Genomic DNA, 141,346 nt, shown 5'->3' on the forward strand with positions numbered 1-141,346 from the left:
CTGACTGAGCCACCCGGGCGCCCCAATAGCTAGATGATTTTTAAGGTTTCTCCAACATGTGTAAGATTCCAGTTGTGGAGGCTGGTAGGACCACAGAGACAAGGAGGAAAAAATCCACGTGGCCTAAAAGATTTGGCAGAGGCTCTTTGGAGGCTCTTTGCTATTCTTTCATCACACTATCTTTTACTGAGCAGCTACTATGAGCCAAAAGCTCTCCTGGAGTTGGAAGAGTAAGACCTTGCCCTTGCCCTCAGGGAATTCAGTTTGGTGCTGGGACAAAGCAAAGGGCAATTACAAAAATGTAACCCAAGTACCCAAAGGAAAGCTTGGGAGACCAAGAAGGCTTCCTAGAGGAACTCACATCCAAGACAACACCTGAAATTCAGGCAGAAGAAAGCCCTGTGGGGAATCTGAGCTGGGGAAGATTATGTGGTTATTTTAGAGATTTTCATCCCTCCCGAATTTTTCATCTGGACTCTGCCCTGAGAGTCTATTTCAGGTACCAGGGCCCAGATACTAGTAATTGCATTTCATAGGCTGCGTTAAATTGGTCTTCTAGATCCTTCTCCTCAAGGCTCCTTGTGGCCTCAACTCCACATACTAGCATTTGCTAGGGCTTGGATGAAGGCACAGCAAGAGAGGCGCCCAGAGCGCAAACTTAGGGAGGCACTCACTCTCAAGGGTGTGCAACGTGTCCTTGGCCCTGCTCCCCGTTCACACCCCCACTCCAGACTCTCCGGTGCTCATATCTTGCTGTCCACACACAGGGCTCTGTTTACAAAGACCCTCCCCCACCCCCATTGGCCTGGTGAAAGCTCACTCCTGCTCCAAGGCTCAGCTGTATCTGAAAGTCTACTGCTCTCACCACCCATCCCTGCCTCCACCCTAGGCCAAGGTGGTCCTCTGTGCCCTAACAGCATGGTAATGGCTGCATAGTGCAAACCAGACTCTGGCATCAGAGCCCTGCTGTGCTATTTATCATCTGTGAACCACTCTCTGAGCTGGTTTCCACATGTGGAAAATGTGGTGCTGACTTCACAGGGGAGTTGTAAAGATTAAATGAGAACATGTACGTAAAGTGATCTGCAGTGATTGGTACAGACTCCTCAGTAAGCGGTAGGTATTAACACTTTGTTTATACTTCTTCTAAAGCACTCATGTATTCTAATTATTCTCCTGTCTTTATCTTCACTATACCATAAGTTCCTTGGGGCAGGGAGGAGGAGGAGGAGAGGAAGGAGGAGGAAGATCTTTACAAATGACATTGAACAAGCCCTAAGACATGTCTGCTGCATAAATCAAAGAAATGACAAATTCTATGGAAAAAGTTCTGGGCAGGAAATCTGGAGCCTTGGGCTCTAGTCACATGGTCCCAGTGATGGCACAGTGCCTGCCCAACTTACACTCACTTGGAAGAAAAGCTGCCCAAACCACAAACCCTTTTGAGCCCGTTGCTTTAGACCACTTGGCCCCTTCAGCTTCTAGACTTGAACAAATGGGCCAGCACCAGAGCCAAGGGTTACCATTTCAAATATTAGCCGGTGACCTTTAACTAATGGCCTACCACAACAATCTGAGACAGGCCAATTAGAGGCTCTCTTGGACCAAGGAACAGAAAGAAACTGTCAGGTAGCGGAGGGAGTTGGAGTAGGCAGGTCAGAGACAAGTGAGCCTCAGCCAGTAAAGCCATGTGCAAGCCAAGATAAGAGGGAGCAGAGACCAAGAAGCAGCAGAAGCTGGTTAGTAGGAAGAGGAGAAAGGAGCAGCCCTGTGCAGAGATGGGGAGGGTGTCAGGGGAAGGACAACGAATAGAACAGTGAGTCCTAGGGCTGCTTCATTCCTGCTGGCATTTCAATTCCAGTCCTCACAAGAAAAAATTCTTTATATTTCAGCTACATTGGGTAGATTTCTGTACCTTGCAGCCCAATGAGGCTGACTCTACTTGTTATGTTGGTCAGTCTCTGCCTTTCTCTCTGCACCTCAGTTTGACTAGACCATCTCCATGGTCTTCTCCAGATCAATGTTTGCTTTGAACACCATGTAGAGAGAATGAATTTTAGGTTGTTGGCCACTGAGTTACAGCATTAGTTACAGAGTGCCATGACATCCTGGCTCCCGAAATAGCTTGGTGACTGGTTAAAGAGCCTGTAGGAGGATCCAACACGTACCTGACTTTGAACCTGAGCCCTGCTGATAGTCTGCCTCCCCCTGTCCATTGCATCCTTTGTTGGATCACAAAGGAACTGAGAAACCAGGGCTGGTGTTTCTCCAGTGTCTTTGGCTGCTGAATGCCCTACCTACTGCCTTAACACTTTCCTGGACCCACTTCAGCATTTCAGAGGAGTCCAGTGCCAGGTCTGCTCCAAAGAAAGTGCCACTCCAGGAAGATTGTGAACAAAGAAAGTTTCCTTCTTTGGTGCTAAGATTTCCTGCCTTCCAGCTGTTTGGCTCTCAGCCTGTGCCCTGCCGTCAGCTTTCTAAACTAACAACTATGTTGATAATAATACTTCCTTGCTTTTGTATGGTACTTTGTACTTTTCAGAGCATTTTCATGCTTGTTGTCTTATTTGATACTCACAGAAACCCAGGGAGAATGGGCAAGAAGTGAAGTGTAGAGGATAATACCTATCATTTCTCCCATCACATCCACCCCCCCCCCGAAACAATTTATTTTAAAAGAACTTAAAAAATTATCCCTCTGTTCTTTTTAAAATACATGAAAATAATGAGACTGAGCTTGATTAAGTGACTTGCCCAAGATCACAGGGCAGGTAGACAGCTGAGTTGGAACTAGAAATTTTCCAGTCACGGATCACACTTAAGCAGGACACATCTTGCAAAACACTGCTGGCCATGGCAAGGGACCTCTGAGAGACATGGTGTGCTCGCACTACTGTCCCTCCCCCCCGCTTTTTAAAAATGTTTTATTTACTTTTTTTTTCAACGTTTATTTATTTTTGGGACAGAGAGAGACAGAGCATGAACGGGGGAGAGGCAGAGAGAGAGGGAGACACAGAATCGGAAACAGGCTCCAGGCTCTGAGCCATCAGCCCAGAGCCTGACGCGGGGCTCGAACTCACGGACCGCAAGATCGTGACCTGGTTGAAGTCGGACGCTTAACCGACTGCGCCACCCAGGCGCCCCTTATTTACTTTTGAGAGAGAGAGCGTGAGCAGGTAGGGGCAGAGGGGGGGCAAGGGACAGAGGATCCAAAGCAGGCTCTGTGTTGACAGCAGCAAGACTGATGTGGGGCTCGAAATCACAAACCACGAAATCATGACCTGAGCTGAAGTCAGACGTTCAACCAATTGAGCCACCCAGGCGCCCCCACCCTGCTGCCCTTTTGAGGCCTCTGGGGATCGTTCACCATCTTACCGCTCTCGTCCCTACAGAGACTTGGCTACCCTACAGTGGCATGGGTAGCACCAGGAGCCCACAGAAGGTTAGATGCAAGCATTTAGTTCCTTACATATTGGCAAAGATAAGTGCTTTTGGAAGAGTCCGTGTTCTTGCTTTGATTACAGAGCCCTTCACGGAAGGTAAGACAGGAAAGGAAAGGCTGAGTCCCTCCTTCAACCAGCACCTCTGAAAAAGATGAAGCAGAAGTAATAGTTCTTGCACATCCTCCTTTCCTAAACTCTACTCGGCAGCAAGGACACCCTGTCCTGGCCCCTCTGTTTTGGGCCTCTTCACGAACTGTTCTCATTGCTGCACTGTCACCTGGTCAGGATGAGCCCACCCCTCCCAATCACAACACAGATTCAAGTTATCCTGGGAGACAGCAGTAAATTCTCACCTCACAGTTCTAATAGGGGTAGGCGAGGAAGCGAAAGAAGTGGGAAGCCTCTGTGCTTTCTCCGGGTCTGCCCTTGCTCCTTCCCCAGCGCCCCCTAGAGGGCATAGTGTGCTTCTCTTGTGGCATCACCCAGCCCCGCAACTCCCAACGGCACAACTGGGAAATGAGTCAAGGCAGTCAGCCTATCCAAAGGCCCGGACAGTATGTCAGCTCAGGTGAAGACAAGAGAATAGAAAATGTGCTTGGAATTTTGAACAGAGGGAATTTATTCCAGAGGACAGCTTAGAAACCTGTTGGCTTGTAGGAGCAAAAGGGCAGGGTGGGGCAGACTAGAGAGTAATAGCTGCAGGAAGCTTCTACCAGGCTTGGAAGATCAAATGGAAGGGTGTTCCTGGCTCCTGAAGTGCACTTGTTGCTGACAGTGTGCGAGCTTAGTTTTTGAAATGATGCTGCTGGCAGAGCTGCTCGAGGTCACTGGAGCCCACAGGTACCCACTGCTGCCCCCCCCCAAGACCACCAACACTGCTAGAGCCCGTGACAGTAACCCACCACTGCTGGAAATGCTGAATGTCTCCGAGCCCATAACCACCAGCTGCTGCCAGAGTCTCCAGTGGATGCAGAGAGGAAATGACTTTGCCTGTCCCGCTCCGGTCCCATCTCCTGGCATACCGTTTCTCACCTGTACTTCCCATTCGCAGAATCTGACAGGAAGCCAGTTGGCAAAGGGAGCCTGGGAAATGTAGTTTTCAGGGCCCGGCATTCTTCTGTACAAAGCGGAGCATTGAAAGGCTAGAGCAATAGGCAAATGACCAGCACAAATGCTACTGAAAGTTACACCTCATTTGGGCACCTTAAAGGCCATAGGTATTGGACGTTAGCTGATTACCTCATGACTCCATTTTCCCTTTTCTAGGATCCATGTGTTTCTAGGAAGCTGGCTCCCTGGGAGCAGAGCAGGGCTGAGTCAGTCAATCCCACTGGCCAGAATGATTGGTTCAGGGTGGTCATGTGAATCAGCCAGTCCAATCAGAGGGAATTTCAGGATTTTTGCTGAGAAGGCTGGCACACAGGCTGTCTCTTCCTTGCTAGCAATGAATGAGGAAGCAGGAAGGCCTTGGGAGCTGTTGGCAGTCATCTTGGGACAATAATAAGAGCAGAAACCAGGAAGAAAGAGTGGCCTTGAAGACTGGGAGATTGATTTGGGGGCACATAACCCAGATGCTGTGGCCACTGTGTAGGAAGCTCTGGCAGAGGTGATCAGTCTTGTGCCCTTTATGGTGCCTATTAGCAACCCACAAAGCAAGACCGATTTATGAGCATCATGGAAAAATCTGGAAGAGAAAGAAAGTTCTAGGAATCAGCCACTTTTCCCATGGTCACATCTTGGACCAGTGGCATTTAAACGTTTTTTATTGTACCTTCAACACGTGTGACCAGTACACATGTAGCTGTATAAATAACTGAAATAAAGCTTCACAACAGTTTTCACTGTATTTACCCTGCTATGTGCAATTAATTCAAATTTTCAATTCTATTCCATTTTTAAATAAAGCTGCTCATAAATTTCTAAATGATTTCATGATCTAATGGTTAGGACCTGCAATTTGAAAAACATTACCCTATACCATGCCATCATCAATTGCTGTAAAACTTAACTCTTGATTTTAATCATCCTAACCTTTGCTAACTTTCCTGCTTTTGTACCCATATTCCCTGTCTTCCTTTGCTCTGAAGGACAGTTACAGTGTCCCATGTCTTATTGGAGGTGAACCTCTCTCCAACCTGACACAAGAACACCAGGAATTTACCTCTGTAGCTATTCTCTTTTGCATTGCCAATTTCTGCCTGTCTACTGGAATGTTGAGTTTATAAAATTGCTCTAGAGTCTCTCTCTCTCTTTTTTTTAATTTTTAAATTTTTGTAGTTTTGAGAGAGCGAGTGAGGGGGGCGGGGAGGCAGAGAGAGAGAGGAAGACAAAGAATTCCAAGCAGATTATGCACTGTAAGCACAGAGCCCGATGTAGGACTTGGTCACGAAATGTGAGATCACGACCTGAGGCAAAATCAAGAGTCAGACACTTAACCAACTGAGCGACCCAGGTGCCCCTAGAGTCTCTCTTCTTTAGAGTCTCTCTCTAAACTCTCTTGAGTCTCTCTTCTCTAGAGTCTCAAAAGTCCCCTTCGATCCCATTTCAATAGCCACTTCCTTAAGTCAACCCAGATATGGTTGAATGGGATAGGAAGAAGAAGGGTGGCCTAGAGGTGAACTCAGTAGAGGGATGAGGACTCTGTCAAGAAGGCAAGTAGTGGGCATGAAAAGGAGAAGAAGGCATCACAATTTATGTGAACAGACAGAAATCAGAAGTGAACTTTTTGTGTGTGTGTGTGAGAGAGAGAGGTTGAGTGGGGAAGGGGCAGAGGGAAAGGGAGAGAGAGAATCTTAAGCAGGCTTTATGCCCAGTGTGGAGCTCAACATGGGGCTCAGTCTCACAACCGTGAGATCAAAGAGCTGAAATCAAGAGTTGGACGCTTAACTGACTGAGCCACCCAGGTGTCCTGAAATCACAAGCAAATTTTGACTCAAGAACTGCCTTCCTTAAACCCCACTTTTGAGAATCCTGCTCCTTCCTTTGTTGGTGGAGCCTGGAATCTGGAGTGGTAAGCTCAAGTTCCATACTAGCTCTGCCATTTCTGAGCTGGCTAACTTTGGATAAATTACATCTCTTCTTTAAGTTTTCTCATCTGTAAGATTAGTCTAATAAAACCTACCTTATCAAGCTGGCTTGAGGATTAAATTAGATAAATACGTGTTAGCTCTTATGATTAAGGCCTTTTCCCATCCTTATACAAAACCTTACCTCCCCCCACCCACTAATAATAATTACCATAGTGACCACTTGTTAAGCAATGAATTCCTCTGTGCCAGGCAATATGCTAAGGACCTTTCCAACTGTTTCCAAGCCAATAAGGATTCCCTGGCCACCTTCTTACTGCAGAGTTTTTTTTCCCTGATGATGTACTTGATATTTATAGAGTGTCTACCATGCATCAGGAAGTCAACTGACTTACTCACATTTCATTCATTCTATAGATGTTAGTTAAGCACCTACTATGGTGCCAGGAACTTACTAGGTGTTGGAGATACCAAGATGAACGAGGCCCTGAACCTCGAAGGACTCACAATCCAGTCACATAGTAAGTGTTATGTAGTGAGGGGATGTATAGGAGATGTTCATTACCTGTGGCTTCCTTGGTCTAGACAACCCCATCTTTGGCTCCAGACCTAATGACCGATAGTGTTTGATTCTGTGTTTCTGGCTTGACTTTGGAGCCCTACTTTTAGGACATGCCTTTCAGTTCTCAACTCCCCATGGGCCATCAGGATTAAGAGAAAATTTTTGTGTTTCTTGTCTCTCCCTGCCTGGGATCCCCCTCCAGAGGAAAGAAACTTAGCAGATGTCCAAAAGACAGATAAATTGCTGGTTGGTTTTCACCCCTACACACTTTTAACACTTTCTGTCTTAATCTACTCAGTCTCCTAATTGCCAAATTCAGTGGACTTTTTGTGCCTTTGCAGGTCTTTCTGGTATCACATATCATTTACTGTTTTTTGCATCTTTCACCTCTATAGCTCAGAGGGGTTAAGTAACCTGTTCAATTTACACCACTAAGAACTAGAGTTGGGACTCGAACCCAGAGTAGACTGACTCCAAAGCACATGCTTTAGCCAACATTCCCTACAGCCTTCCCAAGCAGACCAGTAGTCTAGGTCTGTGCTGTCCAATGTGTAGTCATCAAGTGCATATAATTATTTAAATTGAAAATAAAATAAAATAAAATAAAATAAAATAAAATAAAATAAAATAAAATAAAATAAAAATTCAGTGATCCCTTCATGCCCAGGCAGACTCTCTTCATGAAGCAGAAATGATGGCCACTCACAGATCCTTTTGGCTCAAGATCTCCAGAAGAAACGTCCTGTCTCTACTGTACCTATGCTTCACATCTTTCAGAGGGCTTTGCTCAGCTTAGTTTGGGTCATGTGCCCATCTGTTCAGAAACTGTGACCTGTCTTAGCAAGGGTTCCTAGAAAACAAAGCCTGAAGAAGGGATTATGTGCCAAAGGCTTTTGTGGACGCACATTTCCAGGGCAGTGAGAATGAGGGGAGGGGGAAGCAGGAAAAGATGGGAAGCAATGCAAGCAAACGTTTGTTACTTCTTCACAATGAGCTGTGAACAGACACAGCTACTCTCTTGAGAGGCCCACCTACTTGGCCATGCAGAATGTCTCTAGACAGGTTGTATAGAGAAATTACACCTTAAAACAGACCATCAGAGGAAGGAAAAGAGTGGATTGTTCTCTCCTGCCACTTCCTGTCTCTTGTCTCCCAGTGATCACTGTGCCCTATGGGTAACGAAGTCTCCTGTACTTCTAGGTTGCTTCATTGGCCCCTTCGGGAAGCCAGAGCTCATGTTCTGTGAGGAGGTGTGTCATCGGGGTCTGGAAGTTTGCAGAAGCCAGAGAATATACGTTTGCAATTAGTTGGCCTCAGGCAGCAGAGCTGTGAGACCTCACTCAGAATTGATCAGCCATGCCTGTGGGTGAGGTGGACCAAATAACTAATGGTCTGAGACTGAATCACACTGAGAGACTGAAGAGGCACTGGGCCAAGATGTGGGGATCATTGAGATCAGTCAGACTGGGTCACATGCCTATCCCTACAGCTGATGGGATATGGAAGAAACACTGGGGAAGGAAATAGCCCATCCTTCTTCCCCTTATACCAGTTCAGATCCTCAGAGAATCAGATACTGAGGCAGGATTAAATGCAAGGGATTTATTATGAAAAACACCTGTGAGAGAAAATGGGGCAGAAGCTGAGAGAGACTGACTGAGTACCACCAGATAGTGATGCAAATCCGACCCTGAAGGAAGGAGCGAGAAGGAAGGAGTTCTAGGTGGAAGGGTCTCTGACTGCAGTGTAGTTCTAAGGAAAGTCTGGCAAGGCCATTGAGGAGTCCTTGAGCCAAAGTCACCCATCAGAAGAGTATCCGTTTATCCTAAAAAAAAAATCCTGTCCTGAAATTCCTGCTGGGCTTTCAGTGGCCAGGAGCAGCCCATGGGGAGTGAAGCCTGGGAGAGAGGGGTGATGGATTTCATAGCTCAGCAGCTGGGCTGCTGAGGAGTTACACTTCTCCCAGTTGGAGATCTGAAAAGTGCATTCTCATGGCCACACACTCTCCCAGCCCAGCACTACATGCAGATGAAGAAGGATGGTTCTACAATCTAAAAGAAGAAAAAACGTACAGTGCCATTTCAGTTGAAAGGGCAAAGACAATGAGCAGGCAAGACAACAAATGTCCACCTATAGCTTACAATGTCTCATGTATAATTCAAACTCTACCTGTTCCAACCTGAACCCGTGACTTCTCCATGCTCTGAAAAAGTCCAGAAGTCTTCATCTGGAGACCACCGTCCTCCTAACTGTGAAAGCTAGAAGTCATATTAAACACCTCTTGATCCCCTCTCCCCTGTCCCCTGAAATAGTCAATCAGTTCTCCAGTCCTTCCAATCCTACCTTGGAAATGTCACCTCTGCACTTGTACACTCTTCTCTCCATTCTCACTGCTACTGATGTATTCAGAAGCTCATTGCATCTTGCCTGAACTACTGTGAAAGTCTCCAGTGGTCATTTTACAATCCCATTCCATCTTGTTATCTCTGCCAGATTGTCTTTAAATGCAGTTTTGACCATTTCAATCCCTTTGTAAAAACTTCTATCACTGGGAAGTTTTTGATGGTGATGGAAGTTTTGAAGTTTTGATGGAAGATGGTGTAGCCACAGTGGAAAACAGTCTGGCAGTTCCTCAAAAAATTAAACACAGAATCACCAAATGACCCAGAAATTTCACTTCTAGGTATATACCCCAAAGAACTGAAAGCAGAGACTCAGATAATTGTACACCAATATTCATACTCAGCATTATTCACAGTACCCAAAAGATGGAAACAACCCAAATGTCCATTTATGGATAAATGATAAACAAAATGTGTTACATATACATAACAAAATACTACATTCAGCCATAAACAGAAATGAAATTTTGGTGTGATATGGATTAACTTTGAATACATTACGCTAAGTGAAATAAGCCAGACACAAAAGGACAAATATTGAATGATTCCACTTACATGAGATACCTAGAATAGTCAAATGCAAAGAGACAGAAAACAGAACAGCTGTCACCAGGAGCTGGAGGAAGGGAGGATGGGGAATTATTGTTTAATGGGTGCAGAGTTTCAACAGGGGGTGATGAAACAATTCTGGAGATGGACAGTGCTGATATTTACAAAACAATGTGAATGTACTTAATGTCAATGAACTATATACTTAAAAATGGCTAAAGTGGTGAAACAAACAAAAACAAAAACAAAATTCCACACTAACTTTACTTAGCAGAAAATAAAACCCAAGAACCTTAATCTGACCATATGTAACTTTCCAGATGATTCTTCTTCTTTTTCCTCTTACTGTTTCCTCAAGTGATCTCCTGCTTCCTATATTTGCTCCAGTGGCCACCTACAAAGGGCATGCTCTTCCCCTAGTTCTCATTTTTTTCAAGACCCCCTTCAAAGGTCACATCCTTGCAAATCTTTCCCGAACTCCTCCCTGTTTCATACTACGTGGAAGTAATCACTCCCTTTTTTGAACTCCTACAGCTTGTGAATTATGTCTGTCTTTAACACTGCTTTTCTTTTCTTTTTAAAGTTTATTTATTTATTTTGGGAGAGAGAGAGAGAGAGAGAGAGAGAGGCAGAGAGAGAGAATCCCAAGCAGGTCCATTCTATCTGTGCAGAACCGGAGTGGGGCTCCATCCCATGAACAGCAAGATCATGAGCTGAGCCAAAATTAAGAGTCGGACACTCAACCGACTGAGCCAGCCAGGCGCCCCTTTTGGATCACAGAAGGCACACAAGGAGATAGAGAGGTATAGCTGAGGGTAGTCTAGCTGGCACTCTAGACAGGTCCCTCTACAGTGCTACAACTTTAAAGGAATTTACCAACATCCCAGAACTGGTCTTCAACTTTATAAATTCAGAACCCTGATTTTAATAAGTAAACAGAGGGGAATTATCTCTCAAGGGGGCTCCTGGATCCACTAAGTTCACAGAGACTGGAAGTTACATAAGCCAGAATCCAATAGATTGATTTATAATAAAAAATGTCATTATCAAAAGAACTGAGATCCTCTAGGCAGCAGGTCACTAAATTCTGTCCCCACAGGTGAGACGTTTGCTGGGTGAGCAATCACACCAGGGAAGCACGTTGATCTTTTCTTAGCTGAGGCAGCCTGAGATACTCTCACCCACTATAGGGATGACACGGACAAGGAAATCCTAACGCTTAGGTCAGCTTGACTGAGGCAGGGCGTAGAAGGGCAATGCTAAAGTTTGCCTCTGTGACTGCCCGGTTTTGGGCTGTCATGGCTGATTAAGCCCTTTGGTTCACAGAATCTCTCCAAATAGGATATAGAATGATTGGTTGATAAGATTGACTAAGCATCTATTTATTAAATTACAGTCACATTTGCTTTCATGAGATTCCTCCTGTATGACCTGGCCCGGAGTTTGGTTTGCTTTTTGATCGTGTTTGTAGAGAAACTCTTGGCTTACTGCCACAGATAGCTAATTTTAGGGTTGTATTAGTCAGCTTAGGCTAACTAGGTTATGCTACGGAAACAAACAACTAAACCTATTTCAGTGGCTTGCAACAAAGGTTTATTTCTCACTCACCTTACATTACAGGTCATGTACATCAGCTGTGGCTCTGCACATCTTCGTTCTGGGACCAACCCTGGAGAAGCAGTTCTATTTGGGACATGCTGCTCTCATGGCAGAGGAAAAACAATATGCCGGAATCATTAGATGGCCCATTTATTTCTGTTCAGAAGTGGCTCATGTCATTGCATATTTCATTGACCAAAGTAACACCAAGCTTCATGACATTAGTGTGAGAAGTATAATCTCCCAGGGACAGACAGACCAGATAGGCAGGGTTTTAGAAAGGCAGGGGCAGAGAATATTGATAATAATAGTCTACAACAAGGACTAGTATTCAGCTTGTGCACCAGTATGACTGGTACCAGTTATAATACTATCAAAATAGTGAAATGGTTTTGTACTGATTAATGCCTGCTGTCCCAAGCCTCCTGAGAACTCCCCACTCCTGGGAACTACTACTCACAAATTAGCAACTAAAGGGTTAATATCTAGCACAGAAAGCTCTCTCCAGGACAGTTTATGGACTGCAAATCTGCTAGATCAATGCTTGAGCACTACTTGTAGTTAAATGTTTATAATCACCTTTGGCTGATTTCCTCCACTATGTAAATTCTTATTAGTTTAATTCTGAGGGCAACCTGATTTCCAGGCTCTTGGAGGAACACTGACTGAAGCCCCTATGTGCTGTCAATACTTCATTATAACAATATCTAATAACACTAATTTGTGCTCATTCCTACACATTTTTACATCTTTTGCAACAAAGTATATGCAATAATTAACTTAATAAGTATTTGTAGAAAGTCTCACTTAACTTTTTCCCATTAGCTGAGCTCATCTCTGTACCATCTTAACATAGTATTTATTTTGGGTCTGTTTTGAATTTTTTTTTAATGTTTATTGAGATTGAGAGTGCCAGTGGGGGAGGGGCAGAGAGGCGGGGGGGGGGGGGGGGGATGGAGGACCTGAAGCAGGCTCTGTGCCGAACCCAAAGAGCCCTGGTGCAGGGCTTGAACTCACCAACTGTAAGGTTATCACCTGAGTGGAAGTCAGATGGTCAACCAGCTGAGCCACCCAGGCGCCCCATCTCTGTTTTGAATTTTTAATGCCATTTCTCATGTCTGAAAATGTCATCATTATCACTAACTTCTTTATGACACTTCTGCAATTTGTGAAGCACTCTCCCTTACACTATTTCACTCAATCTCCCCAACCAACACTCCCAGGAGACAGGAATTAGATCATTTTACAGACAAAGAAATTGAGACTCAGTGAAGTCAGGTGTCGTATAGCTAGTTAGGTTTTGTTCATTCATTCATCAAATATTTATTGAGTGCTTGAAGTGAGATTTATTCAGGTTGGATCTGAAAACAATTTCCCTGAATTCAAGTCAAGGGCTTATTCCAGTATGCTCAACACCTTTATCACCAGGGCCATACACTCAAAGGGAAGAAATAATAATAGTGTGTTGGTTATAATGTTGAAGACCCCTGCAACCCAAGTCTCAGAAAGGCTCCAAGGTCATTTATAAAATTTAAGGTAACCACTAGCACCAGCAGTTTCATTTGTCTCTGTGCTTACACCTAACCCATTGGTTCAATGTAGATAGTCCCATTCCATACGTATTTGGTGAATTTATCGACAAGTTTTGGAGCTACTCATACTGAGTTTTGACACTTAATAGCTGTGGGACTTTGATCAAGTCACTTAACCCTTTGAGCATCAGTTTTATCATCTGTAAAATAGAAATACTAACGCCTTGGGACCAAGCGGTTGCGGAGATGAAAGAGCTAAAAAGATGTAATGCCCATTGTAACTGGGGTTTTCAATCGTCTTGATGAAGTTTTAAACTGCATTTAAATGAGAAAAGCAGTGTCTATGTCGACGTAAGGTTACCAGCGACAATTCTTGGGATGTGCTGTTCTTTACCCTGGAGTATATCATTTTACAGTTTTGGTGTTAAATCCCTTTTCATGGTACTGGTAGCTATCTTCTTTACCGGCGCACGTAATCTGGCATCCCCGTGTCGTCCTTCGTCCCCCCAGCTCTTTCCTTCCAAATTAAACAAACCCAAAAAAACAAAAAAAACGTATTTCCTAACATTCAAGGGTGCGCACCACATCAAACGCCAAGCATAGAACACCCTGTGGAAGTCACCAGGCAACGCCTCCGGGTCCCCTAGAAGGGGGTGGGGTCAGAAGGCTCTCTGATCTCATTCCGCCTCCCCAGGTCGTCGCCCCTTCCTAATTCTCGCGAGATTTCAAACAACCCAGCTTCTGCGCACTTCAAGATACTGGGAATCAAGGCGCCAAGGGAGGGGGAGGGGAAGGTGGGGGGAGACGGTGCAAACGGCGTGGCCGCCATCTTGTTTGTGCCCCCGCTTCGCGCGCGCTCCGTTCTCCGTGACGCACGCTTCCCCCTCCCCTCCGCCGTGCCCAGGCCTCTGCATTGCCTGACTCCGCAGGAGCGCGGGGGCGGCTCCTGCTCTTCCCTGGACTCCTGAGCAGAGGCGTGTGAGTGTGCGGGAGCGTCTGTGGGAGGGAGGGTGAGAGGCGAGCGGCGGCGGGGGGAGGGGCAGCGCTTCCCGCCTTCGGCGGAGACCTCACTTCCCTCTCGCGGCTGCCGCTGTAGTTCGGTCCGGCCTGCCCGCCGCCATGTTGTGTTCTCGCCAGGCCCGCCGCTGTCGCCGCCGTCGCGCTCCTGGGGTCCGTGCGCCTCGTCGGCCCGGCCCGCGGGCTTTCTCCCATTGGCGGAAGGCGACTGCGGGGGGGCTCGCTCGTGATTGGTCGGTGGCGGGGAGGCCGCGGACCTGGCACCTTATTGGTCGCGCTGGCTCGGGCCTGGGGGGTGATGAAGGAGTCGGAGGCTGCGGGGATGCGCGCGTCTCGGGCTCGGACGGCAGGGCGGTGACCCCCTCCGGTGCAGGCGTGGGGTGGAGGCCGGGGGCGAGTCTGGAGACCTTAAGGGGGAAACAGGGTGATGGTCTGGCAGGTACTGTGGGGTTAGCCTGTGCACGGCCCGGAGTGAGAGGCACTCCTAACTCCAGAGGTACACTCCGTGGAACATGCGTGGCCCATTATAGAGAGGCGTACAAGCCCCAAGGGTGCCATGCTTGGAAACGCTGAAACCTGAGTTAGGGTCTGAGACGGTCTTTGAGATCCAAGAGTGCTAGACTTGGAGGTGTTTTTGTTTTTGTTTTTTAATTCCAGTATAGGTAACATAGAGTGTTACATTAGTTCAGGTGTATAACGTAATGATCCAACAATTCCCAACACCCAGTGCTCATGGTGGGGAGTGCACTCCTTAATCTCCATCACTTGTTTCACCTATCCCCCCCCCCCCCCACCTGTTTCCCCCTGGTAACCATCAGTTTGTTCTCTACAGTTAAGGTAGACTGGAGTTTAACACAGTTTGTGAAAGACTTTGATGTCCATGGATGTCAGGTCTGAGGGCGTGGTATAGGAAAAAAGGCATCTGGGCCTTAGGGACCTATCTAAAGGATAGGATGAGATCAAGAATTTTGCTGGAGAGTGATAGCATTGAAACCGAGGTTTCAGAGTTACCAGACCTGGGATGTGATATGAGGAGAAAATAAACAGACCCAGCCCGAGAGGTGGATCCTAGGATGTGATATGAGGAGAAAATAAACAGACCCAGCCCGAGAGGTGGATCCTATTGGACCAGTGCGCTGGGCCTTCACCAAGTCTAAGAGGCAGGGGCATGAGGTAGTGACATCTATAAGAATGAGGAAGTGCGAAGCATTGGGGGAACATTTTCAGACTTGGGAATTATAGTAAGGGAATAATTATAGATTATTGGGTCTCAGGACCATGCGGCTAATTTTGTAATGTTGTTATATAAAGTTTTCTTGTATTGGGAAGGATATAGGTCAGGGCTGAGTTTCTAAAGCTACACTTGCTGGCAGATATTAGATACTTGGTATTTGTTTGAATAGATATTGGTAGGTATCTCTTTAGTGGAAGAGAGCTTAACAGAGATCCTGGACCTTGACTTACTTGTTTTCTTTTTTTAAAGTTTATTTTTGAGAGAGAGGGAGAGCGTGAGCGAGTGCATGCAAGTGGGGTTGGGGCAGAAAGAGAGGGAAAATCCCAAACACTAATAGTGCAGAGCCTGATGTGTAGCTGGAACTCATGAACTGTGAGATCATGACCTGAGCCCAAGTCAGACACATAACAGACTGAGCCACCCAGGCGCCCCTCTTTTCTTTTATATATACCTAAAAATTACACTCATCTTCCTGTGCACTTAAAAATTTTTTTTTAAAGAAATAAGCAGATTTGAGAATAAACTAGTACACAGTTCCTTGCATCTCGTTTTGAGTAACAGGACTTGTCAACACTTTCTGGTTTGTATTTCACAAAACTTTTGTTCTAATCAAGAGTTGTTAGAGTAAGCTTGTTGGAGGTATTTTATCATTTTCCAATTTATTGTTATGACTTGAATTGTTCTACATTTGCATTTCCCAAGGTTTAGGGATCGTGGAAACACATTTGTGTTAAACTTCTCTGTTCCCTAATTTGTTTTTCCTCGTCTATGTTAGGTGGTCCTCTCTAGTTTCAGATAGATGCTATAAATCTGTTTTTATACCAATTTCAAGAAACTTTTCTGGTTTTCAAATGTGGTCAATTTGTGAATGCAACAACATTTTCAAGAGAGAAGAGGAAAGTAGTAGAGGAAGGGAATTGACATTTTGGGGCACATATTTCCTATTATGTAGGCATTATCATTTGCATATTGCAGATGAGAAAATTGAGGATCAGAGAGGTTGTGTAGCTTGTCCAGTGTCTGTGTGGTTGAACTGGGATTCATATCCAAGTTGCCCAGTGGCAAAGCCTGTAGTGTTATCTGCTGTGTCGTGTTATCTGCTGTGTCGTGTTATCAGTATAAACCTGATTAGTCAAACTTCCAGATAGCATTATATTTTATTTATTTATTTATTTATTTATTTATTTATTTATTTATTTACTTACTTACTTATTTATTTAGTAATTATTATTTTTTAAAATATAATTTGTCAAGTTAGCTAACATACAGTGTATACATTGTGCCCTTGGTAGATAGCATTGTATTTCAAAGTGGATCATCTTTCTTTGATTGCTGGGAATTAGGAGCATATTGAGTGAGGAGAACATAATTAACAAGAGTTTGTTGTACTGTTTCAAAGATTCAGACCACAGGGTAGGAGCCATGTAGAATCTAGGTTCTTCAACTAGGTATTTAAATCATATCTCTTGTTTTTTATTGTGTAGAGAAAGATTAAAAAGTAAACTGTTGGAGTTTTTCTGAAGCCAGGTAGATAATAGGGGAAAGTATGTACAGAAAGTTTAAGAATCTGCATTCTTTAAAACCAGTCTTCAGAATATTGCTGACATAGTTTTTCTATATATGGAAGTGATTAATGTCAAGGAGTGAGGAACTACCAAGTATATAAAGAACTCACCTGGGAGCTTTTTCAAATATCACTAGTACTTTAGATGTTTGTCTCCAAACACTGGGATCTGTCCAGAAGCCTAGTGCCTTCTTCAAACCGTGGGATAGTGATTCTAGTATATGCTTATCCTGAAGGATGTGTAAAATTAAAACTGGATACAACAAAATATTTGTAATCCCAATTTTGCATGGAAATCTTTAAATAATTCAGGTCTCAAGGGGAGACCAATGATTTGGTAGTCTGAGTTACTTTGTGACTTAATGCAATTAGGTGAGGGTCTCCTCCCTTTTATTTGCAATTACACTGCAGTGTAGGAGATAGAGTTAAAATACAAGGGGAATTAGGGCTTGCCATATTTTGTACATTGGTCATCTCAAGCTTCATTTGGCTCAGTCATTAAGTTAGCCACATATGAAGAATGTTACAGCATCCATGACTTAGTTCTTTTTTAGTAAGTCTAGACAAGGTTGCAAAAACAAATATACACATATTCAGCAAGCATTTCTTAATTACCTTCCCTTCAACAACGGTGATCACCTTCATTCCCATTAACTTCCTTACATCCATGGCCGGTTGCTGGGCCTTGTTATCATCTGGAATGGAGCACCCTAAAAATCTGGAATCCCAGGAGGTCTGAGTAGGTCTGAGTTTGTGGTAAAAACTTGAGAACATCAGCTGTGTCTTCTAAACAGACATCATACTAATGTTTAATACTTAACAGACTGTGTTCGTGTCTTGTTACCTAAATTTTTATAACATAATTCTGTTACCTCATTTATGTGTACATATTTTCCATTTGGTCAAAACTGATTCATTGTACTAGAAAAGATACAGGGTTTCTTAACCTCATTTACAGAGATGCAGAGGCAAAGTGAAATGAGGAGCCATGCTAGGTGTCTCTGAGGCAATTTTGAAATTCATATCTCTTTTAGTTCAGAGGTACTGAGCCATTAAGGATCTATGAATCAAACTCAGGAATGATATAGTTAGTTACTAACTTTTATTGAGTGCTTATGTTGCACCAGCTAGGTTATAAATGTATTGTATATATTATCCACACTCTGTATGTGGTGGACACTATTACCACCTTTATTTTTGTGTGTGAAGAAACTGAAGGGTTAGGTAATTTGCTCAAGGTCACACAAGGTGGCAGAGCTCAGATTCAAACTTAGGTCTATAACTTAATTCCTACGAAATTTGTGGAACCCTTACTCTTAAACTGTGTTTTCTTGACACCTTAAAATATTATGAGAAAAGAAAAATTCCTGCATCTTAGATCAGGAAGTGACCTTCAGTTTTTTTCAGGCAGGTACTCTTTTACTGAGGCCCTAGAGTGTGATGACCTTGACAAGGTCACTTGGCTTGGCAAGGGGAGAGCCAGGTGTAACCCAGATTGTTGGATTCCCAGACCAGTCTCATTCCACTGGACAGTATTGCCTCTTCCGTGGAAACATTGGCTTGATGATAGGGATGACTCTAAGGCCCTTTTATATTTTGACAAGTTTGCCTCATTCATAGGAAGGAGAATGGCAGAGGACATTATTAAAGATACAAATGACCTTCTTGAGGTTTATTCCAGCCTCAGGCATACAACCTAGGAAGAACATTCCTTAGCCAGCAAGTTGTTCTTTTCCATTCAGTTTCTTGTGCTCAAAGCAGACTTATTGTGAGTTATCTGATGTCTTCCAGTCTCTTTTCATTTTGTTTATTCAGTTTTTCATGCATGTGCTGTGACTAGTTAGTAAGGCTACAAGGTCATTTTAGTATTTTCCCGGTGACTCAAAGTACCTAACATAATTTAAGTAGATTAATCATAGGAAGAAGTGGATTTAAAATACTTTGGCCAAAAAATGCCATTGGGAGGGGGTAGTGTAGTTGCTGACGCTGGAGTCAGACCTGGGAAAGAATTCTGTCTGCGTTTACCCTCTGTGTGAGCTCGGGGTCAGATTCTTGACCTGTCTAAGCCTTAGTTTCTTCCTATGTAAATTAGTGGTAATGATACCTCTGTTACAGAGTAGTTATGAAAAATGAATACAGCAGCATATGGTAGGTGCCTGTCACCAAGTGGACCTTAGTAAGTGAGGGAACACATCACTTTCTTTTTAGAACAGCATAAAATCTGTCAGCCTGTTAAAGCTTCCCCAATGAGGAGGTCGTTTGTAATCGTCCGTTCTTTCATGTACAGTAAGATTTCTACGTGGGGGAGCAACCACTTGACATGAAAGAAATAACCTAATTTAGTTGTGGTGTTGTGATTTAGGAGCTGATTTATAGTGGATCTCTGTTATTATTAGTCTGTATTACTTATGAATGCACAAAGCAGTAGTATCTTCTGCTTCAGAGTTAGGGTGTCTCCTGATTGCCTCTGTTCATTCTTGGGTGCTAAGTGGTAATGATTTTGATGAGATGAGAACTTTTCTGTATTTGCCAAATAGCAATAATTACTAAAATCAGAACAACCAGTTTTATCTTTCAATCCAGAAAGATTTACATTATAGTCATTTAAAACTTTTTCTAGGGGTGCCTGGATAGCTCAGTCTGACTCTTGATTTTGGCGCAGGTCATGATCTCATGGTTTGTGATCATGATCTCCCAGTTTGTGAGATCGAGCTGCACATCAGGCCCTGTGCTGATGGCACAGAGCCTGCTTGGCATTCTCTCCCTGCCCCTCCCCTGCTTGCACTTTCTCTCTCTCTCTCTCTCTCAAAATAAATAAACTTAAAAAAATTGTTTTTCTAATTGTAGAAGTTGTCAGTTGAAGTGGGACTGTCAGTTTGGCTTGTAGTCACCTGGTAACATTTTCTTTGAAGTAAGCAGGAAGACAGCATTGTAAAATGGTTCAAGAAAAAAAGTCTGTCTGCCTGCAGAAATTTTTTGCCAGGTTGCGAAATTTGCTGCACCCTTCCCACACTTCTCCATGTTTTAGCAGTGATGTACCTGATAACAGTGAGGCAACGTTTGTGCTCATTTTCAGTGTGAGAGTTGTATTTTCTGTTTTGGGTTAAGTCCTTACTTGTTTGCAGACAGATTACTTCTAAATTCAGTGTACTTTTATACTGTGAGAGCTTTCTAATGGATAAACTTCAGGTGCAGTTTAGAGAGAGGGACTAGGCTAACCTTTGCATTTGAATGTTTCCAGTGGAATAGGTTTACCTTAAAGGTTCAGATCTTCATGTCCAAGGTACATAAGGTGTCCTCATTAGATGAATACTCTCCATTTAAAATCAACGATATCTTGTTACAGATCAGATTTAAGAATTAATATTAAGTACATTCATGGGTATGAGCTATAAATAGTGATCTTGACCAGTGCTTCGATGAATGCCTCAGTGACTCATAGGGAATGATATCGGAGTATGGAATATTTTGTATGATGTCACTGGCTTAAATCTATTAGAGTTAAAGTCGTCCCACCCATTACCTGTGGTTTCGCTTTCTACGGTTTCGGTTACCCATGGTCAACCGTGGTCCAGAAGCAGATGATCCTCCGCTGACTATTGTCAGAGGATCAGTAGTAGCCCAGTGCCCTATCACAATGTCTGTCCTCACGTCACTTCAGCTCATCACGAAGGCATCTTATTTAGCGGCATCACAAGAAGGGTGAGTGCAGAGCAGTAAGATTTTGAGGCAGAAAGAGACCACATTCACATAGTTTTGATTACAGTATATTGTTATAATTGTTCTATTTTATTATTATTATTTCTTACTGCGCCTAATTTATAAATTAAACTTTATCTTAGGTGTGTGTGTATGGAAGAAATGAATTGTAAATAGGGTTTGGTACTATCTGCAGTTTCAGGCATCTCCTGGGCAGGGCGCGAGTAGTGTCTTGGAACGTATCTCCTATAGATCAGGAGGGACTACTGTACTGAAGGTTTTCACAGTTTCTGTTATTGCTCACCCTTTCCTCAGGAGCTGCAAATTGTCCAGTGATCTGTATGAAGTGAGATTCTTTGCCCAATGTTAAGACCTATCCTCCTCACTAGTGGTGTGATCAATTCATTTAGGAGAGGAAAGTGAAAGTACGTGCAATCTGCACAGTTGAACATCTTTGTCATTTTTAACTGTGTTAAAAATTATTGCTGTACCCTGAAGGGTAAGTGGCTTAGAATTTGCTCATTATCAGCTGACAAAGTTGTGGCCTTTTTAAAAAGCAAAGCACACTTGGTTGGCAGTAATTTGGGAGGCAGAGGATTGCTATTTATGGTGATATTTAATGTCATTTTTAGTAGGACTAAATTAAAAGGGAAAGGCCATAATGTGTGTAAAACTCCAACCATTTTGGAAGGTGGTCAGAATAGAGTTGCCTGTAATCTTTTCATTCGGCTAAAATCTGTAAGGCAGCTTAGCGCAGCATTTCCTAAACTGTTTCATTGAACTTTAGTTCTTATACAATGTAATAAATATCCTCTGGAGTTGAAAAAAGGATCCTTGACAAAATGATAGCTAAAGTGAAATGCATTTCTTTACTGCAGAATTAGTATTCAGGGCCTTTGTGTTTACGTGCCTTATGACCCTTCAAGAGAGAGGATACATAATGCAGTGTTTCTTGGACATATTTGGCCATGGAACCCTGTTCGTGAGAACATCTAATAAGTATTTCATGTTATGACTGGGGTGTAGTGGGGCCCAGTTGAGCAGTTCTAGTGCAGAGAGCTTATGAGTAAAAAATGAATCTTTTGTAGAGGATAGTTTGGCCAGTAGCGGAAAAGGATTTTTCTGGGAACATACAACACAGGTCTCCAAAGTAACATGGACTCTTAGGGGTGAATATTATTTCAAAGGCCATCTAACCCTGTTGCCAGCATCCGTGACACTGGTGGCAGCTACCATTTTTTTGTGCACTTGCTGTTTATGTCGGTGGTGGTGTTCTACGTGCATTATTAACCACTGGTCTTCATGTTATTTATTTATTTATTTTTACCTTCTTAATATTTCCCATTCATCTACTTTTCAACATCTGCACTGCTATGTTTCCTGGTAACTAGAGTACTGCAGTGTCTTGTTTTCCCTGCTATCTTTCTAGAGCTGCCAGTCTCCCACCCGGTCCCACTTCTCCATACTGTACCCCAAATGATCTTTTAAAAGGGTAATTCTGAGAGGCGCCTGGGTGGCTCAGCTGGTTGGGCGACTGACTTCGGCTCTGGTCATGATCTCACAATTTGTGAGTTCGAGTCCCGCATCGGGCTCTGTGCTGACAGCTTAGAGCCTGGAGCCTGCTTCGGATTCTGTGTCTCCCCCTCTCTCTACCCCTCCCCTGCTCTCTGTCTCTCAATAATAAATAAACGTTAAAAAGAATTAAAAAAAAATAAAAGGGTAATTCTGATTGTGCCAGTCCCATGCTTAAACTCTTCAATGGCTCACTGTTGTCCCTTAGAATAAAGTTCTAGTATCGTAGTCTTGTCCAGCCCTGTTCAGGTTTCTGAGTTAACTTGTAGCCTTTTGCCCCTGGGCTACTGCCATACCAAACTATAGCCCTTTCAGGAATGTAATGCTTTATGTCAGCTCCAGGCCTTTGCACATGCAGTTTCTTTGTCTGTCTCATTAAGTTCCTATTCTTAGGATTTAAATCTCCCAAGAAGCCATTTCTGACTGGCCTGAAATTGAGTTAGGCCATGGGCTAAGGGGCTCTGCTTATGTCCTGTACTATGCATTTGTTCCTGTTGTAACTCTTAACATAGAGCACTATGATTGCCTGTTTTAATTTTCCTCTTTGTTTTAATAGACTTTAGTCTCATTGAGGACAGGGACTGTATTGTTTAGGATCCCCACGTCTTAGCACAATGCCTACACCTAAGTATTTATTGAATGAGTGAAAGTTTCCTTAATCTTTACAGCCTTGCAAGATGGTTTATAGTTTAGGAAATTGGCCTCAGTGGGGTTAAATACCTAGTTTGAGGTTACTCAGCTAAAAAGAGGTGAAGAGGGATTAGAATCTAAATCTGTCTAGCTGCAAAGACTGTTTTTCCCCCCTGCTTCTCCACATGGCTGCTCTTTTTCATCTTGTCTTTACATATTCCTGTCAAGTGTTCAAACAGCCTGTGCTAACAACCCCATCCATAGCTTCTGAAGCAGCTTGTGCCATCTTTGGACAGCTCTGAGAGAATAGAATAGTTTTCTAGAATAGTTTTCCATCCATTGGTCTTAATTTATGCTTTGGAGAATATAATTTATTTTTAAAAACAAGTAATTCAGGGGTGCCTAGGTGGCTCAGTTGGTTGAGCGTTCGACTTTGGCTCAGGTCATGATCTCACGGTTCCGTGTTCGAGGTGCGCATTGGGCTTGCTGCTGTCATCGTGGAGCCTGCTTTGGACCCTCTGTTCCCTTCTCCCTCTGCCCCTCCCCCACTCACATTCATTCTCTCTCTCTCTCTCTCTCTATCTCTCAACTTAAAAAAAAAAAAAAAAGAGTAATTCAGGGGGCCCCTGGGTGGCTTAGTTGCTTAAGTGTCTGACTCTTGATTTTGGTTTCAGTCATGATCTCATAGTTCATGACAAGCCTCACGTTGGGCTCTGTGCTGACAGTGTGGAGACTTCTTGAGGTTCTCCGTCTTTCCCTCTCTCTCTGTCTCCCCCTCCCCACTGGCTCTCTCTCGCTTTCTCTCAAGCATTAAAAAAAAAAAAAAAATCAGAATTTATAATCCACTTAAGGTCTCATTTATTAGTTTACTTCATTAATTTGTTGAGCAGTGATTTACTGGGCATCAGCGCTATATTCCTTATTCTAATGATACTATCATTGCTCAAAATGTTTCTGGGACTTTGGGGTTCTTTGGGGGTTATCTTCAGAACTTCTGTCAGATTCTTTTGAAAATGTGTGGACACACTTTTTTAAACCTCGAAGGTGGATTTGGTTTGGGAAATAACTAATAGTTGTTCAGGACCAAGTCAGGTGAAAGAAATGGGTCAGAAGCTACAATCTGGCAGCCCTTAATTTTCTTTGGTCTGCTTATAATTAAAAAAAAAAAAAAAACTGAACCAAAATTGAAACTGGAAAGATTTAACATTCAAACAATCTGGCTTTCATGTTTGTATATATTTTTTCCTTCAACCAGACAAAATGATACTATTTATGAAGTCATTGCGGTGGTTCTGGAAGGGATAATGAGGGTATAAGGAATGGGCATAATAGATGTTCTCTGTGATGCTATTTACAGTATTTTAAAATTGAAGATACTGAGGGATTAATATCTAAAGTATATAAAAAAATGTCTGCATCTCAACACCAAAAAGTAAACAGTCCAGTTAAAAAATGGGCAGAGGACCCGAAAAGACATTTTTCCAAGGAAGACATATAGATGGCCAACAAACACGTGAAAAGATGCTCAACGTTACTAATCGTCAGGAAAATGCAAACCAAAACCCAATGAGGTATACCACCTTACACCTGTCAGAATGGCTAAAATCAAAAAGACAAGAAATAAGTGTTGGCAAGGATGTGGAGAAAAAGGAACCTTTGTGTGCTGTTTTTTTTCCTTCAAAAAATTAAAAATAGAAATACTGTATGGTCCAATAATTCTGCTGGATATCTACCCAAAGAAGATGAAAACACTAATTCAAAAAGATATATGTACCCCTATGTTCATTGCATCCTTGGTATTATTTACAGTAGCCAAGATGTGGAAGCTAGGTGTCCATCAATAGACAAGTGGATAAGGAAGATGTGTGTATACACACATACACATACATGCATGCACAGTGGAATATTACATAGCCATTTAAAAGGATTAGATTGTGCCATTTGCAACAACATGGATGGACCTAGAGGATATCATGCTCAGTGAAATAAGTCAGAGAGATGAATATTATATGATTTTTACTTATATGTAGAAGCTAAAAAACAAAACTAATGAACAACAGAAAAGCAGAATCAGACCTATGAGTACAGAGAGCAAATTGATGGTTGCCAGAGTGGCGGGTGGTGGGCAAAATGGGTGAAGGGGAGTGAGAGATACAGGCTTCTAGTTATGGAATGAATAAATCAGAAGAGTGAAAAGCACAGCATAGGGAATATAGTCAATGATACTGTAATAGTGTTGTGTGGTGACAGATGGTAGCTATACTTGTGAGCATAACATAACACCTAGAGAAGTTGAATCACTATGTTACACACCTGAGACTAGTGTAACATTGTGTGTCATACATCAAAAGGTAAAAAAACCCACAAAACATTGTAGACAGTGAAGTTATTAATATAAAACTGATAGAAAATTATGGTATAGCCATTCAATGGAATATACTCCAATTGTAAATGATATAGATACAGATTTGATATGGAAAATTGTTCACATATTTAAGTGAAAATTACAAAGCAGTTTGTATAATATTATTATACAATATGTTAGATGGTATTAAAAGACTAACTCAGCCTTGTTTCTAACTGACATAAGCAAAATACAGTGTTTGATTCTGAGTGGTTGCTTTAAAGGTATTCTTAAAAAAATAGCCCATCTGCCTAACTGATAACATCAGTACAATACTGCTTTATACATCCATCTCATCAACTTAGTATATAAGTCACACAATGTATTTAATAGTCAAGTGAATATGGCTTTGTATTCATATCATAACATACGAAAAGTTCATTTTTCTCTAGAGGTTGTCTGATATTTCTTGAGGCTTCTAAGTGTACTTACTTTACTAAGTCAGTTAGGGACAACATCAATAAAATGTTCAGGGCACTGAAGAGCCCAGTTTCTTTGCTGCTATTTCTGCTTCTGATGTGATTGATACAGCATAACTTCCAAGATAGGTAATCTTGGGGGACTGAACAAGACTGTCCTTGACAAGAATTATCAGGGTGGTTAAGGCCAACTTCTGTCATAACTCTGGTCCTTCAGTCATTCCTCAGGATCCCAGAGCAAGAGCTGTTCTGGCATCAGCTTTTTGTGTTCAGGATCTGACTTTTGTTTCTTTTATTGACTCTGGGGCTCTTGCTACAGTGGACTAGTATTCCTTCATGGCTTTTGTCAGTTGGAGCTGAATAGTAGCTGCCCCTTCAGATGGGACATACGCGCTCCAGTTTTCCTCAGTCCTCATTACTCATTACTTCATTGACACTGTGGCTAAGGTTGGGTTTGATGTATTGGGGATATATGTGGATATAAATAAAACACAGCCACTAACTTCAAGAAGCCTTCCTCTGGTAATAGAGACATGGTTAAAAGTAATTATAATGTGTGATAAATGCTATAGTCAAGTGTATATTTAGATGTTATTGAGTATCTACCACATGCTAGGTGTTAATGCTGAGTGCTTTGACCTTATATCATTTAAACCTCAATGCTCCCACGGTTTGGTGTTATTTTTTTTTTTTTTCCATTTTATACATGAAGAAGTGAGCTTAGGGATGGATAAACAGCCAGTAAATAGGTAGCTATGATTCAGAATCAGTTTTCTGACCAAGAGCATCATTTCCCATGCTGCCTACTTTGAGACCTTGAACCAGGTAACCAGAGGCAGTCATTTTGCCTCATAGTGATCTGGGTGTTTTTTAGGGCAAGACAATGCAGTTGTCTGTTGCAGAGGGCTGCTGATATCCAGGACCAGGGAAGAATGTGAGTTGGAATTCCAGAGATCCCATGAGGCTGTTAGTCCACAGTAACAACAGGCTAGAGAAGGGAAAGCTATAGTAAGTAAGTACAGTATAGTAAGCCGCCAGATGGAAATTCTAGGATAATTTCAGTTCTCTTCCCACTAGTAGCTTGAATTCTAGTAAGGTGGCTGTTGATGAGAAATAGGGGTTCGAGTGGTTTTCTTGCAAACCTTCCAAGAACTAATCAAAACTATGCCAAAGGTATTCACAGAGTATTAAGGGACATGTTTGGTTTAATCGGGTATATCAAACTCAGAATCAAAGGATGGGCATGTGGAACAACAACCAAATCTTGGCCTGGATGGGTGATGAAAAGCATGGGGAAGATTTTTTGTAGCAGCTGGGAGTCCTCCCACACTGCCCTTTATGGCTTAGGAGTTGCTTTCTGCAGGGTTGCAGGGTATGCTGGAGATGGAGGAGAGACAGCCCCTCCTAGTAGCTTTGGGGCCTTAAGGAGAGAGACCTTTCTGCATCTTAACCCTGTATAAAACAAGGAATTTGGACTGGATGACTTCTAGCACTTTACAGTTTTTCAGTGCTTACTAGGCACAATACAATATACATGTGTTAACTCATTTAATACTTATGGTGGCTCTGGATATAGAATGGTGACATCCATGTATTACAGATGAGGAAGCTGAGGCTCAGGGTTAGTTCAGTGTCATACAGTTAATAAGCAGAGGAGTCAGAATTTGAAATAAGCTCTGCCTGATTCCCAGGTGCTTAGTTGTTTTTCCCTAGTGATAACTAATTAATAGTCAGCGATATGAATGTTCTCCCTCTTCCTCTGCTTCCCACCTCATATAAGCTTCTTTGCTTCCTTCCAGCCGACTTGACCTCCAGTGTTGAGGGGTTGAAAGACTCTAGTGTGGATGAGACACAACTGGCTTTTTGGCCCTCTGCTTTCTCTTCTCAGGCTGGTAGCTATTCAGAATCTGGGATCGAAACTTCTGAGAAAAGAACTATAATACCTGCAGTTCTGTAGCTTCAGCAGTCTTCCTACAACACACCCTGTTGGCATAACTAAACTCTTATTTAGATGCCATAGTAAAATCGCCACACAATCCCGTAACAGTTTATTTTGTGTTAATGATTTAATCATTAGTTGTTCCAAGTCCTGATAAATTATAAATGTGATTTGCTACTGGTTAAATGCCCCTAATACTTCAGTAGTAAAATGCGTATCAACTTATAGGGTGCTATTTTGTCATATACTCAGCTAGGTCTCTAACCATCAGGTGAAGTTCAACATCAGTCAGATTTCTAATTTTTAGATTAATGAAGGTGGGTTTAACAGTTTATGCTACCTCTACATATATGTGACTCCTAAGAATTTCCTTGGATGTGCCCTGGGGTGTTCCATGTCTTGGTGTCAGCCTTGTGGTACAATAGAAAGAATACCGCCCTAGGTTGGGACCTGAGTTTGCATTCTAGATGTATGGCTAGGGGCCAGTTGTTAAACTTTGTGAACCTCACTCTTTTTCACATATAAAAGAGGATAGTGAGGATTAGAAGGGGGAAAGTCTGTAAAATATCTAGCATAGAACCTGGCACTAATTGGTGTTCAGAAATTCATTGCAGTTTGAGAAATGAGTTAGAATGTGTGTAGAGAAGTTAATATGGATGGCAAAGTGATTAGGCGGACTACCTTGCTTTTTTTTTTTTTTTAATTTTTTAAAAATGTTCATTTTTGGAAGAGAGAGAAAGAGTGTGAGGAGGGGAGGGGCAGAGAGAGAGGAAGACACAGAATCTGAAGCAGGCTCCAGGCTCTGAGTTGTTAGCACAGAGCCTTATGTGGAGCTCGAACCCATTAACCGAGAGATCATGACCTGAGCTGAAGTTGGAGGCTTAACTAACTGACCCACCTAGGGACCCCGACCACCTTGCTTCTATTTCAGGACTCTGCCACATCTCTGCATATGCCCATGATGACTTTTCATGTAAGGTCAGCTGAGGTATTTCTAGAGAAGGACTCGTCCTGAGCAAACAGTCGTGTTTGTTTCATCCTGGGATGCTTAGTTTTCATGGGAGGAAGCAGTTCTAAGGAGATTGTTCAGAACTTTCAGTAATAGTGCAGTGTTTCTATTTGACCCATTTTGTAAAAAGAAAAGAAGACATGTTAACTGATTTTCACCTTTTTTTAGGAGGTTCCTCTTAAAACCTCAACAGTTGGGCACAAAATCCATAAGCAAATCTTTGACCACTGGTAAACCTCAGCACCCCAGAATGTTTTCCATAACTGCAGTACTTACAGTATCTTTCCTGGGCTTATTCCTGCCACTTATTCTTGAAAATGTAAAAAGTTTATCTTCCATGATATCAGAACTCTGTAAGATTAAAAGCTGATAAACATTTTATGACCATCCTAAATAAATTAATCCAAACTATAATATGCTTTAAACAGTGTAATCACTGGTGTGTTCTATCTCTGCCACCCCGCCCTTTATTATTATATTTCCCTCTTGGGTTCCTGGTAGACTTTTTGGCAATGCCACTGTCCCTGTCACTACCTTCTGACATTACTGCAGAATTTTCCTGTTTAGGTTAGTTTGTGTTTCAAAGTAAGGTGATTTTTCCTAGCACTAATATGTGCTTTTAAAATTACCAGGGACAAGATGACAGATTCCTTTTTAGAAATCCTACAAACTGTTGTAAGGCCATTGGTATCACTCTTTGTAACAGCTGTTAAAGAGGTTACATTTTCTCTGGAGCTATTTGATGAGCCCACCCTGGTTTCTTTTTCTTCTTCTGTTAATGCTCAACAGAAGACTGTAGATAGTTAAGCCACAACTTTCAGATCTTGTGCACATTGCTTCTCTGGTTTACTGCCATAGGATACTGTAGCAATATCTTACAGACATCTTTGATGGCCAATCAGAAGCAGTTAAATTACCTTAAATTTTTTAAATGGAACTCTGACAGCCAATAAGAAATCCTTTGGGTGGGAACTGTAACAACCCTTTCGTGTGATTTTAAAGAACAATTGTAAATTTGCAGTTTCCTGTGTTTTGGAAGCACAAGAGGCCCTAGTGCATCTGCTGTGTGCATTTGCCAGGCATTTCCAAGCCTTAAGTTCCCTGTAGTTTGAAGTCTGGATCTGACCCCTGTTCTGCTTCTCAAGGTAACTTTAAAACAGGAAGTGTACAAAGGAGGTAACTGATGACGTGAACAGCCAATCATGGCTTTGTGTTCTTAGCTGATAAAGCAGCTCAGCCAATGGGACCACTCTGGAGGCAAGGTTTGGTGTCAAATAGCATGCTAGATTGAATGCCTTTGACTGTTAAAGTGGAAGGAGGCTGCAGGGCTTCATTGGAGCCTCGGAGTTTTTCACTGAGGCAGGGGTCAGCTGAAAGACAAAGAAAAATGGCGAATAGTTTGCTGGGGGGTGGGGGGACAGCTGTTCGGGTTTTCACTGGAGTGGACATTCCAGACTCAGGTTTCTGCATCTCCTGCTGCCTTTTGTTTCCTCCGTCCTTTTGGGGGGGAGGGCTAGGAGTGACTTAAATTCTCCCTGTCCGAGGAGATATAAATAACTACATGTAAAATTAATGCAGTTCCCGGTAAGTTTAATTCTTTGTTTTGTGTTAAAATGGTAGAAACTGTTTAGCTTCAGAGAGTGTAGACAAGTTGCACTGTTTCAGAAAATGGCCACTTTACATTCCATGCATACCTTTTGGTGCACCTAGAATACCTTGCTCTGTTTAGATTTTGCATGCCCTTCACCTAGGATTTCTTTTCCTAGTTGAGTATTGACAAGATCAGGTACATGAAGAAAGGCTAATCATTTTTCAGGGGCACACAGAAACAAGGCACTTTCTCTTCGCATTGGGTAAACTTAACTGTTTTCCAAATAATTTTCCTTTGTTCAAGTGCACTGAAGCTTTCCTACAGAATAAGCTGAGTTGTTGTAAGACTTTTTCTGTTTCCATGCACTTTGTTGACATCTGTGTTTTCAGAGGTGGAAGCAACACTATTGCTGTGCTAAATTTGTGTGAAAATACGGTTTGCACGAATGCAGCTTCTAATGGTGAAGGCCCACATGGCAGTGTGAAATTCTCCCGGTAACTTTCTTGATTTACCTGTCTGCTTCTATTCTGATACGTACCAACTAATTAAATAACAGTCTTTGTTTTGAAATGCACATTTGAGCTTAGAATGCTGGTGAGGAACATACTTTTCCACTATATTGGCAGTGACAAGAGCAAATCTTTTTCTGTCAATTTCACACATTTTTGTCAGGCATTGATTTGGTTCTTTAAAGTGATGTGAGCAAAGTGCTTTTCATTTTCTGTATGAAATATTTCGAATCCTAATTTACCTGCAGTTTGTGAATTGGAAAGTTAAGAGTACAGGCAACCCTATCTTTTGCCCTTGATATATTTTTCCCCTCTTTTAGGGATAGGAAGCTAATGCTGGTTGCTAATCAGTAACCAGCCAGTTTTTGTGAATAGTGCACTCTTCTGTCCCGTGTACTAACATCTATAATACACTTGATTTTAAAAAGCAGTTCTTTGTTTTCTTCTTATTTGCAAATATGGAATGAAGGTCATTGGAACATTTCTGCAGCAGACTCAGTGTGGAGCAGTGAGCCAGCAGTACTCAGTCTCTGGGTAGGGAAAAGGAACAGGCCCTAGTAGAGAAGTTTGGAGGGTGTTGATTTGCCTTCCCCTGGCTTCCCCTCCTGTAAGGGAATTTACCTGAGAGGATCGATAGGGGTTTAGATTCGGGGCTCTTTGAATTGGAGTGGTGTTGCAGTGAAAGTTGCTAGCTGCAGGCCTCTGTCGTTGCTCGCAAAAGTGACCTTGAAAAACTGCCGAGGAGTTGAAAGATTGAAGGACAAAGTTTGTTTATACAGATTTAGACTGAAAAGCTCTATTTAAGATGAAAAGAGACTGTACTTCTGATGTTCAAGTCGAGTGGTTAGTAGGAATATGTTATAGATTCAGATTAGGAGTTTTCAAGCAATAAGACAATGGGGCTGCATTCATTCTCTCTCCCACTCTTCTCCGTTCCTTCCCCCAGCAAAAAAATTCTAAATCCTTTTGGTATGATAGTTGAGTGAACTGCCTAACAGATTCAGAATTCCTTGCACGCTACCTTGTCTTCTGTGTAATCTAGAGGGTTCTTTAGTGAAGAATGGCATTTCAGGAGTTCAAAGCAGTTATGTTTGTAAAACTTCTTTGGGGGAATTGGAATGCTTATGGTAAGAAGACTCATTCTGGGAAGTTAAATCATAAGAGAAAGGAGTATGTGTTAAGGATTACATTTTAACAGGTAATTAATTTCCATTTATTTTTTATAAGTCATTGATTTATATGTTACCAGTTGCTCCAGGTTTTATGTATGATTTAAAAAACTCGTAGATACTGAATGACTCTTAGCCTGGGAGAGGGCCTGGAGCAGGCAAGGCAGAATAAGTGGGGCACAGTACGAGGCCTTGATAAAAACTCTTTCTCTTGAGAACTTTGTGGATTTAGCTTCTTGGAAAGATATGTGGCTATTGCCTCTAGCTTGGGTTCTTAACCTTTCAGAATCATGGACTCTTGAGAATCTGACCCACTACCTGGAAAAATGCATATAGGCATGCCTATGCAGAACTCCTGGTGACTGAGAAATCTTCCAGTATATGCCGAATGGTCTTTATGTGATCTCCTCATTTAATACTTTAGCCAGATAAATGTTTCCCAGAAAAAGGAAGGAAACTCTACTTCCATAAGGAGCAAAGGCCTTCTAGAGCTAACTATAACTTAGACTAGGGGTTGGTGTGTAGGGATGGGTGAGGCTTAGATGGGGTCTTAGATTTGGGCATTTGTTTACTCTGATTACAGTGTATGAAGTAGTATGGCGTAGTAGCAAAAGCAGGCTATTTAAAGTCAGGAGACCTGTGTTCAGGTTCCACTCAGCTATCACCAGCTTTGTGAGCTTGGGCAAGTCAGCCATTTAGTGTCAGCTTCCTCACATGTAAAAATGGGGCCTAAAAATAGCACCTTCCTATTTAGTGGTGAGGCTCAAATGAGCTCATGTATGTCAAAGTGCTTTTGCAAATTCTGAATTGCTACATTAATATAAGTTGTTACTAATCCAGACTGTTGGGGGAGGGGTGTTAAATACTTAGGAAGATAGATGGGCATCAGAGAAAAGAATGCCAGTATTTTAATATTTTTACAAAGGAGTTTGCTTAAATTGGACACATGTCTTTGTAAGCCAGTTCCATGTGCCTTCACGTGCACATTCCCGTTTGTGCTGACATGATCCTATGTAATTCATATGTTGAGACCATCAAACCTTCCCTTACCAGGATTCCTTTGAAAGAATTTTAACCCCTTTTTTCAAAAATTAAGAGTCTCTCAGAGTAAGATGAAATGGGAATGCTGATTTTTAAAAAACCCTTAACTAGATTTAGGAACCTCTCAGAGTAGAAACTGGGAACCTGTTCTGATTTGTGTTATAATGCAGGTGAGTTCTAATAGTTAGTTGCAGATGTTTACTAAGCAGAGGTTACACTTTTAGTTTGTGCACCAAATATTTATAAAGTAAACTGGAGCCATTTTTTGTTGTTGTTTGCTTTGTGGTCATATGATTTTTTTGGTCAGTTTTCAAGCTTGGGAGGTAGTTATAGCTTGCAAAGTAGTAGCAAACCAGTCAATGTTGGGATAAAAACTGAAAAAAATAAAATAGTTGGTCTCTCATCAAAATATAAGCACTAGCATGAATTTCACATAGCTGATACATATTGTGACAGAGATAAATTTCCAAGATAAATGGTGGAAACCCAGGGGGGGGTTCTTTATCACCCATTTTACATGCCTGGTGTCCTCTATTTTTAGGACTCTTTTTCTTCCCCTGGGGTGGGGTGGATATTTTGTGATCTATTTGATTTCCTGTCCTATTAAGTCACTTCCTCTCAGGCGTGGTCAGTCAGCATTGATGTCTGCCTCCTTTCTGTGCATTGAAAGAATCATTCACACAGAATAAGGTTTGCCAAAATTGGCATTGGCCTCTCCAAATAAAAGTCCACTTCCAGGGATGTGTATATTTGAAAGCAACAGTCATGGTCACTGTGGGCTTTCTGTTCCTGAAACAAAATGAGATCTCCTTTTAGAGAAGCTATATACTTTTCGTGGAGGCATCAGTAACCCCAAAAGCATTCTTAAAGCCAATCATTTATACGTGGTCTTCTTCATGAGTGGATTTATTTTTGCCTATTTCTATCCCCAATAACATATGCATACAGAGTTTTTATACTCTTAAGCTGATGGAAATCATTTCAGGATCTAGTCTACTTCCTTTCTTGTAAAGTGGGGAAGTTGATGCCCAGAGAGGTTAAGTGCCCTTGTCTGTCAGCCTTTTTTTTTTTTTTTTTAATTTTTAATTTTAATGTTTATTTTTGACAGAGAGAGAGAGCAAGCAGGAGAGGGACAGAGAGAGGGCGACAGAATCTGAAGCAGGCTCGCAGAGTCTGATGCAGGGCTCCAACTCATGAAAAAAACGTGAGATCACAACCTGAGCCGAAGTCAGACCCTTAGCCAACTGAGCCACGCAGGTGCCCCAGTCTTGTCAGCTTTTTAATGACTGGCCTATGCAGATTCAGAGATTCAGCTCCCACTTAGTTCATTCCAGGTTTCTTTACTTTTTATTTTTCATATTTCTCTTCCTTTTGGCATATCCATACAGGTTTGCTGTTTGAACACAGAAGGAACAGAGAAAATGGGCTAGGTAAGAGGTTCAGAAGTCTCCATGTGGAGTCTGTTGGTTAGAAAGTCTGCTGTGGCAGCAGACTTATAGTCCCTTTTGGGATATGAAGATTTCTTGTCTCAGCCAGTTGCTTATTCAGAAAGTAGAGAATCAGCTAGGAAGCTAATGGTGTCCACCTGGCTGAGGTGTCCCAGAGAGCTGGTTGCTTTCATATATTACAAGGAAGTAAACTAAGGTGTACAAACACAACACCTGCATGCCAGTTAGTTGGGTTTTTGTTTTGTTTAGTTTTGTTTTTTTGGTGGTGGTGGTGGTGGTGGTGAATACATCTTACAGACAAGCTAACTCCCAAACAAGTTTGGGCCTGGTTGTTCAAGTGAGTCAACTGGTATTTATAACTAAGGTCTCAGGATCGTTTTATTTTATTGTTTATTTATTAACATTTATTTATTTATTTTGAGAGAGAGAGAGCATGAGCAGGGGAGGGGCAGAGAGAGAGGGAGAGAGTGAGAATCCCAAGTGGGCTCCATGCTGTCAGTGCAGAGCCCAATGTGGGCCTTGAACTCATGAACTGTGAGATTGTGATGAGTTGAAATCAGGAGTCCCACGCTTAACTGGCTGAGCAACCCGTGTGCCCCTCAGGATCATTTTAAGCATTCGACAAGACTGAAATAGAAATCGTTATCTGTATACTCCCCAAATAATATTTTAACTATGTTGACTTTAATCTTTACCACCAACAGTTGTATTGTGTGTCTGCACGTGTGTGTTTGGGTAGTTGTGGATTTGGTTTTGTTCTTATTTTGCATTCTCTGATAGACTATAATCTACTTGAAACTTTCATTTTATTTACTTATTTTTAAATGTTTGTTTCTATTTTTGAGAGAGAGTGCAAGCAGGAGAGGGGCAGAGAGAGAGAGACAGACAGACACATAATCTGAAGCAGCGCCAGGCTCTAAGCTGTCAACACAGAGCCTGATGTGGGGCTCGAAATCGTGAACTGCAAGATGATGACCTGAGCCACCAGGTGCCCCCTGAACCTTTAACATTTTTTCTTTTTTTTTTTTTTAATTTTTTTTTTAACGTTTATTTATTTTTGAGACAGAGAGAGACAGAGCATGAGCAGGGGAGGGTCAGAGAGAGAGGGAGACACAGAATCTGAAACGGGCTCCAGGCTCTGAGCTGTCAGCACAGAGCCCGACTCGGGGCTCGAACTCACGGACCGTGAGATCATGACCTGAGCTGAAGTCGGCCGCTTAACCGACTGAGCCACCCAGGCGCCCCAACATTTTTTCTTTGTAGTTGCATTTCTTTTCACCACCTTCATATATTTGTTGTTTTTTTTTTTTTTTAATTTTTTTTTTTCAACATTTATTTATTTTTGGGACAGAGAGAGACAGAGCATGAATGGGGGAGGGGCAGAGAGAGAGGGAGACACAGAATCGGAAACAGGCTCCAGGCTCTGAGCCATCAGCCCAGAGCCCGACGCGGGGCTCGAACTCACGGACCGTGAGATCGTGACCTGGCTGAAGTCGGACGCTTAACCGACTGAGCCACCCAGGCGCCCCTATATATTTGAATTAAAGTTACAATTCATTGAAAGAATGAGAGCCTGAATGATGTGCATCTTATGTAATGTTTAAGTGCTGAGGCATACCGTGTCTGAAAATTAGAATAGACACAGCTGGATAGTATCTTCCTCATGTCTGAATTTCCCAGAAGCTTAGTTTTCTTTTTAATCTCTTCTCTCTGCTGCCTCACTGTTGGGCCCAGATCTTTAGAACTTGGTCAGATTCTGTTTGTATTATCATTCTTCTCTTCCTGTCTCTCCCCTTGGTGTCCCAAAGCCAGACCCCACTGTTCAATAAGTGACCAAAAGTTTTCCTCTGTTGATTGTTCGCTATGAATTGAGTTACAGTGCTGCACTCTGTAGTGAAAAAGGGCACTTGAAGGGTAAGAAATAAAGGTAAATTCCAGTGTAAATGCAAAACTAAAGGAAAAAAATCTAGTAAATGTTTAACCTTAAAGTGGCATAACATAGTTTATGACCTTGTATTCTTTAGTTCAAAGGAAGAAAGGAGACAAACCATAGCGAACAGCAGTGCCGATTCGCTTGGTTACCTTTTTTCTTGGAAGTATTATCATTTGGTCTGTCTTCATCATTTCATTTACATAGAAAACTAAAGCAAGACCTGCTTGACTGGAAATACCCCAGATAGAATGAATTTTTCCTTTATCTCCTTAACCTGTATAGTTCTTACCTACGAGGAAGTCCCAAAGGTGTACTCTCTATACTTTCTTTCACTGATTGAGCACGCACGCATGTCTTATACGTGGAGACTTAAAAACGTGCACAAATAACATTTTACTCCAGGACCTAACAATCTGGTAGGAGAAACAGAGGATGTATATCAAGTACATGAAACTGATATGGAAAGTACAAGCAAAGGACACAATTCAGAGGAGGGGAGACCTCTACTTCTGACTTAGGAATGAAGGAAGGCAGTTTAACTGAGCGTTGGACTCAGGGAGGTAAGAACAAGGGCATTCCAAGCATGGGGAAAGGAGGAGCAAGGTCATGACTGAAAAAGTGCAGCATGTGCCGAAGAGAGCAGTGAATGGTCCAGTCTGCTTAGACCATATAAGGAGATGAGTTAGGGACAGGAGGGAGTGGAAAAAGAAGTCTGGAGAAGTAAGTTGGGGTCTGCTGTTGGAGGGCCTTGACTGTCAAGAAATTTGAACCATCTCTGCTTGAATTGGTGAACCGTTGAAGATCTGGGGTAATAGATTGATGTGGCAGTCTCAGGTGTGTGCTTTTATAAGATTTATGAAGAGATTTATTATGTAGACATGAGTAGAATTTGAGTAGAAGGCACCAGAAACAGTGAACAATGCAGTGAGTTTGCATACTGGGTTCACAACCCTTACAGGATTGTTATGTTATGGGGGTGAAAAGTCAGGTATGCTAGTACCTGACACACAGCACTAAACCAGTATTAGGTATTATGATCATCATATTTGTTATTATATGGAGATGATGAGGGCCTGAATAGAGATAGTGGCCATATGAAGAAAGGTCAGGAGATGGACACTGTTGGACACTGTTACTCCAGAACCTGGAATTGATTAGAATTGAACAACAGAGTCTAGGACAACTCTGAGGTTTCAAGCCTAGGTACTGGAAGATAGAAACTGAAAAGTTGGAGCAGGTTTGGGGAAAGAGGAAGAATTTGGACACATGGAGTTTGAGTTTGAATTCTGGGTGGCTTTCCAGTTGGGAGGTCCAACATGCAGGACTGGAGGAATAGCAGAACTGGTAATGTATACTTGGAATTTAGGCTGTAGAGATTATGGCTGAACCTGGGGAAAAGATGAGAGAGAATCAAGGGAGAAAATAGACAGAAGGACCAGAAGAATAAAGTTTCATGTCAAAATTGGAAACAAAAGGTTGTACCCTCAAGCTGAGACATGTAGAAGTGAACATAGTGGAGTTGTCTAGGTCAGTGTTCTGTAAGCCTTTTTGATTGTGCACCCCTATCATCTGAGTGTGCAACTCCCATATATGCATTAGTATTCTTTAAAATTGCTTATTCCTTTTTTAAAATGTTGGTTTAGTTAAAACCAGAGAATATCTATAGCTTCCCTATTCCAGGCCTACATAACGAAGTAAGGTGTCATTGTTAGCCCACATTTTTCTCAGAATACTTAGAGCACCATGCGTGATACATGATCTTGTGACAAGTTAAACGGAATGAGGGCGTCAGTATCAGCCCATAGCTTAAGTATTCAGAAAGCTAATATTAACATTTTCAGTGTGTGCTTTGATATGTAGAAGACTAGAAATCCTGCTTTAAAATCGGGTGGCCTTCATTTCTTCTGAATGTGTACAAATATTTCCTTGAAATGTTTTCCACTAGTTCCTTGAGGTTAGTTATATATATGTTTCTGTATATGTGTGTAGGTATGTATAGCCATAAGCTTTCTTGTTTAAGTTTTAACCATATACACACTTCTGTCCAGTGCAAAAACTAAGTCATTCGAGGGCCTGGGTGGCTCAGTCAGTTAAGCATCTGACCCTTGGTTTCGGCTCAGGTCATGATCTCACGGTTGGTGCGTTCGAGCCCCACATTGGGCTGACAGCGTGGAGCCTGCTTGAGATTCTCTCTCCCCATCTCTCTCTCTTCCTCCCCTCCTCGTACGTTCTCTCCAATTCTCTCTCAAAATAAGTAAATAAACTTAAAAAAAAATAAAACAACAACAAAAACTAGGTTGTTGGTTTGTTTCCCAAGTTGCATGGGGCTTGATCTTCACTGGTGTTAACTTTATAATAAAGTCTCAAATGGCAGCCTCTGCATGAAGCATAAATACACATGTAGGAATTCGGTAGCATTTGCTTAGCAAGTAACTTATAGCCACATGATCATGATAACACTAATGAGCAGCATACAATATAAATTACCAGCAATAGGATAGCCTCGTCTGTAGGATTTAGCAGAACTTTTATTTTATATATTTTATTTTTATTTTTTTGCAGAACTTTTAATATAAGGCACCTATATTTAGTTTCTAGGCTAGGTATGTTGTAATTACCCTCAATTTAAAATAAAAGTAATAAACTTTTCACTAGAGAAAAAGTGGTAAATTTCCAGCCATCCTATGTGATTATTAATTTATATCCTGAATTCCATGATTATTTCTCTCCTGGTAGTTAAATGGCCAAATACCCATGAAGCTAGCCTTGAAGGTAGTTAAGCAGCATAATAGTATGTAATGTTTATATGAAATAGTACGTTACAGTTAATGGAATGATTTGATATTCATTCTGTCACTTGGTATTTACCTAAGGTAGGTAAGACAGAAATATTAATCCCATTTTGTGGGTGAGGAAGTAAGAGGCAGAGCCTAGTGGCATAAGCCCTGTGCTCTTTGCACCTTGTTACTTTGTATGAAAAACAAGCTATAGCTGTGTCCATCTTCCAGGACTAATTCTTCCTTCCACCTCTTCTTGTGTGTGCTGCTCTTCCCCAGAAAGGAGACACATAAAAATTTTTTTTTCTTCAGAGATCACACATAATCTTACATGAAATGACTAAACAGTTGATCATAAAAGGAGCAAATATATAGTCAAACTGAATTATTATTTTTTTAAAATTTAATGTTGATTTATTTTTGAGAGAGAGACGCAGAGCACGAACGGGGGAGGGGCTGAGAGAGAGGGAGACACAGAATCTGAAACAGGCCCCAGGCTCTGAGCTGTCAGCACAGCCCCAATGTGGGGCTCAAACCCACAAGCTGTGAGATCATGACCTGAGCTGAAGTCTGACGCTTAACCGAATGAGCCACCCAGGTGCCCCCTGAGTTATTTTTTTTAAGTTTATTTATTTTGAGAGAGACAGACAGTGTGAGTGGAGGAGGGGCAGAAAGGGAGAGAGAAAGAATCCCAAGCAGGTTCCACACTGCCGGCGCGGAGCGTGACCTGGGGCTCCATCTCACAAAACTGAGAGAGATCATGACCTGAGTCAGACGCTTAACTGACTGAGCTACCTGGGCGCCCCTATTTTTTAAGTTTTCTCAAACATAGCCACTTTTCTTTTCAGAACACGGCATAGTGCAAATAGGTAGGTACTAAATGAGTACCACCAGTGTGGTGGGAAATTTGTCTTTCCTGAATCCTAAATTCACTAAGGTCAGTAAGTAGTTGAAGGACTTTTTCCGAATGGATATGAGGTTAGAGTTGTGTTATGTGTTCTATGGTGTTCCTTAGTTGTGCAAATGCACACATTATGGTGTGTATTGGGCACCCCCTAGATTTGTGTCCTTATCTGGAACCACAGATTGGTATTTTTAGATGCCTTATGGTGTTTTTAGATAATCAGTTGCTTTATATTTCCTAGCTGTGATTTCTAATCGTTGCTTTACCCCTAGTGAGGTAGTTAGGACAAAGGAATTCTGATTTCTTGGAGTGATGGCTGCACAAGTAAAATAACATTGTCATCATGTTCACAATGTGGCAATAGCTATAATTTTGCGACACTGAATAATACTGAGTCAGGTGATTTCTCCTGTTAATGTGCACGTCTGGAAACACTTCCAGCCAGAGGGCCAGGCTAAGGCTATCTCTGAACCAAAGGGAAGCAGTAAAGGGACTTCCCATCACCAGGCCCCCAGAGAGTTAACTTGATCTACCAAACCTTTTCATCCTCACTCTTGGTTAATGACCAGGTAACCTCAACTTCCCAGTCCTTGTGGGCAACTGCAGCTTTAACCAGTTTGAAAACAAAGCTCTGCACTTTGAAATGTATAAGAATCTGGCATATTGGTCTTTTGGAGTACTTCTTCCAGGAGAATGATGGACTTATTTATGTTCCAGGCTTCGAAGACCCATACATTCTTAAGTTTTTGGTCCTCTGTTGAGTTACTAATTCTACGAAGGGAGGAGGACATGCGGTGTAAGAGCACAGAACTGAGTGTCGGGACACGTGGATTTTCATTTGAGCTCTGGCATGTGCTTGCCCTGTGCCTTCTGACAAGTCCCTCAGTCTGTCTGAAGTGTTTTTGTCAGATGGGAATATTAATTAGTACCTGTGCCGTGTTTATAGCGAAAAACAAATGAGATGACAGAAAGAGAGTTACTGTACAAAGTGCACATACAACGTGTACAGATGGAAAGGACTAGCATTACCATCTCAGTTGCTTTCCACTCTTTCAAGTCGTCTTTACATTCTCAGTTCCTGACAGCTACATACCTGGAGGTAGGAGGGTCAGTGCTTGTTGGGCCTGGAGGATTTGTTTCTTCTGCTTTTTTCATTGCCTGCCTTCCTTTCAACATTTAAGTCAATGATAAAAGACACTTAGCAGAGGGCAGAATTTAGTGTGTCTGTGAATCAGCAGAATCCATACAGCCAAATCGATACAACCAAGCTCGCATTGACATTCTTACAATACCCTGCAGGTTTTTAATTGAGAATTCTTTGCTCACTGCCCTACCCCCGGTTTTAGATGGATTAACTCATCAGCACAATCTCCCGTTTTCCAGTGGAGTCCATGATTAGAGAATTATCTGCATTCGTGGTATGTTTTCTGAAGAAGAACAGGTTTCTCTCCAATACCTACTTTTTTTTTTTTTTTTTTTACTTTTCTGTTGGATTACTGCACAAAGGTTATTGCACAGCAGAGTACAGGCACTTAAGAAGGGGTTTCCCCATGTGAACATTTCAGAGAAAAGGACCCAGAGTGAGGCCAAAGATACTTGGAGTCTTAAAATAGTTCTTGAGGAGCTTGTATTTGTCCAGTAGATTTGTGTTGAATTCCTACTATGAGCAAGGCATGTTTCCCTTGAGGATGTGCCAGAAACAAAGACAATTACATAAGAACTGGGGAGAAGATAGGAGCAGGGAAATTTTAGGCTTAAGAAATAATGTGCCAAATAATAACATGCCACACGAGTCTGAAGAAAGTGAATATGTTAATTGTAGAAATAGATTTTATTGGGTGCTGGGAATGGTTTCTTGGGGAGAAAAAAATTTAGTGGTCACTAATTAGTGAGCGTGTATATTTAGTTTAATTTGTTACAGTTGTACTGTAAAAAGCAAGCTTCTTAACGGTGCTCCCCCCCCCAAAAAAAAAAACGTAAAAGATTGGTTTCAGTCCATGAGATAGTCTGAATAGTTCTTGCTTTCAGAACATGTTCCCTGTACTCCAGGGTTTGGGATGGAGATGGAAGGAGCCAGAGGTCTCTTCAGAGCTTAAAACAGAATCTTTTTCTTAGCCTTTGGGGCCAGGTAGGGTGGAGGCTGCCTAGACTCTAGGTCTCCTGTGCCCTCTAAAGTAACAAGATTTCTTCTGAAGGACAAAGCAGCCACACACACTCCTAGCTTACAGAAGTCTGAGGTGTCCAAGGAGACATGTTCTAGGAATTTAAATGTTTTTGGCTTAGTCTGGAGGGGAAACCTGCATAGCTACTGGTCATTGACATTCTCAGGGATTTAAATGTGGAGCATTCCTAGTCATTTCCATTTGAATTCTTTGCTTATTTGGATCAGTACACTCATTCTAAATTTAATAGTTTAAAGGGCTTTAAAATTTATTTCTTGTCTATTAAAAGAGATGGGAGAAGATTTCTCTGTATTTGTTTTTAGCATATTTTCTAAGAGTCCAGTTTCAGATGCATGGAAACAAAGTGAGTCTAAATTAGAGGATGAAGCAAGTTGAGTTACTGGCTACAGTACCTAAGGGAGGTTGGACTTTGGACTTGATGTTCTGTCTGAGACCATTCAGGCCAGGATTAGATGTCTTATCTAGCTCTGAGCAGTGAAGATTATATGCCATCTGGCATTTGTATGATTCTTGGTATTTTTCGAGGCCTTCTAGCATGTATTTTCCCATTTGTGTGCTGCAACTGCCCTGTGAGGTGCTCCTGCAGGTGAACAAAGGCCCCCAAGAAGTTAAGAGATTTGCCCAAGATCATAAACATAGCAAGTTAGTCGTCAGAGAGGGAGAACCTCCATGTCCAGTACATTTTCTTTATGTATTTATCCTGTACTTTACTGCCCCCCACTGTTCACAGCTGAGTATTCATAGGTGCTGCCTACTGACCTGGAGACCTGCAAAGGGGAAGGAAAAAATAGGAAAGAAAAAAGGACAGAGCTTGGAAAGAGACAACAGAGAAATAAGAAAAGGATGTTTATATGGTAGTAGATAAGAGTGCTATTAGCATCTTCTATTATTGTCACAGAAATGATGGGAGCAGGTGGATAAAAATGATCATTTGGGTTAAGGATTTGAGTCATTGATCTAAGCCAAGACTGCTTATCTCTCTGAACAGTTTGAATATACACATACCTTAAAACAGTGCAAAAAGTGAGGATGAACAAGCTGACTTAAGGCAAGAACAGAATTTTAGAGCTCCACCATTAACTATATTGTGATCTTGAGCAAGTAACTTAAGATAACTAATCCTCTGCTTTCTTATTTGTAAAGTTGAAATAATATTGATCTCTTTATCACTGAGCTGAGTGAAGATCAATTGAGGGTAATGACTGTGACAAGTAGTTTGTGAACTCAACAGCTCTTAAGTTGGCATCGAAACATTCTGCAGAGTCCTACTTCTCACCTCTCCTGGGCACACACAAATACAGGATCCTGCCAGAACAGGAAGAGGTGGTTCTCAGGGTTTCTGAATCTCAGAAGGAATCCAGTAAGCAAAATGCCTCTTTGTTTTAGGATACAATTTAAAACTCAGGCTACTGGCACTGTTTGTCTCCAACTCATGTCAGAATTCTCTTTCAGGCTCAGAGCCTGAAAAACCAGTAACTCTCCATTCTTCTTGCAAGAATTTATTTACTCTCCAGAGGTTGGAGAGTCAAAGAGATTAACAAATATTCCTGTGGGGCGGAGCAGGTTGGCCCAGCTCACTCCTTCCTAATGGAGGCTGAACAGGTGAGGGAGCTGTGTAACAGCTGTGTGATCTAGGGCAAGTTTCTCCACCTCTGGTGCTAAGTTTCCCCATCAGTAAATGAGGGATGACACTCTTCTGTCATGGAAGGATTCATTGAAATAAAACTTAACAGTTTCGAACTGGGTTCTAAATGTTATCTGATCCTTTTTGTGTAAAGGGCCAGATAATATTTTTGGCTTGCAGGTCATACAGTTTATGCTGTAACTGTTCAGCTCTGCTAATGTAGCATGAAAGCAGCCTTAGTGTAAGTGAATGACGGTGCAGTCTTCTAATAAAACTTATTTTATGAGAACAGGCTGCAGGCCAAATTTGGCCTGTGGTCTGTAGTTCACAGACCCGTGCTTTAGAATACTTTACTAAAATACTTGATTTTTTTTTCCTCCAACATACAAAATAGTGTTTTATTGCTGTCCTGTATGCAGGGATGGTTTAAGAACATTACTGAAGAAATGAAGAAAGTGTGTGAAGTAAGATGTTTACACATCATTTTCTATTCCACAGAAACAAATCTTAAAATGTTTTGTTCATGCCTTCCTATAAGTTTCATTGCTTATACCAGATGCTGTGCCTTCATTTATTTTCTAGTTATAACTGCATTATGATCTGGCCCTTGTTTAAAAGATTATGTTGTAGTAGATAGCAAACAGAAACATGTTTTTGTTTTTGAAGCAAAGTGTTTCTGCTGCCAATTTAAAAATGTGTCCTTGTGAACAGATCTTTGGGGAGAGCAATGTGCAGCTAGTTCCAACCCTTCGTCTTTTGGGAAGCATGGTTTTTCTAGTAGGCAGTTTGAAAAGCAACTTCATACCTAGCCTCTTGGAGCTAAAAACAGACACACCCTCAAACATTGAACTTGGCATTAATCAGGGTTGGGGAAAGGGGTCTTCAGTCAGGCTGCATTATTCATTCTTATAGTACTGGATACTGTATAATCACCTGTGAATAGTAAGTAGGACTAGCTGATATATAGTCAAGTAAGGGTTTAGAACTTAAGTAAGAAGGTTTCTGGCACTACGCTTAGTGCTTTCTTGCGTGATTAAGTAGAAACCTTAGATGAGCTTAAATAAAGATTGTTGACCCCTCTTTTCTCTCTAGTCACCCTGCCTTCTTTTGTATTCATTCACTTATTGCATCAACTAGTGAAGTGTCGGTCTTCCATACCAGACCACCCCTTTGGCCTGCATGGTGAGTATACATTGCTCCTGGAGTGCCTTAGTGGAATGACTGGCCCAGGGCCACCAATTAGTAGGCAGTAGGCCAGTTCACAGACGTAGGTCTTTTAATTTCCAGAGTGATGCTATTTTTCTCCTGAAATTGTTGATTTGAGATTGGTTTTATTGTAGAGAACGCATGCCTCCTTAAGGTTTGAAATACTCTTTAGCCATGATTGATGATGGGTCCATCTGTACAAACTTTAGAACCAAATTGACTGTTGGTGGAAGTGTTTGGTTTCAAAAGTCTCAGTTTTCAAATGTCATTTACACTTTTCTTTGTAGTTTAGAAGAATATCTAAAATAGCAAGCACAAATAAGCTTAAATCCTACCCCCTTCTTATCCATCTAGTAATTCACATTAACATTCTTTTTTTTTTTTCTGTGTATCGCTCTCTCACCATTTGAAATATAACATTCCAACAGTTTTGGCTATTTCAAATAAACCTGGAGCTAACTACAATAAATATCTGAACAGTACTGGAATGTAATAGAAGGCATGCAAAAATGCTGGCAGTTGGGCAAGATAAAAAACATGTCATCTAATGACAGAGGAAGGCATGCTCAAAATGCAAGGCACAAAAGGGAGTGAAGAAGGTATGTGCTTTGCACATAGGGAGATAACTGATACATGTTAAGTTGGAGATACACAGGAATGATTAAGGTTGCTTATAGCCTAAAGGCCGCAAGTTGGATTGGGGGGCGGTCATTAAAAGGAAATGGTGGTACCAATGTTTAGATTTGTTTTTCAGTCAAAACTGGGCTAACATATATTTGCATTTGACAGTAAGAGTATTGTTTTTAGGTGAAACCTGACTGCCTGGAATGGGTCAGCTCTAGTACTTTAATAGAAAGCAGCATTGGTCAAGGGTTGCGTTTCATTTCAAGGGAGCTTTCTTTGATCTTTTTTCCTTGAACAGTTGTTATATTAGGGTTTTAGGTATTATCTCCCAACAACATCTATTTGGTTTTAGTTATTTTCAAAGAGCTATAAAGTGGGTTTAGGAATATTGTAAAGGACTTTCATAGAGCGAATGAGATTATGTGCCAAGAAAAGAGAGCTAAAGTCTAAAGGTACAGAGTTTTAGAAACCAGGGCATATTGCAATAAAACTTATATTTCTATATAATTTTATGAGGTAGATCTTTTTGATACATCCTGTTTCATGTCTAGGCATATCACTGAGGGAGGATTTGGTGAATCGTGGTACCTGGTCAGGAGGAAGAGCTTGGAATATTTCCAAGATCTTAAAAAGAGGAACACTCTGTTCTGAGATGTTTTGAAAACTGCTTAGGTCTCTTTTTCTTTCTTCATCAATGATAGAGTAACTGGATATTAGAGGGACAGCTAGATTTTCCATCCTTCAGTGATATGATTGAATCATCTCGTTTCCTCCATTCTTTTCTCCTTCTCTTCCTGCTAATGTATGGCCAGAGATACTTGCCCTCCTCCTACTTACCTTTTGTCATTAATTTTTCAAACTTTTCTAATCTATCGTGGTCACCTTCCTGACAAAGTTCTGTCTTTCAAAAGATTTACACTTGGGAATGGTATGCACCCATGTTTCCAGGCTTCCAGTCTGCCTTGCAACTTGCACAAGGTGTGTATGGGGGTGTGGGGGTGTGGCCTTCCTACCCTGCCCTTTTATCTTAAATTCACTTCAGTAAGTTTCAGGTGGATTTCTGATTGTTGTCCTTCTTACTTTAAAGGTCCAGAGAGAACCCCCTTTATCTGAGCTTCCCAGAATAGCTCCTATAACCACTTCCTTTGGTTGTTCAGACAATCCCATTAAGTCTATTTCAGGGCCACACTCCTCAAGAGACCTCTTTTTCTCAGAAAGGCCATACCCAGCAATTCTCTTGCCTCTTCATTCAGAAGTAATCAAACTGGGTGCTAGATACTGTGAGGGATCCAGAGATAAATCATATTTAGGTCCTACCTACAAGGAGCTTGTAAACCAGAAAGGGAAATATGATAAGACATACACATAAATAATGATCATATAAGATAATCTGGTGAAGGCAGAAAGAGGTGCAGATCAAGGGCCCTGAAGGTTCACAGGAAGGAGTGATCACGTCCGGATGGGGATGTTTAGAGAAGACTTGTGGACAGATGGCTGTTAAGTTGAGCATTGGAGAAACAGCCTTTTTGTGATGGACCTTGATTCTTCTCTTTCTAGCTTTGGAAAGCAAACTGTTTTTAAAAAAGCAGGTAAATTAATAGATATTGGGAGTTGAGATTACTTCTGGCAACAACCATTCTATATACTTCATCTGATCCTTATGTCTTTATTAAATAGTTAAACATCTTATTCAGGTAGTATGAAGTAATTAACATGAATGGTAAATCTAATACTAATAATTAAATCTGGGAAATTCTATGCTGCATGTCTCATGAGTGATCTAAAGCTAATACAGCTTGATCTTAAGGCAGTTTTGTTGTCAACTGTGTATAAATAGCTTTGTCCTGTGATGAGATAGCAATTTAACATGGAATAAAAAGGATCCTGGAATATAAATCTTTCTTACTTTTTAACATACCTTCTCTCATTACTCTAGAAAATGAATCTGGCATGTATTTCATGAGCTGTAAATGTTATGAATAGGCTACTTCTGTAGCAGAATCAACTCAGTGGCAATTAATGCATTAATTATTAAAATCAGAAGTAATAAGATTAAGGTCAGTTTATATATTTTTTTAACTTGTTGGGGTGTTTGGTGAGCAAAATGCTGATTAGGTTTCGTTATTTTAATCCTGTGCCTCGGTGGGAAAATATTGAGAACACCAATTTGTTCTTATAAAATCTGTTGCTTGAGATTTGGTCTAATTTCTTTTCAATTAATTTTTTTTTGAGAGAGAGAGAGAGAGAGAGAGAGAGAAGGAACACACACTGGAGGGGCAGAGAGAGGGAATCCCAAGCAGGCTCCACACTGTCAGCATGGAGCCCGACGTGGGGCTCAAACTCAGGAACCATCAGATCGTGACCTGAGCCAAGTTCAAGAGTCAGATGCTTAACTGACTGAGCCACTCAGGCACCCTGAGATTTGGTCTAATTTTTAAAGCCCTGTGTAATGACCAGATCTGCTTTAATGAAAACCTTTTGCATGAAAGTAGTCACCTTTTCTTGGAATTTACAGTAACAAAGAGGTATTAACAGAATTACCTACTCATCATCTCTGTGCAAAGATGCTACACTTGATCTTAGCCAAAAGGCCGAGAAGCAATCTCTGTGCAGAGATGCTAGAAATCCTGCTCCTAATGAGATCTTCTGTTTCTGATGAGAATACCTTTGGTTTTGAAGTCAGAAATTTATAAAAAGAGGTTTCTGGATGGAAAAATCATAAAGCCTATAACTCTAAATCCAAAGCTCAAGTGGAACTTTGAAAATAAAACCTAATATAAAGAACAGCGAGAGCTGTTCAAAGATGGAAAAGAACGCCTTATCAGCAAGCCATTTTCCCAAAACTGGGAAGGGAGATACTCATATTGAAGTTGAATGACCACTTGGGATGGGATTGAGGAGGTTCGGCAGAGGTTGGAGTAGAGCAGTGTTCTTTAGATAGGTGGGCCTTGGTGGCTTTCGATGTCTTTTTTTTTTTTTTTTTACTTTTTTCAGTCCTAAACTTCTGTGATGCAATAGAATACAAAGGACATTATTATTGACTATATTTTGTCATTGTCTGTGATTTTCTAATGCCGATGGGCATCTGAAGTTAGATATTTAACCTTTAGTACATTTTTCAATTCTAGAAATATTTGACAACTTCTGTTTTGTACCTAACCTTCACTCCTAACAGTGTGTGGCTCTGAGCCAGCCAGGTTCATTGGTAATCTATTGACTGCACAGATGTTTGGGAACTGATCATACCAGCACATCCTTAGTTGGGATAGTTCAAAATTTAAAAGCATACTGTCCACAGACAGAATTTAAAGGTGCTTCTTGAATTGAGCACCTTTGTAATGTTTGTGGGAACAGATCACAGGACAACCAAAACTTGTTACCAACTTTCTAAATCTCACAGACCTTTTGCACTCAAACTGAATCTACCGGTCACTAGCAAGTATACAAAAATATCACACTGGCAATGGTTCATCTTCCTCCTTTGACTGTAGCAGTTTGTGTGGCAAATTTTGCTAGATCAGGCCTATCCATGGATCCATACAATAAAAAGTTAGATTCTTTTTTAAGTTTTTTGATACTTATTTTTATTTCTGGAAAGATTTTTTATTCCATTTTAAAAGGTTACATACAGTCTTCATTGTCCTGAGTACCTTGTAGATATCTGTTAATAAAAATAGACTTCTCTAGGGGCGCCTGGGTGGCTCAGTCGGTTAAGCATCTGACTTCGGCTCAGGTCATGATCTCATGGTCCGTGAGTTCGAGCCCCGCGTCGGGCTCTGTGCTGACAGCTCAGAGCCTGGAGCCTGCTTCCGATTCTGTGTCTCCCTCTCTCTCTGCCCCTCCCCCGTTCATGCTCTGTCTCTCTCTGTCCCAAAAATAAATAAACGTTGAAAAAAAAAATTAAAAAAAAAAAAAAAGAGAATAGTGTATAGGCCATGTGCATACAATGATGAATGAAAATGTCGTGGGAGCTGAGTTGAGAGGACCATACTTGGTTATTGAGGACTAAAGATTTTATCTAGTCGTTTCAGCTGTGATTCAACACTCTTCACTTTAATTCCCTCCAGAAACTCCAGGATCATATTGCTTCCTAGTACTTAGAGTTCTGTTGATGTATGGAGCTGCTTGTTGGCCTCCACCACCAGAAATTGGCTCCAAATCTTTTCCCATTACATCATCACCCACTAATGTCATTACACCAGAGTGAAATTTGCTTTGAAGATTGTACTCTTGTTTTCCTTCCATTTCTTTCCTCTCATCATTTCCTTTAGAAGGAAAAAGAAAAAAAAAAAAAAAAAGAGAGACCTCTAGGACAATCCTGGCAAATATTTAAGAGGGAATCAAAACACCCTCACAGTCTAAACCGATGATTTATCAGCCCTCATTCCACTCGGCTGACGGAGAGTGATCTGCCCAGTGTGCGTCCACACAGGGTCTGGAAAGGAACACGTTTGGTCACGTGATGCTTGGCTTTGGTGCTTTTCTTTCAGCCCTTCAGAATTAGTTCTTAATGATTTACATAGCTCTCTGCCAGCATCCTGTCACTGGCATGTTAAACCTTTTTAAATAATTTCCCAGAATAGAAATTCTTAGGACATCACTAAGTTTCTTGTTCTTTGTATTTAATTAAACTGTTTCTTGCATTTAAGTATTTGCCAGATAAGCATTTATGCCATCTGGAGTTTTTTACTTTCCCACCGTAAATCTTTTAAGACTTTATAGTATCATCTACTGTTCTAACTGATATGGGGGTTCTTATTCATCTTCCCTCCCCCATCACAAAAGCAGTTGACTGCATGCAGGTTTTGACCCTCTTTTCTTCATCCTAAATTTAATTCCCTGTTATTTTTCAACCACCTTTAAAGCTTCCAGTTGACAGTGTGCTTTGTTTGGCTTTGTTCCTAACAGAAGGCTTCAGGTAAGGAAAGAACTGGGAAGTGGTTCCAGTTTGGAGACTTGGTGCCACCCACTCAATTATTGGCCAAGGCTTCAGTGCTTCTGTGCCCTTGGAGGGAGATTAGCTGGAGAGTAGAAGGAATAATAATCATCAGTAGCCTCAAAGAAATGGGGCCACGGTGTCTGAAACAAAGGAATAAAATGGGCTCTTACTTTTAAGACTTGGGTTTACATTTCTATACAGTGTTAGTCACTGGGACCCTCAGTATGTCTGCTGCAGGCTGTGACATGGAATGTGAGAAACCATGTTGAACTTGAAAAAACATTCAAGGGAATGGCATTGAAAATTATGGACCAGACTAGAGCACCAACCAAGTACCCTTTTTGCCCCCTCCTAAGACAAGACATTAAAAGGCCTGATTCACATTAAGATTTCAGTTTGGATTTCTAGTAATTTTAGGTTTTCTAGTTAGAGCTCCTTGTTAGTGTCTGTGATATAGGTTGGATAGAAGGGAAAACTTTTTCCATATGTTTTTGCTGACATTTAAGTTTGTGTCAAGAGCCTCTTCACAATTATATACCTTCTCAGATTGAAAAATTGAATGAATTTGTGAAAACAGCCATAAGGAAAGATATAAATAACCTGAACAGAAAGTCTGCCGTTATTACTTCTAATGTATCTTATGTATGTGTTTATTTTCAGTTGTGAGAATGTCCACAGAAGGAGGATTTGGTGGCACTAGCAGCAGTGATGCCCAGCAAAGCCTCCAGTCCTTCTGGCCTCGTGTCATGGAAGAAATCCGGAATTTAACAGTGGTAAGTAAGAATGAGAAGCTTGTAGAGTATAAAGAACTATGAGATGAATAACCAATACTGAGAGTAAAACGTTTTTAATTTCAAGTACATTTACAAAGGCATAGTTCATTCCTTACCTTTGGGTGGGAACATGAAGATGTAATTTACCTTAGTGAGGTAACTACAAGGGTTTTCTTTTTATATCTTAGTGGCTTTCCTTAGGCATGTGGGTGTATAGCGGATGCTTTGATGCAGAGATAGCTTAATGTGAGGCATATCTTTTGGAGAATGTGGAAAAACAGAGCTCTCACCTTCCTTCAGTAGCTGTAGCTCATTTCTTAGTCCTGTTTCAGTGGCCCTGCCACATTTCTGGAATCATAAATGCTGTTGGGCAATTTATTCAACAACAAATCTGTAAGCAGGCACTCTTTCTAGGTGTTAAAAGATACCCTTTAGATCAGGGTTTCTGCACAGCAGCTTTATTGACATTTAGGCTGGATCATTCTCTGCTGTGGGGGACTGTCCTGTGCATCGTAGGATGTTTAGCAGCATCTCTGGCCTCTCTACTCATGAGATGCCAGTAGCAATCTTCTCCAGTTGTGACAACCAAAAACGTCCCCGTACATTGGCAGGTGTCTCCTGGGGGCTAAAATCATCCCGTTGAGAACCACTGACTTAGAAGAATCAAATATAACCCTGGCCCTTGAGGGGCTTACAATCTAGTAATTACAACCAGAGTCATTTATTCAGTGAATATTTATTGAATATGATAGTGAATATACTTACTGAGGCAGGCACAGTGATGAGTCTAAAGCAGTAAAAGTCGAAGTGCTACGGGATTACAGAGGACATAGTGCTTGTTCCTCCCTGGTTGAGTTAGGGAGGCTTTAAGTAAAGGGAACATTTTTTTGGATCTTGAAATAGGAGAAGCATTCACCAGATGGAAAGGATGGGTGTGAGAGTATCTTAGGTAGAGAGATTGGCATTTGTAAAGGCCTGGAGGCCCAGAGGGGAGGGCCTTCTGTTTCAAGGAACAACAAGAAGTTCAGAGTGGCTGGAGGTTACTGTGTGAGTAATAGGGGTGAGGGGAAGAGTAAAGTGGTATGACAGTGGTAGAAGGAGGTGAGACTCATTAGAATGAAAATATTTCAAGAGTGTAGTGTTATTTTCTTAGTGAAGACTGTTCCATTTGGTGTCATTTTAGCAAATACTGAAGGATCTCTCTGTTTTAGATGTGTCATTCCTGCCCGGAAGGCATTAAGCATCCTAGCAGAACAGATACTGGACTCCTTCCTAATGTAGAACTCATGTTGCACTTTCTTAGAGCTAGTGGTCTTTAAATCTCAGACGTAGGAGGTCAGTTTATTTGCTTACTCAGCAAATATTTATTATATACCTACTGTGGCTGTGCTACTTACTGTGGATCCAGTAGCGGGCCAGACAAGATCGTTGCACTCACAGAACATGCATCCTGGTGGGAGAGAGAGACTCTATAAACAAGTAGTGAATCAATAAAATAAAATAACTTCTCTTTATGGTAAAGGCCCCACTGACTTCAGGGCTTAAAAAACAGATTCATATTCTGATGTACCTGTAGGTCATGTTTGTTTATATGGGGCATTTCAGCAGCTGAATTTGGCTTGGCTTTTCTCAGAGTGGCTTGCATTCACAGATGAATTTCCCCTGAAAAGTCATTGTTTCTTTTATTTAGTGTAAAGGTGGTGGTTACCTATACTGTCTCAGATAGAGGAGAAAAAGAAATGATAAAGTAAAATGTAGGGTATTTTGCTCATATTTTGAGTGGGTAATCTCAGTCAGGCTTATCAGGTGTTGGTGCAGGAGTCAGCCTGGCATAAAGCTAGTGCCCTCTTGGGCTGTGGTGGGATCAGGCCAGTGCCGCAACTCCAGCTTGAGCATGGAAGCAAAAATTCAGGATCAGGCAAGTGGCCAGATAAACTCTGGAGGTTCAAGCTCAGCACTTAACTTTTCTGTAGTTTGAGTTTTGATTTTTTTTTTTTAATTGTGGAAAAGAATATGTAACAAACTGTGTCATCTTAACAATTTTAAAATGTATAGTTTAGTAGTGTTAAGTATATTCACATTATTGTGAAACAGATCTCCAGGACTTTTTCATCTTGCAAAGCTGAAACTCTATACCCCTGAAACAACAACTACCTTTTGCCCCCTCCCCAGCCCCTGGTAGCTACCATCTACTTTCTGTTGCTGAATTTGACCACTCTGAGTACCTTCCATAAGTGGAATCATACAGTATTTGTCCTTTTTGTGACTGGTTTATTTCACTTAGTGTAATGTTGTAGCTTATGACAGGATTTCTTTCCCTTTTAAAGCTGAATAGTATTCCGTATATATGTGTGTACCACGTTTTGTTTATCCGTTCATCTGTCAGTGGGTATTTGCGTTGCTTCCACCTCTTGGTTATAGTGAATAATGCTGCAATGAACATGTGTATTCACATATCTCTTTGAGACTCTGGGCTTTGGTTTTTATTCGTCTTGGTTTAATTTGCAAGTTTGATTGCCAAAAAAGCAGATGGTGGTGTTGACCAACTTTTATTCTCTAGACAGCTAGTCTACCAGAGGTTCAAAGTGGGTTACTCTGAGGGATTCAGTTTTAGTTCACATTTTATGAATGAAGAGAAAGACCAGCAAGGAGGACAGTTGTCTTTAATGATTCTTCTATAGATGGCTAAAGCTTTTTCCCCCTTGAAAAAGACTCCTGGACCACTACCATGGGACCGCTTAGATCAGATGCTTAGAGCAGCGGTTGGCATTTAATAGGTGCACAATAAATATTTAAGTGAATCAGACTCCCCTACTTGAGATTGAGTGTGAGGCAACATCAGTGGCGACTTCAAGTAGGGATGCGGTCTACTAAAGTTGGGGTGCTCTTTCCTTTGGTAGGACCCTTCTTTCTCCTCTGCCTGCAGCACATAAAGGCATCTTCCTCTCTGCCTGTGTAAATACTTTAGTATTTAATCTGTGCCTTTCCAGAACTCAGCAGTACTTACAACGAGACTTCTTCAGATATGTCAGAACCTCTTAGGTTGACATCTCAAAATTTTGAACAGATTTTTAAAAAATCCATAGGTTCAAACTGTCCAAATGTAGATAAAGGTTTTGCGAATATTCATAAGGTGTTGGAGTCCCTCTAAAACTGGGACAAATTTGTTCTAAAAACAAATTGAAATTTGCTAGGTGATCTATTTCATGATGTATTGGGAACACTGGCCCCAATCATTTTGGTCTCAGCTTTGCAAAAGCAATTTATCTTTCATCTCAGCTTGGCCATTATGTTCTCCTCGCTCTTAAAAGACTCTGTAATTGTCCATAAATCCAGGTGATGTTCAGTTGGGATTGAAATTGGTTAAAAATCATACCAAAATGATGTACACTAGGATGATTGTGCAAAGTACCGTATTCCTGCTCAACAGAGCTCTGGGAATGATAATTAACAGACTTCTTGGCATTGAATTTTATCCCTCTAGACCTCTTTGAAAGTGGGGAAGAAAAAGCTAACTTCATATTTTTGGGGGGCAGGTGGGGAAGTGCAGCAATGCTGAATCTTGAAAAATCTCCTCCTCTTATTCCCTCCATTCCGTTCAGCCTTTAGTTAGCTGTAATTTGATGCATAGGCCACTTTCTTTTAATTGCCAGTTACATCTTATTTTTTGGTGCCTTCAGATTGGACGGTGACATTTCTAACATTACAATCAAGCCAGATAACCGTTTAAACAAGAACTTGGAGATGAAGGTTGGTGGGCTGTTACAAAACAGGTCTTGTGCTGTTTGAGCCCTTCCTGTCGAGCAGCGCCTCTTTAAAGTTTATTGTCTATATGAACCAGATGAGGATCTGGTTAAAATACAGATTTTGAGGGGTGTCTGGGTGGCCCAGTTGGTTGAGCATCCGACTTCATTTCAGGGTCATGATCTCTCAGTTCGTGGGTTCGGACCCCATTTCGGGCTCTGTGCTGTCAGTGCCGGGCCCACCTCAGATCTTCTGCCCCCACCCCCTGCCCTGCCTCCATCACTTGCTCACTCTCGCTCTCTCTCGCTCACTCTCTCTCTCAAAAATAAACGTTAATAAAATATATATGTATATATATTTATATGTGTGTGTATATGTATTATATGTATTATAATGTATGTATATTATATATACACACACACACACATATATATATATGTGTATAGATTTTGATTTAGTACATTTGGAGTGGAATCTAAGTTCTGCATTTCTTTTGAGTTTCCAGGTGATGCCATTGCTTGGTCTGAGGACCTCACTTTGAGTAGCAAGGCTTTTAAAGCAGTGGTCCTTAACTCTCACTGTGGGTCATAGTCATCAGGCGAGTTTTCAAAACACTTGATGCCCCCTAGAGTTCCTTGTTCAGTTAGTTAGTCTGTGGTAGAGCCCAGGCCTCTTGATTTTCAGAAGCTCCCCAGGTGTTTCTAACATGCAGCCAAGGCTGAGAATCAGTGCTTTGGAGAGGATTAGAACATGGACTTTGCTGGAATGCCTGACTGGGTAGGACTGGAAAAGATTTCTCATCATTATTTGCAACTCCGGATGTTCTTTAGTGCAGCCTGAGACCCGTTGACTTTTCTTTGGCTCCAGATTCTCATTGAGTGAATTCAGACTTCTTGAAACTCGGCGGTTTCAGATGGCAGTGTTTTTAATGTAGTTCTTTGGTTGTGGTCAGGACCATGAGAATTTTCTGAGAGTGAATCTGTTCTTCCCCCTTGCTGATATCACTCCCAAGGGTACAAAAGAAAAGTCAGTATGTGTCAGTTGTTCGTCCACTTGGATCAGCATCAGGAGAAGTTAAATGCTATTCACATCAGTTGCATGGCTGCCATTGACAAGGGGAGCAGGGAATTGAAAGGCAATTTAGTGGACCTTAGCCTGTTGCTGGTGAAAGGGCTCCCCTCTCCAGTAAGCTTGTCGTAAACCCTTACACGTGACTGAAAAGGTAGGATGAGATTATAGAAGACTGGGCTCTTGTCAGCAATAATGAACCACACACGCACATATGAAGATCCACTTTTCACACACTGCGCCTTGAGATCTCGAGGTCTGGGGATCACGATAAAGTTTCCCAAAAGAAAAGGCTTTTTGGAAGGGAGACTTACAGCAGAGTTGTTTTGTAAATTTCTGCCACCTTTTATATCTCTACAAGATGGGACCCGTTTTTGTTTGAAGAATAGTCTCATAGAAATTCTAGAAGTAATACTCTTTCAAGTTGGGGAAGGAGGTCTTCTTCTCAGCTTTGGGCTTTGGTTAAGAAATTTTAGAACAGTCGTGTGGAAATACATTAAATAACCAAGCCCAATGAGAGCACACTTGCAAGAGAGTTAAATCTTGTGGTCATAATCTTGTGCTGTATGTATCACCCTGGGAGGCCTTCCAAAGGAATTATCCCCAGCATTCTCTTTAGCATTTCTGTTTAGCATCATCATTTTGTGTGATATGCCACATAAGAAGGAAGACCAGTGATTGATTTCTGTGGTTAAACGTTTTTTAAAATCCCTTTAGGGTCTGGCCCCAATCCAGCATTCCCTTTCCTGCTGCTCCCCTCTGTACTCAGATCATACATCTAAAACTTAAATAGGCCATGTTTTTTTGTGTCACCATACTTTTGCTTCTGACTGAATAACATTCTCATACTTTTCCAACAAGCAAATTTTGTAACATCCTTTAGACACAGTTCAGATGTCAGCCCTTCTGTGGAACGTTTGCCAGCTCCTCTTGTTCATTCCAACCCCTCCCCTTGCCCCACCAGCTGCCTATTTCCTTTCTTGTCACTGGGATTTTACACCCCCATCCTAGTATAGCATAGGGGGTTATATTTTTTATGTGACGGTCTTTGACAATTAAACTATAAATCTGTTCAAAGATGAGAATAGACTTGCATCTTTTACATAGTAGCAGGTATCATACATTCAGTATTGGTCGAGTTGCATGAATGAGTGAATGAAAGAGGAGAAAAATAAGAATAGAAGGAATGTATCCTCCTGTCCTTTTCTGGTGAAATTCCAATCATTTGAACTTGTAAAGCTCTGCCACTCCAGAGGTAGTTTTAGTAGAAGCCTCATGGAAAATGTTTTACCTAAGTTGGAAAGAGAAAAGGTAAAAAAATTGGTGTTGGAGGTTTGCGGAGTTGGTGAGTGGTCCCAAGCAGCCCGTTGGGTTTGTGAGGAGAAATCCAGTGTCTCGGTGTGCATTTTATCCTAATAAAACTAACTCTTCCTTCTGTAGTCATAAAAATGGATTCTGGGAAGGCTGGTGATGTTTTTCTAAAATGTCCCACTGCCTTCTTTGACATATAGTTGAGAGTTTCTTTTGGTCTTAGAATAGAAAGTTCACTTATGCATGTTCATTATACCAAATCTAAAATAATAGCTGCTCCTTCCATAATGTGATGATGCAAATTCCCAGATGAGCACGTTGGGTTTGGTGAGTCACATTTCAGACCACTTATAGAATCAGTCACTTGACACCTGGGCCCAGTAGGGGTTTCGCTGATTTTAGCCAATCTCTCCCTTTGCACCTTTCTCTTCACTGCGGCTCTGAAACCCAGAATTGATTTTTATTTCTAGAATTGCATCCATCACTGGGCATGTGTTTAAGTACCAGTAGTATCAAAAGGGCTTAAATCGCAAATAATTGAGTAGTGCTGGTAAGAAAGCCCTTTCCTAAATTCTGTCCCTAGTAAAGTCATGTGGTTTCCTCCCATCCCCAGGGCAGTTCCTAAAAGGCAGCTGAAAAATTTACCCATTTTTCTCCATACTCTTCCACTCCCACCCCAAACCCCGAACCCCAACCCCCAACCCCACCCCCAAGCAAACTTCGGAGACCAGGCCTTTGCTGCTGTGATGGGAAAGGCCCTCCTCCCCGATTTCTGGTGTCAGGTTAGTGCAAAGGTCAGAAGTAGCCCATATCAGCCAGTGCTGGCTGAAGACAACTGTGGGTCACAGTGGTCAGGTGCTGCTGGCACCTTGCCCTTGTAGTCCCAGAATAGAAGAAAAAACTAGCAACTCAAAGGAATGCCCTTGAGGCAAAAGTCTCATTTTAATGTACGTATCGCAGACTGGTTGGTGTGCTTAGGGGGACGGCGGTGGGCACTCAAGATGTACCTCAATATTGTGCTGGCACAGAATCTGATATTGTTTGGGGCTACTCTTCATGAGGGCGCTGTTAGATGGCATTGTAAGTTTATCCTGAAACCTTTAATTGTCTGAAGCTCTGCATGGGTTAAGAAGAATTTTGCTCTGAAACTTGTATTCTCTTCATTTAATTTGTAGCTCCTCTCCTGCCATGTTTTTTGAAAGGAGGGACTAAACCAGTCACAGTGTTTCAAGATGCCTGTCATGCCCTGTTGATTGTCCCCACCATTTATGTGCCTCTTGTTACTCATTTCAGAAAGATTTCCGAGTACAAGAACTCCCACTGGCTCGTATTAAGAAGATCATGAAACTGGATGAAGACGTGAAGGTGAATTCACATTCGTTTTTATTATTCATATTGAAGTTATAATGGTGGGTAGGTTGTCGCTCATTTTTGTAGTGCTCAAAGCTTAAAAATGAAAATTTCGTTATTGTTTCTTGCTTTTTTTATTTCGTTCCTGTCTAAAATTGTTAAGTGAGCTGAAATTGAACAGTTTTAATTATTATATCTTGCTTCTCTGGAGATTAAGGATATCTTGTTTTCCAGATGTTGATAATATGCTGTTTGCCTTTTTTTTTTAATGTTTATTTTTTTGAGAGCGGTTGAGAGAGAGCAAGCAGGGGAGGGGCAGAGAGAGAAGGAGACACAGAATCTTAAGTAGGCTCCAGGCTCTGAGCTGTCAGCACACAGCGCAATGCAGGGCTCCCAAATTGTGAACCCCAGGATCATGACCTGAGCCGAGGTCGGCCGTTTAACCGACTGAGCCACTCAGGCACCCCTGCTGTTTGCTTTTTGAATCACCCATCCTTTTCACTGTGTAGGGTAAACACAGATTATATCAGCAGGACAGTGCCATCTTCTCAGTTAGCATTTTATTGCAATCTCTAGTTTGTCAATATAAGCTCTAAGAAATGCTTGATAAAGATACTGCTCTTGTTCTAATTTTTCAATCTGTGAGTTGTTTTACATGAATGACAACCTGTGAGGTTTCCTTGCAGGTGGCTATTTCTGTATACCTAGGCGCCCACCTCTTATTTCAACTCTCAGGAAGAGAGCAACACTGTCAGCTTTTTCTTTTTTTTAAGTTTATTTATTTTGAGAGAGAGGGCACACATAACACGTGAGTTGGGGGCGGGGGTGCAGAGAAAGAGGGAGACCCAGAATCTCAAGCAGGCTCTGTGCTGTCAGTGCAGAGCCCGATGTGGGGCTCAATCCCACAAACGGTGAGATCATGACCTGAGCTGAAACCAAGAGTTGGACACTTAACTGAGCTACCCAGGTGCCCCTTCACTCTTCTTATCACTGAAAACTAATAGTCCCTTGTGTTTGTATAGAAAGCTAACAGTTCACAGCAATTTTCCCTTTTATTAGCTCTCACTTCTCCTTCCTTAACTCCAGAGCTCTTTCCATGGCTCTGTCCTGCACAGACCAGCTCACCAAGGGTTCAGAGCCTTGTTTGATCAAGTGCTTGAACTTTGAAATCAGACATGGCAAAGCAGCTTACATTACTTGAGCACTTACTAAGTGCCAGGCCCTGTGCTGGGTGCTTTTATATACATGACCTCATTTGATTCCCACAACAACACCGAAAGGTTGTCTTCTTTTTCAATATGTGAAAAGTAAAACCCAGAAGGATGGGAAGCCTGAAATTTTATCTAAATCCATTGGCTCTCAAACTCATTATCTTTCCCCACATTGTCTGTCCTTGGATTAGGACCTTAACCCTGCCACTTAACTGGCTCTTTGGCCGTGGGCAAGTCACTTTACCTCTCCTAAACCCTAGTTTCTTTAGGTTTCTTTGAAAGTCTGTTATGAGAATAAGAAAGTATGTGGTAGTTGCTAGAAAAGTATTCTTTTTCCCTCTTCCTTTCTTCTACTTGCTTTCTGCTTTGCCCGATTCTTAAGGATTTACTTTACCTTGGAATCTCTTGGGACTGCCACCTTCTCATTTTCCAGCCTTTACCCCATCGTCGATGGCAGGACGTGAGGCAAGGGACAAGTGGGCTGGTTTGAATGACATGCTGGTGATTGACAGGGAGGGCCTACATCTGTTGCAGATGATCAGTGCAGAAGCCCCTGTGCTCTTTGCCAAGGCAGCCCAGATTTTTATCACAGAGTTGACTCTTCGAGCCTGGATCCACACGGAGGATAACAAGCGCCGGACTCTACAGGTAATGTTGTAGACGTACATGGGGAAAGGGGACAGGCAACTGCCCTTGCCTTTGTCTGCTTTTCTTGCATCGTTTTGGACCAAAGATTGTTCTTCCTTAGGTTTCTGTCAAGCTGATGTGTGTAATTGGCATCTTCCTCCCACTGTTGTGAGGCAGGCATACTCTATGGCCATGATTGTATTTCCCCACCAAGAATCTTAATTGCCAATTCTCACGTTTTTCACAGCTCAGTGACTGAACTCTTCACTTGGTGAGCTTTGACTATAGACAGAGGCTCAAGTGTTTGATCTATTTCCAGATGTAAACAACTTCTGGTTGGAAGCCTTGTGAGACTCCAGGAGAGGGCAGTCCCAGGAAGAATCCATCTCACTTACCTCATTTGCCTTTTTGTTCCTTGTCTGCCTTCCTGGGAACCCTTTCCTTTTCTTTCTCATTTTCCTTTTATTTTAAAAATCAACATTCACATTGTGTGTGAATTTCCCTTTACCTCCAAATTGAAGATGCGTGCTTATTTATTCTGCAAGTATTCATTGAACACCTACAGTATGCCAAGCAGTGTTCACACAAAACAGAAAGAACCCCCACACCCTTGGGAAGCCTACATTCTAATGCAGCTAGACATTGAGAACTTACTTTATGCGGCTGTGAAGGAAGCCTATGACTCTAGAGAGATCCAGTTAAAGCTATCTTCAAGATGAGTCCAGATTAAAAAATGAGCAAGACACTTGGACAGTGTTTCAAAAAAGATACCCAAATGACCAATAAACATATGAAAAGGTGTGCGGCATCATTGTCACCTGGGAACTAGAAATTAGAACCAGACACTGGTTTACATCCACTAGAATGGCTAAAACAAAAAGGACTGACAATACCAAGTGTTGGTGAGAGAGTGGAGTGAGTGAAACTCATATAGTGCTTACCTCTGGTCAGGATTTGAAGTGGTCCAGTTGCTTCGGGAAACTGGCACTTTCCAATAAACTTAAACGTATCCCCACTGTGTGACACAGCCGTTCTACTCCTGCGTATACACCCTGAAGTGTGGATGTTATTGTGTAAGAATGTTCATAACAAGCTTACTTATGATGGCCAAAAACTGGAGACAACTCAAATATCCATCAAGATGGGGATATAGAAACAAAAGGTTATAATCATAAAGTGGATTACTACTCAACAACAATAACAAAAAACTGTTGTTCCATACAATGTGGGTGAAATCTGAAAAAATTATTATGTTAAGCAAAAGAAACCAGAGGGGGAAAAATTATATAACACATGATTCCATATACTCTCACCATCTGTGGTGATAGAAACCAGAGTAGTGCTTGCCTCAGATTCAGGGGGGAGGGCAGTTGATTGGAAAGGGATAGAAGGACACTTTTTATAATCTTATCTGGTTGATAGCTGTGTGGGTACGTATATTTATTAAAATTCATCAAGCTGTGTCCTCAAGACTTCTGTATTTTACTGAATATGAGTATTCAGTAAAATACTACTGGCTTTAACAAAGCCAAAATAAAAAAAAGACCAACTGTTTCCAAAATACTGTAGCACACTTTGGTGTATGTTTGGAGGTGTTCTTTTGTTTCCCCCCCCCCACTGTTCCCCCAATTCCATCCATAGATGAGCTGTTTAGATAGCTTTGAGTAGGTGACATCATCAGGAATGTGATACTGTATCGTACCGATCTTAAATGAGACCTGGCGGCCTTAAGATGCACCCCGCTTCTGTTGGAGGGTTATTGTCAAGCTGGTGGTTGGCAAGAAGGGTGGATTGGAGTTTTGCATTTCAGTGGCTTGGGGCCATCACAGAGACAAGGGAAGGAAAAAACAAAATTTCCATCCCCTTTTGTTTTGTCTGGTGAGTCACCTCTCTTAAGATGTGATATATAGAGAGATTGCTAGGGATTTCTGTTACCATGTTCACTTACCCCCAACATTTTATTACGAAAACATTCAAACATAAGCAAAGTTTACAGTATACTTACCTCTTAGATCCTACCGTTAAGTTTACTTGCTTTATCCCCGTATCTGTCTGTCCCTCTGTCCATCAAGTCATCTGTTTTTAAGTGCATTTCAAAGTTTACTTTCCCCTCAAGACTTCAATATGTATATCACTCACTAGAGTTCACTACTTTTTCCTGTTTTTTTTTTTTTTTTTTTTGCTTTAAAATTTTCATGCAATGAAGTATACAGATCTTAAGGATCATGTGTTAGTTTTTAATTACAAAATTTTAAAAATTATTTAAAGAAAGGGAGTATCACTCTTAGAATTCCATTGGAACGAGCCTTGGTTTTGGTATCATTAGTCAATTCTAGTAACTTCAGACTTCCCCTTATTCATATCACATTAAACAAGATATAAACCACGGATTTAACATTGTGACTTTGAATTCCAAAATAAAAATCATAGCCTTGCGGGAGCTAACATATAGATCCAGTGACCAGAAAATAATTGTAAAAAGTTATTAGGATTTCAATAGAGATTCAGAAAGATTATAAGATTGAATAGTAGCTTAACCTTGAAACCTGCCAGTTGAGATTGCTAGGCTTGTACAAATTTAGCTGGAGGATGATAATTTAACAATTGTGGGGCAGGCCTGGTGTAGGATCCAGCAGAGGTGATAGTTGTAGTTGGAGGCTCAAATCCCTAGCTTGTAGAGCATGAGCTACATGTAGATCTTCCGTGAAGTCTGATGTGAAGTGTATGAGTTTGGCTGTGCTTGCTTTAGCTACAGCCTTGGCTGTGGTTGTTGAGTTTGGCTTAGAAGTCATCATCTTATCTTACTTGTAACGTGGAGGGTGTAAAGCCAGGTGAACTAGTTTCTCCCCAGGCTAATTTTTCACCCTGCTTTTCTTTGTTACAGAGGAATGATATCGCCATGGCAATTACAAAATTTGATCAGTTTGACTTTCTCATCGATATTGTTCCAAGAGATGAACTGAAACCTCCAAAGCGTCAGGTGAGCCGGGAAGGCATTGCTGCTGCTTCTGACCAAAGAGCACCTTGCGTGCTGGTGTCAGATATGCTCCTTTTCCTCTCTCAAGTCATTTGCTGTTCCTTTTGCTTTTCTTTCTCTAGACCAGATCCATCCTTAACATCTCCCTCTGTTACTCATTTATGGATACTTTTAACTCAGTGCCTCTGAGGTGGTATTTCAGTGAAAGTAGACAAAATGAAAGTTAAAGACAAGTTACAAACAGGAAAGTGAAGCTCATTTCAAGGTATCCTAGGGAATTTCTCAGAATTCTTAATCTGGGATGGGAGAACATTCCCAGCAAGGCACAGATTTTAGATTTTCCAGATACAAAGAAACAGCTTCTCTGTGTGCCCAGTGGTATTTGAATGGACTTTGGTTTTCTCTTACTCTGGTTTGCGGTTCTCTATATAGTGCTCTGGCTATCCATTAGATCACCTGTTAGGGTTTAAAAAAATACTAGTGTCCGGGCCCCACCCCACACCAGCTGAGTCAGAATCTGACGGGGAGGCCCAGGCATCAGTGCTTTGTCGAGCTTTTCAGATGTGCCTAATGTGCACCCAAGTTTGAGAACCACCACTTAAACCGTTTTCTGAGCAGTCATGAGAAAGAATGTGAATATCTGTCTTTCCCTCTCTTCTGCCTGCCCCTCTCCAAAGGCCACACTGATTGTCTTTTCAGCACCTTGGGTGCATAAAGCTCTTAACTGCAGTTGTAATAGACCCCTTTCCTGTAGAGCTCATTGTTTGAGGCACACGGATTGCATGACTCAGTCGGTGTGGTAGAGACACTTGGGGAATAGTGGCAGGGTCTGACAGGAACAAAGCCGTGCCTTGTTCTCCTCGCTTTATTTTGTTAATAAAATTTTAAGTGTTTTGAATGAATTATTTCATAATATATTATCCTTAGGACAGAGTCATTCAGTGACAACCATTGTCCTATGCTGTCTCATACTAATAATCAGTCAGGAAGTATAGAAGTGGGCATCTTAAAGGACACCTGTAATCCTGACCCTGCCTGGGGGCCTTTGGATCAGCAAATCCTCTGTCCCCTCCTTACTAGAGCAGGTGCCTCACTGCGGCTCCGTTCTTTCTGGGCAGTCTTTGCTACTGTAAACATCCTTGACTGGAAGCTGTAAGGTGTTCAGAGGAGCTTTCAGTCGGATGTTTACAGCGGCAGGCTGCCACGGTCGTCCCCCCGCTGCGCATCGCCTTTGAGACAATTGCAGGTTTGTGCCCACAGGCTCAGTTCCTCCTCTTGGGGTGTTTTCCTCCTCTCTGAGAAGTCACTACAACAAGAACTCCGACTACTTCTCTTCCCCCAAAACAAATGCTACCATACCCCTGCTCTCCTTGTTGGAATTTGTTCCAGAAGCCCCCTTTAAAAACAAGGTGTTGAGCTCTGTGACAAAGTCAGGCCTTGTGCTAACTCCTGCTTGTTCTCTATGGGCCGTCTGCTGAACCAGCTGGCTGCAGGGAAGGGTCATGTCCTGTGCCTTCCTCAAGCCCTCAGTGCCTGACTGACTCAGGGTGTCAGACAGTTCCTTGTTCCATCCTAGCCCGGCTCACAATGCTGTGATCCATCTCCTTTTAAAGTATGTCTAGCTGAAACAGCTCCTTGCTGCCTGGATTCAGGTCTTTGTAGGTGTTCAAGCCATTGATTGGCGTCCTGTTGGGGACAGCTGCTGCCTGGCCTTTGAAAGGTTGAGATTGCTGAAAGCTGGCCTGAAATTCTAAGATAGCACTTTTAATCCTCTGTAGACTCAAAGTTTTCCCAAGCTCCAAATTGGCTGGCACCTCCTTAAGTCCTTTAAAAGCGCCTACTCTCCAAAACTCACCCTTTCTGAAGGAGGCAGCAGTTCATTTCTGGCTACTGAAGCAAATGTACTTTTTTCAGTTTGGGGCTGGCTGCACAACTCTGTAGTGATGGCCCTGGGATGCTGCTCATTCTCTGACATTTGTCAGTCACCACTTCTGAAAAGATTCCAAGCGTAAGCCCTCTGGTCAGGGAGGCCACTGCAAAAGCTGGGCAAGTGCCCCATTCTGGATTGATCCAGTCATTCAGAGATTGTCCTAGCGCAGGGGGTGATTTCCCACTGCTGGGGAGAGAAACTAGCCAGAAATACTGAATTGTAGATCTAAGGTCCTTGACTTCTCAAGAAATGCTTGGAAATTTCTCTTGTTCTTTGGGGAAGCCAGTAAAGGCTATTTAGAAGCAGAGAAGAGTTGAGGCTGACTTCTACTCCACTAAAGCTATGAGTTGAAAGTTCCTGCCCATTGAAATGTCATTTTCTCTTCACCCATTTCTTTAAACCAAGCATAATCATTCCCTTGCTAGCTTGCCCTCCATTGGCCGGATGAGTCTTCATAATGCAGAAGAACCTTAGATGTGCCTCCTTCCATTCCAGTGATTCGAGAACAATCTCGCCTGGTCCTCACAACACAAACCTAGGCGCCTCTACTTGGTACTCTCAGAGTGACCTAGACACTGCCTAGTTCATAAACAACTTAAGGGGGAGTGATGGGCAGTTTAGGAGAAGCTTTTTACCTGCTGTCACAGTTTTTGGCAAGGAGTATTTTGGCTTTTGAAAGGGATGCTTAAAGGGTTTGCTTTTTGTCTGGCAAAAAGACTATATTCACTTGTAGACCAGTTGCAGTCAGAGATAACTGGAGACAGAACAATCACAGGTCAGGGCTGGGAGGCACCAGTTTCTCCCTCCTCCCTGACTTCCTTCAAGTTGGTTGTGGCGGTGGGGGGTGGGGGGTTCTTGGTTCTCTACACCCTCTCATTACCCAAGAGCTTTTGTAAGTTAGGTCTAGACTACAGTGATGGATGTTTTTTTTATAAAATGAGAAGGGCATTCTCAGTGGAAAATAAATACGTTGAACCTATTTCAAGAGCTTTGAAAAGAGCTGTTGGCCTTTGTTTCTTGGTTAAGGGAGGGTATCTGTATTTATCCTTGCCACAGCCAAGAGCTAATTGACAGGCTGGCCTTTATTTATAATGGTGAAAAGTTGAGTTGAAATGGAGATGATGATGATGTCACAGTTACATTGTTCTGGAAACTGAGACCTCAATGAAAATAAAGGGGACCTCCTTTTTCTTCTGCCTCAGCATGGTTATGGTCAGGGTTCAGATTGTTTGGGTCTAAAGCACAGACTGCATTAACCTAGAAAATTCATTCTTGTTTGAGAACTAGCTTAGAAATCCAGAATGTTAAAAGTGTCTGCTGAGGCTGGGTGGGTGGCCGTTAGGGAATCTTGTCATGCCAAGACCCCAGTTCCTCAAAGCCTGGATGTCAACAGTACTAGTATCCTGGGCCCCCAGTCACCAGGCAAGCCCTGTTCTGTAGGGGACATGAGCTCCCCACACCATGACCACAAAATCCTAGAGGTAACAAAAGAGAGTGTAGCTACTCTTTTCTGTTGGTAATAGCTGTTGGGTTCAAGAGACTGTCATACACCAACTTAAGCGAAAAAGCACTTTCCCGGGTGCCTGGCTGGCTCAGTCAATAAAGCATGTGACTCTTGATATTGGGGTTGTGAGTTTAAGCCCCATTCTGGGTATAGAGCTTAAAAAAAAAAAAAAAAAAAAACACTTTCCTACCTGCAGCTGTCTGCCTGGCTCTATAAATCCATCCATCATTCAGCAACCTCTTACTAAGTACCTACAAGGGAATGAATGGCTGGAACAGTGGAGAGCAAGAGTTAAGCCCTCATAGGGCTTCCACTCAAGCAGGGAGGGCACTTGACAAGCAAAACAAAGTGTAGTGAGGAAAGGACTGCACAACATAGATTGGGGCACCTAACATAGTGAGGGTATGGGGTCAATACCGGCTGTGTCATTGTCATTTTGGGGAACTTTGAGGCAGCCCACAGTGCCTCTATACCTTGAAGAAGTGCCTTTTCCTCTCTTCTTGAGCCTGGCATACTTAGCCCAGAACAAGGAATTGGGTAAATGAAGCAAATTTTCTGCTCAGTCAACCCAAGTGGTTGTATGTTTCTGTTGTTTTTGTTGTCCCAGGCAGGGGCACCGTGTGTCGCAGGGCCCTCCGGAGCAGACGCCGATCTCTGTGTCAGTGGTCAGGGGCCGGTCAACCCCGGACCCTCAGGCTCTAACCATGTCGTAGTGTGTGTAAACATCCTACACTCTCAGCTGTGAGCTCAAGGTGGCTGGGAGAGGGTTGTTTACTCCTTCTGCCATGGAAAACGTCAGCTGAAGAAGGAACAGTCTCTTCATCCCGCAGATTGGACAGAATGCGACCTCCCTAGTCAGCCAAGGCCGCCCCCCAGCGGAGAGCTGTCCCTCAGGCCCCCTGGGTTGCGCTTCCGTGGCTAAGTACAACCAGAACCAGACCTGACGCTGGACAGATGTGCCTTCAGTGACCACGGAGCTCTTGATGTGCTGTGAAAAGCTAGGCGCTTACCTACCAGTGCTCTCAATCCTGACACTCAATTCTGAAGTTCCAGCCCAGGGAAAGCCCTGTTTCCCTTTTCCCTGCTCTGTCCCTCCAGAGCTGGCAGGAACCAAATAAGGAGAGTGCTGCCTACTGGGGAGATTGGGGGCTGGCCTGAGATGAGAGCCTGATGTTTGGGTAGCATCTTCCCAGTGCTCGCAATTAGCACCGTTTGCAGATCACAGGCCTTGACGGCGTTTACTGACAGGCACTGCTGGTGCGTGGTTTTTAGTTACGGTAATTATTTGCCCATTTGCAACTCATCACGCAATGGGTGATTACTCTGTACTTCAGAAAATTGGCTGTATGTTTTGTGAAGCCTATGGAATCTGTTATTTTTAGTTTGATTTAGCACAACTGGTCTCTTCGAATTCCACTTTCCCTTGGCTTCAAATGTGGAGAGCTCAGCATTCAGCAGGCAACTGCACAGAGTCCGTTTGGGGGAAGAATGGAAATTCACTGTGGCGGCTGCTGAGTCAGTTCTTTTCGTCTTACCTGCTGCTCCTTCTACCCCACAGGAGGAGGTGCGCCAGTCCGTGACTCCCGCCGAGCCCGTCCAGTACTACTTCACACTGGCTCAGCAGCCCGCTGCCGTGCAAGTCCAGGGGCAGCAGCAGGGCCAGCAGACCACCAGCTCCACGACCACCATCCAGCCTGGGCAGATCATCATCGCGCAGCCTCAGCAGGGCCAGGTCTGTGAGCTGCAGAGGGTGCCCACCGGCAACACGGCACCGCTTAGGTTGGGGAGAGCACGGCCGGGGCAGAGGAGCAGGCCGGTCGTTTTACGACACCAAGTTTGAAGTCTAGAAACTTGGGCTTCTCCCCAGATTCAGCCACCATAGTGACATGTCACCCTGACCTCTCTGGGTCCTGGTTTCCTCACGGGTCACATGAGGAGATGCAGTGAGAAGATGCTCTCCAGGATCCCTATGAGCTAAAACATTTTGGAAGGAAAAAAGTCTATATCATGCCCCCATGAAGAGTAGTAACATCCCCATGGGAGGTATTACAAGTGGACCCCATGCCTGTGTCTACACCGGAACTAGGATTTGTTGTACCTCTAAGGAAGAGATCAGGCATCATTTCCAGTTTGCGTACTTCCCCTCCTCTTCTCCCTGTCATTTTTCCGTCGCACCATAGTTGTGTCAAGTGATCTTTTTACAGTAGCAACCAGAATATTCCCTCCCCCCAGTGGATTGTTGTGAAAGCAGTAACATCCATGCTTGTTGGGGATCGCGGGAGGCTGTGAAGAACTCTGTTCTCTGAGCTCTGACTCCAGATTCCCCGACAAGCATTAATTTATTCACCAAAGATTGAGTCCTATCCTATGTGCCTGGAATATAAGCATGAATAAAACAGTCCCTATTTTTAAGAATTTTCACAATCGGAGTGCCTGGGTGGCTCAGTTGGTTAAGCGTCCTGACTGTTGATTTCAGCTCAGGTCATGATCTCTCACAGTTAGTGGGATCGAACCCCACACCGGCCTCTGTGCTGACAGTGTGGAGCCTGCTTGGAATTCTCTCTCTCCTTCTCTTTCTCTGCCCCTCCCCTGCTCATGCGCTCACTCCCACTGGTGCTGTCTGTCTGTCTGTCTCTCTCTCTCTCAATAAATAAATAAGTAAATAAACAAATAAACATTAAAAAAAAAATTTCCACAAACTAGTAGGGTACAATTACATAAAGGTCGTACCACCACCACCTGAGAAGTGTAGAAATATTCTTAGGGCTGTGTAAAGGGTGTTAAGGGATCACATCGAAAGGGATACCTAACAAAAATGTGAGAGAGGTGGTAGAAGTGGATGTCAGAGAAGGTTCCCGAAAGGGAATAATCCAACTTTTAGAGGGAGAACAGTGGCAATGAATCAGATAAAGAGGGCAAGGAGGGCTTTCCCAGTAGCACAGCACAAGCAAAGGCTTGGAGGTGGGAACCCGCACCGGGAGTGGCAGGAGGGTGCAGTCAGCATGGGGACATCTAGGCAAGTCTGAAAATAGAGGCAGAGGACACATGCTAGATAGTCTTGGGTATGCCGGTAAGGATCTGGGTTTGCCTAGAAGGAAAAAACGATGACGGAGGTAGATTTAACTATTAATTATGATTTTAGGATTTATTCCCTGCTCCCTTTTTTATCCGTATAACAAGTTTTAGGATGCTCGCTCTTTGCCAGACACTGTGCCGGGCAGGAGGGGTTCAAAGATGATCACAGCCTAGTCCCTGCTTCAAGGCGTTCACTGTACCATGATGCCTAAGGGATCTTCTTTGGTCAAGGCTTGTGCCTCTGCAGTGGTGAGAGCTTTATCCCTCCACAGAGCAAACTTTGAGGGAGTCTACGAAGCGCTGGCTCTCATCGACTCAACATCTAAGAAGCTCGTGGTTGTTGTGTCCTGACAGCAGGGCACACGCCATACGTGATTTGACAGCTGCCAACTAGCACAAGCCTTCATTTTCCTGAAATGACTCAGAAATACCATGGAAATCCTCTTGGGGAAATTGAGTTGGTAAAGTACAGTGATGAGTTGGCAGTATACATTTTTTTTAGTCAGCAAGAATTTCATCTATTCTCTTTGCCACCCCAGACTTCTCAGCTTGGAGCTGGTGAGGCTTGTGGGGATGGGGAAGTTGGCCTCTCTCTGTGTCTTCTAGCTGTGGTTCTCTGTCCTGCTGGTTCAGGGTGGCCTTGTGCTGTATCACCCCTGCTTAGGCCTGTAGTAATGATTATTTCAGGTTGAGTTCAGATAACCTTTGCGGGACAGAACACATATTAAAGTTGGAAGGAAAGCATCTTTTGGTAAAGTGAATCCTGTGCGTTCTGTCATAAAATTGGAAACTTCTATTCCTGGAGGTTGGAATAGAATAGGCTGAGTTGAAAATCGTGGTGTGAGAGAACAGGAGGTGTTTCCTGTTGTCCTGGCCTACCGCATGTATTTTTACAGAGATCCCTCTGTCCTCTTTACCCGCTGTGTCCAGTTCATAGTAATTTCTCCTTCCTTAGTAATCCCCTGCATCTCCTCTATAGTTCCTGGGACACATCCCCTTCTCCTGTAACTAGATGCATAGTATACGTATGCAGGCAAAGTCTGAGAGCATCAGAATAACAACATCAGTAGAAGCCCAGATTCACTGAGATTCCCAGAGTCGTCTTAGGTAATTCTTAATTCAGAGTGGGACGGGACCATACCCAAATTGGGGCATTGGGGGTGTGAGTGTAATTTAAAAGATTCCACCCTCCTGCCACTCCCATGACCATCACCCCCTGACCCCTCCATTGCCATGTGCCACTACCACCCCACCCCCACCACATGAACCATGTGCTGGGCCCACTGCTCTAGGTAATCTGCAAAGGTCACATCTGGAGCTAAAGTTTTAAAATTTTGAACAAGTGACCGACCAACCCTTTTGACGGTTCACGTCTACCGTCTCTCAAAGGAGTAAGTTTCATAAGACTACAACCCACTAAGTTTGTGTGAGAGACACGGAACCTGCCAGGTCGTGTGTGGTAGACAGAATTTTCTTACATCTGAGATTCTTGTTTCTGGAAAGATAAAATCCTCGCTTTATTAAATTCTGTTACTTAGGGGTGGCCTCAGTTAACATCCACATCTTAGTGGCGTTTGCCTCTCCCGTGGGAAGCCGTGCTGGATCCAGAGCAGCCAGCTGGCCGGTGTGGGCTGGCGCTGCTCTGCTGCTTGAGTGCAGCCAGCGTGCGCCTTAGTTTCCTCCCAGTGTCTTGCATGCCTGGAATGGAGTCCAGGATCCTGAACCTAGTAAATTCGTACTGACCCCGCTTTCCATTCAGTTTGCTCTCCAAATTCACCTGCTCCAGACCTGACTTTGGCCATTTCTCAAATGAACTGTCAGGGTTGCTTTTGATTCTTTTGTATTGGATGTGCCTTTCTTTCGTTGCAAGAGCTCTGAAAGATTGCAGTATTTGAAGCATAGAGGTGTTTGGGGCTTGGGCAAATATTCTGTACCATGAGCCTAAACATATGCGTGGCTTTCTCCCATCTTTTGTCTTGGAGAGTAACTTTAGCAGTGCCCTGTACACTGAGTATTGCTAAATAGTGTTAAGGTGAGTTTGGGTGTCCATGGAGGGGGTTTGCTCCCAGTTAATTGGTCGTTATTAACCCCTTGATAAGCGCAGTGGCTCTAATCTCGAGCTGAATCCTCTTTTCTCATAACTCCTCTCTAGACCACACCTGTGACCATGCAGGTTGGAGAAGGTCAGCAGGTGCAGATTGTCCAGGCTCAGCCGCAGGGTCAAGCCCAGCAGGCCCAGAGCAGCACCGGACAGACCATGCAGGTGATGCAGCAGATCATCACAAACACGGGAGAGATCCAGCAGATCCCGGTAAGGCCCGTTTTGCCTTGCAGCCGCAAGGCGCTGTGCTCGTGTGGGGGCGGGAGTGCTTCCAGATCTTACACACAGAGGATCTCGTATACCCATATGTGTAGATGTCCACGTGTTTTTTTAAACCTATGTCCCTGTTCACCCAGACCACAGCTTGCTTCCCTGTATACTGCCTGCTTTCCTCTAATCCACTTCAGGTATGCCACCGTGGGGCAGCACCTCTCCACGTCCCCGCACTCCACCTACGCAGAGGATGCTGGTAACCACTGTTCCATGCCAGGACCTGACGGCCCTGGGAGGCAGTCCTGTCTTTTGATTAGCAGAGAATAAGAGGGAGGTGTACGGGGAAGGCCATAAATAACACTTGTTGCATATTCATGAGTCAGTTCCCAGTGGAGCCTGCAGCAAAGTGTATTTTTGGCTTTCATTTAACTTACCCATTCCTTCACTGTGGACTGCTGCTTCCTGTGTGCCTTGAGGGATTTCATTTCTTAGATTTGTTGGCTTTTTTACTTGTACTTGCTCTTTTGTAAGAAATGTCCTATCTTAACACTTGCCACCTATACACTGGTCATTTTGCCACCCGAAAACGTGGAAAAAGTGAGTGACACGGAGCAGTCCTTCTGTTTCTGCCCCTTGGTCTGCCTGTTGTAAATGACACGGAGGCAGATACAGAAAGTCATTTGGACTTGGCTAATCACTTCCTCTTTGCAGAAAGCTCTGTTTTTGTAACTGTTCTTACTAAGTTAGCAGATAGACCAAGAGAAAGCTTAGGAAAGTGGAGTGTGTGAGTCTCTGTGCCTGTCTTTCTGTCTCCTCTCCCTCCCTCCCTTTCTTGCGCTTTTGGCGCACTCTCCCTCTGCTAGAGCTTGCTCCTTCTCCCTCCCTCCCTCCCTCTCTCCCTCCCCCTTCCCCTTCCACCACCCCCCCACCCCCCCCCACCCCCCCACATACAGACCCATCAGTTTCAGGTGCCTTGCCTCATTGTGTCAGGCACTAACCAAGACCTCTCTCTTGAATGGTCCTCTGTTTTACATGTGAAGGCACCAGAACAAATTTACTTAAGCAGAGGAGTTCCCACTTTACAGTAACTTTAACTCAAGTCTTTTTAACCCTCTGGGGTACAGAGCTTTAGCACATATTTGTTGCAAATTCATTATTTTCAGATACCTTCTGTAGGAGTCTGCATTTCTGAACTCAAGAGTGCTCACCCCAATAGAGGGGACCTTCAGGAAGGAAACTTTGCTTCTCTTTTGAAAGCCCGAGGAGCTGGCTTATTTATCCTGTAGTTAACATCAAAAAGCTGCCAGGCGCCCCAGACCTGTCCTTGTGGTAGAGCACTGAGGGCAGAGCATCATTAGACGTCTAAACCTAAGCCTAAAAGAGGAGCTTCTTGCTTCTAAGAACTGCTTGGAAACTCTCTGGCTCACAATTTTTCAGTCACATCTGTTTCTGCAAAGAGCTCTTCCCAGCTGAGAGGTGTAAAATCTCTGTGGCTGTCAGTATACTTTCCCTGTTCTTGAGACAAGGCTTTAGTCTTTCATCCTGGTTCCTGGTCTGGAGTCCGGGGACTCCTGGGACCAGCCACCATCAGTGTCGGCAGATGAGGCTTTCCGAGCCTCCACACAGCTGCCTTCAGCCCCGCAAGCAACTTAGTGTTGTTGCCTGGAAGCCACATTACGGGATTTAAGGGGGGCGGTCTGGGCCTGGCATCACAACTTCCCAGCAGCTCTTCTTGACGTGTTCTCGGAAAGAAAAGACCGCAGGTCGCAATATCTTGCCCTGTCTCCTGTGAACCTGGTTCTTAACGGGTTTAGATTTTCTATCCCTCCGTTTTCCTAAGTGGACAATTCTGGAATGGTCTACCAAGAACTTCCAAGGTCTACACTGACTACCAAGTGTTAGTCTTTTCTTGGCGGGTCACATCCCCTTTGAGACCGCAGTTGCAGAGAAGCAGTGTGACTGCGTGCACACGGACAGTTGCATTTACCAGCACTGTCCTCATGGAGGTAAAGTTCCCTGCCAGGGAGCTGGCTCTTGAAGGAAGGGGAGAACTCACTCCGGGACAAGGAGGCATGACTTACCTGTTCACGTCAAGAAGTTCACCCTTGCAACAAAGGCAGGCTGGGCAGCCAGGGAGGGTGGTGTCTGGGCCCTCAGATAGAGAGAGACCAGTCTGTCCTCCTGGTACCTCTTTCATCGCCCAGATCCCGAGTGTGGACGTCTGCAGTGCTCTGCTGACTCTCTTCTGCTGAGCCATGGCTCCTCTCAGTGCAGCCGCCTTGGTCTCTCTGTTCCCGCTCGAGGCACAGAGACTTCCATGGTACGCTGGAGCGTTAAGAGCCTGAGTTAAGGCTTTTAGCGCACAATTAAATGCAGCATGTGGTATTATTGTATTATCTGAGACTTAATCTTAAGCATGAGGGACTCTAAAGGCCTTTTTGTAGCTTTGGTTTCCCGTGATGGGGTTTTCTCTGAAAGGTTTATTGATTCAATTTCCCCTTGGGAGGAGTTTGGCTAGAAGCTAGTGCTGAAGACCAAAGATCCTAAAAGTCCCATAGACCCCCATTGGTCCTGGCTCTTGGGGACAGAGATAGTGAAGCAGGCCAGCTTTTTCTTCCGAGATGTGCAGCATGGGGTTGGGCAGGACTGGGGCTAGGGCACGGAGTGACGGCCATCTGCCGTGGGCTCCTGGCAGATGCTGGAGCTCTTGTGAGTATTGGATCAGCCATCCCGGGAAATAGGGTGGCGGGGTGTGGAGGTAGAGGGGGGAAAGGCCCACACTTTAGGGACAGAGCATTCCGATCATGTCTCACAGTCTTTGGGATAAAATCCTAAGATAAACTAAGCAAACAGCTAAGAGTCCGTGAATGTTGAGGGTGCAGCCATGCTGTTCGTCACATATGTGGCCAGATCCTCTGGGAATTTTCTCCACAGTCCATTCAGGGAACATATCCTCTGTTGTGTTTTGTGACTTGTGGGGTGGGGATGTTCTGGTTTTGCCTGTATTGACCTCTGTTGAAGAGGAGCTTTTCAGAGTCAGCTTCTTTGGAGAGCTTGGGGGCAGGGGACGGTCACCGCAGGGGAAGCTTGCCTGGTGAGGCCACACTCAGTCCCCTGCATCTGTCTGTCTGCCCCACCCTAGGTGCAGCTGAATGCCGGCCAGCTGCAGTACATTCGCTTAGCCCAGCCTGTATCAGGCACCCAAGTCGTGCAGGGACAGATCCAGACACTTGCCACCAGCGCTCCACAGGTATGTGCCCCAAAGGTGCAAGGCTTGGGTAGGGGACCGGCCCGAGCTGGCTTCTGGCTGGAAAGGAGGGCTCAGCAATCGCCCTCTTGCCACCTCACCCTTCAGCAAGAGACACCTCCACACCCTTCACATCTCTTCACCCCAAAGGACAGACGGGGTTTAGTGGAGGACTGGATTCAAAGCGTGTCTCTTACCATCTTGTTCTCGAGGGACAAAGAAATGCAAAGGAAGGGAAATCTCAAGGACGCTTGTGAAGAAAGCCTGATGTATGTGTGTACGTGTCTGACCAGAGGAAGCACTTTGACAGACTGCCTCATCGTCAGCCTGAGTTTCCATCTTTGAACCTAAATAGCTGTTGTGTTCTGGCAGCCGCTGTGCCCTTTGGAAAGTTAGCCTGGATTTTACTTCCCCATGCACGCCCAGCCAGAGACTGTCCGCTTCGTCTCCTCTCGTGCCCTAAGAGACGGAGGACTGTGAGCCACAGGTGCTGAGGGGACAGCCTCCCTGGGCTTGAGGATTGGGGGTTGGGGAGTATGGGCATCATTTGCACTGGATGGGGGATGCTGGTCAGGGGGAGGCATTGTTAATGGATTCTTTTGCCTCAGACCCAAAAAAAGCAGCGATCGTTTAAGAGCTGGACCCGTCTGGCCCAGTTGCATTTCTGGTGATGTATCTATTGACAGTGGTGACAGAGCTGAGTTTGTAGAGCAGGTCTCCAAAGATCTCATTTGGGAAAATATAAGGAATGAGCCAAAAGCAAGGCTTCTGAGTTCCATATAGTCTCTGGGATCATTAAAGGGCCTGTTCTAAACCCATGTCTTGGCTCACATAAGGGCTTGGCCTTTTCCCTAATTCCTTTGGGGCTGACTGGCATGGAGTCACATCTCCAAACCGGTCAGGTCACACCCTTAGGTACCCCTCTTTTTAAAACACAAAAAACAAAAAGTCTTGTAAGATTTTAACCTGGGGTCCAAAAACTTTTCATGGCGAGGGGGTGGGAGGAAATGAGAAAGAAGAGGTTTTAGTTCCTCAGAGGCCAGTTTGGGGGCCAGAAACCAAAGCCAGTGAGTGGGGAGAGTCGGGTTGTCAGACAGGAGGGGGAAGAAGCAAGAAGAGGGCACCATTACAACAACTACATTACAACAGGTTGTGACTGTGACGGCCCGGCATGTAGTAGTATGTTTGTTGAACGACTGCTGAGTGAATAACGTGTAAATGGCATTTAAAGGTAAATGAAATTTTCTCAGCTCGTGTGAAGAGCAGTCCTGCTGGCCACAGGGCACAGTTGACCTTCTCATCTATGAAGAATATTTGCCATTTGTCTCAGGGTCATTCATTTATTCTGTAGACATTTCTTGAATACTTAACTTTGCACTGGAGGCTGTAAAGATAGCCACTTAGAGACTGGTAGACTGGTGGGAGGGGAAGGACCCCCAGTAAGGGACAACAGTAGGAAACCGTCATGAAGCCCTATCACGCCTGTCCCCTCCTTACTCCTGACGGCCTTACGGGTAGGCCTGACAGGGTGTTTTTGGCTGTTGTGAGGATCCTCGAGAGGATAGTCTGTACCTTGCAGGTTGGCTGTGAGGGTTCCAGGAGATGGTACACAGAGGACGTTCCTAGTCAGATGTTGCAGAGGTGCACATATGCACATAAGCTTGCTTTCGTCTTCTTACTAGTCTACCAGGCTGCGTCTGCAGCTCGCACTATATGATGCAGTTCTGCACGTCAGCCAGCACGTTTCTTTTCAAATGTACTTAAAATCCCCACATAAGATTGTAAGTACATGTGATACATGTTTTCCTTGCTCCACCCGCCTCCACCCTCCCCCTCCCCCCCACCCCCACCCCCACCCCCACCCCCACCCCCACCCCCTGCTTGGCCCAGACGACTTCACGTGGCCTGTCTCGGAAAAAGTACTTCATAGGTGTGCCACAAGGGCTTCCAGGGCCAAGGCCACCTCCCCGCCAGGGTGTTTCATATTCCAGGCAGATAATCTAGGTGATACGGGTTTGGTTTGGAGCCCACCTTCCAAGAATGAAACAGACCACTCACCCCTTTGCCCCGCGTTTTGCAGTCTGCATTCACTGGCTAAAGGTCTCCTGGGGTTTCTGCCTAAGCCGTAAATGTTAGGCCTTGTCATGTTAGCACCTAGGAGCTTGCAATGAGAAGCAGGTGGGAAGCAGGTGGACATTAAGAGAGAGGGTTATGGAAGTTTTGTATGTTACACGTTCCGGGGTCCTCTGTGGTCCCCTCTGTGGCCCTCGGCTCGGAGTAGCCATCAGTAGTTGGGATGGGGAAGGACCCTTGCTCTCCTGCTACTCATTAAGCACCTGCTCTGTGCCAGGCCTCATTCCGGGCACTTGATGTGCATTGTCTCACGCAGTCTTCACAACCCTCTCCTGGTTGTGGGCTGCCGGAGGAGCGGGCCAGACCCTGCAGCTGACCTTCCTCTGCCATCTTGATTCCTGCAGATCACGCAGACAGAGGTGCAGCAAGGACAGCAGCAGTTCAGCCAGTTCACGGATGGACAGGTAGGACACCCAGCTGGGGCAGGGGCCGTGGGGGAGAGGCTGTGGGGGGGTAGCGGGTGTGAGATCTGTGGGTTTGGATGGTTACGGCAACTGTCCTATTCTCCGTTAATGAGTGGACAGAAATTGTTAAAGCGGGTTCAGTCTTGAATTTGGAGTACAAATCCTTTAGATTTAGATTTGTGGGAGCTGAAAATAATCTCAGACATTATATAGTCCCAATCCCCATTTTACAGATGAGTCAACCGAGTCCTAGAGATGAGAAGTGTCTTGTCTGTGCTCACGCAGCTCTTGATTGCAGAACCAGGACTAGAATGCGGGTCTCCTGTTTCCTTCTTTAGGACTAGTTTTTTCTAAGCTATGCCGCTTTCTAATAGCATGGGTTAGTTGAAATGCAGCGAACATGTGACTTCTCAAGCTCTCTTGGTGCCTGGAATTCAGTAATTCTGAACTCATGTGAGGAAGGAGTCACCCTTTCCCTCTGTCTTTTCCCTCACACTAACAGTCCCAGAGACCCCCGAGTACATGGTAGGATGACCACCCCCCCCCCCACGCCTGTGTTCTCTGCTGCCCAGAAGGGAGAAGAGCCGGCATCAGGACCCACGTCTGGCCCCTGCCTGCACCACACACTAGGCTCACATGCCAGGGCTCTTGTGGCACGGGGTGGGGGGTGGGGGGGTCTTCGCCCGTGGGCTTTTTGAGGGGGGAATGCTTGAGAAGTCGTGTCCAGTTGGCCGTGTCTTTCCACAGTGGCTACCTGAGCTGCTTCTCCACGCCTCACGGGTCTTGGCTTAGTAAGCGTTTAAACCCAGGCCACCTCCTCAGCAGGGCCCACGTAGGAAACGCAGGTTCACTGTAGCCTCGGCCTGAGCCAGGTACTCGGAGGAAAGGAGGAGGAGAGGGGGTAATCCTACTGCCCCTGCTAGTGAGGATTACCAAGAGTTGGGGAAATGCTGACTTCCAAGCTGCTGGTACAGTGGATCGAATTGCTTGTGTTTGTCACAGAGGAACAGCGTGCAGCCAGCCCGAGGCTCTGAGCTAACGGGAGAGGCAGAGCCCAGAGAAGTGAAAGCCACGGGAAATGCAACTCCCTGCACCTCTTCCCCGCCCACCACACACACCCCCTCACACCGGGCCGGAGCCTCCTGTGTCTGCTGCGCCCAGCCCCCGCAGAGCCCCACTCCCCCTCCTCCCTCCGACGCCTTACAGTGGGTGGTGGTCGAGGTGTCCGGGGCCCCCAGCCAACTCGAGGCCCATAGGGAGCTGCATGCCCCTCTCCCGGGGGTGACCTCACTCTCTCCTCTCCACCCCTCGCAGCAGCTCTACCAGATCCAGCAAGTCACCATGCCCGCCGGCCAGGACCTCGCCCAGCCCATGTTCATCCAGTCAGCCAACCAGCCCTCCGACGGGCAGGCCCCCCAGGTGACCGGCGACTGAGGGCCTGAGCTGGCAAGGCCACGGACGCCCAACACAATTTTTGCCATACAGCTCCGGGCGATGGGTACAGCCTCCCTCCCCAGAGGACCCGGCCGACCTCCGCGCCTCCTACAGGCTAGGACACTGGTGCACTGCGCCCCACGCTGGAGGCCGAGATTCTCCAACAGAAAGATGCAATATTTTTTATTTCCTTTTTCTCCATTTTTTCTCCGAGGAATCAATATTTCAGTATGTTGAGCTGTGTGTCCAATGCTATGAAATGAATATTAAATAACATATTTATGGCATTTTCTTGAAGAGTGTGGTTGAAGAAATATTTCTTTTGTTTTCCTTTTTTTTTTTGATTCTTACCGCCACTTCTTTCCAGGAGCACATCTCCTCAGGGGGGTATGTTATCTCCTGACTCTCGGAGCAGCTGCGGCCCTAGGATTTGCCACCTTGTTCTGCCCGCAGATTGAATTAGGTGACCACGTAGCTTCTTTCTCACTAGTGGTCCTCTTCCTCGTGACCCTGTGCTCGTCCCAGAGCTCTGTGTGTTTGCACCCAGAGGCCGTGGAAACATTCCTTGCGTTTAAGAGGTGAACTCATTTGCCATGGAGAGTGGATGGTTTCATTTCCAAACCCTTCTCTCCCAGGGACCCAAGGAGACTAGAACTTTGTGCATTTGCCCACCTCCACCCCCCATTTTTTATCTTTAAAATGCATTAAAAATTGTGCTAGTCTCCTTTGCTGCATGGACTTCAAACTGCATGAAATGCAATAAATCTCATTTTAGATAATTTAGAGTCTGGGTTTCTGTGTCTGGGGCATTCATGGGGCCACTTTTCTTGGGAAGGCTTGGAAATTAGGTTTGTTTGCCCTCAGGTTGCGTGTCTGTGAAGGATCGGGACCCTTGTGAAGAGCGGGCGTCCAAAGCTAAGGGAGCTAATGCTGCATATCTGATTCAAATGGAGGTCTTCCGCTGATTTTGCAAATGAACTAGATCCGAATCTGTTTGCTGCTTGGAGACGCCCGCCTGCCTTCCCTCCTAGACTACCACATGTGGGCCAGATGCAGCCGTGTCCTGCTGGTTGAGCGTCAAGAGAGCATCTCTCGTGGAAGAAACTGTCTCTGTCCTTCAAACAAGGACCCGGATCAGTCCCTCCACTTCTGCCTTGGCACAGGCTGCCATTCTGAGCTGCCGGCTACAGCCGTGCCCATTACCAGAGGCATGGCATCTGCCACGGAGGGCAGCCCAAGCCTCTTGTTAGCCAGCAGATCAGAGGGTTCTACAGCCAGGGTGTGCTTCCTGATAGTCGAAGCAGGAAGAATAGAGCATTCCACTTCTTCACTGGCTTTTGTTGGCCACAGAGGCCAGCGGTGAGCCTCTTTTCCTAACCCTCACCCTACCATCCTTACAACCTGAGCGAGGCCTGCTGTTGTGGGGAGAGCAGGGAATGGAGTACGAGGAGGAAGGAGGTATTAATTTCTTCTCTGATGGTAATATGCCATAAAACCGTGGGCAACTCCCTTCTCTTTGGACTGTCCTAAGGGGTGAAATGAGGACAGGGAAGGGGCTTTAAATTTTTTTTTTTTTTTCAACGTTTATTTATTTTTGGGACAGAGAGAGACAGAGCATGAACAGGGGAGGGGCAGAGAGAGAGGGAGACACAGAATCGGAAACAGGCTCCAGGCTCCGAGCCACCAGCCCAGAGCCCGACGCGGGGCTCGAACTCACGGACCGTGAGATCGTGACCTGGCTGAAGTCGGACGCTTAACCGACTGCGCCACCCAGGAGCCCCCAGGGAAGGGGCTTTGATATGAGGTGATGGCAAGTCTGACCCTGATACCCTGGTAACTCTCACACCAAATGTCCCTCGCTGTTAACCATGGTAAGTACTTGGGCATCTATCATCGATTTCATTTTCGATCATTTACCTAAGTGTACCTTATGGTATTCCATAAGAAAAATTAAGATGGCTTGTGTAGAAAACATACACAAAGACATAATAAAATATGACAAATTAGGATTAAGAAGAATATCATTGAGTGGGAAATCCAGATTGTAAACGTGAACACAAACATTCTGGCCATAAAGACCTACATAGCTGTTTGAATTCAATTTCACATTTGGCCCTGGGCTCCCTGGCCACCAAGGCAAAAAGATGAGACCAGGTAACAGAGGCAAAAAGATGAGACCAGGTAACAGATTCATACTATAAAGGGAAGAAAAGTAACATTGTCTTTCAAAAGCAAAGATTTTCTCAGTTGTAAGGTTTTGGATACATGGTTCCCCTCCAGTGACCTCTTGGTAGGTGAAGCAGGTGATAACTATCACAAGAAGTCGGTAGGTCCGCCCCCATGAGTCAGGGGCAGCCCCCCAGGCTTCTTCCTGACTCCCAAGTTTAGCGCCCCCCTGCCCCCCCGTCTCCAGTTATCTTCGTTCTAGTTCTGGACTTTTCTCTGAAGGGGATCATCTGGCTTTTCCCACTGCCCTGTACCCAGTCTCACCCAGCCCCACGCGGAGAAATGCAGGCTCAAGGAACGCCAGCCTCAGAGGAACAGCAGCAGCCCAGCGATTTCATTTCCTCACCAACCTCCCATGTTGAGGCCACAGCGCTGCCCCACCTTGCTGCTCTTCAACTCATTCTCGAAAACCCAAGTAGTTGGATTTTCACACCAGCCGGAGGGTCCCCGTTTCCCATGGACTTCCATTCTTATTTTGGAGATGTTTGGATCAGTTGTGATTGGCAAGCAGCTTCCTTACTGAACACGTTCCCTTTAAATTTCCCCGCCAGCAGGGCCCATCTGGGTGTAAACAAACACTTTAGTGCAGCCCAAGAGAGCCCCTGTCTAATCCCCAGCACGATCCCCTTACATCCGGAGCACGCTTTCAACACTTTTCCTAGCACTTGCAGCATCCGATGATCTTCACGGTGACCCTGCAGGGGAGACAGGAAGAGGGATCATGATGCCTGTGTTACAGATGGAGACATGGGAGGCCTAGCAAGGTGCAGTGACTTGCCCAAGGTCACTCCGTGAATAGGGGGTGGAGCTGAAGCCAAAACGGTGGTATCCTGACCCCGTGTGTATACGTAGTGGCTTTCCGGCCAAAGGTGGTGGGGTGCACGTAAGAACAAGACTTTACCAAATGTGAACAGTCTCCTTTTGTTCTGCCTCCCCAAGCCATTGGTCCAGTCTCGGGTATATGCGGAGTAAATAAAGCAATCGGATCTGGTGTGTGGACAGCTGGTGGTTGGGATGGCTGTCTCAGACTGGTGCTGGAGACTGGAGGCCCCTGGGGTTTTGAAGACCACCTGGCCAGCCTCCTTGCTGTTCAGTTCTGCTGAGGCCACAAGGGGGCAGCAGGCAGCACTTCGCCAAGCCTCAGGACCGTGCCCTGTCTCACCCACCCTTATCCCGACTTGAGGCTGTTCTAGGAACTACAAGGGGGTAGGACTGTCCCCTTTTTCAGTGGGTCCTAAGTTCTTAATCCCATCCCTGGTAAGACCCTTAACTTTTGAAGGCAGGGGCATCTCTAGGGCAACTGAGGGCTGCAAACACTGTCCCAAGCATTACATCAGGGTAGGTTCACAGGTTTTATTTGTTTTTTAAAGTAATCTTTATACCCAGCCTGGGGCTCGAACTCATGACCCCAAGATGAAGCGTCACATGCTCTACTGACCGAGCCAGCCAGTTACCCCAGTTCTCAGATTTTAATAAGACTTTCTGGCAACCCAAGTTCATTCGAGGCCCTTCTTATCTCCCTAGTTTTGTGTCTTTCCACTCTCCTCTCTCCACTCTATGCACTCGGTTACCCACTGGTCCCTGACCTCACCTCCATGTTTTCAGAATGTACTGGCCCCAATGCCTGGAATGTTTTTTTTACTTCCTCTTCCACTTACTGATCTCCTAGACATCCATCAAGGCCCAATTTAAATGGCCCTTGCTGAGAAACTTCTAACTCCTGGGGCAGAGTCTGCAAAGACCTCTTCCATGCTCCTGCGGCAGCGTCTAGAGCCTCTCCTGTTTGTGCTCGTATTCACAGTCATTCAACAAATATTTCCTTGGCACTTTCTGTGTGTCCGAAATTGTTTTGGACATTGTAAAAACAGCTGAAAATTAGCCAGATGAGATTGTGTTATCGTGGAGCTTACATTGGGTTGGGGGAAAGGGGAGAGAGTGGATGGGAATGAGAGAGAGAGAGAGAGAGAGAGAGAGAGAGAGAGAGAGAGAGAGAGAGAGAGAGAGAGAGAGAGAGAGAGAGAGAGAGTAGCAGAAATCCCCTATCACTCTTAGAATTTTCTGGATTTGGCTGTCTTACAGATGGTCCTCCTCCAGTTCAGAGTCCTCTCTGCACCTCCAGAGCCCAGCACAGGGCCTGGGACCAAGAGGATACGAGTGACTGATGAAGAGTGAACATAAACCCTTCCCTGAAAACAGGGCCTCCACACCCGCGCTCATTCCCACCTCCGCTCGTCTCTTGCTATTGCTTTTCCCTTGTTAACAATTTTTGTTTGTTTTATTGAGCTCTGATAATGTGCGAGGCAGGGAAAGTAGATAGAGATTATTCTTTAGAGAAATTTCTGTGTAGGAAAATATATTTAAGCTTGATGCCTAATAGATGATCTCATTTCATCTTTACATCCTCATAAGGTAGGTATTCTCGTTTTATAAGTGAGAAGTGGGGGTTCAAAGAGGTTGAGAAATTACCTGAGGTCACCAGCTGGTTGAGTGGAGCCAGATGCTTCAAGAAGCCTCCTGTCCCAGCCGGGCTCAGCCCCATTGGTCTCCTCCCCTCTGTTCAGGATTTTTCTCCGCTAGAGAATGAGAGCTCCCGCACTCCCCTCCCCTGGTAGGGACCCAGCTTCTGTCCCACGACTCCAGCGTCTGTAAGGCCTCTGTACGGGGGCATCTGACCTCCCAGGAGGAGAGGACCCTAGAGGGGAGGTCAAGTGCCTGGTCACAGGAGCAACTTGGATGTGGCCTCCCCAAGCTCCCTGAGCTGGGCCGGTGGTGTTACTCCCTAGCTTGGGTTTGGAAGAGGGGATGGGAGGAGCAGCAAGGCTGGTGCCCGGGAGGGGAGAACATAAGATGGGTCCCAGCTGAGAACAGGGTGGGCTGGGTTCCTCTGGCTGGTGCTGAGGAGCAGTCCAAAGTAGCCAGCCCCCCTCGGCAGCCTGGAGCCCCCTCACCTCTCCAGCTCCCAAACTCTCCCCCAAGCCCCTGTGCCTCTCTCTTTCAAGTGAAATTCTGAGACAGAAGCTTTCTAAGATCTCGCATGTGTCAAATGTCTTTATCTTGCCCTTTGTTTGGCGACGGATGGCATTCTAACTTCATAATTATTTGCGCTCAGCACTCTGAAGATACTACTCCATTGTCTTTTGGCATCTGTTGTTGCTGATGAGACGCTTACTGTCAGTTCAATTATTGGACCTTTGTAGATAAGCTATCTTTTCTCTCTGGTGGCTTTTAGAATTTCCTTTTTATTCTTGATATTCTACACTTTAGCTAAAAGGTGTCTAGATGTCGTTTTGTTTTGTTTTTAAAGATATCTTACTAGGCAGTCTGAGTCTTTTCGATCTAGAAATTCATGTCTTATTTCTGGAAAGATCTTAGTCACTCTTTCCAGTATCTTTTTCTGGAGATAAAACATGCTGGGGTTTCTTCTTCAATCTTCAATGCCTCTTTCATGTTTTTAATCTCCTTATCGTACTGTGCTTTGTTCTGGAGGATTTCCTTGGTTCTAGTTTCTAATTCACTAATTCTCTCTTCAGCCGCATTCACTCTACTAACCCACGTATTGACTTTTTTTTTTTTTAATGTCAGTGACTTTAGTTTTCATTTCTAAAATTTCTAGATAGTTCTGTTCATATCTGCTACATGGTTTGACATCTTTCTGTTCTTGTTTTATAGATGCTATTCCTTCTTTTATCTTCTTGAGGATTTTAACTATATTACACTTCCTTTCAGATTGCTCCATTATCTCTAGGTCTTTCAGTATGAAGTCTCCCATGAGAGAGATGTCTCTCGAGATACTGTACTTTTTCTTACATGTTGTGAAGTTTATCCTTGAGATAGTTCTTTTCAGCACATTTTCCTGACCATACCTGGAAATATAGAAGCCACCCAAAGAGCTGATTTCTCAGCTGTATTTGCCCAAACCATGTGGATGTGCACAGCCCCAAACTAGTTCTTATATTAGTGTCTTGGCTTGGGACTTTTCTGCCCAGAGCCAAGACCAGGAGGCTAGGAGGCAGAGATCTATTAGTCCTGTTTATGGCAGGCAGCACTTGCCCAGACCCAGCATTAGGCAGGGAGCCTATGGCAGCCCCTGCCACTTGTGGGGTTTGCAACTATACCTTCTGTCCTGCTGAATGCCTCCTCAGAGGTATAGCCTCTACTATTCACCAGAATGCCCTCTCACTTCTGGCCCTTAGAGACTTCTCATTCTTGCTTTTGAGTTTGGATGTGTTTTTATAAGTCGCCCAGAATTTATCTTGTATATATCTTTTAAGGAAGAGGGACTTTAATACATGTTCAATCAAGTTCGACCTGGAAGTCCCACTCTCTGGGCCTCGACCCCTGTCATTGAGCCCCCAGCCTCCCTTCTGAGCCCCCATTATCCTCCTTGGACCCCTATCTCCTTCACCAAGTCTTATCCCTTTTCTGGACCCCCTTCTCTGCTACTCAGTCTGCAGTCCCTTCTGCTAACATCATCTCCTTCCCTGAGCCTGCATCGAGGCTTCTCCCACCAGGGGAGCAGGGGAGCTTTCTTCCAATGCACCCTCAGCAACTCAGAAACGTCCTTCTTCTTCGTTTTGCAACCGAGTCCACAAGTCCCAGCGGATCTCACTGAGAACACGGAGCCTACCAGCACACCTGCAGTAGTAGTGGAGCCTTCTTCATGGTCTTCCAGGAGTTGGGGGTCAAGGAGGAAGAATCTCGAAGCCAGAGGAGGAGCCACAAAAGAAGGGATGGTTTTGACTTTCAACTCCACACCCCCTCTCCTTCAGTGTCTCCTCTTTGTGGGCCCCCCTCCAGCCCTGAGGATCAATGGGGGTTCACTTTCGCTGAGCTCAGCAACACCGTTCCCTCCCTACTTCCTGTGTCTCTGAACTGACTGGCTCTGAAGGCCTGCGTGGGCTGGGCTGGGGAAAGCTCAGGGGCACACAGAGATCTGGGGGGATAGAAACTCCTCTGTTCCCTCCGGTACCTCCCACCTGCCAAGGGGCCTAAGTCTCTTGTTCTCTCTGGCCTCACTATGAAACAGAAGCAGGCCTGATCTTTATACTTCTTCCTCCTGCTCACAGTGGAGTGGAGCCCTGGGAGTGAATGATGCAAGTGATGCCATTACCCCGTGTGCACCCCACCCTGCACGCCAAGCCCCTGCTCCTAGGAAGCCTTCCCAGATTGAGAAGAGCTGCTAAGACTAGGAGCTTCTCACACCATGTCCCCTCTCCCATGCATTCAGTCTTCCTGATAGCTGGGCAAGGTGGGGTAGAGGTGGAGTGGCTTGCCCAAGGTTACCAGCTAATCCAGAGGTAGAGGCAGGAAGCCCAGCCATGACCTGTAGTTCAGTGCTCTTTCTGCCCCTGGCACTGCCGGCCTCCTTGGGTGCCGATCCCTCCAACTCCACCCCTCCTGAGCCCTCTCCTATGGAGCCCCAGCCTCTGCAGCATGGCCAGGCTAAGGCTGCGGCCAGACTCTTTCCTATCAGGCCAAACTGGACCCTCCAGCTTAGCATTCAAGGCCCCTGGTGTCCCCCTTGCCAAGCTTGCCCTTCCTCCCCTCTGCTCTATAACTTCTCCATCCCTACCCCCCACCTACACATACACACACACCCTACAACACAGGGGTAGAGAGCAAGATTAGATGAGTCTCTTCGCTGACCCTCGGTCTTCTTGTCTGTAAAATGGGGGTGTAAGCAGCATTGCATCACAGGGTTTTGGGTTGGGGTGCCGAAATAAGACAATGCAGGCGGATCACCCTGGATAAGACCTAGCATTTAGCCCGGACCTCATTAACGGGGTCTGCAGGCGTCATTGGCTGCACTTCTCCGCACCTCTCCGAGTCCCCCAAGCCCCTGTCCCCTTGTGGAGACATTGCCAGTGGAGACTTTTCCCTTGTCTGACCTCTAGCAGCCCTAAGAGCTATAAGAAAACCCGGGGGGAGAGGGAAGAGGAGGAAGTCGGGTGGGTGGAACCTCGACCCCCCCCTCACCCCAACCCAAGCAGAACACCTGTGCTTGAATACTTCTCACATGTTGGGGTGCTACTTTACGATTCTGTCTATACGGAGGATTCCACTGTTAGTAAAATCTGAAAACCACAGACTTAAAACCCCGCTTCCCACTCCAAGAAAAGACTCTGCACCTTTGGTTGACCTGAGATCACACCGGTGGGCTGTTATAGTCAATGACAGGCTTGAGCCTGGCCCCGGGACAGAGGTCCCAGACACTTTTAGACCCGAACCCTCACAGACCCGGGAGCCTCCACCCCTGGCAGGGGTGAGCCACGGAGAACAAGGATCAGGCCATCTACAGTTCCCCTCAGCCTACAGCACTGGTCCCAGGATCCCAGTGCACAGTAGGAAGGTGCCAGCCAGCAGGGAGGACAGCTCACAGACAGTTCTGGGGTCACCCACGGGCTGTGTATCCTTCAGTGCGTTCCTGTATCTCTCTGAGCCTCAGCTTCCACACATGCAAATGGCTGCTCTCTGTCTCAGATGGGGCAGGACCTGGCACACAGCTGGTGCCCTGCAAATGGGAGCTCTCCCTCCCCACCCTTCCTCTCAATCAATACTTGCTCCATTGATGGATGATGGTGACAGTGATGAACTACAGGAGATCCTGGAGTCCTGCCCCCTTCTTCTGGTACAGATGGAAAAACTGAGGCCCATAGTGGGGAAGGGACCCGCCCAGGTGGGTCTGGGCAGAGTGGAGACATTCTGGTAGTGTTAGGCAGTGTTACCAGGAAGAGGTGCAGGGGCTGGGGGGTGGGAAAGAAGCTGCTGAGGATGGGGTGCAGGGAACAGGTGGGAGAGAGGAAGAGAAGGAGGAGGGTGGGAAGCCACAGCGCCCCCCCACCCCCACCCCTGCAGCAGGGAGGCGGACTGAGAGAGCTTGAGACAGCTGTTTGCTCAGAAAAGTGTCTTAGTCACTAAAGGCTGTGGTGAGGAAAGTCCATCCTCCCAGTCATGTCCTCGGAATCCGGATGGGGGCAGGAAGGCCACCGGGTGACCCTCAAAGTGGCCACCTGTCCTCTCGGAACCGGACTTTCTCCTCTGCCTCTTCCAGTCCTTATGCGCGTGCACGCGCGCGCACACACACACACACACACACACACACACACCAAATAAACCGCTTATGGCCTCCTAGGACCATCTTCTCCATTCCCCTCACCCCTTAAGAAGATTCCACGTCTTTCCACTTTAAAAAGGAGTGGGCCTGTCCCTCCGTTCGTTACACACACCCCTGCAGGAGAAACAGGCAAAGTCTGTGTCCTATGAAAGTCCTTCCTGAGATCTAACTTCCATCCCTCTGGCAGCCATGGTCTCTTTCCTTTTCCTGCTGCCAGTGAGGAGGTTGTTTGGAGCTGGAGTTGGCAAAGGTGATGAGGGGCCCTCTCCTGGCAGTGAGGGCTCCTCACAAAGAGAGGAAGCGACTTGTTAGCATCTCATTTGGGAAGAGAACCGTGGGGTCCAGAGGTGACGCTAAGCTTAAGGATCAGATTTCCAAGAACAGACCCAGGTTCAGATATTCTGGGTATTGGTAAGGGCAACCTGGGTTCAAGTGGCATTTCTGCCACGAACGGCCTCAAAAAGATCTCCAGAACAACCCAGATCCTTTAACAACTGCTTTTCTTTCCACCTACCATTCAAGTCCTCAGATCTTCTTAGTCCTACCCTACAGGACCCCTCCCTGATTGTGGAAGCCCAGACAGTCCCATAGAGTACGGGAGAGCGGTGCCGCATCTCTAGGGGGTGCTAGCTTCATCCCACAGGGAGACAGGAAGGATGCGGTGCATCTGTAGCTGGGCCCTGGGGTCCAGAAACCTTCACCAGCTACCAGCGAGGTTGGGGCATAACCTGCCCAGAGGCACCAGGCTCTGGCCCTGGGCACACCTGCAGCTTCAAGGAGCAGCAAGAAAGATTCAGGTCAGACCCCAGAAGGCATCCCGTGTTATGCAGAGGGAAAAGGGTCACTAGCCGGGCACGGGTGTGGGCCAGCTGCCAAGCTGGGCTCGGGGACCCCCCAGGTCCCGGCAGCCCCCTCCCCGCCGCCTGCAGATCTGCCTCTCTCCCTCCCCCACAGGCGCTCAGCAGATCAATGCTGCCTTTGCTGACAGCTGAGAATCGAGCTCGCCTTCCCGCCCCCTGCCCCGCCCCTCCCGCTCCGCTCGGTCCCCCGAGATCCTCCCGGAGGAACGAGAAGAGTTTGCTGCGGAAGCCTTCACCCTGGGGCAGGGCCGGAGGAGGGAGCGGCTGGTGGGGCCCAGGCTTCCGTCAGGGGAAGAGGGAAGGAGGACCGGGAAACCCAAATTACCACTCCGCGCAGGGCCCAGAGGGCTAAAGGGAACGAAAGGGCTGCCCCCTACTGCTAGAGGAGGTCAGGCACCAAGAACTTTCCAGCTGGAGAGGGAGTTCGTGGGAAAAGAGTCTCCCGTTTGGGGGTGGGATTCTGTGGGCCTCTGGGGAGAAAGTTGTCCGGCCCGCAGCGCTAGTTCAGAGCTCACCTCCCATCACCCACGTGCCTTGACCTGGGAGGGAGGCCAGGTAGCGGTTCAGGCTGGGTTGGCTGGGAGCAGGCCCCTCCATCAGAGGAGACTCTTCGTAGGGCAGGGTGGCCAGCCAGGAGGCTCTTTCCCCCACACGAAAAAGGGAAGCTCAGACGTGGGGGTGGGGCTGGGGGTGGGAGGAAGAACGGACACACCCGGGGTCCACTGTGCAACACACTGTGACCCAGCTCGGCAGCGCTGGGACAGCAGGCCTTTCAGGTAGGAGCTGCTCGCCGAGCCACACGCGGCACCGGCACATTCTACACACGCCGCCCAGCGGACTAAGGGCACGACCCGACGGGGCACACCTCCTCGCTTCCACCGCCACCACCTAGCGGGGCCTGGACCATGCACACTCCTCTTCACACCCCTCCCCATCGTGCCCACGCCCCACACCTGCACGCACTCCATCCCATCACCGCGCGCACCCGCAGCCGCCCGCTCTGCACACACGGAGCACGCACTTCTGCATCCACTCGCACCCGAACTCCACGGGACGCCGAGCCCCGTCCACGGCCGCGGCCGCAACTCCACACTCCCCGCCCCACTTTCCGCAGCCACACACCGGGCGTCCCACCCCAGCCCGGCCTTCGGGGCCCGGCAGCCCCTCGCGGCGGTGCACGCCACTTGCACGCGGCCACAGCCCCCCGGGGGCCGCCGCCACGCGGTCGGGTCCCGGCACCGACTCGGCGGCCCGCGCGGCCGGCGCGCCCGGCCCCGCCACTCGCTCCGCGCGCCCCCCTCCGCCTCGCCGCGCCCGCCCGCTCGCTCCCTCCCGATTTGGGAAGGCGGCCGCGGGGCGGGCGGGGGTGGCGGGGGAGGGGCGGGGCGGGGGAGGATGACATGTGAGCGGCGCGCCTGAGGCAGGTGGAAAGGCGAGCGGCATGGAGCGCGTAATAAGAGAGTTGGAGTCGGAAAGAGCCGCCCCAGTCGCCGGGGAAGCGGGCGGTCAGTGCGGGCTCCGGCGGCCCCCAGGCTCCGCGCGCCCGCCCCCGGCCCCCGCGCCTCCCCGGCCCGGCCCCTAGCCCCCGCCGCCCCGCGCCGGCCCCGGGCTGCCCCGCCGGGCCCGGGTCCGAGCCATGCGCCGCTGAGCGCCCCGCGCGCGCCCGCCCCGGACCTTAGCCGGGCCCCGGCCCCCCCTCTGCCCGGCGCCGCCCATGGCCGAGGCCCCCCCGCGCCGCCTCGGCCTGGCCCCCCCGCCCGGGGACGCCCCCCGAGCCGAGCTGGTGGCGCTCACCGCGGTGCAGAGCGAGCGGGGCGAGGCGGGCGGGGGCGGCTCCCCGCGCCGCCTCGGCCTTCTGGGCAGCCCCCTGCCGCCGGGCGCGCCCCTCCCTGGGCCGGGCTCGGGCTCGGGCTCCGCCTGCGGCCAGCGCTCCTCGGCCGCGCACAAGCGCTACCGCCGCCTGCAGAACTGGGTCTACAACGTGCTGGAGCGACCCCGCGGCTGGGCCTTCGTCTACCACGTCTTCATGTGAGTTTGCGACCCTGCGCCCCTTGCCGCGCCCCCGTGTGTCGACCCCCGCGCGGCCCCTGCCCGAGCCCGGGGCTCCCCGGGGATGGTCGGCCGCCATGACTCCGCCCCCCGCACCCCCCCCACCCCAAGTTCCCACGACCGACCCTCCTCTCTACCCCCAAGCCTGAGCCCGATTTCTGATCCCCCGGTCTGACCTTAACCCTGATCCCCAGGTCCTGATCCCCGCTTGACCTCGCTTCTGACCTCCCCACCGCAACTCTTTATTTTCACCCTGATCTCCAACCCCTGCTCCTCTGTCCCAGGTACTCCCCACATCCAGCTTCTGGTCCCCCATCCTCTCTGCATTCCGGAGTCACTACAGCGGGGTCCCCTTTCCTCTTCCCTGCCTGTCTCCTTGTGCCCCAGACACAAAAGGGACTCATTGGCCCCCACACACTTTCTGTCACCATCTCCCCAACTTTGTTGGCAGAGTGGGCTTCCCCCCGGGCTCCCCTTGGAGATGACCCTGTCCAGGAATGGCCTCCACTCCATTCTGGGGCTGGCCCCCCATTGTAGGTGTTTGGGGGTCCCCGTGAACCACCTGAGCCCTGACACTCGTGTGTGCTGTATGTCTGTCTTCACCCAGCCTCCCCTCCACCGTCAACTCCCCAGTGGCAGCAGCGGGCGGCCCTGCTAGCTTGCCCAGCTCTCTGGCTGCTGCACCAGGCCTGGCGCTGGGCACCCTGGGGAAAAAGAAAGAGGAGAGGGGTAGGTTTGGAAACACTGACGCTGCGGGCCCCCTCCTCCCCCTTGCCGAGCTCCTACAACTTTCAAAAACACTGACCCCTCTTGGATGTAAAGAGTGAATTTTGGCAGCTCAGAGCTCAGTCTTGGGGGACGGCCTGGCCCAGCCGGGAACATGAGAGGCCCCGCAGATATCAGTTGAAGGGCCGGGCCTGGCGCTGGGACGCCCGGAGGTGCCCGAGAAAGACCTCCGGTCCCTGGAAAATGTACCGATATTAATTCCTTATTGCTGCTCTCAGAGAGGGCTCTCTGGTCTTGGGGTCTCCTGGGTGGTCCCCTTGCCTACCCACCTGACTGTCAGACGGTCTTTCTGCCTTGTCTGGCTGGCCCTGTGCCGGAATTTCCACCTGTGTGTGGTTGGCCCGTCTATTCATCTCTCCCCCTGACTGTCCAGCCGTCCCTCTGCTTGTCTGTTTCCGTCCCTCTGTGTGCCTGCCTGTCCACCTGCCTCACTCTTCTACTTGTCTTTTTCTTCCTGTCTTTTGATCTGTCTTCCTGCCTGCCTCTGCCCCATCCTAACTGGGCCCACAGAATTTCAGAGGTGCAGGGGAGGAAAATGCTAGCAAAAGAGCCCCCTGGCCACAGGGAAGGTGGAGGAAAAGAACTCTCTCAGCCAGTATGCTTGGGGGCAGGGGTGGGGATGGGGGTGGGGGTGTAGCCTTGACTTTGTGCAGAGACCCCCGCTGGGCTAGGCCCCGGGGCAGAGTGGAGTTTGTCAGGAAATGAGGTCAGGTTTAGGGTCATGGTCAGCTGTTAGGAGTAGTTCAACCCCACCCACCCCCCCCCCCGTGCCCATTGGGAGGGTCCAAGCTGAATATTTTTCGCGGCAGAGAGGACTGCTGGAGTGATGACAGTACAAGGGACAGTGGAGTCAGGTGAGAGGAGCAGGGGGACTGCTAATTAAGGGTGGTTGTACTGCTTGCATTGCAGCCTGGGGTGCCCAAGGAGGCTGAGACGCAGAGAGCGCTGTGCCTTCCGTGGGCTCCTCTTGGGAGATGACTTGTCCAAGGCATGGCTGGGCCTGGGGAAGCCAGCTGACCTCTGGGGTGGGGGTCTTTAGTCCCGAGGCCTGGCCTCTCGGTCTCCACAGGGGTCACTGGAGGTGAAGGACCAGCCTCATGTCACCTGGCTAGCCACTGTCTTCGCGTCCTCTGGAAGGGCCTCTCCTTCCTCTCCAGGAGCTAAATCCGCTGGCACCTTTGCCCCACATCCTGCCCTTTCCGGATGCCAGGAATGCCCTGGCCAGGGGCACGCTTGTTCTGACCACTTGTGCCCGGGAGCCCAGGGATGAGGCATCTCAGGAGCTCTGAGGAAGGAAATGCAGTGTGAAAACATCCAGACATTTAGGAGTTCTCAGGGAACTGGTCATCTGACTTAGAGATCAAAGGAAGTGAGGGGTTGGGAGCCCCACCTCTTGTGTGCTGTGTGATCTTGGGTTGATGGCTGGGCCTCTCTGAGCTTTTAGATGTCTCGGCCATCAAAGTGGTTAGAAACCCCAACCTTGTGGACCTCCCTCTTGGATAAGGTAATAGGTGGGAAAGAGCTTGGTGAGCTGGAAGGGTCTGAGTGTAAAAGATGGATGTTACTATTGGGGCTGGTGGAGGGGGGGGCCCACACAGGAGGCCTCTCCCATTCTCGAGGCGCTCCAGGTGTGGGGTTTCTCAGCCACTCACTGTAGGGTCTTGGCTGTTCTTGCCAGGAAGCGCTTCCTGCTGTTGGACTTCTAGCTCTCTCGCTGCACTGTTGGTCAAATCCTTTCCCCACTCCACAATGGCGCTCAGAGGCAGCTCAAGCGTAGGGGTTCCAATGTGCACAGTTAGCAAGCACCCCCTTCCCAGAGGCTCAGGCCCAAGTAGGAGGGCCCTGGCAGAAAAGCCTGGAAGAGGAGGGCTCAGAGGAGGGAATTGGGGTGAGCTGGGTCTGTTCACCCCAGGCGACACCGCCCTCACACCTGCCAGCGAGGTCCTCCTGGGCCCCGCACCTTTTCTGGCACCGAGGTGTGGGAGATTACCCAGAAGACAAGCCCCGATTTCTCCTCTCCTGCCAGTGCAGCTGTGGCCTCTGGGAAGTGGGAACCGCTGACTCCGGTCTTCTCCTTACTGAGGTCCAGCCTGAGGGATTGTAGGCCCATCTCTGAGCTCTCTCACCTCTCTTTAGGCTCCCAGTCCTCTCAGCCAGTCCCTCCTCTGCATCCCCAGCCTTTGACTTAAGCCCTCAACCCTTTATAGACCCTGCTCTCTGAATTTTGAGAAACACCTCACCTCCTTGCTGCATTCTCTCAAAGGCCACCCCAGCCTCCCTTTTGAAGCCAGAGCGCTGGAAGGGGCTGATACAGGGCAAGGCCCCATCACTTCCCATCTTCCCCGCGCCACTGTGAGGCTGGCTGCTTCCAGCCCCCAGCTGCCCAGCACTTTCTCTATGTGAAGGCTTACACTCTGTAAACATCCTCCTCAGCCTTGTCCCTGGGGTCAGAAGCTGTGGGAATGGCGAGGGGAGGAGGTGGCCGCCGCTCCTGGGGCCCTAGACTCGTAATCCGGGAGTCCTCCAAGCTCCCACCCTGACCATCTGAGAAAGATCACCGCCTGGGTTGGAAATAAGTCCAGCAGAGGGGGCCCAGAGCCCTCAGGCATCCCCACTAGGTGGGTCCTCACATTTTGACAGCCCATTTTGCTTATGAGAAAACTAAGGCTCCCGAGTCAAACAGTGAATAAGAAGCAAATGCAGAACCAGACGCAAAGACTCCTGACTTCCTGTCCAGGACCACCCCCTGCTCCCTGCAGCCGCCTGGGTTGGCCCTTGGAATTTGAACTGAAGTTTCTCATCACGCGTGGAGCATCGGTTATGTGGCCGGGCACCGTGCTAAGTGCTCTCCATAGACCACGTCCTTGAGGAGGGTACTGTTCTCCTCCTCCTTTGACAGATGGGGAGACTGAGGCTCAAGAGAGGTCACTGAGGAGCCTGCTCAGAGCTAGGTCGGACTCAGAGCTGTCTTTCTCCTGCGACTCGGCTTCGGCCAGCAGCCCAGCCCCAGGCCCAGCCTCAGGCGCGGTAGTCCTGTGTCAGTGGTTTCTCTGGCCCCAGCACCCAGCACACAGGCAGCAGGGGGTGGGCAGTGACAAGGGTTTGTGGGATTGGGTGGAAACTGCCCAGCCTCACCCAAGGTAGTCATACTTCTGCTGTTCACGGCTTTGCACACACGTCCCCGCGGCACGCTCAGCGGCCTGCCTCATGCACACGCTCACTACAACTTGGACACACACGGCCGTGGATGTCACACACGCACCTGCAGCAGGCATCCAGTGAAAGGAAACCTAATGCACAGCTGTGTCCACTCTGCACTCGCTTCGCAGACACACACCTGGGCCTGCGGCCCCAGCCCAGACCCGTAGGACAGAGCAGAGTTGACCCCACTCCCGAGTTTTCTGCCCCCCCGCCTGTCCATACCTGCGGGGCTGCCCTTACAGGTCTGTGTGTATTTCTGCGTTTGTCTGGGAGGGCGGCCTCAGGCCCGCGTGGGAGCAGCGTGGGTGGCCTCCTAGAATTTTGCTGGCCTTTGCTTCCCCCGAAGGGCCCTCTGAGGCCCTTCTGCCCAGGCCTGCAGTGTGCTGCTGGGTACACCAAGGCACGGAAAGGGGCAGATCGGTGGTATGACTGTGCCAGGAGCCCAGGCCTTCTGCCTCCCAGGTCAGGACTTGAGATGACAGTGTTCCTCACCCCCCCTGGGCTGGTGCTCCAAGAACTTGGCCTGATGCTGGGGACAGCCTTGGAGCGTGACCCCAATTTTTTTGTGCCGCTGTTTTTAAGTTCTTAATTCTTTTGTCTGGTCTTTGTGAGGAGGGGGCGAATGGAGAGACCATCCTGCCAGCTTTCTATCCCTTGTATTCCCCACCCTCCCCCTTAGGTCCCTTTGCACCCTCCTGCCCTAACTCTCCTTTGGGGGTCACCGGAGCAGGTTAGATTCCTCACTGCTACCCCACCCCAACCCCGTAGTACATTCGTTCCTGCCGTTGAGGAAGCCGTGCTGAATGACTAACTTCAGTCCGTATTGCCGTGGAAGCCTAGATTCTTGAACGTTGGAGCCAGGAGTGTTTCAAGAGGTGATTATTCTTGGGCTGATGGCAGCACTTTGAGTGGGTGATTAATTGAAGTTTCTCTGAGCCAGTCAAGGGAGCTCGAACCGCCTGGGGAGCAGGAGAGAGGAAAGCTCTGCAGAGTCTGTGGCCAAGGCCTTGCCCCTGCTCCAAAGGAGGCCACGCAGGGAGCTTCCCCGACTCGGAGCGGCTCATCACCCTTCCTCCCCGCACCACACGCACGGGGGCCGTTGCGCAGGACTGACCCTCCTATGGGCCAAGGGGCCCAGCGGGGAACTCTGGGGGCAGCCCCTCTCTAACACCCCCAGTGTGGGAGTCGTGGGGCTGGGGTGGAGAAAGGGGCGACGTGTCCTGTCTCCAGTGGCTGCCCCACCGAGGGTTAAGAGCATGGGGTCTGAGCCGGACAGATTTGGGTGCACTTCTGGTTCTACCCTTAGCGGTTATGTGCCCTTGGGCAAGTTACTTCGCCTCTCTGAGCTTCAATTTTTATCATCTGAAAGCTGGGAATGACCATTCCAGCCTCTGGGATAGTCAAGGCCAAGTGGGTTAAAGCACCTGCTCTGTGCCCTGCATGGGCCGCAGCCACCGGCAAGGGCACCGGCGTATTGTGTTGTTGTCATTTTCACTGTTCTGCCTGGGGAGGGTCCGACCGGGTGCTGGCCCAGTAGGGGGCAGAGTGTGAGCTCTCCGCGGGGGTCCTGAGGGCCCCAGCCTGAGCCCCTTCCTTGTGGTCCCTCGTGTAACCGCGTTCACATCTGAGCAAAGTGAGGCTGGTGAGAGGGTGCCACCCACCTATATGCTACCTTGTACCAGGTCACGTAACTAGTGAAGGGTGGTGCCAGGACTCCAACTTGGATCCTTAGGACGCTCTCCACCAGGCCTGGGGGCGGGGTGGGGCACAGGGAGACAGACCTAGGACTGGGGCCCAGGGAGAAGTCTGCTGAGACTGTCTGGCCACAGGCCTTTCCTGCTTCCTCTCCCAGGGACTGGCGGAGAGGTCTGGGGGGTAAGTGTGAGCATGTCTGTGTGGTGCGGGGGGAGGAGCATGTATGCGACAGGGTCACCGTCTGGCCAGGCAGGCCGAGGTGTGGGCCTCGTTAGCAAACCCTGCAGCGAGCCTGGCCCCAGGGAGATGGAAGAACAGCCATGGTGCTCAGGGGGACAGTGGGGGGGCTGCTGGGAGAGGAGGGCGATACCTCACTCTCTCCTGAGTGTATCATCCTGGGGAATGGGGACAGGGAATCCCAAAGGTGATTCAGAGATCTCAACACCTGCTGGGAAGGTACCCACCCCCAGGCCACCCCAATCCCCAAGCCTCACTCTCCTCCCCTGTAAAATGGGGCTGAACTGGAAAGTGGACCATTCAGGGCTATCAGGCGCAGAGTGATTCTGGAGGGCCGGAAGAGCCACCGTATAGACTCTGAGTGTTGCCAGGCGAGGACCTGGGCAGTCTCCAGCACCTTCTCCCTGGGCCCCTCAGAGGACTGGGAGCACCAAGAAGGGCACCCAGGAGGCTGTCTGCCCCCAGCTGGGGCTCTAAGGGGCTGGGGAGAGGGTGCTGGTCAGACCTCTGGGCCCCCATGAAGTGCCCCTAGGACTCCAGGCTTTCTGGGCAACTCTCTCCCTAGGGCAGGATCTTCGTGCCCTGGGGGTTGGCACCTGGTGGGGGGTGAGGAGGGAATGGGAGGGGCAGCCCCAGGCAGCAGACTAATTGGGCTGGGAATCTGTGGGCAGCGCCTGAGGGAGGGAGGCAAAGAGAGCTGGAGCTCAGCAGTTCCTTCCCTCTTTCTTACTTCCTGGAGATTTGGGGAAGAGTGGGTGGAGTGGGGTCTCTGGCCTAGGGGCCCTCCCCAGTCCCTGCAGGGAAATCTGGGGGGTACTTTCTCCTGACTCCTCAGACATCTAGGCCAGGCAGGTGGGAGAGGGAGGAAAGCTTGCTGGAGATCAGTGGAGCAGGGTTCCCACTGAAGCGTAAGGGATGCAGGTCAGACAGCAGGAAGGACTGCCCAACAACCAGGAGGCAGAGCGAATTCCCTGGGGTGCTCTTTCTAAAGCTTGGGGACCCATGTCTAGTGTGGCTGGACAAATTCTACTCTGCTAATTATCCTCGGCAAGCAAGCGGTACCCCTCCCTAACAGTGTGAGAATGGAAAACAGAGACTGCTCCCTGGAGCCCAGCTCTGGGGGCTGGGGGGAGAGGGGTCCAATCCGGTATCTTTTGGCTTTGGTGGGAGGGGGAGGTGGTCACAAGCTACCTCTCTGCCACCCTTCCTTCCCTGCCACTCCTCCCTGGGAGCCTCAGGCCCGTCCAGGTCACCGTCTTTGGGTTTATTTTTTGCTGGGCTAGGCTGTCCCCTGGGAGGGGAGGGGGCAGGGAGCAAAGGAGGGGAGAAGGAACAGCTTTGTCAGCACAATCCCGGGCGCCTCTGCTCCTGCCCTCCTAGGCCTGGCTGCCACCCTCTTCCGGAGAGACCGGTCCCTGGGCCCAATGGGGACCCAGACCCCTGCGGGATGTCCTTCCCTGGGGCACAAATAGGCCTTTCTCCCCTCACCGCTTCTCATTTTGTCTTGCGGCTAGCTTCTTTTCATACATGGGGAAACTGAGGCCAGGAGGAGAGACCTGATTGCCTGAGGACACAGCACATGCGGGCCTCCTCAGTGGATGGGTGTTGTACTGTAATCTTCCAGGACCGAGGAATGCCTCCCTCTGCATTCCACCCCTGATTTCACTCACTCGTCTAATTTCCCGACTTCTGGGGATCGCTGGAACTCTGGCGGGAGAGACAGAGGAGGGACGGAAGTGTGACCCGGGCCGGGCCGGCAGAGGGAGGGAGGTACAGCCTGGGGATGCAGTGAAGGCCGCCCAAGCTTGTCGGCCCTCTCCCCTCTGCCCTTCATTCCCCTTTCTGTAAAAAATAAATTAGCCCTATTTTACAGACGGGGGAATGAAGGCCTAAAGGCAACATAGCTGCTAAGTAGTGGAGGGAGGATTCACACCCACAACGTGGTTCCCTGGGACGCTGCCACGTCGCCCCTGAGGGTCGAAGCCTGTTGGGCCTTCCCTTGCGGAGCCCGCCCTTCCCTTGACTCTCTGGCTCTTCTCCTTCTGCCTGTAGAATGTTGGGGTTCCTCGGGGCTCTGCCCTGTGTCCTCCTCCCTGTACAGAGTTTTTGTGGAGGGGGGGGTGGGCTCATGCCCTCCTGTGTCACTGGGAGTCACCTCTGTGATGACAGCCTGCCCCTCCGCAGTTCCAGCCCTGAGCTTCCTGTGGACGCCTTGCCTTCTCTTCTGGTGGGCACCTCAAACTCAGCCTCTCCCTCCAGCCTACCCTTCCCCAGTCTCCCCTGACGGTGACGCTCGTACGCTCACTGCCCAAGGCAGGAACCCCTTCCTCAAGCATCCTTAGTGACCCACGTAAGAAGCAACTTGTGTCTCCAGCACATGCTGTTTAATGCTCTCTCTGCTTTCCCCTCGCCCTGAAACTCCCTCCCCTCGCCCATCCGTCATCTCAAGAACTCCTGTTCGCCTCTCAGCTTGAGGACCACCTCTTCTTGGAGTCACTCCCCGCACACCCCCACCCCAGGCTCAACAGGGGGCCCTTCCCCAGAGCTCCGCTCCGCTGGCTTCGCTCAACCAGCCCTGTGTGTTCTTCTGGACGCTTCTGCACCAGGATTGTGAGGTCTGGCCGGTGGGGGTTGAGCACAGGCCTTGGCGTGTGGTTGGTAATTTGTAAATGTTTGCTGAGCCAAGGGAATAAAGGTGGCATTGAGGCGGTTGTAAGGATGAGAACGGTTTTGCCAACTAGAGAGAGGTTGGAATAAGGACCCCAGGTCCTCTGTGCGCAGGCACTGAACTGGAAGCTTTAGCGATTTTTATCCTGAGTGCATTCCACGTGGAGGCAACAGCGAGAGCAAAGGCTCTGGGGTGGAATGCCTTCCTCTACCCTTTCTGCCCCAGGATCTGCAGAGTCTGTTGTTGTGTCCTCGGCCCTGAGGGTGGAGCCTGGATCATCAGGCTATGGAGGTAGACTTTGCCCTGTGGGCAGTGGGGGACAGCCATAGGCAGTGGCAGGACAGGGAGGTGCCACTGGCTGGAAGCCTGATTTCTTCCCAGGAGCTAGTGCTTTGCAAACACTATTGTTCCCATTTTGCAGTTAGGAAACTAAGGCTCAGAGAGGAGAAATAACTTGCCCCAGATCACACAGCTTGTCCACGGGGGAGCCAGGATTCGAACCCACATCCGTGTGGCCCCCGGCCCAAGCTCCGGATGTCGCTCAGATACGTCAGCAGACCCATGCGGTTCTCAGTGGCCTAAGGCAAAATTGAAGGAAATAAGGACGATGTGGTGACTTTTTCATAAAGCTAAATTTATTCCACTTAAAGGAGTTTTAGTCTGAGATTATGCCCTTTCTTTTATGAAATGATGGGGCTGGGAATTTTTTTCAAATGTCCTTACTTGGCAAAATAAAAAGTTGACAACCAGTCCCCAAGTGTTTTTGGGAAATTTTACCCGTGCGTGAAATCCTTGAGTCTGGGCGCCACCCAGCCTCCTCCCTCCTGAGCTCGAAGGCCGGAAGAGTCTGGGTGGGATGGAAGGATTAGGGGGATGGTCAGTCTCCACTATCCATTCCTTCTGGGCCTGTGCACCCAGAGTGCAGTGAGGACCAGCTCAGGCTCTAGCCAAGATTGGGCTGGGGGTGGGTGGGGACAGGGTCAACCACAGTCAGGGTTCACCTGTCAGTGAAGGGAGCACTGGGGAGGGGCGCCTGGTGGCTCAGTCAGTTAAGCTCCCGACTTTTTATTTCAGCTCAGGTCATGATCTCACAGTTGTGTGATCGAGCCGCGACTCAGACTCTGAGCTGACAGCACAGAGCCTGCTTGGAATTCTCTCTCTCCCCCTCTCTCTGCCTCTCCCCCTGCTCGTGCTCACTCTCTCTCAAAATAAATAAATAAGGGGCGCCTGGGTGGCTCAGTCGGTTGAGCTTCCGACTTTGGCTCAGGTCACCATCTCACGGTCCGTGAGTTCGAGCCCCGCGTCAGCCTCGGTGCTGATAGTGCGGAGCCTGCTTGGGATTCTGTCTCTCTCCCTCTCTCTTTGCCCCTCCCCTGCTAGCTCGGGCGCAAGTGTTCTCTCTCTCTCTCTCTCTCACTTGATCTTAGCCAAAAGGCTGAGAAGCGATGTCCGTCTCTCTCAAAATAAATAAAAACAAACTTTAAAAAAGAAAAGAAAGAAAAAAGAGATATCTCAGGTATTGTGCCAAATGTTTTCCAAATATCACTTCATTTAATCCTTCCAAGAGCCCTGGGGGTAGGTATTTTCATTACCCCACTGCACAGAAGAGGACACTGAAGCGTAAACGTTAAGCATGTGCCTTTGTCACACAGCCAGTAAATGCTGCGCACCCGGGAGGGCGGGAGTTTAAGCCTGAGCGTGCAAGGACTCTGGGGTGAGCAGGTCTTCAGGGCCGCAGTCAGTGTGTGTGAGGGGGCGGGGTGGGGGGGGGCGCGGTGGCGCTCATAGTGTACATGGGGATGTGGGTTGGGATGGGAAGGCCACCTTCCTGCTGGGTGGCCTCCAGCGGTCACCTTCCTCTCTGAGCCTCAGCCTCCCTCTCCTACTGTGGCTCTCAATAATAAGAGAGATAATAATAGCAAAGGCTTACCCATCATATTATGCCTGACTGGCCCTCATGGTCCTGCAGCCAGTATGAGAACCAGCTGAGCCTCAAAGTTCATGGTCTTGTCCTCCACCCCAGTTCTGCGCTGGGAACTTGCTCTCTCACTTGGGAAGCCTTCACTGGCAATCGCTTGGGGCCCGTCACTGTCCCAGGTGCTGGGGACAGAGTAGTGAATCAGACCCTCCCTTGGTCCCCGGGGAGATGTGGCAGAAGCTGATGGTTGTCCGGGGAGTGCAGAGTCCTGTAGGAGCCCAGCACAAAGGGGCCAAACCCAGCCCTAAGTTGGGCATGGCTAGGAAGGCCTCCCAGAGGAAGAGGATGAGTAGGAGTAGTAGTTAACCAAGCCAAAAGGAGCATGGAACAGCATTCTGGGCAGAGGGACTAGCATGGGCAAAGCCCAGAGGTGAGGCTGACCATGGCATTTGCAAAGACCTCCAAGAGGTCAGGAGAGTGGGAGCCTGGAGGGAGCAGGAGGTATGCAGAGAAGCGGCTGGGACACGAGCTGAGGGTGTCAGGCTGAGGAGCAGTGACTTCCTGGAGGAGAAGGAAGGAAGTGAAGACAGGAGTACCCTGGGCAGATTGGTATTTTAGAAACACCTTTGTGGATCTCCAAGGAGGATGGTAAGGGGGGAAATTCTGGCAGGGAGCCATGGGGATGCCATCCACTTGGCCTCTTTTTCCCTCTGCCCTCCCCTCCCCTCGGCCCAGCCCCCTGAGTGGCTCCTCTGGAGCTGCCCACTAACTCTGCCGAGGCCTGACCAGACCTGGCCTGAAGCCCTAGGACTTTGCCTGTAGGGAAAGTTCAGCTGCTTATGCAAAGCCTGGCCTGGGGGAAGGTGTGTGTGGCTGAGCTCAGGGAGCCTTTGGAAGCAGAGGGGATGGGTGCAGGCCCGGAGGCTGTCTGCAAGGATGTCTGGGGATAGGGCTTAGGATCTATGCGGGTCCCTAGAACAGTGGCCTTAGAACAGGCTCGCGAGAACACCCAGGGGTTTGGCCCAGCTGGTGGTGCGGTGTCCTGGAGAAGGACGGAGCTCGGGTGGCCCAGCCTGCCCCACCTCTTTGTCCCCTCCCTTTCTTGCAGCTCAATAGAGTGTGGAAATCACCGGTCTCACCCCATCCCCTCATTCTTCTGATGGGGAAACTGAGGCCCAGAACAGGGCATGGGCTGAACTTAGGTCAGTGGCAGAGCTCAGATTGCAGCCCAGCCTAGCTCAAAAGTCTCAGTTGTCCCCAACACCTATAAATAACAGTGAAAAACTTTCTGCAGTGAAAACTTTTCTGCAGAGCTGACCGGGGACCCGGTGCCTTCTGGGTGGTCTTTGGCAGGCCTCTTCACATCCCTGAGCCTCGGCCTCTGGGTCCAAAATGCTACCTTGGGGCGCCTGGGCGGCTCGGTCAGTTAAGCATCTGACTCTTGGTGTCAGCTCAGGTCATGATCTCACGGTTTGTGGGATCGAGCCCCAAGTCGGGTTCCACGCTGTCAGCGAGGAGCCTGCTTGGGATTCTCTCTCTGCCATTTCCCTGCTCATGCACGCTGTCTTTCTCTCTCAAAATAAATAAATGAACTTTAAAACAAAACAAAAACAAAAAGGCTACACCCCCTCTCCACTGGATGGTCCACAAAGCACTTAAAGCCATGCCTGGCCCATTGTGGGGCTTAATTAATGTTTGCTCAGTGGAATCCCACTGAGTTCTCCCAGCAACCCTGGAGGAGATATTGTTACACTATTTTACACTGAGGCTCAGAAAGGAGAAGTGACTTGCCCAAGGTTATTCAGCTGGAAGTAGCTGATATGGGGCTGGGGCCCAGGTGTCCAGGCACCTAAGACCCCTGATGGACATGGCCCCAGTTTGGAGCCTCTGCTCTCAGTGCGTATCAGTTTAGTGTCCCAAGCAAGACCCAACAGTCAGCTGGGCAGAGTGTGTGTGTGTGTGTATGGTAAGCTGGCCTGGCCTGAAGGCTGGAACTCAGCTCACATCAACCCCTGGGCCTCCATGCTTGGGCAGACTGCAGCTGCTGTCCCATGGGGAAGGGGACCCACTTGCCCTTCTGCACTGAGGGTTTTTTCTCCTGGCTGGTTAGGGAGAGGAGCTGGCTGTGGCGTGACCAACAGGGCGCCTGCCCGCCCCTCTCACACTGGGGTCTGGCCATCTAATGCTCTGCACATGACAGGCATGGGATGGGCACTGGGCTGGGGAGAGGGATTTGCACTCTCCTAAGCCGGGGGCTGCAGCCTCTCTCTGTCTTGGCCAGGGCCGTGGGAGAGGTTTGTCTCTGCCCCCCTGCCCAGTGGCCCCAGCTCAGATCCCTGGCACATACCCAGCTCCTCTGCTTGGGGCCTTCCTCTGCCATACTCATGCTCTTCACCCTCCCACGATTTGAGCAGAGTTGAGACTTATGGGGGCAAATGCTGGGGGCATTTGGGGCTAATGGAGATGCCGTGTTGTGTAGCACTTGGGGCTGAACAGTGGGGCGATATTGAGGGGGTTAGGGCTCACATTGGGCAGAGTTATGGGCAGGACATGATGGGGTGCAGAGCTGGAGTGTTTGGGGCTAATCCTGGGCCACCCCTTCCTGGAGAAATTTGGCTATAAGTCAGGGAGGCAAATGTATGGGCTATGCACACCACCCCCCCCCCCCGGGGCAGTAAACATAGCCGTAGCCCAGGAGACTGGCCCAAACATCCCGGCCCCCCCTACGGTTATTTATACCAGGACTCCCTCTCCTTCTCAGGCCTGGTCCGGCCTCTCAATCTACTCCTGAGCTAAGCAACCTGAGTTGAGGAGCCAGACCCCTACCAAGGCAGGAGGCTACAGCTGCAGGCTGCTTGAACCCCACCAGGGGCTGGGCACTCATCACCTCCCAACAGCTTGTATTGAAGGCACTGGGTCTTACAGATCATAAATGTGCTCAAGGAAGTCAAGGTCTGGGCAGGAGGCAGGAACCCTGGATTTACTCTAAAGTGCTGTATGACTGTGGTCACTGACACCCCATAGCCTCAGCATCTGTGCTCAGTAGGAGGGAAGGGGCTAGATTAGTGCTTTGCAGACTGTTTTAAGCAGATCTGGTTCCTTAGATGAAATGTGACACAGGAGGGCAATAGATAAAACATATCAAAGCGGGCACCTGGGTGGCTCAGTCGGTTAAGGGTCTGACTTTGGCTCAGGTCATGATCTCCCAGTTCATGAGTTCAAGCCCTGCATCGGGCTCTGTGCTGACAGCTCAGAGCCTGGAGCCTGCTTCGAATTCTGCGTCTCCCTCTCTGCCCTTCCCTTGCTCATGCTCTCTCTCTCTCTCCTTCAGAAATAAGAAAAAACATTAAAAGAAAAAAAACCATATCAAAGCATTGCCACCCTGGGTGGATTCAAAGGCAGGGGCCCAGAATCCTACCCACTCAGCCTGTCTGGCTCTGCATACCAGCAACCCAGCGCCTATACACAGCCATTCTTATTCTAGAACACATTCCAGGTAACCCTGAAGTCCCCCGACCCCTAAATCCCTGTGTCTGTGCCAGGGCATGTACAGGCCTCTTTCCTGGTTCATCATCCCAAGGGCCGGAGTGGTGTGAACTCTCCTAGGACCAACAGCAGCTGTTTGCAGCCAGTGTAGATGGACCCTGGAAGAGTGGGCTGGGGCGCCCGCAGGAGTGGCCTCCAGGCCCCCCTGTTGAGGATGAGCCCAGTGTGGGAAGAGAAGAGGGCACACTATGGGGTAGCAGCCCCTCCCTGCCAGATTCCAGCATGGAACTATAAAGAGTCCAAGATTTTCAATTCAAACCTGGCCTTCCAGATCGTTATGAAGGTATACGCGTCAGGAAGGGTAAAACATAGTTTATCTAACAGCTGGCTAGCTTGATTTAAACTTTTAAATATTTAGACTAATAGTCTGTGTGTCCCATTTGTTCTTCTCCAACCCTGCCAGTGTTCAGGATGGGCTTGTATTTGCCCTCACTCCACCCACCCACATCTGCAGCCATCCCCAAATGCCTGCACCCAGAGTCCTCAGGCTTCCCAGGACAGTGGAAAGCCCTGACTCACTGATGCTCAAGGTCCTGGTGACCCGGTGGTCTTCCTGATTCCTGCCAAACACTGTCTGAGCATCTACTCAGCCAGCAAGGGCCTTGCCCTTGGTGGCTGGATTCTAATCAGGCAGTGGTTGGGGAGGTGGGGGCTGGACGGAGGCAAGAACAGCCTCAGCAGGAGGGAATCCGAGGGTACCTAGAGAGGGCCAGGAATCCAAAGGGGCTGGGGGAAGCACTTCTCCCTGAAGCAGATCAGGGATTCTTGGGGAGGAAGGGGGAACATCCCCAGGAGAGGAGAGAACGCAAAAGTCACCAAGGCAGAAATGTACAGGGGTGGAGTGTGTCTGACACTTGTGTGTTTCCAGCCTCAAGCTCTGGGCTGAGGAGCTTGGATTTTAGGTGGTAAATAGTAAGGAGCCATGGTAGGATTGTAAATGGGGGAGGAGCACTCAGACTGACAGAGGTAATGGACTAGTGGGGGTGGGGATGAATCATGGTAGTCAGTGAAGAGGTGGCTGGAGGGAGGAGGAATGGGGCTCGTCCCTCCATGGACAGGAGTAGGAAGCGGGAGGCTGTGCAGAAAGAGTTGACCTCCATTCTGCCTTCTGGAATCTCTTCTTCTGTCCCCTCTTCCTTCTGTCTCCTTCTCTCCCGTTCTATGGCCCTGTGTCTCCACACTGGGGAGAGAGGCACCTAACCCCAGACCCACCTCCCTAAGGAAGACCAGTTCACACCAGTGGTGAGTGGGAGGCCACAGCTGTATAAGAAGGCACCTGCTCATCATTCCTTCGCTTATTCACTCAACAGATATTTATTGATGACCCACAATGCACCAGACCCTGTGCTAGGTGTGGGAGAGATAGTAGTGAACAGGATAAAGTCGCTGTGTTCACGGAGCTTACATTATGGGGGACTTGGGGGCCAGAAACTGTAGCTTTCCTGGGTGTCCACCCTCTGGCTCGCTTGGCCCATGCCCCTGCATGCCTGGGAGAGGGGACTGTCTCCGTTACCCCCTCATTTGTTCCAGCTGCCCTAGTATCAGCATCCGTGTCTCAGGACACTGGCGAGGGAGGTCTAATGCCCAGGGCCCTGGCCACAGGGACTGTTCATCTCCATAAGATGAGTCCAGGCCTGGAGGTCAGGTTCTGGGCTCAGGCCCTAGTTCTTTTCACTCACAAATGACTTGGAGCCCCTTACAAGGACCTTCCTGGCCTCAGTTTCTTTATCTGTTAAGTGTGGCTTTGGGGAAGCCCCGAGGAAATGAGGGGAGGAAAAGACCAGTCAATTCCAGTATTCCCCACTGGTGGACAGCAGAGGTGAAAGGATGCCAAGGACTCAGTATCATCATCATTATCAACACAAGATAATAATGGCTGCTCTCTGTTGTATTCACTGTGGACCAGCCTCAGGCATCTTCTCATTTCACTTGTTCCTCACCACCAGCTCTGAATCTTCCCTCCCCATTTTTCAGATGAGGAAACTGAGTCTCAGCAAGGTGAAATGACTTGCTTGAGGTCACATGCAAACCCAGCTGACTCTTGGAGCCCTTAAGGACGGTGCTGTGAGGGTGCTGCCTGGCACCTGCCCTCCTGGGCACTCAGCCTTGAAAGTAGTAACCCAGCCCTAGTGCCCCCCCCCCACCACCTCCGCCAGCGCCCTCGAGGGCTGGCACCACCCGGAGCCTGGGCGCTGGGTCCCGCGACGCTAGGCCAGGACAGTACGAGGGACTGGATCAGGCCAGGACCCGACTTAGGGGCCTTGGCACCTCTGTGCCCTGGGGCGCTCAGTGCCCGCACCCGGTACTAGGTGGGCAAGCCCCGGGCAGTAAGGGTGTCGCGCCCCCCTCTCCGCCCTCGTCCTCGGGGACGCGGCGGCACCTTCACACTTTCCGCTTGGCCCGCTGCTCGCCTTTCAGGCCGCCGCGTTTTCAATTGTTAATTTGGAAACGGAAAAAGAAGCCGGCGGGGCGGGGGAGGCCGCAGGGAGGTAACTGGAGCCGCAGCGCCGCCCCCGCCCCCGCCCCTCCTGCGCGTGGTGCCGGGTGTCGGCGAAGCTCCGCCCCTCCCGGGGACGACTCGGAGCCCCGCCCACCACAGTGTCCCGCCCCCACCCTTTGCCCCTCCCCTTATAATAAGCCCTCCCCGTGCCGAAGAGGCGGGGCGGGCTCTGCGGACCCCGGAGCACGGAACTGCTGCGCGTCGGCAGCAGAGGAAGGGGCCCCTGCAGCGGAAGGGGGTAGAGCACCGTCAGGGGGGAGGAGTCCCCCAGGAGCTCTCCTCCCAGGAGCCCCACCCTCTCCCGAGGAGTCCCGCCCGGAGTCAGCCTCCTCTGTGTCCCTAAGTGAACCCAAGCCTTTCCGCAACCCCTCAGCGCTGGTTCCACCCCCCGACTCCAGACTCAGATCGGGCGTCCCTGGTCCCATTCGACAGACGAAGAAACTGAGTCCCAGAGAGGGACGGCTCACTTGCTCAAGGTCACACACACAAGGCTGAATTCTTGAGCCTGGCAGAGGTCAGGATCTGAGCGGAATTCAAGCCCTGTTCCTTGGGCTCTGATACTTGTAGGGTTCTGTCTTCCTCCGCTAGAAGAGGGTGAATCAGGACCAGAGATGCAATATGTCCCTTCCCTGACCTCCAACACCCTTTCTGTGGTTAATGAGCCATTGAAAGTTTTGCTTTGGTCTACCCTGACTCCTCCTTGCTATTATTATTCAATTATAGGGGGAGTTTTGGAGGTAGCCTTTCTATGCAAATGAGCACCATGCAAATGAAATGTAAAAGATCCTCTCCTCAGACTCCAGAAGTTGCTCAGGACAGGCAGCTTCTTTCCGGAGCTGCTAGGGCCTCACTTCCCAATTGAGAAGCTGAAATCACCAGTCCCAGATGGATCAGCGAAAAATAGGGCTCTCAGAGACCCTTCCTCAGGAGTAAAGCCAGACCCAGAGACAGCTTCCCCAACTCCTTAGCTCAGTGGTGGCAGAATCAGGATAGAGAGCACACTGACCCAGGTTCCTAGCTCTGTCCATGCCCTTGTGCCTCCCTTTCTGCAGCCCCAACCCTGACAAATAGCTCAGAGCCATCAAGCAGGCTCCTGGCTTTTAGAGGACTCTGAATCAGCCGGAACTAGGGGCTGGGCAGCCTTTCCTGTTAAAAGCAGAGGAACCTGAAAGGACGTCCGCAGATGTGCTTCTGGTTTCCAGCCTGAGACCCTCCTAAACCATCCTTCCACCTTGGCTGCGGAACAGGCCCAGAGAAGTTGTGCTCCTGGCCCAAGGTCATACAGCAAGCCTTTCCCAGCTGTCAGGGCCCACTGGAGTCAGTCTTGCTGGATTCAGTCCAGCTGGGCCTGGATTTGGGGTTCCTATGGGGAGCAAGGCTTTCAGGGCAGCTGTAACCAACTGCCCCAGGTGTGGCCCATGAGTTTGCATACTGCTTTGCTTGCTGATAGCAAAGGCATTGAAACACCCCTCCCCATCACGCCCCCTAAACCTCCCACTGGGTGGGATGCTCACTGGCTTGGGCCTAGAGCGCTCCCAGGCAGGGCTCAGTCTTGGGGCCTGTACTCCCCCGGGGGCCCGGCCCTCCCTGAATCTCCTGTTCCACCCTGTCAGCTCTTGGTGCCCTCTCTTCTCCGGGAGTGCTGACAACCAAGTGTTGGGGACTAAGCTCTTTCCCCTGGTTTGGATTCTTCTCTTCCTCTCTCCTCCCCCCTTTGCGAAAGTTCTGCTGATTCAGAGGACAGAAGGCTCCTTAGAGGTGACCCTTACCCCTACTGGGCTCAAGTAGCCGGAGGCCAGGGCAATCCTTGAACCCAGTGCCACCCTGTCACATACGGCAGGAAGGGCAGGGGCAAGGCCTGAGCCTGATGCCTGGATGAGGGAATTTTTGAGATGGGGGTGGGGGAGGGGCAGGTGCCTGGGTCCTGCTACAGGAAGAGGAGAACTCAGAAGGACATTACCTTAGGAATCAAGAAATCTGGGTGCCAGACTCAGCCATGCCGCCGATCTACTGTATGATCCCAGGTAGATCAGGCCCCTCTCTGGGACTCAGTTTCCCCTGTTTAAATGAGAGGATTGATTCACTCTAGGGGATCTTTCAGCGCTAAAAGAGTCAGCATCTGCTCACCTCCTGCCACCTCCATTCCCCTAGCACAAGTCACCGTCATCTTTTGCTTGAATCACACAACCGTCCCCCACCCCATCCCCTCTCTGCACCAATGTCTGTTCTCTACTCAACAGCCTGTGCTGTTGCAAACGCCAGTCGGATCGTGTTACTCCCTGCTCAGAACTCCCCATCTCACTTGGAGTAAAAGCCAAAATCCTTACAGGAGCCGGTAGATGATCTGCATCCCACCTCCTCTGCCCACCACTCTCCCTCTTCCTCACTCCGCTCTGGGGGCACTCCTTTCGTGGTGTTCTGGAATATACCAGGCAACCTCTGGCTCAGGTGTTTGCTCTTGCTTTTTCCCTCTCCTCGGAACCCGATTTGCCCAGATACCTGCGTGGCTCCCTCCCTCATTTCCTTGAGCTCTCTGCTGAAAAGTCACCTTCTGAATGCTATTTCCCCAACCAGCCTCTATAAAATAGTCCCCAACTCCCATACCCTTGCTCCTTCTCCCCTTTCCCCACCTAATTTTTCTCCATCATCATCTCACATTTTCAACCTTTACTTGCTTATTATCCGTCTCCCCCAGGAGACTGCACGCCCCATGAAGGCAGGGACGGTGCCTTTCTTTGTCGGCTGGCTCATGGGGAGCCCTCAGTAAATACCAAATCAGCAGTGAATCAGGCAGTGAGTGAGTGCTCCGGGGCCCTGGCCTGCGTGCTCAGGGCCACTCACCCCACCTGCTGCAGGAAGGGTCGAGATGTGCAGCCAGGAGTGGCCAGCAGGGCGGCGCGGGCACCCTGGAGGGTGGGTGGTGCCTGGGGTCCAGCGCCTAGGTTGTGCTCTCTCTCAGGGAGCCCCATTCTGAGTTGGGCCTGGGGCATTCAAGGGGAAAAGGACAAGACCTCAACTAGCTCCTGGTCTGTGGGAGGAGGCAGTGCCTCAAACAACCTTTCTCGAGTGAAGTCATTGCCACGACCGACCGAGGTGGGCATAGAGATGGGGGTGGGGGATTAAGGGAGCCTGACGTGGGCTCCCACCCGACCCAGCCGGGCTGGAGGAGGGGCAGACGTGAGGGAAGGAAGATCGGGAGGGGAAAAGTTGCTTGCTTTTGCAGGGTAGAGCTCTGACAATGGAGCGTCAAGTGCCAGCTTGGGCTCTGCGTGGTGGAGAGTGAGGTGGGGGGTGGTGAGGGCCTTCCTTGCTTAGGAGCTTGGGCCTGAGCCTGTAAGTTGGTGGATTTCACACTTTTTAAAAAAGCAGCAAAGCTCTTCGTTCAAGTGGAATCTTATGCCAAGCCCGGAATGTAAAACTGAGTCACCCAAAGCCACATGGAGCTTTCTCAGGTGGAACTGGGGAAGCCTTCCATTGGCTATCTTGTTTAAGTGTTCAGAATCCAGGCTGCCTGTGCTCCACCCTACTTCGCTTTCGTTTTTTTTTTTTTTTTGCTGGCCTCCTGCCGGGGAGCCCACGCTCCCTGTTTATTTGAGGAGTCCATGCTGCCTGGCCAGCCCTAAACAGATGGATGGCCCCTGCTCCCTCCTTGTTCCCACCCTTGACATGTTGCTCAGCCTACTTACCTGGTGCACCAGGTAATCTGGCTGGCATGGGCAGAGGGAAGCAGCCAGAGCGAGTGGGAGGGTTTGGAGCCAGACCAGGTGGGAGAGGACGAGGCTATGACTCATGAAACACCTTGTCCAGAAGACACTGCCTTCCACATCCTACTGGGACCGAGACCATTCACACTAGCTCCGGAAAACCTGGCATGTGAAGGCGGAGGACACTCCTGCCAGGCTCGGGAAGAATTTCGTGGCATCACGGAGGGAGGCGCACTCCTGGGCTTCACCAAACAGAGAAGGGGAGATGAGGTTCGGGAACAGCGGCCTCACGTCCATTTCTTCCTCTGCATCCCTGCCAGCTTTGCTCTGTGGTTCTTAGTTCCATTCCTGAGAAAGATAACCTGACTGGCTGGGCCCCGCCTACAGGGGGACCTTTCTTGGGTCCGTCTCCAGCTCTAGACGAATCCGTGGTGGCGAGGAGAGCGGCACGGAGCCATGTGGCCCCTCCAGGCCTGTGGTGGCTGTCAGAGCCGCCCCTGGGGCTGCCCATGTCCTTGTACATCCTGTGCATTGCCAAGGGGCCTGGCCGAGAAGACGTCAGTGGCACTGAAGTCCAGGCTCTGCTTAGGGCTGGGTCAGCCCGGAGCAGGGGATGCCTGTTTCTGGTGGGTCCATCCGGAGGGGTCAACTTTTTACAATTTTTCAGGCTAAAGGGGAACGCCTTTTTCTAATTGCTTCTCCAAGAGGGGCATTTTTTTCATATTTTGTACTATGTGCTGGCGGCCGCCGTCCCTCCAGGGACACCCTCAAAGAATCTGGAACTGAGCTGAGGGCTCAGCCCTCTCCCCTCCACCCCACTCTGGAAAATGCTAAGGCTGGAGGGGGTGGTCCCCTTCGCTGAGTGTCCCCCACCTTCATGTTATGGACAGGGAAACTGAGGCTCCACTGAGACCTCATCCCTAAGCCTGAGCCCCCAGCATAGGCCTCTGGCCCAGAGAAGCAGCGGCCGCAGCCGCAGCCCTGGTGTGGGGCCCTGGGTCACGTGCTTTTGCTCCCTTTGCCATATTTAGAATCGCTGGATCAGGGGAAACTTCTCGTCCCAGCCCCTGAGGATTCTTGGAAAGAGCCTCGCTCTGAGGCCTGGCTGACTGCCCCTCCCCTCTATCCCCCTGCAAGAGAAAGTAAGAGCCTGCTCTCCCCAGAGGAGCCCAGGGCCCTCCAGACCACACTGCACCCCCGTGTCAGGGGGAGCCTGTCAGGTCGGGCTGAGGTCCCTCCTTCACTATCAACTCTGGTTTGGGGTTTAAGAAGCCCTTTCCGGCTGGAAGGTGGTGGGGTTATGGCCTCTGTCCTCCAGGAACCTTGGCTGAATGGGGACAGACTGGCCCTAGCTGTCCCCAGGGGGAAGACAGAAGCTCGCCTTTGGGGTCCTGGTCTGGGAGGTGAGGAAGGGGTCACATACTCCCAAGGCCACATGTAGAAATGAGGGAGCCAGCTGGTGGCCAAGCAGGCAACAGACCCTGGTAGAGGTGTCCGGGAGGAGGGACACTGGAGAGAAGGAAGGAGGCCCAGGACGAAGGAAGGGGCACGGCCTGGTTCTGCATTTACTCTAGCCTGACTGGAGGCTGGGGCATCCCCTCATCCCACTTGGCTGCTTCCTCCCTCAAGGAGCACCAAGCCTTGAAAACAAAACCAGAGGGGGCACCTGGCAGGCTCAACCGTTGGGCATGTGACTTGTGCTCTTGGGGACACGAGTTTGAGTCCCTCATTGGGCACAGAGATTACTTCAAGGGGTAAAAATTCAATAACAACAACAACAACAAAAACTCCCAAAACAAACCAAACCCAAAATGCACGTGTGGAGCACCTGTGATGTTCTGGCTCTTTTCTCCCATTCGTACAGCAGGGAATAATGGTCCTATGTTCCCACGGGGACCCCTCTCCAGGGCCTGGTCAGTTCCCTCCACACCAGCTGTTCAAAATGCTCCCACCTCCCCAGGAAGGAGGCCTGACTCCTCTGTCACAGAGGAAGTGAAGTCAAAGCCCCCAGGGAGCTCTCTGGCTTCCTTGGCCCCCAACCTCAGGTTCCACCTAGCCCCTCCTCCTTGCCGCCTGTCCCAAGCTGGCTGGGGGCGGGGCCGGGGGGTGGGGGGGTCCCTTCTGCTCAGCCCCAGCCCTGCCTGGCCGGGATCCGGGCCTCCCTGCTGTCCTGGGGACTTCATTCCATCGATCACTCCCTCTCTCTCCCCCATCTTCATCTTCTCCCTCTCTCTCGGCTCCTTCCACTCTGGCTCTTGAATCTTAAAATAAAAAACAAAGCCCAGTCCCAGTGCTCTGCGTCCTTCTCCGGCTCCTGTCTGCCTCTACTCTGTGCCGTCAGGCTCCTTTAGCCATCCGTACGCCCTCTGTTTCCTCTTTATCGCTGCCCCTCTCCCTTTCTCATCCCACCTGGGCCTGTGCCAGGCCTCCCCTTGGTCTCCGCTGCCCTTGCCAAGGTGCCCAGGGACCGGCTTGTCTCCAAATCCAGTGGACGTTTTTCAGGCTTTATCTTGCCTGACCTCTTGGCAGCATTTGATGCTGGCTTTTGCTCCCTCCTTGAAACCCTCTTGCTCGGCATCCTTGCTGCTTCTTTCTCCTGGTTTCCCTCCCATCTCGCCGGCAGCTCCTTCTGAGTCTGGGTGGAGTGTACCTCCTCCCTCTGCGCCTCTGGGGTCCCATTGGGTCGTTCTCCCAATGTGCCGCGTGCTCTCCGAACTCTCTCAACCACTCCCGTGGCCTCTACCCCCGATGTGCCCCACGTCGGCACTTCCGGCTTCGGTCTCTCTTCATGCCCGTGACCGTTTGCCCGGTGCGCCGCAGCCCTGTCAGTCTCCACGTGTCCGAAATGGAGCTCATCGCGCCCAGCTGCCCCTCCAGCGGGGTCTCTCGTGTCTGCTCACTCACGGCACCTTCACCCACCAGGTGCCCGCACCAGAAGTATGAGAGTCATTCTCCCTCCTTTGTCCCCATTTCCAAATAATCACCAAATCCTCCTCCCTGAAACCTCCATCCATCCCCTTCTCTTTGGTGCTGTCCCCTTCATCTCTCATCTGAATTATTGTGGAACTTTCTACCTGCTTTTCCCCATCGGTCTCCCTGCCTCCGGTCCATGCTCCACACTACCCCTGAGTGGTAGTCCTGGAGCACATAGCATACCACGTCATTCCTCCCTCGAAACTCTCCAATGGCTCCCCCTTGCCTTGAGGATAACATTCGTAATGCCTTAGGGTGCCCCTCGCGGCACCCACTGGATCTGGACCTCTGGTTTCTCCACTGCCCCTTCACTTCAGCCCCGCGTCATCCAGAACTGCTGGCTACCGGGGGCTGTCTGTAGGCCCCCACGTCTCGGGTGCCTGCACATATCCTGATTGCCCTGCTGGAGGCACTGGCCATCACCCTCTCCGTGTCTTCACTGATCCCTCCACATTGGCTCTATGGAAGCTGTCTTAGGACTCCCCCCGCCAACCCCCTTGGCAAACTGTTATCCCCTTGTCCATCCTATCACTGCTTTGCAATAGTTGTTAATTTCTTGGAGCAGGGGGAGGTCTGGGTTATTCATTTCTGGCTTTGCAATCAACCTGGCTGAGTATGGATGGCAAAGAACATTTCTTAAGTGAACGTGGCTCAGAGGTTAGGAGATAACCCCTTCTCTGCGGGTTAAAAACCAAACCCCCAACTCCTATCCCCACCTCTTCAGCCTCCAAGCATCTGTCTCTCCGGGGACATCCCCAGAGAATCTGGAACTGAGCTCATGGCTGACCCTCTCCCTTCTACCCCTCTGCTGGAGAGTCTTAAGGCTGACACCCCCCACTTCATGTTACAGATGGGGAAACTGAGGCCCAGAGAGGTAGTATGGCTTGGGGGTCCAGGTGGACTTGGGTTTAGGTCCTGGCCTTATGACTTTTGGACAATCTAGTATGCCTTTCTTTTTCTCCTTTTAAATAACTGCTTTATTGAGCTATAATTCACATACCATAAAATCCCCCCTTATAATTCGGTGTTTTTTAGTATACTCACAGAGTTGGGCAGCCATCATAGAGTATCTTTCCGAGCCTGTGCTTTCTCACCGATAAGCCTTGGGTAACTTTGACACTGCTCTCACAGGGTTGTTGTGAGAAGTAATTAAAAATAAGCATGGAGGGGGCTTGGCCCAGTGTTTGGGGGTCACACGGTGAATTGGGGGCGAAGCTGATGTTGGCATGAGACCCACCTCCCCAGTAGGGCTTTCCTTGCTACCTCTGCCCCGTGGCTGTTTCTGGGCAGTGATTTCAAGAAGGTGGTGGGGGGAGAGTGAGGCGGGGAAGGCAATATTTGCAGTTGTTTAAAAAGCCGTGAGTTGGCTAATAATTGAGTCAGCCACAGGCACGCCTATCAGCTGAGCCAGTGATTCTCAAAGTATGGTTCCCGGAGGAACAGCATTAGCATCACCAGGGAACTTTGTAGACATGCAAATTCTCCGGTCGGTCCCGCCTCATACTTACATTCTAGGAGTGAAGCCCAGAAGTCAGTACCTTAACAAGTCCTCTGGGTGATTCTGACACCAGCTGTAGTTCGAGAATCACAGATCTAAGCAAACCAGCTACCTATTCAGTCCCTAATCTCCTCACTGCCTTCCTGAATGAGCGGGATAGTCACAGCATGGGGGTGGAGGTGTGGAAGGGTTGTGATGAGTCTCAGGATAAGCCCAGCCAGGGAGAATCAGCCAGGCAGCACCCACCTGTCCCAGCACTGCCTCCTGGGCCGGGCAAGGGAGGACACGGGCCCCAAACTGCAGCCAGACATGATGGGCACAAATGTTCCAGAAAGCGGCAGTCTGACCTCTCTGTTGGGGCCATTATAGATGGCCCAAGCCAGCCAGCTCCTGCATGCTACCTATAATTCTAGAGAGAGAAAAATTGGAGCCCCACAGGGGGCCAGAGGCAATCCTTAGTCCTTATTTGTTGCATGAATGAAGCCACATGGTGGTTCTGGCATTCACAACCAGACCCTGGCTTACAGCTCCTTCTCTCTGTCTCCTCTCTGCCTAAGCTCCAGACATTGATCTCCCTTCTGCTGTCCCAAGAGTGGGTGTCTGTGTGAGGACCCCTCAGGAGGACCGAGGTAGCCTGAGGGATCACACTGATTCACTGATTTGGAACAAGTCTATCCCTCCTTCCTGAGCCCCATTTCTTCATCTGGAAGATGGGGATAATTATTCAGGTGCCTGGGACACAAGATGTTCTTTATCAGATTTAATGTATCTGTTCCACTGTATTGAGCATCTGGGGTGGAGAAACTCTCAACCAGTGCATGAAGGCAGGGGAAGTGAAGTTCAGGGGCTTTTTAAACAGTTTACCACATGGAGCTGGTCAAGGTCAGAGACCTGCCTTCTCCTGCCTTCTCCGGAAGGGCGCTGGGGGAGTCCAACAGGTCAGGGATGGATGTGCTTAGAGCTTTGGGAGCCTTCTCAGTGGGTACAAATTGGGGGCTTTGGTGACATGGTGCTTTAATGTTTGTTTCATGTGAATTTCTGCTATTCATTTACTCAGTCTATGAAAAAAATAAATAAAGCAGAGCAAGGAGAAAGAGAGTGGGGATGGGGCTATTATTCTGGAGAGGGGGTGGTTAGGGAAGGCCTCTCGGAGGAAGTGATGTTTGAACGGAGACCTGGATGAGTAAAGGAGCAATAAATAGGCAGAGGAAGCAACAAAGCAAGTGCAAAGCCTGGAGGTGGCAATGGGTTTGGTGTTCCAGGAATGGCATGGAGGTCGGGGTCAACGTGATGGAGGCGGGGGAGGGGAGGAGATGAAGTCTGAGAGGTGGGGTGGGGGCCAGAGCTCATGGGGCCTTGCTGCACATGCTGAGGAGTTTAACGTTCGCTCTCAAATGTGATGGGAATTTGGAAGTCAGGGGAGAGTTGGAGGAGAGTGATGGCGTCCAACTTTGCATTGTAGGAAGATCACGCCAGCTTTTTTGGAGAGAGTGGGTCACGGCTGGGCCAGAGTGGAGGCAGGGAGGCCAATCAGAGACGAGGTGGTGGCGGCTTGGTCAGGATGGTGAGCTGTGGACTGTGCAGGGATTTATTCTGAAGGTAGAGCCAATAGAAATTGCTAAAGGGCAGGATGTGGAGGGTGAGGGAAAGGGAAAATCAAAGGCAAGTCTTAGATACTTGGCCCGAGCCCCTGGGCGGCAGGTGGTGCCATTTACTGGGATGGGGAGACCGGAGGGAAACAAGATTTGAGGGCAAATGGAGTTTGGTTTTGAACATGTTTGGTTTGAGAGGCCACCAGACGTCTGAGAAGAGATGCTGAGTAGACAGCTGGACATGTGAGCTGGACTCCTGGGGAGAGGCTGCCACGCCCTGTCACCTGCCAAACGGCAGAAGCGATTATGGTAAAGAGGTGGGGGCAGGATTGAAGGTGGCTCTTTCTCTGTACTTTTGAGGAAATGCATTTTAAAATTCCCATTAGTTTGTTATCACCCCTGTTTATTCTAACAAAATATGAGGAAATGCAGGGAAGCAAAAATGCAAAACAAAGGCCAAATCACTCTTAATCTTGCCACCCAGAGATAAGCCCTTCTGACTCTTGGTATGAATATTAAAAATATCTACATTTTATTTTTTAATGTTTATTTATTTACTTTGAGAGAGAAAGAGTGCGTGTGCATGGGGGAGGGGCAGAGAGAGAGAACCCAAGCAGGGATTCCCCCCACCCCGATTTAAAAAATATTTTTTTAATGTTTATTATTTATTTTTGAGAGAGAGACAGAGACAGAGACAGAGTGTGAGCAGGGGAGGGGCAGACAGAGAGGGAGACAAAGAATCCAAAACAGCTCCAGGCTCCGAACTGTCAGCACAGAGCCAGACGCAGGGCTCGAACCCACAAACCGCAGCGTGAGATGATGGCCTGAGCTGAAATCGGAAGCTTAAACAACTGAGCCACCCAGGCGCCACCCTCTTTAAAAAATTTTTTTTGCCCCCCCCCCATTTTCAAAATATAGGTATTTGGGGGGCACCTGGTTGGCTGTCAGTTGGACGTCTGGCTCTTGATTCTGGCTCAGGTCATGATCTCACAGTTCATGAGCTCAAGCCCTGCATCCGGCTCTGTGCTGACAGCATGGAGCCTGCTTGGGATTCTCTCTCTCCTTCTCTCTCTGCCCCTTCCCTGCTCACACTCTCTCTCTCAACATAAATAAATAAACATTAAAAAAAGTTAAAAAAGTAAAAATTGGGATCAGGTTTTATGATCTGCTTCTTTCATTTAGCCTTTTGTGACGTGTCCATTTTATAGACATAGAAAGAACAGCGTTGGGAAAAATAAATTCCTGAAAGCCTCAGCAGGAAGCCCCTAGCGTGGCCCACTCACCCGCGGATCTGACATCAACTGAGCACTGGGACGGAAGGATTTCTGTCCAGGGCTGGGGTGAAGGCCCATCAAGATTTGGCTGCAGCCCTTCCCAGGGGAGGGGGTTGAATGAGATGACCTCAGCAGGGCGTTGGGGGGGCAGGCCCTCTGCCCCCGAGCCCGGGGTCAGCGGCCTTCCCCCCTCCCTGGGGGATGTGGTTTTCTGTGGTTAATTATTGAACATGAGGAGTGGGTGCTCTCCCCGCTCCTCTCCCTGTGCCTTCTGTCTTCGCTGACTCAGCTCTCGCCTGGAACTGGCCAAGGAAGCCTCCTTCTCACTCATTCATTCAAAACCCTTTGCTGACATCTACCACCTGCCTCCTCTACCCAAGGGCATGTGCTGGGATGCAGCCCTAAGCCTGCCCTCCAAGCAGCCTGGGAACCCCTGTCCAGGGAGGTAGAGCCATGCCCTTCACGGGTCTACCTCCCCATCAGCTTCCACCGTACAGATGTGGAGACTGGCTCAGGGAAGGTAGGGGACTGTATAAGCCGGACCAGGATTTGAACCCAGGTCTCTCTGACCCTGAGCCCATGCCCCTGGCACCGTGAAACACAAATGAAGCCATATGGAAAGTGACGTGGGCCACATACACGCGGGCAAGCACGGGGAAGGGGCGATCTGAAGAGGGAACAGTGAGGCGGAGGGCATCCCCGAGGCTTCCCAGAGCCGAGGGTGAGCAGAGACTCAGCAGGCTCCGACGCTGGGGTGTTTCAGGCAGGATGCCCTGCCAGCCGTCCCAGGCGGGGAGACGCTGGGAACATTTGGGGAACGCTGTGGGTCAGTTCATAAGGGATGTGTTTCCAGAGAAGCCCATTCTTTCGGAGTCTCTTCCAGAGCACATGTGTGTCCGGCACATCCCCCTCCCAAAGAGCAGCGCTTCTGGGAGTCCAGATTCCTTGCGCTGCCTCTGCACGTATTCACGTACTGTCTGAGGCCTCCAGCCTCCCTCCTCATGCCCTTTCCCCCTCTTCCCGTCCACTGGGAAGTGGGGGACCCTGGCTCTAATCTCAACTCTGTCCTGGACATAGTGAGTGACCTTGGTTGAATCCCTTTCCCTGTCTGGGCCTCAGTTTCCTCATGTGTGTGGTTGGGGTTGTGGTAAGTGTTGGCTGAGCTGGCATATAAAGTTCTTCCCTTTTCTAAACGTCTCTCTCTGGGCTTCCCACAGCCCTCAGGGGAGTTCCAGGCCTCCATGGCATGGCTCCATGAGGCCTGATTCCCCTCCCTACCCCACTCTGAATCCTTCCCTCCTTCCCTGTCCTCCCTAGTCCCCTTTCCTTTCATAGTTGTCTCATTATCAATTCCCTAAGAGCCCACGAAGGCAGAGGCAATTGTCCCCATTCTGCAAATGGAGTGATGCTCCTGCCAACCTTGGAGTTCAGAGGGAGCAGAGACCCCTCCCTCAGCCGCCGACCGTGCCTGGCCCCCCAGCTGACCTCTGAGATACTTCTCTTAAGACAGTCTTAAGACCGAGGGCACCACTTGTGAATGGCTGAGCCTGGAGGCGCTTCCTGACTGTGGGAGTTTGAGCTGGTGTGTTTCCACCACCAGCCCAGACAGACCTGCCGCCCCCCAGAGGAATGACCACCTCCCTAGGCTGCAGCCCGCATTGAAGGGAACTGAGAGGCCTGTAACGTGTCTGTGAGCTCAGTAGCCCAGACCTTGGGGCTTCTCCCTTTTTTTGTCCAGCACAGAACCACAACTCCAGGGGACCCTGATTCTGATTCTGCCTTCCAGATAATTCTTCCCAAATCCTCCTGCGACCCCGCAGCCCCCTGCCAGAGGCTCCTCGGCTGTCCTGTCCGTGCAGCATTCTAACCCTCTCCATGCTGCTATTGCAGATTTTTGCTGGTCTTCAGCTGCCTGGTGCTGTCCGTGCTGTCCACAATTCAGGAGCACCAGGAACTTGCCAACGAGTGTCTCCTCATCTTGGTGAGTGTCAGAGTCCGGGTCTGAGCGAGGCTGTGTAAGGTAGCACCTTGGGGTTCAGGGTAGAGGGACAGAGAGGCTTCTCCTACTGTGGCTCAGAGAGTGGCTTGCTATGCTGTGTTCCCGGAGTTGATGGCTGCCCCTCTCTGGACTTCATCTTCTGCTTTAGAGCAAGTGTTGAGGGACCTCCTGCCGCTAAGCCAGGGCTGATGTTGGGCTCAGAGAAGAGGTTGAAAAAGCCCTACTCCTTCTCAGGACCAAAACTGCTAATTCAACCCCTGGTGTGATTTCTCTCTCTCTCTCTCTCTCTCTCTCTCTCTCTCTCTCTCTCTAAACAGAAGCACCTTGGAAGTGGACAGCTGACAGATAGCCACCCCTTAGGTCACCCAGTCAGGGTTACCGAGTCTGGGATAGCTGGGAGGGGGAGGGCAGAGTGAAGCTCAGAAAAAGCCAGACAGCTGGTGGACAGGAAATGGAAGACAGACCGGGGCTTTCAGTCTGTGGAAGGCGCCACGTGCCTTCTGGAATTCTCCTCGGGTCCAGCCAGGTGTAAGAACGTCCAGGAGAGGTGGTCTGAGGAAATCCTGGTACCCCTAACCCAAGGACTCCGGGCTGGGCCGGTGCTGTGTGACCTGGGCCCTCGCTCCTGGAGGGTGGAGACGAGAACTCAGGCCCCTGGTCCCACAGGAATTCGTGATGATCGTGGTGTTTGGCCTGGAGTACATCATCCGCGTTTGGTCCGCGGGATGCTGCTGCCGCTACCGAGGATGGCAGGGCCGCTTCCGCTTTGCCAGAAAACCCTTCTGTGTCATCGGTAATAAGGCCTGCCCTGCCCGCGCCTGACCCCTGACCCCAAGCCTCAGGGTTGACGCCCTGATGCCACCCCTGACCCAGACCCTCGCTGCTGACAGAGATTCCACGACCCTCCCGACCCTTCCCTCCACGCCTCCCACCACGGTCCTCCCCCCTCCCTCCCCCCCACAGCCCCAGGATCGCCCCCCCCCCCGCCCTCCCCTCCCCCGCTCTCCCCCCCCCCCCCCCCCCCCCCGCAGACAGCCCCAGGATCCCCACCGCGGGACCGCGGGTCCTGATGCACGGTGGCTTGGTGAGCTCGCCTGTCCCGCCCCTGCAGACTTCATCGTGTTCGTGGCCTCGGTGGCCGTCATCGCCGCGGGCACGCAGGGCAACATCTTCGCCACGTCTGCGCTGCGCAGCATGCGCTTCCTGCAGATCCTCCGCATGGTGCGCATGGACCGCCGCGGCGGCACCTGGAAGCTGCTGGGCTCCGTGGTCTACGCGCACAGCAAGGTGCGCCGGCGGGACGTCTCCCGGGGCCGGGCCGGAGGTGGGGGGTGGGGCAGGGCCCGAGTCCAGCCCCAGGGTTGGGGAGACTGTGGGCCCGGCGGGGGCCAGGCCACAGGGGCCGATCTCTGAGGCCCGGCAAGGGCCAGTCTGCAGGGGGAGGGCAGGTGCAGGCCAGGAGGAGGGGCTTGAGGGGTAAGGCGTTGAGGGGCTCAGTCGGAAGCTTCTGGTTAGGTGAGTCTGTGTGCACAGCAAAGTGGGGAGCTGGGGCGGGTGGGGGGGACTGGATGTTGGGGTGTGTGGGGTGTTGAGGGGCGGTGGGCCTGGGGACTGAAGTCTGAACCTGGAACCGCGGGGGGGGGGGGTCAAGGGCGGGGCCGGGGGCGTACCCTGAGGTCGGGAAGGCGGGGCAGGGTCTCCCCGGAAGGAGGAGCTGGGAAAGAAAGATGGGCAGCCGCCCCCAGGCAACTCGAAGCGGTGGGGCGCCTTTATCCCCCCTCCAGAACACCTCTCGGGGTCATTCTGGGAAACTCCCACCTGCCCCCCTCTCCCAGGTACGCACAGTATTAGGCGTTTCCTTATACCCCTCTGGCTCGGCCCTCCTGACGTTTTCATCTTTGCTGTCACCGCAGGAGCTGATCACCGCCTGGTACATCGGATTCCTGGTGCTCATCTTTGCCTCCTTCCTGGTCTATCTGGCCGAGAAGGACGCCAACTCTGACTTCTCCTCCTACGCCGACTCGCTCTGGTGGGGGACGGTGCGTGAGGGTCTGTGCAGGGCTGCCCTTCTCCCTGGGACCCTCCCCTGCGTGACCATTGTAACCCTGACTCAAGGTTGAGCGGGCCAGTCTCTGTCCTCTCTGCTAAGGCTGGGACCCCCTGTGACCAGCCCCTGTGTTAGCCCCCATCCTGCCCCAGTAAATCTGCTTGTGCTCCATGTAGTTCCCCACACCAAGCCCTTGTGACCTTACCCCTGACCAGCATGGTGGAGTGATGGGGAGGGATCCATCTATGCCCCTAACCAGTCCCTGTGAGTGACCACAGGGCACCGCCCTCATGATCAGGCTCCTACCTGCCTGCGTCCCAACAAGCTCTTGTGGGTGGCTCCCGAGACCAGCCCTGAGGGTAAACTGTTTGTGTCCCCAGATCACACTGACAACCATTGGCTATGGTGACAAGACACCGCACACGTGGCTGGGCAGGGTCCTGGCTGCCGGCTTCGCCTTACTAGGCATCTCCTTCTTTGCCTTGCCTGCCGTGAGTCGCCATCCATTTAGGATCTCCCATCCCGGGGGAGAGAGGTCCTGGGGGCAGAGCCTGCCAAGCCCCTAGCCCGCAATTGCATGGATGGGAAAGGGACATCTCAGATGGGCAGTGATGGAGACCTTCTCTGCCTTTTGCTGTTCCCCCCCCCCACATCCCCCCCCAACCACGCCTATTCCCCTAGGGCATCCTTGGCTCTGGCTTTGCCCTGAAGGTGCAGGAGCAGCACCGGCAGAAGCACTTCGAGAAGAGGAGGATGCCTGCAGCTAACCTCATCCAGGTACAAGACGCCAAGGAAGCATGAAATGAACTGGTGTATCAACTCTGTGTGTTGACCCACGCGTCCCAGTTTCGCAATTGTGGCTCCACGTTGAGGCTCAGAGAGCAGATGTGACTCTTCTGGGGTCACGTGCCAAGTCAGAGGCAGAGCTGGGATGCTAACTGGGACTGCTAGAAACTTCTCTTGCTCCCTGGGCTCAGTTCAGGACTCACCAGAGCTGCCCCAGTGTCCAGCTCCAGCCCCAACTCTACATGGCCTGCATTGGAATGGGGCCTAGGGCCTCTTGTCCTGCCACAGGCCTCTGTCCTGTCCTGTCCTGTCCTAGGGTGCAGTCATCAGTAAGCTCATTCCACAAGCACTCACACAAATGAATGGTGTAGCTATAAACTGAGATTAAACACTTTGAAAGAAAGAAATTGTTCTCTGAAGAGTGTTTAACAGGGTCCTGGCCTGATCTCACCTTGAAGGGGAACTCAGGGATGATGACCTTGGGAAATTGACACTCGAGTTGAGAGCTGGAGGACTGGTAGGAGTCAACTAGGTGTAGAGGTAAAGGGGGGAGCATTCAGGGTAAGGGAACAGCATGTGCAAAGGCCCTGTGGTGGAGGGGAACATGGTGTGTTTGGTGAACTGGAAGGAAGCTAGGGAGGCTGGAACAGAAAGCTCAAGGAGGAAGGGTTTGGGGAAGTGGGTGAGGGCCAGACCCGAAGGCCACGGGGAGGAGTTTCCCATTTTCCCATTTTCTTAAGAGCAGGGAGGAACCACTGACAGGTATAAAGCAGGAGTGGGTGACATGATCAGATTTGTGTTTTGAAAATAGGTGAATGGATTGGAGGGTGACCCAGGTGTGTGTGTGCGATGATAAGAGGCTCTGGCCACAGTGTGGGCAAGGCAGGGCGCCGGGTGACCTGACTAGCATAGCAACAGACGAGATGGGGAGAAGTGGGCCGATTCTGCATAGTTAGGAGGTGAAATTAGCGGCATCAGGAGTGAGGAAGAGAGTGAGGGACATGTGTGGGGGGTGACTTCCAGGTTTTTGGCTTGCCCAACTGGATGATCGATCGCCTTCCTCCCTGGAGGGGGGACCAGATCTGAGACACGAGGAATGTGAGCTTGGCTGGAGCACGTGGAGTCTGGGGGGCCTCAGCCCCTGAGCAGTGATGTTGACGAGGCAGCTGCATATGCGGGTCTGCGGCTGAGAGGAGAGGGGTGTGCTGGGCGGAGAAGGCTTGGAGCCGTTGCACCTGGATAGTAATGAAGCCCAGGGCACGGATGAGTTCACCCCGCAGGGAGAGGAAAGACGACGGAGGAGACAAGATGGTCCAGAATGCTTAGGAACCTCAGCAGTTAGTGACAGGGCCCGCAGAGTTGAGCCAGTCAGGGAGACAGAGGAGGAACAGCCAGAGGGGTGGGAAGAAAACCAAGGAGCGTGTGGTCTCAGTTTCCCCCACTGTGCTGAGGCATTCTGATAGGGCATGGGCTGAGGCAAGGGCTCCAATTTTATATGAGTCTGTGACTCAGCCCTGGCTTCTCTCGAGTCAGGGTGTGTGCAAGAGAAGCCCCTGCGGGAAGTAGTTCAGGGAATACTGGCACATCCCAGCTTGGCCTGCTCCCAGCATGCCACCCTCGCACTCCCTAATCCAAGTCTGACTCACCCCCACTTATCTCTCCTCCCCAGGGTGGGAGCCCGTCCCCATCCCTGCTATCTCGAGCCACCAGCCCAGCCTTTCCTTCTCGGCATCCCTTGGGGCACAATGGCCGTTGTCCCCCGGGAGCTGGCCTTCCAAGGGGCATTGTAGGGGCAGGCGGCTGGCGCTGTCCAGGCCAAGAGACAGCTGGTATTGTGGTGCCCATAATTAATGAGACAGCTCTGGCAGCTGCTCCCCAGCTCAAGCCAGGGGCCTAGGCAAGCAGGAAGTAAAAATATTCCTGTCCTAGGAGGGTGCCTGGCCAGTGAGGTCAGCAGTGGGCAGTCCCTTAAGGACAAGAGGCACCCGAAGTGGTGGTGGCGGGGGGGGCATCCAGGGCTCAGTTGTGCTCTGTCCATGCCTCCCTGCCCTCCCTAATCACCCCACTCACAGTCTCTCCTTGGCTCTTCTCGTTACCTGGAGGGAGAGGGACAGTCCTTCCTCTTGTCCAGCCCTCATCCCTCCCGCTGCAGAGGAAATCCTGCAAATCTGTGGATGCTGAGGGGTTGGTAGGTGATGCTCTGATGCTCTTTCCTTCCCTCTTCAACCCTGTGGGCAGGGACAGGCAGCTGCGAAAGATGGGGCGGACTTATTAGTAGTAATTATAATTCACGCGGTCAGTATTTATTCCCCTGACGTTTGCAGAGCACCTACTATGTGCTAAAGGATACAGCAGTGACCAAGACACGGCTTAGAGTCTAGGGGGAGAGGAAGACATTAATCAAATGCACAATGAATGAAGATTTACTAGCTGTGGTGGGAGGAGGTACCAGGAGCGTTCAACAGGGGAACCCGGTGTTAAGTGTCTTCCATATGCCAGGCACTGCACTTGGCATTTAATACACATTTGCCCTTTTAATCCTCATGATATCCTGTTAGGTAGGTAGTATTACATCCGGTTTACAGATGAGGAGACAGGGGCTCTGCAGCTTCCCTTAATTTGTCCATGCTAGTAAGGGGCGAAGCTGGGACTGGAAACCCATGTCTGCCTTACAAAACCCCAGCTCTTCCCTTAGACCCCTGGCTCTGATGCCCACCTGCTCCCTACCTTGCGGAAGTCTGTCTGGTCCTGCTGATGGCTATGGAATTGAAGCTGGCCTCTGGCTCTGAGTGCCCTTCAGCCGAGCCAAGGACTGGGTTCCTTTGAGGACAGAGGGCCGGTGAGGGGCTCAGAGGCTTACCTGATGCTTTGTCCCCCTCCGCCTTCCTCTCCCTCATACGACCAGGCTGCGTGGCGCCTGTACTCCACCGACACGAGCCGGGCCTACCTGACGGCCACCTGGTACTACTATGACAGTATCCTCCCATCCTTCAGGTAGGCCCTGCCTTCCGGGGGGGGGGGAGGGGGGCAGGCGGAATGGGCGGGCGTGGGCTGGTGGTAACACCCCTTGGGGACAAGTGGCTGGGACTCAGCCCTGGAGGGTGGGGAAGGGGTGATGGCTCCCGGAGGCGTTATCGGGCTGGCTCTGCAAATCCTATGTAACGCAGAGCCCGGAGTGTCCTCTCTCCCACCCTGTTCTGCCCCAGGAAGGCGGTGGACACTGGGCATGGGGTGGAGCCCTGCCCCATGGGGCTGCACCCCGGTTTCTGGAGAGCTGGCCGTCCGTAGGCTGATCCACAGGGCTGCCGTTCAGGGCGGTGGGCAGCCAGCTCATCTCCCCTCCGAGCTGAGGGTAGGGTTATTCCTTACCAGCCGGGTAGAGCAAGTGTGGGAGGGGCAAGAACGCGTGTGCCAGAGTTGGGTTCACGGACACACCCCAGCACCCGTGTGTGTGAACGTGACCCTATTTTTACTGGCCCTAGCATCTGGAAGTGGGTTCGTCCCACTGGCCCAGGCCAGGGTAGGACTGCCCCCGGGGGTGGCTCCACGAAGAGGATTATTAATAGCCATCTCCGAGGTTTGTGTGGCCAGGTGCCCGGCCAGGCCCTTGGGCAGGAATGGAGACCACAGAGTGTGGCTCAGTCCCGCGGGCAAGCGGGCATCTAGCACGAGGCTGGGCTAGGCTGCTGTGCTCAGCGCTTCTGCGGGCAGGTCTTTTTCCTGATTAGTTCTCCAAGAGCAGCTCTTGCGTGATTCCACTCACCCCTACACCTGGCTCCCCCTCCCTGCTCCCCCCTGCCTCCAGGGGCTTCCTAGGGGAGGAACAGGAGAGAAGGGGCTGGGAAGGGGGGCTCCACTTGACAGGACGCAAGCTCCTACCTCAGAGACAGGGGTCGTAGAAGGAGCCTCCCTTTCCAGGGGTAGACTTGGGGAGTGGGGCAGGGGCTGGTTTGTTAGAAGTATGGTGTATGTGAGACGGAGGGAAGATTTGGGGATAGTGTTGGGCCCTCCAGTAAGAGGAACAGAGCTTTGGTATGGAGATTCTAGGTCCCTGGGCCTGCTGCTCGTTGGAGCTCAGTTTCCCCATCCATACAATGGGAAGGCAGAGGGGAGATATCCTCCTTGGGTTATGGAACCAGGAAATGCCCTGGAGGCTTAGGAAGAAGCTGAGCCCCAATCTGGTCTCCAAGAACCCAGTGGCAGGAGTGGATGCTGCAGGAATGGGAAGCCGGGCTAGCTACCCAATCAGGTCTCTCTCCTGAGCCTCAGTTTCACCTAAGATCCCGTCGGATCTGGAGGGTGAGGATTTCAGGGCTGCCGCTGGCTTCCAGGGAGGCATAGCTTCATGTCTGGGCACTCTGCTTGATGAGCAGAGAGGAGGCTGGATTTGAGCTCCCACTTGCCACCTTCTGAGGGTGCCCTCAAGTTGTGCCCCGCCTGCAAAACCGTACCCAGCAGCCCTGAGGATTTCCCAAGAACTGGGTGCAGAAAAGGAGGGAGGAAGGCTCGTCTCTCCCACCTGCGACCCTGCCTGTTCTGGCTTGGCGTGTTTGGTGAGCACCTCTAGAGGCAGAGCCTGGCAGGATCTGAGCTCTGGAGCTCGGTGCCCACCAGGTGAGCGGGTTGTGCCACGGCCCTGCCTGCCGCTGATGGCGCCCTCTCCTGCAGAGAGCTGGCCCTCTTGTTTGAGCACGTGCAACGGGCCCGCAATGGGGGCCTACGGCCCCTGGAGGTGCGGCGGGCGCCGGTACCCGATGGAGCACCCTCCCGTTACCCGCCCGTTGCCACCTGCCACCGGCCGGGCAGCGCCTCCTTCTGCCCTGGGGAAAGGTAGGGGCCCCCCGGGGCCGCCACCTCCTCTTGCTTCTCCTCCTCCTCTTTCATTCGTTGTCTCATCCTCTCTCAGACCTGCCTGCAGCCACCATGTGGGTGTCTGGGCCTGTTCTGGGGACTCCCCGGCTTTGTCATGAGGCCTGGGCAGTTGTCGTCGGGTGGCCTGACAGGTACAGACGGAAAGCCTCCCTGCAGAGGCCAGGCTGGACTCACCTGTCTGTCACCTGGGGCTCTAAGGGTCTGAGTGGGGGAGCTATCCGCACTGTCCTTTCCCAGCACCTCCTCCATTCATTCCATTGTCCTCTTTCTTTCTCTGTTTCCGCGTCCCCCTCACTCTTCCATCCCTGCACCCCCATCCCTCCTGGGCAGCTGGAGAGAGGAGGAGGCCGCTGGCCACAGGTGCTTACGGCTCAGGTAATCGTGGGCACCATTCTGGGGCATGAGGGCAGGGAACCCCCTCCCCCAGCATGTTCCTCTAGAAGGGGCTTGCCCCTGAACTTGCCTCTCGGGAGTGAGGAGCCAGCTGGAGAGAGAGCTCTGTGCCTAAGAACCGCTCTAGGACCTACGTAAACGCAACCAATGACTAATGCTCTTGTCTTGTGCAACCCTTGTCCGCAGCTTGGCTAATCCCACAGGGTCCTCTTGGGATGCTCCTATAATGCCTTTCTTCCTTACTGAGGGACATTTTGCTGCTCGTAACTGTCTCTTTCCCCTTGACCTGTCTCTCCTGGAGCTTTTGCATCCTGAAAGAAGAACAAAGAAAGAACGATGCTCACCCCCACATAAATGTACAAAATAGTGGAGTTTCAGGCATTTTTGGATAAGGGAAGCTCACGAACTCACAGTATGGGAAAGTGGCCGCTCCCATAGAAGTGTAGCTTTGAGGTCAAGGATTCAATCCCCCCTCATCCCTCCCCTGACCCCTACCCATCTCTTTCTTTTGTTTCATCTTCACACATCATCCCTGATCAGCCAGGTAGACATCTGGGCGTTGAGCCTCAGTTGTGATTCTGAGGCCAGGACCCAGAACAAGGGAGGGGAGAAGAGACCAGCCATTCAGTGATCAGAAGGTGGCGTGGTGAAAGTTTGTCTCTGCCGCCTGATGCTGTGTGTCCTTGAGACAGTCACTGAGGGACTCTGGGCCTCTGGGTCCTAGGCGGAACATCAGCAATGTTTAGGATGATCAGGGGCTCTGGGTTCTCTGGGTTTCTGGGCTTAAAAGGCCTGGGGAACAGGGAGGAGGGAGTGTTGGTGCAAAGGATGCTGGGAACGACATTTCTTCCCTCTTCTCTGTGAGGGCATTTCTGGCCAGGGGCCGAACAGGAAGCAGGGAGAATGAGGGTCCCTCCAGGTCAGGGGGTAGAGGGAGGGGCAGCATGACTGGGCAGGCCAGGCTGGGAGCTCCCTGGAAGAGAGTCCCCGGTGTGGTCCTAGCCGGATTCTCTTGTCCCTGCCTGAAGGCCCTTCACTGTCCTCCCCAACCTCACCCAACCACAGCTTATAGGTAAGACTCAAGAGTTTTGGTATTTGAGCAGCCCTGCCCAGGGCCTGAACCAGTGCTCTCTGGAGCGTCCGGTTTGCTCTGGTCTCACCTTGCCTGGATAGAAAGGTACTGAAAATTGAGACTAACCTGGAGCGGAACACCCCTCCCTCCCACCGCTGCTTCAGGACTCTAGGTCCCCCAAAACCTAGGACCAGATGACTGCTAGGGGCTTGGCCATCACTAACTCCCAGCCTTGTGTCTGTCTGCCCTGGAGTATCTGTGTGCCTGGGGCTCACGGTGATGGTGGTGGAGTGTCCCTTCTTCCCAGAGACCCTAGGGGTTTGAGCTGTGACTTCTAGGACATCAGTCATCAGGCTCAGGCCAAGTGGGCATATCCTCACTCTTGGCTTTCTGGACCTATGGGGTGGGTACTCCAGACAGGACCCCCCCCCACACACACACACACCCACATACACTTATATACTCCTCCTCATTGGTCATCCCCTTAGTGCTACTTGTGGATGGACCCAGGCTGAGCACGTTCCAAGACTACAAGGAACAGAACTTCCTGGGGGATGGTATTGCCAGGGTCAGCACCTCCTCTCTTTGAGGTTTCTCGATGAGGCGCTAAGATGATATTTCTCAAGGCATGGTCCACTGACTTCCTGAATCAGCACCTGTGGAGTGTTTGTTCAAAATGCGGATGCCCGGATGTCTCCCCAAGCCCACAGAAGGAGAATCTCTGGAGAAGAGGCACAGAATTCTGCCTATTTAACATGCTCCCCAGGAGATCCGTGTGCAGATCTTGAGAATCTCTGCATCCTGGGGATGTGGGCTGGAGGATGATTTGGGTGGGGGTTCTTCTCTCCCACCAGCCACAGGAAGCCAGCCCCATCCTGGCAGCCCCCCATGCTCTGCCCACCTGCCCCCTCCCCACTAACCTGTTTGTGTCTTGTTCTCAACTTCCAGCCAGATGTTTAGTAATAAACGGAGTTTCTTTCGGATCCACGCCAGCTGGAGACCGAGGTACCCCCTCGCCTGCTCCTCCTGTCCCCACTCCTCCTTGCCCCAGCCAGTTCGGGGGCTGGAGAGGGGGACAGGATAGGCCAAGGACAAGGTGCATGTGCCTGCCGCCTGCCGTCTGCCTTGGGTCCCTGATGAGCCTCTTACCTTCCTGGGGATGCCTCTGCCAGGTCTGGGGGGCAGACTCTGGAGGGACTCTGCCAGGAGGGACATCGGTAGGAGCCTTGGGATGAGTTCTGGCTCTGCCGCTGACCCCCGTGTGAGCTTGGTCAAATTGCTTCCCTTCTCTGGACCTCAGTTTCCCATCTGTGGAATGGGCAGATTGAACTAGAGGCTCTCTGAGGGTCCTTCCCACTCTGACTTCTGCCGGGCTTTGGGTTTAGCTTCCTGGCTTCCCACTGCCCACCTAGGGACCTAGAAGATGCCTGAAGGAGCTGGGATTGGCACCTCTTCTGCTAACTCTAGAGCCCAACTCTTAAAGCTGCATCACCACTACCTTCCTTGGTACCTGCCCTGTGCTAGGCCCTGCACTAGGGACACAGTGATGAATAAAATGGTGCCTGGAGCGTTGCAAAGAGCAATTGCTATTCAGTGTGATGAATGCAACAAAAGGAGGAAGCAGAGGGGCTACGGAGCCAAGGTCAGGCACTTCACCTCCCAGAGGAGGCCCCAAAAGGAGTGGACGTGAGGGAGGGCATCCCAGGCCAAGGAAGCAGCGTGCACCAAAGCAAGGAGGTGAGAGAGCACAGCCGTGGGAAGGGAGCAGGCAGCCCAGTGTGGCCAGATTTGAGAGTGGTGGTGGGGGGGGGGGGTCAGGAGTGAGGCTGGGGGCAGAGCCGGATCCCGAAGAACCCCAGAGCCCTGCATGAGCATCGTCCTGTAGGCCCTGCCTGGCAGCCTGGGCTCACTGAGTCTCGGGTTTCCCCAAAGTGCCTCTGGAGCTTTGTGGGGTTGAGGGGCCCAGGGGTAGATGGGTGACAGAGCTCCTGGCTGCTCATCCAAGACGCAGTGCCTCTTAGGAATAGGGCTCTGGATCTGAACCTGGCCACCACTCACTCGCTAGGAGACCGTGACCATAAGCCCTGGGGGCCTCAATTTCTTCCGAAGTAAAACGCGGACGGTAATAGCATCTGCTTCCACTCGAACTGGGCCTGGCTCATAGGAAGTGCTGTATGAACGGTTGGCCTTGTTCAATGTGGTATGTTGAGCAGTTAAGGTCTTATTTAAAAAAAAAAGCTTGGAAACCATAGCTGAAGGAAATCGGGATACCCCTGAAGGGTTAAGCCAAGACGTCGCTGGGTTAGATCTGCCCCTTTGCAAGGTGACTTCAGCTATGTGGGCATGATGGCCAGGAAGGGCAGGGCCAGAGAAGAGGGGCCAACATTGAGGCTGCCTCTATAGTCCTGAGAAGAGGGGCTTTATGCAGCACCAGAGGGGTAGGCTGCCTCTTCCCCGCGCAAGCTTGGCCTTCGGTATCAGAATCCTTAGAGTCATTCCATGTGGAAGCGAGCATAGGGGTGGGTCCAGCAAGGCAGTCAAGGGCAGCTTGTGCCCAGAGCTTGCCCCCACCTCCCACCCAGGATAGCCTCAGTCAAGCCTACCCCATCTGGGTTCCAGGCACCAACCGACCCCTTAGGCCAGTTTCTCAACCTCGGCACCATGGAAGTTTGGTTCGGATCATTCTTCACTGGTGGTGGGGGGGGGGCTGTCACGTGCATTATGTAGCATGGTTTAGCAGCCTCCCTGGCCTCAACCTGCTAGATGCTGGCAGCAGCCTCCAGCGGGCCAACCAAAAATGTCTCCAGATAGTACCAAACGTCCCCTAGGGAGTGAAGATGCTCTCAGAGAACCACTGCCCTAGACACTCTCCTAATTGCTACTCCCAGAAAAAGAACACAGTCTCTTAAGTCAGGAAAAACTGGGTCCTGGTCCTTGCTGCATCCACAAGGGCTCTGTGACTTTGGGCAGGCGGTTTTACCTCCTTTCCAGTCTGTAAACTTAGGATGGTAAACGTGGAGCCCAGCACACAAAGTGGCCGAGAGAGCTGGGAGGGCCAAGGCATTCAGACAGGACCTTGAGTGTTCTGAGGAGCTTGGGAAGGGAAGGAGCACTTCTGATGTCCACCGTTTGCCAGGTTTCTTTCCATTTTGTTTGAGCATTTAGGCTCCAGAGAGGCTGACGTGAGCCATTTCCTGGGCCCTGCCCAAGGAGCTGGAATCTAGAACCACCCCTGGGAAAACAGTGCCTCCTTCTGTTGCAGAGGGGCCCAGGGCCTCTGGCTGGAAAGTTACAGAACCCCACAAACCAGGCTGGAAGCTCCTTCAACCATCACAGCATCAGAGCTGGAAAGGGACCTTTCAAGGCCTCTAGTGCAAGCCTCCAGACCCGTTCCTCCCTAAGTCCCGCTGAGAGCAAGCTCAGTCTTGCTTGCACACTTCTCGTGACAGGGAGGTCACCCCCTTCTCCCAGAACGTCATTGGAGTGATGTGCCAGGCGCAGAGATCCGGGGTTTCAGGCCCTTGGCTAAGTGGCAGGGCCTTCTCCACCTCCCTCTTGCTCTCCCCCTTGGAGGAGTGGGGGACAAAGGAAGGGGTTGCACGGGCCAGGTGGGTGGGGGGTGCTTGCCAGCATGAGGAGAGCCCCAAGGAATGGCTCTGCAGAGGAAAGTTTGGGAGAGCCAACCTCAAACTTTGGTTGGAACCTTTGGGATGCATTGAGGGGATCCTGGGCCAGCAAACAGCATGCTGGATTGTGGGGCTGCCTCGTCCTTCCTTTCTGATATCCTCAGGGCCCCAATCCATGACCTATGTAACCTCTCCCTTCTGGGCAGAGGCCCCTACTCCTAAGGATGGCCCTACATCCTGGCTGCCTTCCCGAAGGTGCCCCTGGTTTCGACGTCTTCCTCACCGCAGCACCTTGGCTCTGTACCCTGGACCCCATGCCCCAGGCATGGGGGACCCTAGCTCCCACCCAGCCCTGAAACCAGAATCTGTCCTCTGCTTAACTCTTGACCCGAAAGCCCCTGACAGTAGGCGACACAGTTTCCTCCCCCAACCCTTGCCCCACCTTAGGCCTCCTCCAAGACTGGCTGGTGCTCTCCTGAGCCAGGGCCCCAGACGTTTGGGGTGGAAGGGCCCCCAACCTGGGAAGGTCCCCACAGCAGGGAGGCAGTGGTGACACCCCAGGGCATGGGATGGGGGACGTTTGCCTAGGTCCTATTCAGACAGTGATAACATGGTCCTTGAAACTCTTGGACACAGAGTTTCTGTACCAGGTACTGGCTAACCTGGGCACGTCCTGGACAACCTGAGGCCTTCCCGCATCTGTCTTCCTCCAAGATCTGGGGGGATGTGGTGGGGAGCTGAGGTGTGGGAAGGGAAGTCTGAGCACACACACAGACATGCACAGGTGCATTCCCGTGCACACAGACACATGTGGGTGTTGTTGAAATGGGGGTTCATTAGGCAGTGGGGGGTGTGGGTCTGGGAGGGAGGACATCAGTCCAGGTGGGCAGAACTCAGGCAGTGGAGACCACAGAACCAGGTTACAGGCCTTCACCGGGAGGCTGGGCACCAGGCACGTCTGGGGCAGATATGAGGGCCCAGTAGCTGGACCCTCTGTAGCCGGCACACCGCGCCCCGTAATAGGGGCACTATTTACGCCGAAATCTGCGTGGTGCGGACCTTTGCACCGCCTGCAAAGCTGCACTAGGTCCTAAAGCCCTGACCTGACCGGTGTGGGATCAGAGAGCTCTAGCAGGAAAGGAAGAAAATGTGGACACGTGTCCACACCCTGGTACCTGGGTACCCACACCGTCACATGTGTGCACACGCACGCACACAGACACACACACGTGCACAAACACACACCCTCGACTCCACGCGGCCTGCCTCTGTGTACAGTGAGGACCCAGAGGCCTTTCTCAGTGTGCATGGCCAGGTGAGCCTCTCCACCCCTCAGCAGCCTGTCTGTGCCCAAAGGGTGGCCATCTCCACCTCCACCCACCCACCTGAGCCAGACCCAGCTCTCCCATCCTCCTGTCTGTCTCTGACTCCTTTCTTGGGTCTCTCACTCCTTCCGTCCTGACATCTGTCTCCTGTGCACCCCTTATCTGTCCGCGCAATGAGGGGTGGGAGATGGGGGTAGGGAGGGGATCGGCTCAGACTGACCCTGCAGCAGCTTCTTGAGCTTCTTGTAGGAGTCAGGGTCCCCCTCACCACACCCTTGTTCCATCCCCAGAGTCTCCACTTGGTGGAGAATCAAAAGCCAGTAGCCACGCCCAAGTCCTAAGTCAGCGGTGTCCCCACGCACACCCGCCCCCAGCTCCAGCTAACTCGGCTCTCTCCCCCACCCAACCTGCCCTGCCAGCAGCCGGATGGCCATCAAGGACCGCATCCGCATGGGCAGCTCCCAGCGACGGACGGGCCCCTCCAAGCAGCACCTGGCGCCTCCACCGATGCCCACCTCCCCGAGCAGCGAGCAGGTGGGTGAGGCTACCAGCCCCACCAAGGTACAGAAGAGCTGGAGCTTCAATGACCGCACCCGCTTCCGGGCCTCCCTGAGACTCAAACCCCGCACCTCTGCTGAGGGTGAGCCCCTGGGGGTCTGGGACCCAGGACCTACCTGCATGGGGGGCAGGGTGGGGACACAGTCCGGGCTAGGGGCAGAAAGACGGTTCTAGTCCCAGCTCTATAGCTGATGGACCATCTTTGGGCTCTGGTCTTCTGGTCTGTGAAATGGGTGTCGTGACACCTGCTTTGCTGGCCTCTGGAATCAGATGAGAATTCAGAGGGTGGCACTTGGTAGTGGTTAAGAGTACAGGCTTTGGAGCCCGGCTGCCTGGGTTTGAATCCTGGCCTTTGCCACTTATTGGAAAGTTACAGAATCCCACAAACCAATCTTGGGGGGGTGGGGTGCTGACCTATGGGAGTCTGGGCATGGCTAGTGCCCAGGGCCTTTTCTTCCCTGCCCAAGAAGCTGCCTGGCCTTCCCCCACTCCTGCCCCCCCCCATGGAACAAGGATAGTATCCCCTCTCCATGCAGCGTACTGGCCTGGGAAGAAGCATTTCTCTTCCCCGGGGAGAGAATGACTTGCTTTCCAGGGCCTTTCCCCCTTGTCTCCGGGGCTAACTGTCCTGGTGGGACCATAGGCCTTCCTCCGGGGTTGTGTGTAATTTGCCTCAGGCCAAACCAGAAGTGCCCTAAAGCAGCTTCCGCTCACCTGGCCACTGGGCAGATTCTTACTCTGACTGGTCGTAGGGTAGATGGGCACGCAGTAAACCAGGGTTTTCCACCCTGGGTAAGGCAGCTAGGGAGGCAGGAGCCTGGTCTGCCTCGTGCCCCCAGGAAGGTTCTGCACCCTTACTGAGCCTCTCTTTATCGGTATCTCTAAGGGTGGCTCGGCAAATGGTGGTCGGGGTTGGGAGTGGCCCCCTTCTGCTGCCACCACTCGGGCCCCCTGACTTTGCAGAGGGCCCCTCGGAGGAAGTGGCAGAGGAGAAGAGCTACCAGTGTGAGCTCACAGTGGACGATGTCATGCCTGCCGTGAAGACGGTCATCCGCTCCGTCAGGTGAGACTGAGGCCCGAGGTGCCCCCCCCGGCCCCCCAATCTGTCTGCCACCCATTGCTGCTCCCCGTCTGGGGCCTGCCCTCATGGCCAGGCCTGGCCTAGCTCCCGGGCACACCAGCTGCTGCCCGCCTGGCACCCTTGGCGGTGCTGGCTGGCGGGGGCCCTGGAGTGTGGGTGGGGTGGGAGGGGCATATGGCTCCCAGCAGGGTTTGCTCATCCCCTTCACGTCTGGACAGCCGGCTGGGTAGGGCGGTAGGCTCGGCTGCCCACCACGGTCCCTCTCCTACCCCCGCGGTGTCCTCTCTGTGTCTCTCTCCTCTCCTCACCCCTTTCTCTCCCCCTAGCTGTGTATCAGCTACCTACTCTCCCTGCGTCTGTCCTGTGTGCTCTTTCCCTCCATCTCTGTGTCTCACTCCATCTTCCTTTTGCTTCTGTGTCTCAAAGTTCCTCTCTCTCTCCTTGGGTGTTTTGACCTCAGCTTGTCAGTCTCCCCCAGGGCTTCCTCTAGAGCAGTGCTTTTTCAAACCACAGGTCCCAACAGTTTGAAATCAACTTAGTGAAATCAACTTAGTGGGTCATGGTCAGCATTTAAAGAAAAAAAGAATAGAAAATAGCAGAGTGCATCCCCTGTAGGAAGGATAAATAATGTTTATGAAACCTACATTGAAGTTGTGTGTGTGTGTGTGTGTGTGTGTGTGTGTATCCTGGTTTCTGATGTAAAATGTATTTCTTATGGTGGGTCTTGGTTAAACGAGTTTGAATGCCCCTGCCCTGCTGACTCTACCGGCTGTCTCCCTGCCTTGACAAGAGTGGGCCAGAGTCCCCCGAGCCCTTTAGCCATGGCTCAGCCATCATCTAGCCCCCAAGCTTCTTGGCGTGGAGTCCTGGCCTAGACTCTGTCTCCGGCGTGCAGCTCTAGCTCCAGAGACCTCCTTCACCCCCAGGCCTTCCAGACTCACCTCCTCTCTTCTCTGGCTGATGCATCCACCCACAGGCTCTTTCCTTTGTGCTCTTTGTAAAATCAGAGTCAGCTGGATCCCCCTCTACTCCCCAGAGAGTCTGAGGCCTCTCCCCACCCCACCCCCTTTTCATACATGCTGTCTCTCCCCCTCCAAGTGAGGCTTCTGGAACACATCGCCTGAGCTGCCACATAGCCTGGGTCAGCTCTCCTTGGCCACCCCACAGAGCAACTCACACCCAGCATACCCCAAACCTGCTCCTCCTCCCGTGTCCCCATTTCAGGCAGGGGCACCACCATCCATCCTGTTGCCTAAGCCATGGGCATCATTCTGCACTCAGACTCAGAAGCCTTGATGTCCCTTTTTGTCCTGAATTGCTCTAAAGCTGCCAGCTCCTGGCTCAAGCCCAGCCCCTAGGTCTAGTCTTCCTGCCCAAGACTCTGCCCCTCCAGGGCATTCTCCGCACAGGCTGGCAGAACCATCATGCTAACATAGAGGAAACCACAGGGCCCCTTCCTCAGCACCCCAATTGCTCATTGCCTGATCTCTGCCAGGGATTCAGGGCTCTTCGGAGTACCTCTTCCTCCTACCCACCAGCCTCCTTTGCAAGGCCAATCTCTTTCCCTGTCTTCTGTGCCACCCTACCTCCCCGGGGGGGGAGGGGGGGGAACTGACCCCTTATCTTCACATTCTGTTCCAGCTACTTTGAATGGAATCTCGCTCATATGCCTCCATGTCTGTCTGTGTCCAGAAAGCCTCCCTTCATCCTCCTCTTGCCTTGGGGATGGAAAGTATCACTCTCAAGACTTGTCCTCTGACCTCCCCAGCTGAGGTCCCCCTTCTCCTGGTCCCAGACTATGAGAGGTCTCTCCATTCCTTGACACAGCCCTTGTCTCCCCATAATTGTGTGTCCTGTCTCCCACCCCAGAGCAGGGCTCCTGAGACCTGGGGTTGGATCTGATGCCCCTTGGGTACCCAGGGTCCAGCACAGTGGCACTAACAAGCATGTGTGGAGTGAAAGCAAAAATGTCTTCCCCTAAGTGGTCTTGATCATCAGTGTTCACAGATAACTGCCCTGTGTCCAAGCTAGCAGAGAGAAACCAGGCCCAGTCCCTGACCTCCCAGGCAGATACAGGCACATTAAAAACCAACCAACCAACCAACCAACCAACCAACCAACCAACCAACCTATGAGGGCTGAGGGTGGAACGTGGTGGGTAGGGAAGGAGGCTGGGAGCCTGACCCAGCAGAAGCTGTTTGCGGTGACCCAAGCAGAAGATGCCCTCATGGTAGGCAAATGGTTAGCAAAGGGATGGAAAGGGGGCTGGGAAGGAATCCCCTCCCGCTGAGACCCCCCTCTCCCGACAGGATCCTGAAATTCCTGGTGGCCAAAAGGAAATTCAAGGAGACGCTGCGACCCTATGACGTGAAGGACGTCATCGAGCAGTACTCGGCCGGGCACCTGGACATGCTGGGCCGGATCAAGAGCCTGCAGGCTCGGTGGGTGCTCCGGCAGTGAGGCCGTGGCCCCAGCCCCCCACCCAAGGACTGCTCTTGGGAGCCCCTCCGCTCGCGCCCGAACAGAGCCCCGAGCGCCCCCTAGGGACCGCGGAGGGAGCTGGAGTTTTTGGCCTGGGCAAGGCCTCTGGCTTGCAGCTCGCCACCGAGGCTCCACCCTGCACCTGTTCCAAGCCTGAAGAAGGACCCAGGCGCAGGTCCTCTGTGCGAACCCTACTGACCGGCACTCCTCGGGGGACGTCTTTAGATGACTGTTTCCTGGTCCTAAAAGAATAGGATGAAAATAATCAGTGATCTCCCATCTCCCAAGGGGATAGGCAGATTGTCCTCAGTGGGACCCACCTCTGGCCTCTGGGACCCTCTGGCACCTCTTCTCTCCACCTAGCATATAGGAAGAATTCTTGCACCAGGACCCCAATCACCTACACCTTTCCCTTCTCCTCTTGTGGCCTGAATTATCACTGCCCATTCATTCACTTGTTTCCTTAAATAATCGTTGGGCTTTTGTTACTTGCCAGATAGTGAGGCTCTGGTGGAAAGCAAAATTCCCAGCCCCCGTGGAGCTTTGATTTTAGTGGAAGGAGAGCAGATGATAAAATAAGTGAAACTAGACAATGTCAGATGATGATAAAGGCTCAGGAGAAAACTAAGGGTTAGGGTGTTGGGGATTGTGATTTTAAATAGGCAAGAAGCTGACATTTGAAAAAAAAAAAAAAACGGAGGTGGGGCAACCAGCCCTGTGGCTGTTTAAATAAAGAGTTTTCAGAGGTAATAGCAAGAGCAAAGACTTGGGCAGGTGTCTGGGGTATTGTTTCAGGAACAGGAAGGAGCCCAGTGTGTCTGTTCTCTAGCCTGAGAGAAGTAGGCAAGATTAGAAGGCGAATGGCATTTGGACTGTTTAAAGCCCTGTAGGCCACTGCAAACACGCTTGCATTCATCCGGGGGGAGATGTAAGCCTCGGAGAGCTCTGAGCAAAGGACTGACAAGATCTGAGTTACATTTTAAAAGGAGCACCCTAAGTGCTGTGCTGAGAAGGACCTACAAGGGAGCTAGGGTGGAAGCAGGGCAATCAGTAAGGAGGCTACTTCAGATGTCCAGATGTCCAGAGATGATGGGGACTTGGACCAGGGTGGCAGCAGTGGAGGTGGGGAGAAATATGCCGACTCCAGATATATTTTGAAGGTAGAGCTGACAGGGTTTTCTGATGGGGTGTAGGAGAAAAAAAGAGTCAAGGCCTGAAGCCAAGGGTTTTGGCTTGAGCAACGGGGAAAAGTTGCTGTTTGTCGACATGGAGAAGGCAATGACTGTAGCACGTCTCGCTCGGGAGAGTTGGGGAGTGTTGGGTTATGATGCCCATCGGACATCTAAGTGGAGTATTGCTCTGCAGCCAGACAGAGGAGTGTGGACTTCCAGGGAGAGGTGTGGGCTGGAGATACAGCTTTGGTACCAACAATGTACAGAGGAATTGCAAATCTGGAACTGAAGACGTCGCTTCGAGTGAATAAAGAGGTCCCAGGAGTGAGCCTTGGGGCCTACAATGTTTTGTGGCGGGAAAGGAGGAGGAACCAGCAAAGTGAGAAGGAGAAGTCGGTGAGGAAGGAGAACCGGGAGAAGGTGGTGGTTTCCACCCCAAAAGA

The 141,346-nt window shown here is 49.1% G+C and overlaps 2 protein-coding genes and 1 pseudogene across 8 annotated transcripts in view; 2 read left to right on the plus strand and 1 right to left on the minus strand.

Moving 5' to 3' along the window:
- The first annotated feature begins 13,873 nt into the window (after nucleotides 1-13,873).
- On the plus strand, nucleotides 13,874-80,429 carry NFYC (nuclear transcription factor Y subunit gamma). Of its 7 annotated transcripts, none has more exons than XM_030324028.2 (10): nucleotides 13,874-14,091; nucleotides 51,209-51,321; nucleotides 58,738-58,809; nucleotides 60,540-60,653; nucleotides 63,517-63,612; nucleotides 68,602-68,775; nucleotides 72,271-72,429; nucleotides 75,575-75,682; nucleotides 78,157-78,216; nucleotides 79,531-80,429. In XM_030324028.2, the coding sequence occupies exons 2-10, from the start codon at nucleotides 51,217-51,219 to the stop codon at nucleotides 79,648-79,650; spliced, it is 1,008 nt and encodes a 335-aa protein (XP_030179888.1). In that variant the 5' UTR covers nucleotides 13,874-14,091; nucleotides 51,209-51,216; the 3' UTR covers nucleotides 79,651-80,429. The 7 variants fall into 7 exon arrangements, 6 of the variants coding, with proteins under 6 accessions (XP_030179888.1, XP_030179885.1, XP_030179886.1 ...); XM_030324025.1 differs by having other exon boundaries at nucleotides 13,895-14,091; nucleotides 79,219-80,429; XM_030324026.1 differs by lacking the exon at nucleotides 13,874-14,091 and adding an exon at nucleotides 30,084-30,184 and having other exon boundaries at nucleotides 79,219-80,429.
- On the minus strand, nucleotides 48,038-48,212 carry LOC115522463 (annotated as a pseudogene).
- An 11,135-nt stretch (nucleotides 80,430-91,564) lies between the features above and the next one.
- The window catches only part of KCNQ4 (potassium voltage-gated channel subfamily Q member 4), a 51,751-nt gene continuing 1,969 nt past the window's right edge, over nucleotides 91,565-141,346 (plus strand). The window contains exons 1-12 of the mRNA XM_030327251.1: nucleotides 91,565-91,878; nucleotides 121,382-121,472; nucleotides 122,157-122,283; nucleotides 122,602-122,777; nucleotides 123,404-123,529; nucleotides 123,918-124,028; nucleotides 124,219-124,314; nucleotides 127,229-127,317; nucleotides 128,992-129,153; nucleotides 136,031-136,251; nucleotides 137,133-137,232; nucleotides 139,560-139,691. Coding sequence (XP_030183111.1) covers nucleotides 91,565-91,878; nucleotides 121,382-121,472; nucleotides 122,157-122,283; nucleotides 122,602-122,777; nucleotides 123,404-123,529; nucleotides 123,918-124,028; nucleotides 124,219-124,314; nucleotides 127,229-127,317; nucleotides 128,992-129,153; nucleotides 136,031-136,251; nucleotides 137,133-137,232; nucleotides 139,560-139,691 — 1,745 coding nt within the window. The remainder of the gene's footprint in view (nucleotides 91,879-121,381; nucleotides 121,473-122,156; nucleotides 122,284-122,601; nucleotides 122,778-123,403; nucleotides 123,530-123,917; nucleotides 124,029-124,218; nucleotides 124,315-127,228; nucleotides 127,318-128,991; nucleotides 129,154-136,030; nucleotides 136,252-137,132; nucleotides 137,233-139,559; nucleotides 139,692-141,346) is intronic.

The sequence above is a fragment of the Lynx canadensis genome, chromosome C1 (assembly GCF_007474595.2).
Source record: "Lynx canadensis isolate LIC74 chromosome C1, mLynCan4.pri.v2, whole genome shotgun sequence".
Lineage (NCBI taxonomy): Eukaryota > Metazoa > Chordata > Mammalia > Carnivora > Felidae > Lynx > Lynx canadensis.

What these genes read in the sequence shown, in the direction of transcription:
- NFYC (XM_030324025.1), top strand. Translation starts at nt 51,217, where the DNA reads ATGTCCACAGAAGGAGGATTTGGTGGCACTAGCAGCAGTGATGCCCAG. An exon ending in AACTGGATGAAGACGTGAAG is followed by an intron (nt 58,810 to 60,539) that starts GTGAATTCACAT and finishes CATCTGTTGCAG; the next exon opens with ATGATCAGTGCAGAAGCCCC. An exon ending in GCCAGTTCACGGATGGACAG is followed by an intron (nt 78,217 to 79,218) that starts GTAGGACACCCA and finishes TGTTTGTCACAG; the next exon opens with AGGAACAGCGTGCAGCCAGC.